This window comes from Pleurodeles waltl, chromosome 10 (genome assembly GCF_031143425.1).
Source record: "Pleurodeles waltl isolate 20211129_DDA chromosome 10, aPleWal1.hap1.20221129, whole genome shotgun sequence".
Classification (NCBI taxonomy): domain Eukaryota; kingdom Metazoa; phylum Chordata; class Amphibia; order Caudata; family Salamandridae; genus Pleurodeles; species Pleurodeles waltl.
In genome coordinates this window covers 416931220-417075398 of record NC_090449.1, presented here as the reverse complement: position 1 = coordinate 417075398, position 144179 = coordinate 416931220, and positions in this window count along the sequence as shown.

The following is a 144179-nucleotide window of genomic DNA, read 5'->3' as shown; positions in this document are numbered from 1 at the left end:
ACAGCACCCAAACACATCCATCAAAGATGCATGATATGGTGTTGGTACTCACCCCCTTGTGGCTGCTGTGCAGCCTTCAAGCGCCCATCAAAGTCTGGATCTGCCACCGCCAGAATGCGGCACATTAGAGGGGTCAGGGCCCGACGGGCACCCTTTCCTCCTTGGGAGGACTTCCCTAGCTAGGCCTCGCAGGTCTTCCTGGCCCAGTGCGGCAGTGGGTGCTCCGGCAGTTGTAGACCCCCAGGGTCCGCACCTCCCTGGCGATGGCCTGCCAGAGTGCCCTCTTCTGATGGGCGCTGACCTGTAGGGGACACACAGAAAAGAAAAACAGAGTTCAGGAAATGGCCACGTGATACCGCTGACTATATGTCCCCTATGGGACGGACACTTCACAACATCATTTCACCACCTCACTCACGGTACTTGCCACACATTCAACGCCTGTGCAGGTACATTACGACCACACATGCATACAGGCATTCACCACCATCACACACATCCATGCACGTCATCCGCCTACTCACCTGCTCCTCTGGCCGCCCATATAACTTGGCATACAGGGGTAGGACCCCGTCCACCGGCTTCTCTAGCTCCTTTGTGGTGAAGGCTGGGGCCCTTTCCCCTGTGACTTGTGCCATTTGAGTAACCAGAGTCAGGACACAGTGGAGTACTTCCATGTACGCGATACAGGAGTCAAGTGAACCTGGGGTGACGACATGGCGTACGCTCCGCGGCAGTTTGCATTGTCACCGCCGGCAGCGATCATGATATGCCCAGATTCCCCATTGACAACCATGTTAACCAATGAATGGGTGCACGGCCGTGAACACCGCCTTACGCCATAACAACAACTGCCAGCGGAATGAGGTCACTTCCACTGCTACATATCTGGATGGCAGGAGGCTGCCATTTTGCTAGCACGACGCAGAAATTTCCTGGTCATGGGCCCTGTGCAGGCCCTATGGACCCCAGCCCTTAGTCGCATGCACACATGCCTCTTTTCTCCCCACAACAGTCCAGACGTATCACTTCATACATGTCCCTACAGTGGTACATCATACATTGCTTGTGTGTAACCTACATATTGTACAGCAGTTATTCATACACAACATGTTGTGCATGTGTATGTGTGTCCCTCACATGTGTTCTCCACTCCCCCTAGGTACAAACCCATGTGGCAAGAGAGGGCCCCATCTGTACACAGACCTCTTGTTGATTTGGAGACCATGGTGGACCGTCACATCCTTATCAGCTACAGACTCAATCGTGCTACAATCCATGAGCTATGTGCATTACTGGATCCAGTACTGAGACCGGCTAATCGGAATCAGCATGCCATCCCTACTGAGGTGCAAGTGCTCTCTGTACTCCATTTCCTGGCCACGGGCTAATTTCAGGTGACTGTGGGTGCAGGGTTTTCACAGCCAATCTTTAGCCTCATCCTGTCCAAATTCCTGGATGCATTTGTGCATTTGCTTTATGTGAAATATTTGGGGTAAGTGATGTGACTTTACTCACAGTTAATATCTTTAACATTATCTGGATTGTAAAAGGTTTCCCCTTCCTGATACATTACCGATATAATTTTTTTTATGTACCTCCAGTAATTGCACCAGTCTTTTGGCAAGTGTATACCTAAGGAGCCAGTTCCATATTTTGTGATGGTAAGCAGTGATACTTTCACTCTACTCACTACCATAGAGCACGTTGCACATGTTTTTGCACTGAGTGCCACACAACACATGTAAAGAATTATACGATTGAATGTTGAATATATACCTTCCTTGCAGGGGCGACCTTTTTCACCTGATATACAGTTAACTTAAGTAAGTGACTGTTTTTTTTTAGTAGACTGACTTTAGAAATAACTGTGGGATGTGAGTCTGTTAAAGGAGAAGCCTTTGATTTGGTCCTGATTAAGTGTCGCTGGATCCATGTGGACGCCGAGACGTGAAACATGTTGACCCATAAATGAAGGGCATGGGAAAATTTCCTTCCCTCTATTTTTGTATTACTATTGAGAGAGTGCTTGAGCATAACTTCTCAAATATCACTCTCAGTTTGTTTTTAACCTTGGCCATGTTTCGATACTGATACGAATAAATATTTGATGATGTTCTAGGTCTTGAGGCAATTTTACCCTTTTCTCTCCTGTTGATTCGGTGGTTGTAATTCGGCAACACCTGCTACACACCTGATCACGGCAGTCACTATTATATGATCTCCGGCAAAGAGCCCCCTTAAGTGGGGAGCCCGTCAGACATTGCAGCGCCAGTCTGATGAGGAGCATCCCCGATGATGAAGCATGACATCCGCCTGGATGTGTGAGGGCTCTTGCTCCTAAAAATTTAGGTTCCCCTGCCGTAGGTAGTTGGAACAATGTGCTCCGTTTTTGATATTGCATTTATACTACACCTGCAGACATATGTGAAGTTTCCCCAAAGAGCTGATCTCCCTGCCATCAAGTCCGAATTTTATCCCTTTGCTAACATTCCACATGTGACAGGTGCGATCAATGGCACCCACATAGCTCTCATCCCCCCAAGAGTAAATGAACAGGTGTAAAGGAACAGGAAGAACTTCTACTCAATGAACATACAATTGGTGTGTACTGCAGACCAGTACATATCACATGTGAATGCCATGTTTCCAGGATCAGTCCATGATTCATTTTTCCTGAGGAACAGCAGTGTACCACACATGATGGATCAACTACAAGGGGACAGAGGAAGGTGAGTGTGTATGACACTGGTTCTGTACATAGCTGACAGCCAGGCTGTCTGCAAGTAATGGCAGTCTGTTACAGTCCTGTTTCAACCACTTTTGCGGGTGATTCTGGCTATCCCAACATGCAATGGCTCCTGACACCTGTGAGAAATCCTAGGACAGATGCAGAGAGGAATTACAATGAGGCCCATGGACGTACTAGGAGGGTGATAGAGCACACTATAGGTCTCCTGAAGGCAAGATTCCTTTGCCTCCATCTCTCTGGGGGTTGCCTGTGCTATGGCCCTGAGAAGGTGTGCAGAATAGTGGTGGCCTGCTGCATGCTGCACAACATGGCTGTGAAGAAAGCTATCCCCCTACTGGAGGAGGAGGGTGCTATATATCCAGACCTGCATCCTCTGAGAGGGGATGAGAGCGATGGTGAGGATGAAGAGGGGGAAGATGTCCACTCCAGGAACCAGCTGATCCAACTATACTTCCAGTGATTATGAGGTACTGTTCACTGATGATGTTGTCTGCAATGCATAATATCTGTCGGATTTATCCACTATGGGGTTGTGAGGTCTGTAATCATTGACAGTGTTACCTGAATATTGAGGTGGCATGTGCCACGGAGACAAACATGGTGTACATTTCTGTTTACTCCACACAATGTTGTGCGTGGGGTGCCATTACTGCAATAAAGGTCTGATTATGGAATTGACTGGCAAATGCATTCAGATTTATGAATGATTCATCAATATGACAGGGGATATGCAATTTGGTGTACATGTGTTTTATTTGGTGTCCTTAATGCATTGGTGTGCTTTACAGAGATAGGGAGTGGGCTAATGGTGGGTTTCCATAGTAGGTACATGGGCTGGACGATAGGTGGAAGTGGGTATAGGTCCATCTGTCCCTTGCAAGTTGTTATGTTGCTATTGGCGGGTGAGGATGGTGGCACAGTGGCAAATCTTGGGAATCAGTCCATGTCAGAGTCACTTCTTGGTGGGGGCCTTGGTCTTGGCAGGTGTTCCTGTGCCACATCTGGGTCTGAGGGACAGTTTGAGGGTCTGGTGCTGTGCTGCACGGGTAGGGGTGCTGGCCTCCTTTGTGTCCTTTGCCAGTGCCACCAGTCCAGTTGCTGCTGCTTGGGTAGATGGCTGGTCTGTGTCCTGGTCAGTGGTAGGGGTTTGTGGAGGTCTCAGACTGGGTTAGGTGGTGGTGCTGCAGTACTCCTGCTATGGTGGCCATGGTAGCATTCAGTTGTTTCCACTGCTCCATGGTCTCTTGATGTTGGGCTATCTGCAACCTTGCAACCTTTGGCTCTGTTCCAGGGTGGCCAGTATCTGGCCCATCCTGTCCTGGGTATGGTGGTATGCTCCCAGGACCTCAGAGATCACCTCCTGGGCTGCAGCATCCATCCTTTGGCCTCCCCTCGGGCCACTTATACCCTCCCACTGGGCCTAGCCCCTGTGCCTGTGTCCCCTGCACAGGTCTGGCAGTACCACTTGTACTGGGGCCATCATCATCCTGCCTGTTAGTAGGTGGAGACTCTGGCCGCTGTACTTGTGTTCCACCAGTCTGTGGCTTGGATACACTGGTGAGGGGTCGTTTGGCCAGAGCTGATGTTGGTTGCTGGGTGGTAGGGGTGTCAGTGGTATCCTGGGTGGGGCTGCTGCAGGGTGACAGTCCAGGACTGTGTGATGGGCCAGGGTATTCCTCACTGTCCACACTTCCCTCTCCAGTGTCCTGAGTGGGGCCTCTGTCTCCATGTGGGGCTCTGGCACTCCTTAGCCTTTCCGTCAGGGTGGCATGGGTAGTGGTGCCTGTGGGGAGGAATGGACTTGATTGTTACATTTACTAAATCGGGTGAGGATGCGCAGCTCTGCCCTATTTTGTGCAGTTTATTCCCCTGTTGGGCCATGCAGGGACCTATTGTGGGGTTGCCATTGCATTTTGCATGGGATGTGGAGGTGTATTGTGGGTGGTGTAGTGTCGTTGTGATTCCTTGCAGGGGTAGGTGGCTGTGCACAGGGGGAGGGATGTGGGCCTGTTGGTGGGGTTGTGGGCATGCAGGGTGACTGGATGTAGTGATTGTGGCCTGGGTGGGGTAGTGGTCCTGGTGGTAGTTGGAGGGGTTGGGTGGTGTATGCATTAAAGGTGTGGTGGATATGGAGTAATTGTAGATGACTTACCGGAGTCCATTCCTCCAGTGAGTCCAGTGAGGCCCTCAGGGTGCAGGATGGCCAGTACCTTTTCCTCCCAGTCGGTGTAGTCGGGTGGTGTAGGTGAGGGTCCTCCCCCAGTCTTCTGGCCCGCAATGTTGTGCCTGGATGCCATCGACCTCACCTTCCCGCGCAGGTCGTTCCATCACTTGCGGATGTCGTCCCTCGTGCATGGATGGTTTCCCACTGAGTTGACCTTGTTCACTATTGTCTGCCATACCTCCATCTTCCTGGCGATGGATGTGTGCTGGACATGTGCCCCGAAGATTTGTGGCTCGACCTTGAAGGTCGTGTGTTGTGTGGATATTGGTGAGGGGTCTGTTGTGTGGTTGGGTGTGTGACTTGTGTGCTGTTGCGTTCAGTGTCTGTGTGTTGTGTTGTCAGTGTCAGTTGTCCTATTGGCGATGCAAAGGATTGTTTGGGTGTGTATGTGAGTGTTTTATAGTGTTGTGGATGTGTGTCAGGTGTGTGGGTTTCACACTTGCCAAGGTGTGCATTTCTTGCTGTTGGGTCCACTTGCTGGCCGTGGCGGTCCGTACTGCCAATGGTCATTCGACATCCACTATCCGGCGCAGTGATTTGTACATCATTACTTGGAGGGTGGGGGATTTGTCTGCTTGGTGGTGGAGGGGTGGAGTGTGTAGCCTTTCCGCCGACAAGGGCCCTGGCGGTGGCTGGTGGTAACAGAATTTTTGTCGGTTTCTGTTTTTGGCATCATTATATGGCGGGTTTCTGTTCACCGCCAATGGCGGTCTTCTGTTCATCATCGCCACGGCAGCTAACAGTGTTTGCCACCATGTTCATAATGAGGACCTATGTCTTAGCTTTATTAATTGTAGGCCTTAACTTAGCAGAGGTCTTGGCCTAGTTGCACGGCCTCATGTCAAGCTGTATTTCTAAACGGATTAATAAAATTTCTGCTCAGAGAATTACAATGTAACTTTCCACTGTGCTGAGTAAATCTGCTCGTAGCTAAAAGTCTTTCTCATGAGAAATGCTTGCTAGAAGACACTGTTCTTGCTAAATGTAACAATATAAGTGTAATGTGTGTAAGACTGACTTTCTCAAGAAGAGAACAATGGAGACACTGACTGCAGTATAAGCTACAACAATATTGTTACCTGACGAGCCGGACGATGAGGACATTACAAGAGAAGCCAATCAGCGACATGTGAACTGTGTACTAGTAGAATTTATATTTTAGTTTTATTGGATGAAGTGTGAACATGCGATTCCTTGACCAATAGGGACTTGGGAAGTAATTTTAGGAAATCTAACTTAGCCGGACTGCACTGATGGAAGACAGCTCATTTGTCCATTTTCTTCTTGCCGAAGGGCCATTACTTTACTGAGCATCTAGAGACATGCTTTACGTTAATGCTTAAAGACTGGGTTTTCTGAACGTTGATGCTGAATCCTGATGCCTTGCTGACCGAACTGATGTCCTGATGACAAAGACTATCTTAGCTTGCCGATACAATTGAGGAGGGATATACTGTTACACATGTGTTTTGTTATCCTATTTGCTTTTTCTTTCTAGGTACCAACCGCATTATTTTTATAGAGCCATAGTTAGATGTTTTCTAAATTTGTGTTGACTAAATTGTTTTGCATGAAGCCCAACATGCTAATGCTAAGCTGGTGTTAAATCAGGATTCGCTGTAGGGAGTAACAATCAATGTCTTTCCTTCGCTGAATAAATGAATGTAATATCGTTTGCGCAATTGTTCTTGTTTTTAATTTGCACCTTAACCTTAGAATGTGTAATTGTTCAAGCTGTGATTAGATTATGTTTCTTTTGCCACTTGGGCAGCCAGTGATGTTTTTGTACGTTTACTATTTGATTTTGAGATTATGTACGTGACATTAGCATTGTTAATATAGGGAAATAAATATTCTAACTTTTACTAAAAGGTGTGGTTTATTCATGACTGAAAGGACATGGTGTGTGATAATTACTGACTCCTATTGATTACTAATGCTATTGATCATCATTGATTATTAATGTTATTGATTGATTACTGATCATTGATCTGCATATAGTGAATCTATGGTGGGAACATCTTAAATGCGAATCAAAAGGTTCATCAGCCTATTTGCGTCCCCTGGTAAGTTTACTTATTAAGGTCCGACGCGCTAACAGATGTGGTAGCAGACTGATGGTTCAGAGCCCATCATAGATGCCCAAGATAGGTTTTGAATTTATTCTTTCAGTGGTACAAATTGGAGAAAATTTTTTCCCTTAAGTCTTGCTATTACTTTCCCAGAATCTTGGAGGCCGCCAATGGTTGTTTGAGGATGTTCTCGGCATTCTAGTGATAGTGTGAATGAAGTAGGTTTGCGCTTGCACAGGTTATGCAAATCACAGATGAATTGTGAGGTTTGTGAGGGTTTAGGGAGTTTGTGTACTCCAAATGAAGTTGTAGTAGGAGTGTGCGTACTCTGCAGTGTGAGAGTAGGTAAATCGTCAAACTTCACATGTGTGTGGCGCTTTGTGCTCACAAACTGTCCACGTAGTTGTTGATATACGGACCCTGGTCTAAGACTCCGGAGTATTTTGAAAAGTGTATGAGACACTTGGGTTTATGTTGTAATTTGTCTGGTTTAATAGGTCGATTGGGCATAGTCGACAAGTCAGAGTGTAAGTCAAAGTGAGTGAAAGAGAATTTCGACTGAGATCTGTCGAGTCCTATGTGCACCAGGACAGACCCACTGATCAGTTGAGAGTAGAATTTGTGGGTCGAATTTTGCTTGCAAATTAGGGAAGCTGAGAAAGGAGGAGTAGCTGTAAGAGCGGGAAGAGCCGTTAGTGAAAAATCCGTAAAGTTTCTGAAGCGATTGTGTTACCTTTCCTGTAGTAAACCAGTAGATTTGTTTTTTTATTTTGGATTAGTGCTTGCAATTTTTGCAATAGTCTTATGTGAATCAAAGTTTGGAAGGACAAGCCGCAAGATTTTGTCAGCCGCAATACGTCTGAGTGACGTCATTGGAGTTGCGCTGGGATAGATTGGTTAGTGAGAAGGGTCACACATGGATTGGCAGCCATCCGTGAGGCGCAATTGGTTGAGAAGGTGGGTGAAGAGAATTCTGGGATTAAAAGTCACTTTCAGATTTGATTTTGAATAACAAAATGGTCAAAACGCTGAAACTTTTCAAAGCTTTAAAGAGTGCTTTAAGGGAAGATATGTACATTACAATGAGTATAGGCGAGACTACACCACAGAAGGTACACCAGCTTACATTGTAATGGAAGAAAAGGGTGTCAAGCCATGTCTTTGGCTAAAGCAATCGTGCAAAGTGACAGAGAAAGATGGAAGCTGAGCATTCCCTACAAGTGGATTGTTCAGTTTGAGGGTTTTACAGCATTTGAGGAGGGTGCTATATGAATCAAAGCCCATTCGGAGACCAGCACAGTTTGAGTCATCAGTGAACTGGGAGCTAGTAGCCAGACAACAACAGCAACTGAAATTCAAGAGGAGAATGACAAAGGCAGAAAAGACTTTAACAGAGGCTAGGTGGGACTGTGCTCAGGGAGTTTGGAGAAACAAGACTTTGCATCGAATTAAGTTGTTTACAGCAATTACACGAGAGACTGAGAAAGAAGGAAGGAAAGCTATTAGAAAGACTAACAGAAGCCCTTCCGAATGTAGGGAGGTTAGAAAATTCTTGACAGCGGAGGAAGAGTCAGACGATGATTAGTTTCGTGCACATTTACTGAGAAATCGTCCACCACCATATGCAGCACATGAGAGTGGTCTGAACACCAGTGCTGATCATTCAGCTCTGACACAGGTTAATGGGACAGTGAGTCCGATACAGGATGATACTAGCCTGACACAGAGTCTGATGCAGAGTAGTCTTAATGCACCTACTACTCCAGTGGTACAAAATCAGGTGCAACCGCCACAGGTCCAGAGAATTTACCCTGATATACCCATTATGGAAACAACTACAAACTTAATTGTGCCTACAGAACAAGTTTTACCGAGACCAGTGTTGGTTCAGATAAAGCCAACTCCACTTTTACTGCCCCAAGTGCAGCCACAAGTCATGCTGAAATTCACTCCAGTAACAGGGACACAGTCAGATATGTCTTCAATTATGAATCAGAATGTGGGAGTTACTCTCCCACAGAACTTAAGTACCAGACCAACCCCAGATGCTATATCTCTAACTATTACTGTTGGTCTAGCCCTATCCTTATTTGCACAAAAGAAACCCAGTGTATGTGAACAGGGTGTCAGGACACAGAATGCAATGGGGGGAGGACATAACGAAAACACTCGAGTAGTTTCTCCTGTGGGACTGACTTTTGGCAGATTGAGATCACTGTTAAACTTAAGTCCATTCGGAGTACCTCCATAAACTATAGTAGGGTCAAACATTAGTCAGACCTTGAAATTACTGACATCGCAGACCCCAAAATGCAGTTGCGCAGCAGGTATCACCTATCCAAGCCAGCAACATCTTGTTGCAAGGTTTGACTGCTCAGCAGTTGACTGAATGGTTAGACAAGCTGAATACCCCACAGAGTTCTCCGAAGGGAGAGGAGTAGTTGAATTACACTAGGCTAAGAATGGATGCGGGTGAGCTCATTGAGGGAACTATGGGTGTGTAAAGGTTAGAATCCTACACAGAAGCAGAGTTGAGGTATCCATGCCCAAAGATTACAAGGGAAGTTAGCAATGTGTATCAGAAGTTAGTAGACCTGGCAGAGAAGTAAGGAATAGAAATAGATAAAACGAAGCATTTGAAAAGGAGTTACAGATTTGGAGACTGATGATTTTGAACACATGAGATCTGCTGGAATGAAGGCACACCTTAGGGAATTACTTCAAAGTGCCCAGACTTGGGGACCATTAGACAAGTGGGAAGGCAGATGGGTAAAGAAAAGAGATAAGAGAAAAAGGGATTCTGTGGAGCTGACTGCAAATGTGCAGCAAGACCAAGATCCAGTGAAAATGTTACCAGTGAGAGAGATTCCAGGGGGGAATTTTGATCATGTCCCTTGAGCAGAAGTGACATTCTATCATTCACAAATGATTATCCAAAATTGAGAGAGAAGCCAGTAGAGTGGTACCAGCAGACAGACAGGTTTGTAAAATTTGCAAAGTGCCTGTGGGAGGATCTGAACACCTTTTTAGAGATAGTGGTCCCAGCTGATCTGTGGATAGAGTGTAAGAGGAGTATAGATTGGCCAACAAGAGAACCAGAGAGAGATAACATTACAGGTGTACCGTCTCCTGAGGTAATGAAATATTACTATAAGGTGAATGAATTTTTGAAAGTGAGAATTTCACCCAAGAACAATTATTGGCAGAGAATTGACAGGACAGCTCAGGAAGCAAAGGAGTAGATGCAGGCGTATTATGAGAGATTGTTACAGGTGTTCAAGCATTACATTGGTACAGAGACAATTGAGGCGAAGGAAATGATTCATTTTGTGTTCAGACTTGTGGAAGGATTGAAACATGAAATTAGTAAAATGATTAAGAATCATTTGATTTGCTGGCAAGCAAAGCCGATTGATGAGGTGTTGCAGTATGCAAAGTACTATAGTGATAAAATTGAGTTGAAGCAGAAAAAGCTGAAAGAGAAGGTGATGCAGATAAAAACTGCTCAGACAGGAATGCAATGGACTTTTCCACAGCAACTACCACAGTAGCTACCACAGAAGCAACAGGGAAACTATTTTTTTCAGCCCCAGATGAGAGGTAGAGGTCGTGGAGGTAATATGAATCACGGACCAAACTTGGGTACTGTAGTAGTTCAGAATGACGCTTGCAGAGCCGTCAGACATTGGAAATGGGAGCATCCGATGTTGGTGCAGGAAGGTGTTGTTCAGCAAACTAATGACATCAATTCATTCCAGAACATTAGAGGACCGAGAATGAGAGGTTCTAATCCAAATTTATAAAAATAATATGAATCAGGTGCAGAATTTTCAACCTATGCAGCAGGTGCAAATGCCACATGTTCAAATGACACAGTTGCAGCCAATGCAGCGGCAGGTTCCCATGGTACCTAGACAGCAAATTCAAATACCTCAAGCCCCAATAGAACAGCAGCAAATGATGCTTTCTCAACAGGTCACAAGTCAGAAGCTTAACCAAAGTAATAATACTAATAACACAGTACACCAATTCCCGTTACACACTGAGAATCGTATAAACAATGATTGGGTGAGCGAAAGTTCAGATGAGGAGTCATGTGTGCTTGCCACCTCCTTGGAAGTAGATCAGAGATATCCCTATGAGAGGTGAAAAGTCATGGGTCACAGAGTTTCATTCTTGAATTAAATATACACGAGGGTACACCACAGTAGTCCAAGTCGTATCATCCAAAGTGGACAAATAAGTTCAAAGTAAAAAATTTGTTCAGTAGTCGATTGAGGTTTATTCCTGCACATTAACCAATTTTTCTCAACGACTATTTATATGATTGGAACTGGATGTGCGAATTGTAAGGCGCTAACCACCTTAGGCTTTTTTTGTATAGAGTTTCAGTCTTGGTTGACACAGGAGATACACACTCTACAGTAAGATCAGTTGAAGTTCTGAATTTGCCCTTTCAGGTAAAACAGTTCAGATTGTAGGGGTAGCGAATCAGTATTTGACCAACCCGATTACAGAACCAGTTCAGGTAAAATTGGCAACTTCCAGGGATTGCACAAATTCGTAGTCAGTGATTCAAGTCCAGTGTCCCTACTGGGAAGAGACTTGCTGTGTAAAACAAGATGCTTGATTACTTGTTCAAATGATGGAATTGAGATTCAAACGAATAGCGATGATGAAGATGACCAAGCCCCAGAGACAGAACATGAGACAATAAATGAGAAATACCCTCCTTTTGATTTTTTTCCAATATTCACAGTCAAGGAGCTTTATCCTGATTTACAGGGAACGGTTAAGGAGAAGGTGTGGGATCTGACAGGAAAAGAGATAGGTCTGATAAAGGGAGTTGAGCCAGTTAAAGTTACTGTAAAGCCATATGTTATTTTTCCTCAAATTCCCCAGTACCACATGCCACAAGATGTTCTTATGAAGGTCACCCCAATAATTGCAGACTTTGTAAAACAGGGGGTTCTGAATTAAGTATTGAGCATGTAATTCACCGATAATAGGTCTGAAAAAGCCTTGTGGGAAAGTTTGAATCGTCCAGGATTTGAGAAAAATAAATTACATTGTGGTCAACTGTTGTCCTGTGGTGCCAAATCCAGCTGTGATAAAGTTTCAGATTCCAAGTGATGCTGAATGGTTCACTGTCATTGACTTGTCGCAAGCCTTCGTTTCAGTGCCTCTTCATGAGGACAGCCAATCTCTCTTTTGTTTCAAATTTTTGGACTGAGTTTACTGTTGGTGTCAAATTCCTCAAGGGTTTTCAGAATCACCTTCCATTTTCAATCAGATCTTGAAAAAGAATCTGGAGTCGTTGGACTTACCTTTCCAATCGACGTTGGTACAGTATATTGATGACTTGCTGATTGCGTCCAAAACCAGGGACGAATGCAAGTATGACACAATTGTCTTATTGAACCATTTATGAAAGAATGGTCATAAAGTGTCCCCATTTAAACTGCAATATTGTCAGAAAGAAGTGAAATACTTTGGGTACCAGATTGAGAAGGGGTCAAGAAAGATATCCAGAGAAAGGGTTACAACCATATTGCAAATGAATCCCCCGACTACACAGAGAGATGTCAGGATGTTTCTCGGGATGGTGGGCTACTGCCACCGATGGATTCCCAATTTTTCAGTCATTTCAAGACCATTGCAGAAGCTGACTCATAAGGAAGTCACCAATCCCATAGTGTTAGACCAGGCTGGAATGAAAGCGTTCACTGAATTAAGAGAGAGTCTGTGCAAAGCTCCAGCTTTGGGTATGCCTGACTACACAAAACCCTTCACATTGTTTTGTCATGAGCGTGATGCATGTTCTTTGCCTGTCTTGACGCAGGTCCATGGAGGCGTAAACCGCCTAGTAGCATATTTTTCAGCTACTTTGGACCCGGTTGCAGCAACCTTACCAGGTTGTTTGCGTGCAGTTGCACCGGCTGGACAGAGCCTTACGCAGTGTGAGGGCATTATGATGGGATATCCCTTGACTATAATGGTCCCTCACTCTATTGAGATCCTACTTACAAAGACGAAAACCCAATATTTGACTAGGGCAAGATTGACCAGATACGAAACAAGTATTCTAGGGTCAACAAATGTGTCATTGAAAAGATGTACAGTGCTGAAACCGGCAACCTTACTTCCAAATGAAAATGTTGAAATTGAAAAATTGGAAGACATTGAGCATGATTGTCTTGAAGTAACTGTCTTGTGCACAAAACCAAGCCCTGACATTAGAGATACTCGATTGGAAGAGAATGGCCAAATTATCTCTGTTGATGGTTCTTGTCTAAGAGACAATACAGGGACACTGAGAGCAGGATATGCTGTGTGTACAATTACTGGTATCCTGGAAGCTTCTTGGCTTCAAGGAGTGTATTCTGCCCAAGTACCGGAACTGGTAGCCCTTACTAGAGCGTGCCATGTCTCTGCTCAGCTGAAATTTACCATCTATACGGATAGCATTTATGGATTTGGAGTAGTCCATGATTTTGGCCAGTTGTGGTCACAGAGACGTTTCATGACCTCTTCTGGTTCACCAGTGAGAAATGGTGACAGAAATGAAGATTTGTTGCATGCTATTCAAATGCCTGAAAAGATTGCCGCGGTGAATGCAGTGCACATCTGAAGTCTCAGGACTTCATGTCAATGGGAAATGGATTTGCGGATAAAGTCACAAGGTTTTGCGCATTGAACTGTATATCGTTCAAAGATAAGTGGGAACTGTTACCTGAAGAAGATTAAGCATGTCTAAGTTTTGCAGTTAAAGTAATTGATACATTGGAAGAATTGAAAATGTTGCAAAATAATGTTGACTGGGAGGAAAACATTCATGGAGCAAAATGAAATGTGTACAACAACAAGATGAATTGTGGATTTCAGAGGAGGGTCAATTAGTTTTGCCTAATAGTCTGTTGTCTCAAATGGCGAGGTATTATCATGGTCAAGCACATGTTGGAAGGGATGCCATGATTCAGTTGTTCAAGCACGATTGGTTCAACCCAAGGTTTAAACAGGTTGCTGAAGCAGTCTGCCTTTGTTACGTCATTTGCCAACAAATGAATGCGGGGAGAGAGGTAGTGGTTAATTTGAGCCACATCGGAAGAGCAGGAGGTCCATTCAGCAGTACGCAGATGGATTTATTGAGATGCCTGTGTGTGGAGGTTTGAGATATGTGTTGGTGATTGTTTGCATCTTTAGTCACTGGATTGAAGCTTGCCCTACACTGGGAAATGATAGTCTCACTGTAGCAAAACTACTGTTTAGGAAACTGATACCACGTTTTGGGTTTCCAATCTCTTTAGAATCAGATAGAGGAAGTCACTTCAACAATGAAGTCATTAAATTTATGTGTGCAGGATTGAACATTGAGCAGAAGTTGCATTGTTTTTACCGCCCTGAAGCATCAGGAATAGTGGAACAGATGAATGGTACCTTGAAGTCAAGAGTTGCAAAGATGTGTGCATCCATGAATCTGAAATGGCCCGACGCACTGCCTTTACTTCTGATGACAATGAGAAACACCCCTAGCAGGAAGACAGGATTGTCGCCGCATGAGATCCTTATGGGCCGAGCCATGAAGTTGCCAGCAGTGCCTGCAAATGCACTTGACAACATTACAGATGATATGGTGTAGGACTATTGCAAAGGTCTGACTGATGTGGTTCGCTCTTTCTCTCAGCAGGTGGAAGCCACCACACTGCCATTGATCCATGACCCATGGCACAATCTGAGGGCCGGTGACTGGGATGTGGTCCTGAAGCACGTGAGGAAAATGTGTTTAGAGCCTCGTCGGAAGGCTCCCTTCCAGGTAGTACTGACAACTATCACAGCTGTGAAGTGCGCTGGAGTTCCAAACTGGATCCATACCAGTCATACGAAGAAAGTGATATGTCCGACTGATGAGTAAGCAGAGTTGTTGAAGGTACCAACAACAGCAAAACAAGTGTCAGGGCCGGAAGGAGAACAAAGGGGAACTGAGACCAGATCTGCGCCCATTGAGGACGGTTTAGTCACCCCTGTGAGAGACGAAGGAGGCGACCTCCAGGAGGGTGTCGGTGAGCCTATCGCAATTGAGGCAGCAGGAGAGCCTAGTCAAAGGAGGGCTTTTCTGGAAGCAGACAATTTTGAGAGACAAACAGAGCAATTGCCAGACCCCGAGGGGGAAGGAGTTGAGGTGGATCAAAGTCACTGTGATCTGACTCCTCCTGAACCAGTTGCAGGTCCGTCAAGAGAAGACACCTTAGAACAAGGAGAAATTTCAAGTTCAACACTGAAAAGAGCATTGACCAAGGGTCCACTGAAAGGAGATAAGTGTCCGGAGTCACAAGCAAAGAGAAAGGAAGTAGGTGTTGAAACAACAACCGAAGAAGAAGTAGATACAACAAGGGGAGAAGATCTAAGTGAAGGAGAATTGAATGTTGATCGAAAGTTGAAAAGAAAGAGAATAGCAAGTCGAAGATATGCAGGTCCTGAATGGATGTATGCAACTACAAGTGAATGGCAGACATTTTTTTGTTTTTTTGTTTTGATAGAGACATTCCAGGTCAATATTTTGGCACTTGAAGGAAACTGATGAACTGAACTTTTGAAACATTCTGAGAACATTTTGATAAAGAGACTGTTGAAAGTAACCAGAAAAGACTTTGATAACCTAATTTGACTTTTTAAAACCTGATTTTGACAATCTGCTTCCCGATTTTGACAAGGAATCCAGGAAGAAAGACTGAGAGCTGTAGACAACTGCTGAAAGAAGATTTTAGTTTTTGATTTTTGCTGCTGTTTTTTCTAAATTTCTCTTCTGCTTTCTGATTCTTTACAGATCATGAGTAACATTAGCCAGCAGGGTAGGAAAAATAGGTGCTGTAAATATATGTGTTTTGGTTTGGCGACTGTATGTGGGATATTGTTTATGGTATTGATTGTGGGAATGGCTGTTCTTAACAAGAGCAAAGACAACCATACTTCTGCTTTTGAAACAACTACTGCACTAACAGCAATAGAGAAGTTTAGGTTAGATGAGAAGTATTTGCACAAGGGTACTAATGCCCAAGGGGAACTTTCTTCTAATGTCTTCTATCGCTTGCTGAGCGAGTATGTTGAGACAATGGATGTGAAAAATTGTTGTATATGTACGCAGATTCCTTCATCAGGCGAAGAAGGAATTACTTATCACAGTTTGCCTCTCACTTATGGGATAAGTTGTAGTCTGTTACTAACAAGATTCTATAACCAAGAGTACATGCAGTACTTTTACTCTAACCACGATGTGGTGTTTTTGTTTGTCCCTATAATTAGGTATTTGAGTACAGTAGCTAATGATAATGACATAGTATTAGTTAGAGGTTTCTTTGAACCTACATTAACATTTGGTACAGCTTACGTTCACAGGAACAATCTAACATGCTTGCTTACACCTTTAGAAAAGAGCTTCTTAGAATACCAGATGACAGGAGAAAGGCATTGAAGGAGAAGTTAGAAAAAGGCTTAGAGAAAAGGACTTACAAGAATGATTATGCTTATAGTGCAATTATAACACAAGGGAAATTAGCTCTAGATGTGCAACACGTAGGGAACATTTGCATATATAAGCATAAATCACACACTGACACTTTATTTGTGGGAACAAGTTAATGTAGACATGTGTTTTTGTATCAGATTAAATGGACATTTATGATGAATGGACAGGATCCAGCGATTCCTGGGATATATTATATCTGTGGGCCTAATGCTTATTACCGTCTTCCAAGAGGATGGTATGGGACATGTTATTTGGGATTAGTTTTCCCAAAGAGTTTTCAAATGGATGACTTAAAGAAGTTTTCGAAAATGACTGAATTATATCATATGAAACAGAGAAGAGTCTCCTTCTGGTATAGTGGGAGATATTTTTGGAGCAATAATTCCTTCAGTGGGAGTTGTTCTGAATTCGATGAAGATTTGAAAGCTGCCTACTATTGTGGATAACATGCTGACAAATTTTTCAGGAGCTATACTCCTCGTAGACATTGAATTAGCTGCTGAAAGAGCTATAGCTCCTCAAAATCACCCTGCTTTAGACATTCTTTTAGCGAAGGATGGTGGAGTTTGTAGAATGCTTAATTCTAGGCACTGTTCGTTCATTCCTGATAATAGTAAAGAAATTAGAAGCTTACTTACTAATCTGACTAATGAAAGTAATGATTTGAAAGAATTGAAAACAACAGGTGTTTGGGAGAAAGTTGGTAAAGGTTTTGCTTCAGTGGGAAGTTGGCTCAGCAACATTGGGAAAGGGATCTTATTGAAAATTATTCAGGGGGTGTTAATTATTATGGTTTGCCTGATTGGAATATGGAGAATATGTAAACTGTGTAAAAGAGTACAATTGAAAAGGTTAAAGAATATTCAGGGGAGGGAAGAAAAGAAAAGGGAAAAACTGTTCATGGAAAATTCAAAAAGGGAACAAAGATTTGAAGGGAGTGAAATGACAGAATTTTAGCTGGTGAAAAAAATTGTTGGTGGTAGTTTGAAGTGATGACACATTTAGTCACCAGAGGAGGGATTGCTAGAGCAGGTGTTTTAATAAAAATATTGATGACTATTCATGCATTCAGAGTAATGGATTTGCGTAGAAAACGTAATAATTTAGAGAAAAATGATGCACACATTTGAAAATGTGTCCACATGAATGGCCGCCAATATATACTTATTAATGGCTTATTAATATGAAATTCTGAGCTTTTGTTTGATTAATGTAGTAGTACATCATATTAAGGGTTATGCATTATTTTGTAGCTTTATTAATTGTAGGCCTTAACTTAGCAGAGGTCTAGGCCTAGCTGCACGGCCTCATGTCAAGCTGTATTTCTAAACCAATTCATAAAATGTTTGCTTAGAGAATTAACATGTAATTTTCCACTGTGCTGACTAAATGTGCTCGTAGCTAAGTCTTTTTCATGCAGAACAGCTTGCAAGAAGATGCTGTTCTTGCTAAATGTAACAATATAAGCGTAATGTGTGTAAGACTGACTTTCTCAGAAGGAAAACAATGGAGACACTGACTGGAGTATAAGCTGCAACAATATTGTTACTTGACGAGCCGGATGATGAGGACATTATAAGAGAAGCCAATCAGCGACATGTGAACTGTGTTCTAGTAGAAATTATAGATTTGATATTTTAGTTTTATTGGACGAAATGTGAACATGCGATTCCTTGACCAATGGGGACTTGGGAAGTAATTTTAGGAAATCTAACTTAGCCGGACTGCTCTGATGGAAGACAGCGCATTTGTCCATTTTCTTCTTGCCGAAAGGCCCTTAATTTACTGAGCGTCTAGAGACGTGCTTTACTCTAATGCTTAAAGACTTTGCGTTTTCTGAACTTTGATGCTGATTCCTGATGCCTTGCTGACCGAACTGATGTCCTGATGACGAAGACTATCTTAGCTTGCCAATTCAATTGAGGAGAGGTATACTGTTACACATGTGTTTTGTTATTCCTATTTGCTTTTTCTTTCTAGGTACCAACTGCACTATTTTGATATAGCCAAAGTTAGATGTTTTCTAAATTTGTGTTGACTAGATTGTTTTGCATGAAGCCGTACATGCTAATGCTAATGTGGTGTTACACAAGGATCCTCGCTAATGAAAATTCGCTATAGGGAGTAACAATTGCTGTCTTTCTTTCGCTGAATAAATGAATGTAATATCATTTGCACAATTGTTCTTGTTATTAATTTGCACCGTGACTGTAATCTTAGAATGTGTAATTGTTCAAGCTTTGATTAGATTACGTTTCTTTCGCCGCTTTGGGCAGCCAGTGATGTTTCTGTATATTCATCATTTGATTCTGAGATTATCTTACGCGACATTAGCATTTTTAATATAGGGAAATAAATATGCTAACTTTTACTGACAGGTGTGGTTATTCATGACTGAAAGGTCATGGTGTGTGATAATTACTGACTCCTGTTGATTACTAATGCTATTGATCATCATTGATTATTAATGTTATTGATTGATTACTGATTATTGATCTGCATACACTGAATCTATGGTGGGAACATCTTAAATGCGAGTCAAAAGGTTCATCAACCTATTTGCATCCCCTTGTAAGTTTACTTATTAAGGTCTGACACTCTAACAGCCTTGAAGCAACCAAACAAGTTAAATGTTTCACCACCATCGTCGGGTGTTACAAGCTCTTCATTTTTGCCCTGAAAGCACTGCGTTGACCTTGCAGATGACTCGGGTACATCAGTCTGTCCCTCGACACAGGTTGTAATGTGTTCCTTGCAGTGGTAGGCTCCTCAGAGACATCAGGGAAATCGGGCAGTGGAAAAACTATTAATGTGCGTCGGGATAGCACAGGTTCACTTGAAGCGGCAGATAAATCAGTGGGTTCCTCCGTGTCCGCGGAACTTTCTTGAATGGACTCTGACTCAGTTTCATACACTACCTGGAACGCTACATGATGTATAGATATATCTTACTCTACTGAATATAAAACCTGTTTTTTACACTTAACAAATGTGTATTACCTTTTTTTATTCATACAATTACTACATCCTCTTTGAAAGAGTTTGTTTTGTCAAATTTAAATATAACCCTGAAATTAGATGGTCTACTACAGTGGAATGTATGGGCTAACCCCCCCCCCCTCCACCCAATGCTTCCAGAAAGTAAAAGAAAGCATTAAAATTTAGTTTGTTTTAGCAATGCCATGCTTTGGAAAATTTTATCCTTTTCTAAGTTCATGATAAAAAAAAAATTGTGATTTAAAAATCTATGTATCTTTAGATGTAGTAAATGGGCTGGACGTATCGAGATCAGTGAACCCAGCAATACTCTCAGGCTGCACAGTTGAGTCTATTTGATCTTCTGAGGGGTTTGTGGTGGCTGTTTTGAGAGTCCTTCACCTATTCCCGTGCCTCTACAAGACGATTGACTACCTTCTCTTTCATCCTGGAATGCACATTGAACCACCTTTTTTCCATTTCCTGATTGATTCACTTCTACTGAATTTATTTTTTCTTGCTTCTCCGTCCAGTTTTTATTATTTTGTGTCTCTGGGACATTAAAAGAGCTTTGCCAAAAAGTCCATCATTGTGAGCCACACATTCCTCGGTCAGCATCTCTAACTTCTGTCCACTAAATTTAAGTTTTCTTGTTTTGAATTTAATACACCTTTATTGATGTTTTGCAACAACAACACAAAAGGATACAAAAGAATAACATAAGTATGTCAAAGATCATGGTAGTCCTGAATTCGTTTAAGAAGTGGGATTTGTAACATTGCCGTCATATATAGTTTTATTTTAACACTCTTTATTAAATTTCACAGGATATAAGGAACATAGACTTTGAATAATAGAGTCACATTTCGTCAGTATACTTTAGTCATCAATGTCAATATTAACAAATACCCAACCCCGTCCCCGTCTGCTTTTTGTACATTAACATTAGAAAATAGTAGTTTTGATGGACCCCAATCAGTGAAAGAAAACAAATTTGATCTGCCCCGGTCTGTCTCAGATCTTAGCAAGTCCCCTTCCATCTTGTGGTTAATGCTGCAGAAGTATACCACTCCCCTGCCCTTCCTTTTCAGCAACTCACACTTTAGTAATTGAGCACAGGTTGAACAAGAGCCCACAGTCCACATGTCGTACTAACGCACCAGTCACATCTTGCATCCTTATCATGGAGCCAGTGTAACTGCCCCAATGCCCCTCCCCGCGGACTGGCTAATAACTATGGTTTCCCGCAGTTCAGCCAGCATGGCCACCCGGATTTCAAATCATTCTCCAGTCGCACATCAAACTGGCCATGTCTCATATTCACCTCCTTAGCTATTGCCCACTCTGACATGTCTCTGAGCCATTCATCTAGTCTTAGGGGTATCGTCTCTAGCCACTTATGGCTATGCAACGTTGTGAGAAAGTAGCCTCTTTCTAGCATGGTAACCCCCACTTTTGGCCTGTTTGTGAGTATTTGTCAGTGTGTTTTGCCTGTCTGACTGGGATCCTCCTAGCCAGGACCCCAGTGCTCATAGTTTGTGCCCTATGTGTGTGTTGTCAGTATGCTTAACTGTGTCACTGAAGTACTGCTAACTAGAACTCCAGTGCGTATGCTCTCTCTACTTACCAAGTTAGTCACTATAGTTTAGTGACTCCATATTCCAATTCCAATTGGCACACTGGATCCCCCTTATAAGTCCCTAGTATATGGTACCTAGGTACCCAGGGCATTGGGGTTCCAGGAGATCCTTATGTTCTGCAGCATTTCTTTTGCCACCCATAAGGAGTTCATACAAACCTTTCATCAGGACTGTCACTGCAGCCTGAGTGAAATAGTGCACACACTATTTCACAGCCATTTTCACTGCACTTATGTATCTTATAAGTCACCTATATGTCTAACCTTCATTTACTGAAGACTAGGTGCAAAGTTACTAAGTGTGAGGGCACCCTTGCACTAGCAAAGGTGCCCCCACGCTGTCCATGGCCAATTCCCCAGGCTTTGTGAGTGTGGGGATACCATTACATGTGTGCACTACATATATGTCAATACATATATGTAGCTTCACAATGGTTACTCCGAATATGTCTGAGATCATGGAATTTCCCCTTCATTCCAAATCTGGTATTCGGGGGCCAATCCCATGCATCCTTGGGGCACCACCATGGACCCCCAGTACTGCCAAACCAGCTATCTGAGCTTTACACTGTAGCCCCAGCTGCTGCCACCTCACAGACTGGTTTCTGCCCTCCTGGGCACTGAGCAGGTCAATCCCAGGAAGGCAGAACAATGCCTTTCCTTTAGGAGGAGGGTGTTACACCCTCTTCCTTTGGACATAGGTGTTACAGGCTTGGGAGGGGTAGCTTCCTAGAGCCTCTGGAATGCTTTGAAAGGCACAGATGGTTCCCTCCTTGCATAAGCCAGTCTACACCGGTTCAGGGACCCCCAGTCCCTGCTCAGGTGCGAAACTGGACAAAGGAAAGGGGAGTGACCACTCCCCTGTCCATCACCACCCCAGGGGTGGTGCCCAGAGCTCCTCCAGTGTGTCGCTGGCGTTAGCCATCTTGGGTTCCAAGGTGTGGGGACACTCTGGAGACTTCTGAGTGGCCAGTGCCAGCATGTGATGTCAGGGAGCCCTCCTGAAAGGTGCATACCTGGCTAGGTAGCCAATCCCCCTCTCAGGGCTATATAGGGTCTCTCCTCTGGGTGTTTCTTCAGATTCAGCTTGCAAGAATCCTCCAGGAACTCTCTGCATCCTCTGCTTCAGCTTCTGACCGTCGGATCAACCACAGACTGCTCCAGGAACCGCTGTAACTGCAACAAAGTACTCAGGACGACTCCTGTGACCTGCAACTTCAGCTCCAGCCAGCATTTGCAACAGTTTCCAAGGTGTGCACACTTTGAGGACTTCCTGTCTTCATCCTGCACCAGAAGAATCAAAGGAATCTCCCGTGGAGTGATGGAGTCACTTCCCTGCTTCTGCAGGCACCCTTCTGCGATGACGACCAGTACTCTTGGACTTCTCTCCTGATGACGAGCTTGCTTCCTGGAACACAGGTGGTGGACTGACGTAACCCAGACTGTCCTATGGTCCAGCTGTCCAAATTTGGTGGCGGGAAGAGCTTGCCTCCCTGTGCAGAGACAGTACCCCTATGCACCGCGTCTTCTCCAGGTCCTTGGGCTTATGTGCACTTCTTCCAAGAATCCTTTGTGCACAGTGTAGCCCAGGTTCCCAGCACTCCATCCTGCGATGCTCAACTCGCTGAGTTGTTCTGCGGTGGCGTGGGACCTTCCTTTGTTGTGCTGCGATGACTGCACTTTGCATCTTCTTTGTCCCCATCTCCTGGGACTCCCGTGGGTGCTGCCTGGTCTTCTGTGGGCTTTCTGAAGTGCTGAGAGCCCCCTCTGTCTCGTCAGTCTGAGTAGAGACCCCCAGGTCCCTCCTGGGTACAGGCAGCTCCTCTTTGATGCAAACCACGTACTTGCATGAACCAAGGCTTGTTGGCACGATCTAGCAATGCAAACACCCAGCATCCAACAACCTGACATGGGACATCTCCTGCACCATGCAGGAACCCGCAGCCATCTTCTGTGGTGCTCTTCTGTACTCTTCTTCTTACCGGAGAATCCACTTTTGCACCATCTTCTAGGTTGGCAGGGGCTCCTGTCCTTCCTGGAATCTTCTGCGACTTCTGGACTTGGTCTCCTCTCTTCACAGGTCTTCAGGTCCAGTAATCCACCGTTTGTTGATTGCAGTCTTGCTTAGTTCTTGCAAAATTTCTTATCACGACTTGTAGTGTGTCCTGAGGAAACTTGTAGTACTTTACTCCTACTTTCCGGGGCTCTGGGGTGGGGTACATTACTCACCTTTGGTGTTTTCTTACACTCCCAGCACCCCTCTACACACTACACTTGCCTAGGGAGGAATTCAACATTCGCATTCCACTTTCCTAGTATATGGTTTGTGTTGCCCCTTGGCCCATTGCGATCCATTGTATTTTCTACTGTTTGCACTATTCTATGACTGTTTACCTACCTGATTTTGGTTACTGGTGTATATATTGTGTATAATACTTACCTCCAGAAAGAGTACTGCCTCTAAGATATTTTTGGCCTTGTGTCACTAAAATAAAGTACCTTTATTTTTGGTGACACTGAGTATTGTCTTTTATTGTGTATAAGTAATGTGTAACTATAATGGTATTGCAGGAGCTTTGCATGTCTCCTAGTTCAGCCTAAGCTACTCTGCTACAGGTACCTCTAGACAGCCTAAGCTGCTAGAACACTGGCTACATTTCACTAATAAGGGATAACTGGACCTGGTATAAGGTGTAAGTACCTTAGGTACCCACTTCAAACCAGGCCAGCCTCCTACAAACGTTTTGCCAACAATAGGCCTAATAGCATAGATCTCCTACCAAGTTTCTTCTTGTCAGTGGCGGGTATCATGCCTGGTAGATTATTACGAATCATGGGTTGTATCTCCCACCCAGTGGCTCTATTAAGGATCTCCAGCACCTCCCGCCAGAAGGGTACCAGGGATCTACAGTGCGATACAACATGAGGGAAATTTGCCGCAGGGCTCCAGCAGCAGGCACAACAGTCTATTGGAGTGGTATGTATAATATGTAGTGTTTTGGGTGATAGATACGTTTGATGTAAATTATTATACTGTATCAGTTTAAATCTTGAGTTGGAGCTAACTGTTTTCACCCCTTCATGTACTCTCTCCCAGTCTCAAGCTACAAGGGTTCCTCTAGAGCATCCTCCCATTTCATGTGTGCCTTAGGCATCAAGCCTGGACGGTCTTCCCGGAACGCTTGTTATATATGTGAGATCAGTCCATGACCTCCAGTCAGCATCAGGAGTGCAATCAGTGTACTGGATTGTGTCGACCACTCTGGAAAGCATGGCCATTATTCCTGCGCCGTTGCAGATATCTTTGTATATTGCAGGTATTGTACTGTACCAAGTGCAAAGGACGTGATGGCTTCTTCCCCTGTAATAAACTGACAGCCATGATATAGGTCACTAAGGCCCTCATTATGTCATTTGCGGTATAAACCGCCTACCGTCTACCACTGCAGCGACGGGTACCAAAAGACCATTGCCGCGGCTTTCAGCCGTCCGCCATATTATGACCACAGCCGGATTTCTGCCAGAGGATGGTGGAAATCTGGCTGTGGCCATGCTGGCAGATGGCGGTAAGGTGGCGCTGCTTCCAGCAGCAGTGACACGCCAGTAGACCGCTGCCAGCCGTATTATGACCCATAATACAGCCTGGCGGTGATCTGCTGGTGGACGCTGCTGCTGGCAGCACCGCCCCGTCCTGTCTCCTGCAGGAGGACCCCCTGAACACAAGTAAGTGGGTGCTCCGACAGGGGAGGTGGGTGAGGGTGTTGTGTGTGTGGGGGGGGGTGTATGTAAATGTTTGTGCTTGCATGTATGCGGGTGTGTGTTCCGTGTCAGATGTGTGTGCATGTATGGATGTGTGAGTGTGTGTATGTTGTGTTCTGTGAATGCATGTCTGCGTGTATGTATGAAAGTGTGTGCGGATCAGTGTGTGAATGGATGTCTGTGAGGTGGCAGCAGCTGGAGCTGCAGTGAAAACCTCAGAGGGTGGGTTTGGCAGTACTGGGGGTCACTGGTGGAGCCCCCAGGGTGCATGGGATTGTTCCTCCAACACCAGATATAGATTGGGGGGATAATTCCATGATCTTAGACACCTCACATGGCCATATCCAGAGTTACCATTGTGAAGCTACCTATATGTATTGACATATATGTAGTGCACGCTTATAATGGTGTCCCAGCACTCACGAAGTCCGGGGAATTGGCGCAGGACAACATGGGGGCACCTTTGCTAGTGCAAGGGTACCCTCACACACAGTAAATTTGCACCTAGCCTTCAGTAAATGAAGGTTAGACATATAAGTGACTTATAAGTTACCTTAGTGCAGTGAAAATGTGTGCACTATTTCACTCAGGCTGCAGTAGCAGTACTGATGGAAGGTTTGTATGAGCTTCTTATGGGTGGCAAAAGAAATGCTGCATCCCATAAGGATCTCCTGGAAGCCCAATGCCCTTGGTACCTAGGTACCATACACTAGGGACTTATACGGGGGTCCAGTGTGCCAATTAGAATTGGAATATGGAGTCACTAAAGTGTAGTGACAAATATGGTAAGTAGAGAGAGCATAAGCACTGGAGTTCTGGTTAGCAGAACTTTAGTGACACAGTTAAGCATACTGACAACACCCATAGGCCACAAACTATGAGCCCTGGGGTCCTGGCTAGCAGGATCCCAGTGAGACAGGCAAAAAACACTGACAAATAGGTTTTAAACTATGAGCACTGGGGTCCTGGCTAGCAGGATCCCAGTGAGACAATAAAAACACACTGACAAACACTCACAAACAGGCCAAAAATGGTAAGCAAGGGTAACCATGCTAGAAAGAGGATACCTTTTCACAATGTCGAGGTTAAATACCAATCGCACATCCAAGATCGTCTCACCCTCTCACTCATGAGCAATACAATGACAATTAACTCACCCACCTCCCTCTTTAGTATCAGTGAGCCATCAGTCCAGGAAATGACCAAACCAGTCCATAGCAGCACCAGGAAATGACAGTAGGTTCATACTCAGGTCTACCTCCCTAAGCAGGTTCGGTACCCACTGCACAGTGAATGTGCTTAATGAAGGCCCAGCTTCAGTACTGTCACTGCCCACGCCACTGTCATTCCATCATCTCTGAAATTAGTCTCTGGGGATTTCTGGTAACAATGTCAGTATCCATGAGTGTGCCATCTCGGCAGACCATAACCCAGTCGGTCGTGCGTGCGTTGTCCTGGCTTTTTTCACGCTTACTCCATTTTCATCCACTTGAGGGGGCAAGCCGCAGGCGACACTCGGTTTTCTGCAGCAGGGAGGAGGAAATTGAGCCAGTGGCTCATCACGTTGCCCCGATGCCATTCCAAGGGCCAAGGAGCTCACAGGGGTACCGCAGCCCCTCGGACGGCCCTCTCCGCTCGATGACGGCCCACCCCAGCCATCGGTTGGGGGCAGGGAGGGAGAGGGGGTGGCCAGACCACGCCACTCCAGATCAAAATCATAATAAAGAATCTCAGGATTGGGACTAGCTAGAAGCATAACCAAAGCACTATTTTCAATGCTCTGACTTTTCCCTGTAAAATGCTGTCATGTTTTAGCTATTTGGGGTAGTTTGTACTTAGGCCTCCATAACTTTATTCCTACACATGGTATTGATGCTAAATTTGCATCATTTTTTCCCAAATTCCAGGGAACTCCAAAGGTACCCAGGGTTTGTGGATTTCCCTTGAGGGGACTGAGAAAAATGGATAAAACAGAGTGTGTGTTTTTTTTCTTAGCATGGCAGCAATGAAAGGTTTGCTGTGGTAACTTTCAGGAACATGCAGAGTTGAATCATAAAGCTTATTTTGTTCCACAGTTTTGTCATTTTTCAAAGTGGTAGCCCATTTTTTTCTAATTTTTGTACATTTGCGATGGAAACCGCTGAAAAGCCCATGGGTGATCCTGAAAAGCTATATGTAGGAAGTTGGCTCTGTATGCACTATTTCAAAGTAAGGAATAGTATGCATAGAGTCCAAGGGTTCACCTTAGAGGTAAGATAGTGGCAAAAAGAGATAATACTAATGCTCTATTTTGTGGTAGTATGATCGAGCAGTAGGCTTATCAAAGGCGTAGTGTTAAGCATTTGTTGTACACACACACAAGCAATAAATGAGGAACACACACTCAGAGACAATTCCAGGCCAATAGGTTTTTGTATAGAAAAATATATTTTCTTAGTTTATTTTAAGAACCACAGGTTCAATTTTTACATGTAATACTTTAAATGAAAGTTATTGCAGGTAGGTACTTTAGGAACTTTGAATTAGCAAAATAGCATATATACTTTTTACATAAATCACATATAGCTATTTTAAAACTAGACAGTGCAATTTTCAACAGTTCCTGGGGGGAGTAAGAGTTAGTTAGTTTTTGCAGGTAAGTAAACCACCTACGGGGTTAAAGTTTGGGTCCAAGGTAGCCCACCGTTGGGGGTTCAGCGCAACCCCAAAGTTACCACACCAGCAGCTCAGGGCCGGTCAGATGCAGAGGTCAAAGTGGTGCCCAAAACGCATAGGCTTCAATGGATAAGGGGGTGCCCCGGTTCCAGTCTGCCAGCAGGTAAGTACTCGCGTCTTCGGAGGGCAGACCAGGGGGGTTCTGTAGGGCACCGGGGGTGACACAAGTCCACACAGAAAGTACACCCTCAGTGGCACAGGGGCGGCCGGGTGTAGTGTGCAAACAAGCGTCGGGTTTGTAATAGGAATCAATGGGAGACCAAGGGGTCTCTTCAGCGATGCAGGCAGGCAAGGGGGGTGGCTCCTCGGGGTAGCCACCACCTGGGCAAGGGAGAGGGCCTCCTGGGGGTCACTCCTGCACTGGAGTTCCGATCCTTCAGGTCCTGGGGGCTGCAGGTGCAGAGTCTTTACCAGGCGTCGGGATCTGAGGAGCAGGCAGTCGCGGTCAGGGGGAGCCTCGGGATTCCCTCTGCAGGCGTCGCTGTGGGGGCTCAGGGGGGGCAACTCTGGCTACTCACAGTCTCGCAGTCGCTGGGGAGTCCTCCCTGAAGTGTTTGTTCTCCACAGGTCGAGCCGGGGGCGTCGGGTGTAGAGTAGCAAGTCTCACGCTTCCGGCGGGAAACGCAGGTTGTTTTAAAGTTGCTCCTTTGTTACAAAGTTGCAGTCTTGGGTGAACAGAGCCGCTGTCCTCGGGAGTTCTTGGTCCTTCTAGAGCAGGGCAGTCCTCTGAGGATTCAGAGGTTGCTGGTCCCTGGGGAGAGCGTCGCTGGAGCAGTGTCTTTAGAAGGGGGGAGACAGGCCGGTAGAGCTGGGGCCAAAGCAGTTGGTGTCTCCGTCTTCTCTGCAGGGTTTTTCAGCTTAGCAGTCCTCTTCTTCTTAGGTTGCAGGAATCTATCTTGCTGTGTTCTGGGAGCCCCTAAATACTCGATTTAGGGGTGTGTTTAGGTCTGGGGGGTTAGTAGCCAATGGCTACTAGCCTTGAGGGTGGCTACACCCTCTTTGTGCCTCCTCCCTGAGGGGAGGGGGGCACATCCCTAATCCTATTGGGGGAATCCTCCATCTGCAAGATGGAGGATTTCTAAAAGTCAGAGGCGGTCATCCTAACCGCGGCGGGCGGCTGTAGCCGCCCGCCATGCGGTCACCGCCATTTGGCCGCTCCGCAGTCAAAAGACCGCGGAGGCCATTCTGGCTTTCCCGCTGGGCCGGCGGACGCCCGCCAATGGAGCGCCCGCTGGCCCAGCTGGAAAGGCCCTGCAACACAGAGGCCGGCTCCGAATGGAGCCGGCGGTGTTGCAGAGGTGCGACGGGTGCAGTTGCACCCGTCGCGATTTTCACTGTCTGCTATGCAGACAGTGAAAATCATGCTGGGGCCCTGTTAGGGGGTCCCTGCACTGCCCATGCCAGTGACATGGGCAGTGCAGGGGCACCCAGGGGCCCCACGACACCCGTTCCCGCCATCCTGTTCCTGGCAGTCAAAACTGCCAGAAACAGGCTGGCGGGAAGGGGGTCGGAATCCCCATGGCGGCACTGCTTGCAGCGCCGCCATGGAGGTTCAGCCCTGCCAGGGGTATTCCGGCGGGAAACCGCCGGATCCCCTTTTCTGACCGCGGCTTTACCGCCGCGGTCAGAATGGGCAATGAAGCACCGCCAGCCTGTTGGCGGTGCTTCCATTGCCCGCGGCCCTGGCGGTTTAGGACAGGCCAGGGTCAGAATGAGGGCCAGAGTCACCTCAGCTCAGGACACCTTAGGGGCTGTCCTGACTGGCCAGTGACTCCTCCTTGTTTTTCTCATTATCTCTCCTGGCCTTGCCGCCAAAAGTGGGGGCTGTGTCCAGGGGGCGGGCATCTCCAAAAGCTGGAGTGCCCCGGGGCATTGTAACACGAAGCCTGAGCCTTTGAGGCTCACTGCTAGGTGTTACAGTTCCTGCAGGGGGAGGTGTTAAGCACCTCCACCCAGAGCAGGCTTTTGTTTCTGTCCTCAGAGAGCACAAAGGCCCTCACCACATGGGGTCAGAAACTCGTCTCTCAGCAGCAGGCTGGCACAGACCAGTCAGTCCTGCACTGAACAATTGGGTAAAATACAGGGGGCATCTCTAAGATGCCTTCTGTGTGCATTTTTTAATAAATCCAACACTGGCATCAGTGTGGGTTTATTATTCTGAGAAGTTTGGTACCAAACTTCCCAGTATTCAGTGTAGCCATTATGGAGCTGTGGAGTTCGTTTTTGACAGACTCCCAGACCATATTCTCTTATGGCTACCCTGCACTTACAATGTCTAAAGTTTTGCTTAGACACTGTAGGGGCATAGTGCTCATGCACCTATGCCCTCACCTGTGGTATAGTGCACCCTGCCTTAGGGCTGTAAGGCCTGCTAGAGGGGTGACTTACCTATGCCACATGCAGTGTGAGGTTGGCATGGCACCCTGAGGGGAGTGCCATGTCGACTTAGTCATTTTCTTCCCACCAGCACACACAAGCTGGCAAGCGGTGTGTCTGTGCTGAGTGAGGGGTCCCTAGGGTGGCATAAGACATGCTGCAGCCCTTAGGGACCTTCCCTGGCATCAGAGCCCTTGGTACCAGGGGTACCAGTTACAAGGGACTTACCTGGGTGCCAGGGTTGTGCCAATTGTGGAGACAACGGTACATTTTAGGTGAAAGAACACTGGTGCTGGCGCCTGGTTAGCAGGGTCCCAGCACACTTCTCAGTCAAGTCAGCATCAGTATCAGGCAAAAAGTGGGGGGTAACTGCAACAGGGAGCCATTTCTTTACACTATAGATTTCTGAAAAGTAGACAAAACTTCTCATTACTAATTTGGCATTTAGTGGACTGCCGATGTGGAGTTGGCGGTCGCACCGTCGGGGCCAGGCGGTGAAGACTGCCATATCACAAGTACTGGGAAGGGACCTGCCAAACACATCTAAGTTACCGTTCGAACCACCACTGCGGAGGGGCCGGCGCCACTGCCGGCAGCCATCTCCAGGCCGGCGGTCAGGCAGTATCCCGTGAGCACTTTACGAGGTTGCACACTGCCAGGATTTCCAGGGCGGATCCACCGCCACCAAAAGCCTGGCGGAAACAAACAATATAAAAGGGAACACCCACCTTCAGGAACACAGGCACATCCATAGACGCCATGGCACGCAAATTGCAACTCCTCCCTATGCTCTACCTGGCCATGCAACTGCCGGACCCGTGACGGCGACCAAGATACCAACCGTAAGTACAATCGCCTAGCACACACTGGAAGGAATGATGTTAGTACACACACACAACACACACACAACATGGGAAACCACGCACACAACACGTAAAAACCCACCCGTACCAACACACACACACACACACATACACACACGCATACACGCTAATACTCACAACCACCACATATACATGTGGAAGGAAAGCCAGGACAAGGTGGGTACCATCAACACCAATGGTGTTGTGGCGCAGATATATGTATTAAAATTGTAAAATCAGGAATAAAACTATGTACACACAGGCCCAAGAGCCAGTCCATAAGTCCCACAGTGCCCAAGCACAATGGGCACAAGGTGATGTCCTAACTTGACCCCTGACTGCAAAGTGCAGGCCTCCACAGGGCAGGGGCATCAATGGGGTATGCAGGCACCCCAGGGGTGAGGGGGTGGGGGGCTTTGGGCTTGGAGGGGTGGTCATTTGGTCAGGGTTTGGAGCGGGGGTCCTTGGGGGTGGATTTGGAGGGGGGTCCTTGGACTTGCCGTTGGAGGGGGGGTTTAGCCGGGGGGTGTTGGGCTTGGCCTTGGAAGTGGATGGAGTGGGCATGGGTTTGGGTTTGGCAGGAGGAGCAGTGGATGTGGCAGGGGAGGAAGTGGCAGGTGGTAGAGGGGCATGGTGAGGGGCAGTGGTGGACTGGGAGGTGGAAAGCTGGGGCCTTGGAAGGGTAGCAGGGCATTTGGGGGTAACAAGGAATGGGGCAGTGGTGAGGAACAGGGAAAACTCTTCGGGAAATGTTTTTTGGGGACCCCATAGAGGTCAAGGTAAGGGCGTTTGGGAGTGGAGGGAGTGGGTATGGTTGTGAGGTGTGTTCGTAGAGGTGCCTTGGGTGCAGGTGCATGGGTGGATGAAATGTGTGTGCTGGGGGACTGTTGGGTGGGTGAGTGCGGGCGTTTAGATGTACTGGGAGCAGGTGGGAAGAAGATGCAGGGAGATGGCAGGGGTGACTTGTGAGTGTATGTTGGGGTGGTGTCTGCAGGTGGGGTGGATGTGCTGCATGTGGGTGTTGGCAGTCGTGGTGTCTACGCCAGTGGTGCATGGGGTGCATGAATGGGGGTCAGATAATGTGGTGACGGTGGCAGTGAGGGCACATGTGTCAGGATCAGTGACTAATGTGGTGTGAGTGGTGTATTGTGAGGGGAGCTTGTGGGGGAGTCGTTGCAGGGTGTGGATGTTGTCATGTCTGCATGTGTCTGTTGTCTGTGTACATGGCGGTGGTGGCTTTTGTGGTGCTTATGTCTGTCCTTGCGTACCGTGTGTGTTGATGTGGGTCAGTAGGTGTGCCTTAGATGGGTGAGGGGAGAGGGATGTGGGTATGGGAACAGGTAGCTGGAGAGGGGATGGAAGAAGAAGGGACACTGGCTGCCGTCAAGGAGGCGGTCAGAGCCTGAAATGATCTCTGTAGGCCAGACAAAGCACCGTGAACGCTTTCCAGGAACGCATTGGTCTGTTGCATCTGGGATGCCAGTCCCTGGATGCCATTCACCATAGTTGTCTGCCCCACAAAAATGGACCTCAGGAGGTCAATAGCCTCCTCAGTGAGGGCAGCAGGGCTGACTGGGGCAGGGTCATAGGTGCCTGCGGTGAAGTAGATGCCCACCCTCTTAGGTGAGCGGGCAGGGGCAACTGGTTGGGGAGCTACAAGGAGGACGGTGCTGGTAAGGGGGGGTGGAGAACGAGGATGGTGCTGGGATGGTCCCAGGTGGGTCTGCCACCATGAGGACGCCGCCATCAGAGGAAGAATCAGAAGATTGAGTGGTCGATCCGGTCTCCCCTGTGGCATTTCCCTCACCTTCCGTCCCACTGGTCCCCTTGGCTCCGCTGGTGTCAGCCTCCTGGGTCCCATGGGCTGCAGCTTCCCCACTCGCCGGTGCCCCTTCTCCTTCGCCAAATGATGCTGATGAACACAAAGACTGAGGTGGACAGGAAAGGAGAGAGAGAGAGAGACAGGGTGCAATCGGTCAATGCCAGCACGACAGTAACACAGGGTAGAACATTAGCATTTGATGACAAGTCATGATACGCTATGCCCACCACTGCACATCCTACAACTAGGGAACACCATGGGGCAAACCACAACAATGCACAATAATGCACATGTCAACCGCTGATTGTCTGACTGATGCAAACATGTACATAAGGAGTGCCATACCCACCACACCTGTCCAGTACCTGCCCACTACCCATGCCCATTGACACAGGCATGTAATGGACTGCACACCCAACAGAATCCTGCATGGCTAGTTGGCATGCCTACTTGGCTATTGTCAATTAGCACTGTGATCACTTGGTGCACCCTACCCAACTACACATGCAGTGCCTGCCAGCTGATTGAGGTCCCGTGATCCATCCCTGGCACAGTGGTTGGCAAGGATTAATCACAATGGCATGACACCCCAGATCCAAACATCCTGTTGCCATGAGCTGGCAAGCACATCTAGCTAGTAGGTGGCCACACAGTTACAACACTGGAGGAAGCTGCCCCGCTACCACTGACTGCATTTCATTACCCACACCTGTGATGCCAATCCAGCCCAGATGGACACTAACCATAGTGGACATCATTTGTCCAAGCACCCATGCCACAGTTACCTAATGGTGCTCACCCAGAGCTACTATGGCAACACATGTAGCATGTGAGAGTGAGTACTTACCCCATGTGGCTACTGTGCTGCCCTCAAGCGCCCATCCATGTCAGGGTAGGCCGCCGCCAATATACAGGCCATTAGAGGGGTCAGGGTCCGACGGGCACCCCAGCCTCGTTGGGAAGATGTCCGCAGCTGGGCCTCCGCGGTCTTCCGGGCCCAGCGTCTCAGGTCCTCCCACCGCTTTCTGCGGTGGGCGCTCCGCCAGGCATGGACCCCCAGGGTCTGCATTTGCTTGGCAATGGCACGCCAAATCCGCTTCTTCTGAGGGGTGCTGACCTGCATGGGTGACACAGACAGAAGGACACAGTCATGTAGAGTGGCAACCCTGGGACAGCAGTGGACAGCACACTTCCACACCCACACGTCATCACCCAACGTAGTCTTAAGCCCCTCTCTCATGTCCATGCTCCAGGCACACTGCCACCAACCAAGGCCCCCATCCCCATGTGCACCACTCACATACAGGACAATGACATTGGGCTCACCTGTTGCTCTGGTGCCCCATACAACTGTCCATACAGGGACAGGACCCTCCAACGCTTCCTGGGTGAAGGCTGGGGCCCTATCTCCTGCAGGATGTGGCTTCTTTGCTACCAGAGTCAGAACACAGCAGCACACGCAGTGGAGGTCTTCAGTGCACAAGGTTCAGAAGCCAAGTTGAGCAAGAGCACATGAAATGGCATTCATGGCCGCTGCAGACATCACTGTCACCGTCGGCGGAGATCACCATTGGCTCCTGCCTCCCATAGGCAACAGTGTTAACCAATAGTGAGTTGCACGGCGGTCGTCACCGCCTACCGCCATGACGTGTTACGCCGGCGGAATGACCTCACTCACACCTGTCCCATGCATGCCGGGAAGGTGGCTGCCATTTTACATGTCCAATGTGTATTGTGGGTAAAATGTTCGTGGGTGACATTTGGTGACCTATGGCCACATCAACACCGTGGACACAGTCTAAGGTGCACAACATAATACCAACACTCTCCTCTTCCCAGGTACGATGTAAGGTTGAGGATGAGGAATGCCCCGGTGTACAGGGCCCCTAGTCGACCTTGCCACCCTGGAGGAGCATCACGTCATGGGGACCCATTGCCTGAACCGTGAGACCATCATGGAATTGGTGGCCCAGTTGGAGCCGGATCTTTTGCCTGCCGTTCGCCATCCCAATTCCATCCCTCCCACAGTGCAGGTGTTGTCAGTCCTCCACTACCTTTCCTCAGGCTCCTTCCAGATCACAGTGGGCCTAGCAGCAGAGTTCCCCCAACGTGCAGAATTGCCCACTGTCAAGGCTGCGTCCTACGGAGTAGCACACATCCCTCATATCATTGGGTCCATTGATAGCACCCACATTGCCCTGATGCCACCCAGAAGGAGTGAACAAGTCTATAGGAGCCGCAAAAACTTTAATTCAGTTAATGTGCAGGTGGTGTGTCTCGCGGACCAATACATCTCCCAGGTGACGGCCTGGTACCCAGGCTCTGTGCATGGTTCCTTCATCCTGCGGAACAGCAGCGTCCCACACATGATGGCACCACTTGCAAGGGACCGGGCCTGGCTCATCGGTATGTACCCTGCATATGTGTGCCCCTCAGCTCTCTGCACTCTTGTGTCCCTGCCCTATCGCCCTCCCGATCTTGACATGCCTCTTACCTCGGTGCACACAGGTCACTCTGGCTATCCCAACCTGTCCTGGCTCCTGACACCTGTGAGGCATCCAACTTCAAATGCATAGGATCGTTACAATGAGGCCCACGGTCATGCCAGATGGGTCACTGAGAGGTGTTTCGACCTGCTGAAGGTCAGATTCCGGTGTCTCTATATCCCCGGGGTGCCCTGCTCTACAGCCCACTGAAGGTGTGCCAGATCACTGTGACCTGCTGCATGCTGCACAATCTGTCCCTGAGGTGTCACATCCCATTACTGGATGCAGAGGAGGGAGTAGCTATACCAGTGGCTGATGAAGGGGACATGGGGAGTGATGAAGAGGAGGATGATGAGGATGCAGCTGACTCAAAGGCAGAGCTGATTCGACAGTACTTCAACTGAGACGCAGGTATGGGTCAACTGTCTGGTATATGAACTCTACAACTATCTGCCTTGTCGCTGCTACCACCTGTTGTCTGTGACCACTGACGGTATTGGTTGCAGCTCTGACTCTGGGTGGATTGGGGAGTGTGAAATGTGCCCATGACTTAGATAGTCACAGTGTACAAGTCAAGCCTATAGTTAGGCAGCTGTTGTGCTGGTACACTAGTGCCATCAACTTGTATGTGCAATGTTCTCTGAGCAGCCAGTTCAAGTGCTATGTCTGTGCCACACAGGGTTGTTGCGTCTGTGCAGCATCTATCCTGGGAGTCGACATTGGATGGCAGTGCTACATTGTTGTTAGTGGCAGTGGGTATGGGGTCAGCTCTGGTGCTGGGTGCTATGAGGGTGGGACCATTGGGTTGGTATGTGTTGTTTTTGTGTGTTGGTACTGGCCAGGGAATTCCTAGTCTTCAGGGGTAGAGGTGATGGTGCCCTGTGGGTCCTGTGGCAGGGCCTCCATACCACTGGCTGCCGCTGACATGGAGGGCTCTGATGGGATGTGGCCAGTGGAAGAGGCCTGCTGGCTGCTGGTGGGTGGTGGACTCACACAGGATGGTGGTCAGTCTTTGAGCACCTCTGCTATGGACGCCATGGTGTCACTGTGTGCCTGCCACTGTTTCATGGCCTCCTGATGGTATTCCCCCTGCAGCCTCTGGGTCTCCTGCACGGTAGTGAGGATCTTGCCCAATGTGTCCCGGGTCTGCTGGTATACACCCAGGAATTGGTTGAGGGCCTCCTGGGCAGTCGTTTGGCTGCCCAAGCCTTGGACCACGGTTCCTCTCCCACTACCCCTGGACCCCTGTGCCTGTGCCCCTGTCACAGTGTGCCCACTCCCAGTAGCAGCAGGGCCTTCATTGTCTGGGTGTGTGCCCTTGACTCTGCCCCCTGTGCTATGGGGCACACCTCGGATTGTGAGGTCCCTTGGGCACAGGTTTGGGGTTCAGGGGCTGGCTGTGCTGTTGTTGATGCACAGGTGGTGGCATCTGGTGTGTCCAGGGTGGGTCTGCTGTTGGTGGACTGTCCAGTGGCCCCAGATTGCCCAGGCAAGTCGTCCCCATCCATACATCCAGTGGGGCCTTCATTCTGGGGAGGGCTGTACGAGCCGGGCATTCTCTGCAGGGTGGCAGTGGCAGGGGTACCTGTGGATGGAAACTGTAGATATTAGTTGTGTAACTGTAGTTGTTATGTCCCTGTTGTGATGCATGCAGTGGCTCGACTTGCTTCCCAGTGATGGCAATGACAGCTGCTGCACTGCAGACATTGATTTGGTGTAGGGGTTTGTGGCATAGTTTCTATGTGGCATGGGGGGTTGTGGATGGTAATTGGAATTGCTGTCAGTGCCATGTGTTGGGACGAAGTCGTAACAGCCAGTAGGTGTGGGCTGTGGTATGGTTGTCATGCCGATGTTTCACTGTGCAGTAGGTCTGTGGTGTGTTGCTATGTGTATATTGTGCTGGATTGTGGGAGCTGTGGTTCTTCACAATGTGGTTGTCATCCGTGCATTAGGAGTGAGTGAGTAGGGATAATGGGAATGGGTTGGTATGGCATGCAGAGGATGGACGTGGGGAGTTAGGGACGGGTGCAGTGGGGTGGGTTGTAGTAGGTTGGAGAGTGGTGGGTGGTGGGAGGCATGCTAGGCAGGGGTGGTTGGTGCTTGGGGGGTATTGTTGACTTTCCAGAGTCGAGCCCTCCACTGATGCCAGTCAGACCTTCGGGTTGCATAATGTCCAGGATCTTCTCCTCCTGGGATGTCAACTGAAGGGGAGGAGGTGGGGGCCCACCACCAGTCTTGTTGATGGCTATCTGCTGCTTGGACGCCATGGAACGGACCTTCCCCCTGAGGTCATTCCACCTTTTCCTAATGTACTCCCTTGTGCATGGGTAGGTGCTGACTGTGTTGACCCTGTCGACGATCCTCTGCAATAACTCAGTTTTCCTGCATATCGATGTTTGCTGTACCTGGACTAACATGAGCTGTGGCTCTACTCTGATGATCTTGTCCACCATGACCCGCAACTCATTGTCGGTGAACCGTGGGTATTTCTGGCGTGAGATGTTATGGGGTGGGTATATGGTGTGCTTGTCAGGTGCAGTGTGGGTGTGTGGTGATGTGGGGGGTGTTTGGTTGTGGGTGATGGTGGGCTGTGGTGGTAATTTGAACCATGTGTGCTGTGTGATTGTTTTTGTTGTGTTTGTGGTGTGCATCATGTCAAGTGTATCTGTGGCTGCTCGTAGTTGTCGCTAGGGATGGTGTGTGTGGGGGTGTTATAGGGTGGCGTGTGCAGGTGTGCATGGTGTGTGTATGAGTTTCAGGTGTGGGATATTCAAACTGGCCAATGTAGTGGCTACTTTTGGCGATGCCTTTTTGTACTGCGCGGTGTGAACTGCCAACGGTTTGCCGCCGTGCATGTACTGCTGTGCTAGAAGTTGCCTCTAAATATGACAGTTGAAATGGTGTCCGCGTGGCGGGGCTGGCGTATGAACAGTCACTCTTTCACCATGGGTTGGCCTGGCGGTGTTGGTTTTGTGTCTGTTTTTGGGCGGTTTGTGTTTTGTGACTCGTAATCCAGCGGTCTTGCCCGAAGACCGCTAAATTCGTAATGAGGGACAAAGTTTTGAATTTAGCAAGGGATCGTTTGTGTAGCTCCATCAAGGTTTTTCCAAAGAAACTATCCGTTGAAACAAACAAATATTGAAAATGAGTAGAAAAAAAAGTCCACTTATGACAACGTTTTCATTTGTAACTTCTTGTCATGATGGCCAGTTTAGAAAAGTAATAAACCATTAAGGCCCGAAATTAAGAAGGACCTAGCGCCAACTAGCACCACACTAGCATAATTTTTTAAATGCTAATGTGGCAGTCGATTGGCAAAAACCCTGCGCCATAATGACAAGGTGGCGCAGTGCATGCATTGCACCACTTTGTAAACCCTTGCGCCACATCATGCCTGTGCCAGGTATAATGTATGCAAGGGGGTTGTTCCCCCGTTAGGAGGGCCAGAAAAATGGTGCAGTGAAATCTATGAGATTCCACTGCGCCATTTTTAGCGTCATGTTTAACGCCTGCTCAGAGCAGGCGTTAACATGAGGCACACCATTATTTATAATGGGTCTCTATGTACTTTTCTGGATTAGCGCCTACATTTTAGGCGCTAACTCTGCAAAGTACCACAATAGCATCAGAAGTTATGATGCTATTGCTATTGTTCCTAACGTGCGCCATGGTCTGCCGTATGTTAAATACGGTGCACATATGGTGGCGTTAGTAGGGCGCAATGAGGGGTAAGAAAAATGGCGCTTTATTACATGAAGAGCCACTTTTCTTAGATCTAGGCCTAAGTCTGTTAGGACCTTCTGGATGTGGGGATATATAGGGTTAGGAAGTTTTCCAAGAATTTGAAGAACCCAGAGCTAGACTGAGCTGCAGGTTACAATGATTTTTCATTTTGTACAGAGCAGAGAGCAATTCGTACAGTACTTTTGGAAGGGACAAATGAAGAGAAGTACAATTGGTAATAACAAATGTTCTACTATTCTCTGTTCCCCCAAGTCTCCTGATAAAAATGGTACCTCACGTATGTGGGTAGGCCCAGTGCCCACGTCAAGAAAGGGCCCAAAATGCAACACTTTTTATTTTTCCACTAAAAAATGACTCCCTTTTGCACAATGCTGTGGATTTTGAGCCCTAGCCCAACCGGCACCAAGTGAAACCCAGAAAACCTGCACATTTTTGGAAGTTAGACATCTGGGGGAATCTAAGGTGGAGTGAATTGTGTGGCTCACCCCAGGTGTTGGTGTGGGAGAGTGCTCACCCAAGCATCACTCTTTGCTCTTATCCCAGAACAGATGCATCAGTCATTCTACCCGCTTGGAGTGGATGGAGAGTGTTTACCCAAAATCTGTCACCGGGGGACAGAAAGGCCATTAAACACCCTGGGAAAAATATTACCAAAAAAGATTAAAAAAAAGAGTTGGGGGCAATTCACTCAGACACTGCCATTTTCCCTCTCCAGGACAGGTGCATCAGAATTTTCCTGCCCTGTGGGGGTAGATTGAGTGTGTTAACCTAAAATCTGGCCCCATGGACAGAGATGCAGCAGTGAATAAATAGGCTGAAAAAAAACAAAAGTGTGTGGGGCAGCTCCTTGCCCGCTAGTTCAGGAAGGGCACACTGGTTTTTCTGACCCTGTGGTGCAGACTGTGGGTAAACACCCTTCAATCTCTTTTTTATATTGCACAGAAAAACCTCCTTGGTATCTAGTGGGATTTTTCCCTCCAGGGGCCGATTGGAGGTAAAGATTTCATATCTGCCCTTGGTGGGTGGGAGAAAGATGGTCATGAATATTTTATGGGTGGGGCTCGACTAGATCACTGGACAGCCACCCCCACCACTGACAACAATAAAATAAAAATATGCTTGGTGTAAAGTGTCCTTTTTGCTCCCCCTCTTGGGGGCAGATTGGAGTTAAAGACCTCCTATCTGCCTCAAGGAGTGCAGAAAGACTGTTGGTATCATTTTGGATTGGGGACTTGTCCCGATATCAGCTCAAGCCACCCCTGCTCCCAATAACAACATAAAAAAAGATCATCCTGGTGTCCAGTGGCTTTCTGCCCACCAATGGGACAGTTTAGAGATAAATACCTTCTATCTTCCCTTGGAAGGGTAAAAATACTTTTTGTTAATTGTGGGAGTGGGGGCTGAGCCCCATGTCTGGGCAGGCTGCCCCCACTCCTGACAGCAATAAAATAAATATTTTCCCTGGTGTCTAGTGGCCTTTCTGTCTCCTGAGGGAAAGATTAGAGGTAAAAACTTCTTACCTGCCTCCAGGTGGGGCAGAAAGTCTTTTGTTGCTGGGAAAAGGAAGGTTGCACTAGTCCATTGACAGGACCTGGCTGCTCCCCTCCTCAACACTACTCCCTTGGGTCTAGTGGGCTTTCTGCCACCTTGGCTGTGGACAGTGTGAAGGAAAACACCTTCCATCTGCCCCTGAGGAGGGCTGACAGACTGTTGCAGTTGATTTGTAGGGGTGCAGACTAGGCCAATAGCCTGGAATGGCCAGTAACATCCATTTATATGCAAAACAATCCCTGATGTTTAGTGGACTTTCTGCCCCCACAGGCAGATTTGAGGTAATTGCCTCAAATCTGCCCTTGGGGGCAGAAAGATTTTTGGGGCTGAGGGAGGGGGCAGAATTTGCCCATTGCCAGAGGGCCTTCGCCCTCCAGGAACAGTCCCTAGGGGTCTCGTGTTGTTTCTGCCTCCAACAGGGGCAGACTGGAGGAAAAAACCTCCTATCTGCCCATGGTGGGGGGCATAAAAACTGTTGGTGTGAATGGGGGGGCTAGGGCCGATGCCTGGGTGGGCCACCCTAAATCAATAATTAAAATGCACTCTGTTGTCTAGTGAGCTGTTTGCCCACGCGGGTATATTGGAGGTAATTGCCTCTAATTTTCTACCAGGGAGGCAGAAAGTCTGTGGGTTGGGGTGGAGGTGAGCATTAGCCCATTACCAGGGTGGGCTATTCCCCCATCCAAACACATACCCTAGGGGTCTGGTGGGCTTTTTGCCCCCTGGGGGGAAATTGGAGGAAAACACATGCTATCTGCCCCCAGTGCGGGGGGAAACTGCTGGCAGTGATGTGGCTAGGTGGGGATAGGCCCTATACATGGGTGGGCCACCCCCACCCCCACCCATTTTTCACAAAATAAACATACCCTGGTGTCTAGCTGGGGGGGGGGCAGAACGGAGGTAATAGAATTAAATCTGGTCCCGGGGTAGACAGAAAGAACTTTAGGGCTGAGTGGAGAAGGGAGCATTAGCCCATTGCCAGGGGGGATATCTCCTGGTATCTAGTGGGTGGATCCCTGCATGGGGAGGAAAAGGTGCCATTGGCAAGAGGAGACTTTCCCCTTTCCAAAGATACCTTCCCTGCCCAAATCGATACTTGGGGACTGAGATATGCCCCGAGTCGTGATGCAAGTGAAAGTAAATGAGCCGATCAGCTCATTTTACTTTCACTTTCTCCGCAATAATATTAGTGCACCAAGCACACCAATCGTCATTGTAAAGAAAAAAAGAAAACAGCACAGCAGTTGAGGCTAAAAATCTAAAAAGGAAATTCCTCCGGTGCTTGATATCCTGGTTCTGGTGATAGGATGTGCTGGAGCCATTCTCAGCTCCTGAGCACTGGGACTGAGGGCGGCTCTAGCAAGTCTTTAGCACCAAACATGTTAATAATTAAACATCCAATTCAATGGAGAAGTCAGATTTTTAACAAATATTAAGGAAAAGTAACTTTTTGAAAGTTACATTTTCCCTGCCAGACGTCATTTGCTCTCCCACTTCTGCCAGTATGTAATTAGGATTTAAAGGGGTGCAAACAATAAACTGACCTGAATGGACAATAATGACTTCTCTGATACAAACAAAATATGTGGTGGAGCTGTGAGCATCCTTTTTCACATTACAGTGTCAACTTCTACTTGAATGTCCAATTCTGCTTGACAGGTCTGCTGGGCTTACATATAATACTCTAGAGTACACTTAAGTGGAAGGGAAACTGGATGCCAAAACAATTCTTGTGTATTCAATGTCTTGTTGCTGGTAAACCTTACTTTATTGTACCAGACTTCTGTCTATGGGTTTACTGGGGTGTACTGTGGTTGCTCCTGAATTTTAGTGTTAAATGCATGAGGAGACTGAGATTACCATAGTACATGCCACTCACACTCTCAAGTCCTCAGAGACCAAGTTTAAAGTATCCAAAGACTTTCGCCACCTTCAAAATGCCCAAAGTGGTAAAGGTTGGCCCAAGGAACTTTTATATCATTGGTTAGAGCGTGCCCTGGAGTCATTCCCATGCACTAGCTTGTGACATGCATAAATGTTTCACCTCCAGGCTCCCGGTTCAAAACACTCCTAGATCTGGGAAAGATCAGAAGAAGATTGAACCTACTGTAAGAGTCCTGAAAGGACGCTGAAAAACTAGACCTACCCTCTTGTGTCCCCAGGACAAATAAGCAGACTACAAGGGTCATAAGGTTCACCTATGTCAACCTACAGGGCCACAACAAGCCACAAGAGGTCTTTTCCTGCAACTGCCCAGTGGCAACTGGACTTGGACTGAACCTTGCTGTTTGGCCTCCGCCTGACTCTTTGGGTCTCCAAGTTCCAACCCATGAGGTCCTGGGGAATTTAGAAGTATACTCCTGTGATGGATTGGGTCTTAAAGAACTAAAGAAACAAAGTAAAATCTTTGATCTGGACGAATGTTGGTGTATTTGATCTGTGATCCTTTGTGGTCAACGTCAAATTGTACCAAAATTCCGGTCTCCCACAACCATGGGCTATAATTGGTATTTAGGCTTTTTGGCGCAATACCCACTTAAAACTTTAAAATTCATATCTCTAGTTCCCTTTGTAGGATTTTTTAATATTGTGGTGTAATTTTGTTTAGGAAATGTTACTCTACTTTCAAACATTAGTTTGGGATTTTTACTCTTTTGCATTTTGTCTGTATTACTGCTTTCATGCTGCAAACACACTTTACACATTGCTATAGGTTAAGGTAAGTCTGTCTACCCTATGCCATAGCTATCGCTAGGTTGAGCTCAGGTTAATTTAGTGACTTTGAGGGTTCACTCTGACAAGAGATGCGGTCAGTCACCCCCCAAATAATATTCTAATTTCATACAGCTCTCATCTCCTTGAGCCTTTGTTCCCACAACCAACTCTCTAGTGCTTCACCCTCCTCTCTCTCATCCCTTACCCATTTTGCATGTTGGTCTGCTCTCCATTCCACTGAGAACCCTGATGCTGTCTCTCTTCCAGCTTTTGCTGCAATGTTTTCACTAATGCCCTCTCAAACAAGTCTTTGCATTGCTTCACTCTCATCCATATTGCTCCCTGTTAGACCTGACAGCTTTAGGGTGGTCACCCTCAACGTTTTGCCTGCCTCCCTCCACTTTTTTTTTTTACACTGTTTTTGCTGGTTTTAGGACTCTACACACTTTACCACTGCTAACCAGCGCTAAAGTGCATATGCTCTCTCTCTATCTTAAAACATGGCAACATTGGTTCATACCCAATTGGCATATTTAATTTACTTATAAGTCCCTAGTAAAGTGCACTACATGTGCCCAGGGCCTGTAGATTAAATGCTACTAGCGGGCCTGCAGCACTGATTGTGCCACTCACATAAGTAGCCACTTAACCATGTCTCAGACTTGCCATTGCAAGGCCTGTGTGGACAGTTTCACTGCCAATTCGACTTGGCTTTTAAAGGTACTAGCCAAGCCTTAGACTCCCCTTTTTCTACATATAAGTCACCTCTAAGGTAGGACCTAGATAACCCATAGGGCAGGGTGCTATGTAGATAAAAGGCAGGACATATACCTGTCTAGTTTATATGCCCTGGTAGTATACAACTCCTAAATTCGTTTTTCACTGCTGTGAGGCCTGTTCCTTTCATAGGCTAACATTAGGGCTACCCTCATATGCTGTTTGAGTGGTAGATTCTGATCTGAAATGAGTAACTAGGTCATATTTAGTATGGCCAGAATGGTAATAGAAAATCCTGCTTAATGGTGAAGTTGGATTTAATATTACTATTCTAGAAATGCCACTTATATAAAGAGACAATTTCTCTACACTTAAATCCTTCTGTGCCTTACAATCCATGTCTGGCTAGGTTAGTTGACTGCTCCCTTATGCATTTCACTCGGACGACCCCAAACACAGGATGTTCAGTCACACCTGCACACATCTGCATACTGAATGAGACTTCCTGGGCTGGGAGGGTGGAGGGCCTGACACTTAATTTGAAAGGACAGTGGCCTGCCCCCACACAATGGACTGCCAAACCCCCTACTGGGAGCCTGGCAGACAGGATGGAACTGAAAGATGACCTTGTGCACTTGTAAGCCACTCTTTGAAGTCTCCCCACTTCAAAGGCACCTTTGGGTATTTCAACCAGGTCTCTGACACTTCTTGACAAGATACCTAATGGGAAAGGAACTCAGAACAAGAACATGCCAATAAAAGCTGCCTGGCTGCCCAAAGGACTCACCTGACTGCTTTGCTGAAAAGGACTGCTGCCTTGCTGTTGCCCTGCTGCCTTGCTGCCCTCTGGCTCTGCTGAGAAGTGCTCTCCAAGGGCTTGGATTGAGCTTGCCTCCTGTTTCCTGAAGTCTCAGGGCCAAAAAGACTTCATCTCTGCAAAGAACTCCTTGCGCGGCAAAAAAACGACGCACAGCCTGCCCTGCGGTGAGAAAATCACTGCAAGCCGAACCGGAATGATGCAGCCCGTCTCCCTGAGTGGAGGTCGACGCAGCACCAGCATTGCGACTGGAACATCAACGCACGCCCCACTGGATCGATGCATCGCTGACCCGGAATGACGCAGCCCGACTTCCTGTGAGAAGAATCGACGCAGCACCTGCCGTGCGACATAAATTTCCCAGCATCACCCACCGGATCGACGCAGCTCTTGTGGCTTCGTCCTGCACGCCCAGGATTTCTCTGCATCGTCCCCAGGGTGTCCAAATATCCCGAAACCCAAAGAGGATCCAAGACTGCGCACCAGAAATCGACGCAAAGTCCTTGCTGCATGGAGAAACATAGACTCATTATCTGTGTGCGCCCAGAGAAACCGTCGCAGACCTCCCTGTTTTCCACGCATCTCCTCCTCTGCAGTCCTGTGCGCACAATTTAGACGCAAACCAGGTACTTTGTGCTTGCAAGAGACACTTATTGCTTTTTAAGAACTAAAGACTCTATTTATCATTACAAAAGTGATATTTCAACTTGTGTTTATACAACCTTGATCGTTTTGACCTTGAGCTACTCAGATAGATATTCTATATTTTTCTAAATGTCTGTGGTGGATTTTTGTGGTGTTTATGCTGTTTTATTGTATGATTTATTGCACAAATAATTTACACAGTGCCTTCTAACTTAAGCCTGACTACTCAGTGCCAAGCGACCAGAGGGTGGGCACAGGATAATTTGGATTGAGTGTGACTTACCCTGACTAGAGTGAGGGTCCTTGCTTGGACAGGGGGTAACCTGACTGCCAACCAAAAACCCCATTTCTAACACTCCCTCAGTCCCTTTCCATCCACTGTTTGCCAAAGATAACTCTCTAGTCCATCTTGCATCCCAGTGTTCTTAGTTATCCCTTTTGAGTATTAATTACCTTTTAACATGTCATTTTATTCTGGGGCTGGAAATTGTGCTTTTTAAATTGGAAGTATAAAATCAAAAACCCTAGCTGTGAAGTGCAGTTCTGTAAAAAGCCAGGATTAGCTGAAGCTATCATAGGACACAATGGTACACCTGGAAGCTATGCATTTATTGTGTGGAAAGACTTGTGTCAGGCTTTCGCCACTATCCCACGTGCGTGGTGACAGCACTCTTTTCACAGATGCCTGTCACTACAGCTTCCATTGAATGTTTAAAGCTGGGGGTGCTTGGAAGTTGTCCTGCAATCAACAGGATGACTTGTTACAAAAGGTGTGTAGGAGGCTGGCCGGGCTTGTTGTGGGTACCAAGGGGTACTTACACTCTGTACCAGGTCGAGCTATCCCTTATTAGTGTAGAAGAGGTGTTTCTAGCAGCTTAGGCTGATAGAAGGTAGCTATAGCAGAGCAGCTTAGGCTGAACTAGGAGACATGCAAAGCTCCTACTATACCACTGGTGTCATATGCACAATATCATAAGAAAACACAATACACAGTTATACTAAAAATAAAGGTACTTTATTTTTATGACAATATGCCAAAAGTATCTCAGTGAGTACCCTCAGTATGAGGATAGCAAATATACACAAGATATATGTACACAATACCAAAAATATGCAGTATTAGCAAAAGGAAGTAATGCAAGCAGTGTAAAGTTACAATAGATTGCAATAGGAGCACATAGGTACAGGGGCAACACAAACCATATACTCCAAAAGTGGAATGTGAATAACGTATGGACCCCAAACCTATGTGAACTTGTAGAGGGTAGCTGGGACTGTAAGAAAACAGTGAGGGTTAGAAAAATAGCACACCCCAAGACCCTGAAAAGTAGGTGTAAAGTGCACCTATATTCCCCAGAGAGCACAGAAGTCGTGATAGGGGAATTCTGCAAGAAAGGACAACACCAGCAATACAACCAAAGTGGATTTCCGGACGAGAGAACCTGTGGAACAAGAGGACCAAGTCCAAGAGTCGCGACAAAGTCGAGATTGGGCAAATGCCCAGGAAATGCCAGCTGAGGGTGCAAAGAAGCTGCCACCAGATGGTAGAAGCTGTGGATTCTGCAAGAATGAAGAGGACTAGGAACTTCCCCTTTGGAGGATGGATGTCCCACGTCATGAAGAAGCTTGCAGAGGTGTTCCCACGCAGAAAGACCGCAAACAAGCCTTGCTAGCTGCAAGTGTCGCGGTTAGGGTTTTTGGATGCTGCTGTGGGCCAGGAGGGACCAGGATGTCGCCAATTGCGTGAGGGGACAGAGGGGGCGCCTAGCAAGATAGGGAGCCCTCACAGAAGCAGGCAGCACCCGCAGAAGTGCCGGAACAGGCAGTATGAAGAGGAGTGAACCGGAGCTCACCTGAAGTCACAAAAGAAGATCCCACAATGCCGGAGGACAACTCAGGAGGTTGTGCACTGCAGGTTAGAGTGTCGGGGACCCAGACTTGGCTGTGCACAACGGAAATCCTGGAAGAGTGCACAGGAGCCGGAGCAGCTGCAAATCACGCGGTACCCAGCAATGCAGTCTAGCGTGGGGAGGCAAGGGCTTACCTCCACCAAACTTGGACTGAAGAGTCACTGGACTGTGGGAGTCACTTGGACAGAGTTGCTGAGTTCCAGGGACCACGCTCGTCATGCTGAGAGGGGACCCAGAGGACCAGTGATGCAATCTTTTGTTGCCTGCGGTTGCAGGGGGAAGATTCCGTCGACCCACGGGACATTTCTTCGGAGCTTCTAGTGCAGAGAGGAGGCAGACTACCCCCACAGCATGCACCACCAGGAAAACAGTCGAGAAGGCGGCAGGATCAGTGATACAAGGTTGCAGTAGTCGTCTTTGCTACTTTGTTGCGGTTTTGCAGGAGTCCTGAGCAGTCAGCGGTCGATTCCGTGGCAGAAGGTGAAGAGAGAGATGCAGAGGAACTCTGATGAGCTCTTGCATTCGTTATCTAAAGAATTCCCCAAAGCAGAGACCCTAAATAGCCAGAAAAGGAGGTTTGGCTACCTAGGAAGGAGGATAGGCTAGCAACCCAGGTAAGAGCCTATCAGAAGGAGTCTCTGATGTCACCTGCTGGCCACTCAGAGCAGTCCAGTGTGCTAGCAGCACCTCTGTTTCCAAGATGGCAGAGGTCTGGAGCACACTGGAGGAGCTCTGGGTGCCTCCCCTGGGAGGTGCAGGTCAGGGGAGTGGTCACTCCCCTTTCCTTTGACCAGTTTCGCGCCAGAGCAGGGCTGGGGGATCCCTGAACCGGTGTAGACTGGCTTATGCAGAGATGGGCACCATCTGTGCCCATCAAAGCATTTCCAGAGGCTGGGGGAGGCTACTCCTCCCCAGCCCTGACACCTTTTTCCTAAGGGAGAGGGTGTAACACCCTCTCTCTGAGGAAGTCCTTTGTTCTCCCTTCCTGGGCCAAGCCTGGCTGGACCCCAGGAGGGCAGAAACTTGTCTGAGGGGTTGGCAGCAGCAGCAGCTGCAGTGAAACCCCAGGAAAGGTAGTTTGGCAGTTCCTGGGTCTGTGCTAGAGACTCAGGGGATCATGGAATTGTCTCCCCAGTGCCAGAATGGCATTGGGGTGACAATTCCATGATCTTAGACATGTTACATGGCCATGTTTGGAGTTACTATTGTGACGCTATACATAGGTAGTGACCTATGTATAGTGCACGCGTGTAATGGTGTCCCCACACTCACAAAGTCCGGGGAATTTGCCCTGAACGATGTGGGGGCACCTTGGCTAGTGCCAGGGTGCCCACACACTAAGTAATTTAGCACCCAACCTTCACCAGGTGAAGGTTAGACATAGAGGTGACTTATAAGTTACTTAAGTGCAGTGGTAAATGGCTGTGAAATAACGTGGACGTTATTTCACTCAGGCTGCACTGGCAGGCCTGTGTAAGAATTGTCAGATCTCCCTATGGGTGGCTAAAGAAATGCTGCAGCCCTTAGGGATCTCCTGGAACCCCAATACCCTGGGTACCTCAGTACCATATACTAGGGAATTATAAGGGTGTTCCTGTATGCCAATGTGAATTGGTGAAATTGGTCACTAGCCTGTTAGTGACAATTTGGAAAGCAGAGAGAGCTTAACCACTGAGGTTCTAGTTAGCAGAGCCTCAGTGAGACAGTTAGGCATCACACAGGGAACACATACATATAGGTCACAAACTTATGAGCACTGGGGTCCTGGCTAGCAGGGTCCCAGTGACACATAACAAACATACTGAAAACATAGGGTTTTCACTATGAGCACTGGGCCCTGGCTAGCAGGATCCCAGTGAGACAGTGAAAACACCCTGACATATACTCACAAACAGGCCAAAAGTGGGGGTAACAATGCTAGAAAGAGGCTACTTTCTCACAAGGTGGCTCACATGTCACATGTCCATTCTCTGTGGATAAATGTGATAGTACATATTGGTCAAAATTCTTATGAGCCAGCCATTTCGCCAATCAGAGAAAGAATTAAACACTGCCCAGAGATCAAATATGAGTTTAGTGTTCCCAAACTCTCTACAGTAGATAAAATAAATATATCATACCTAAAACATGCTTCTAAACCATATCACCTTCAATCCAAGCACACAAAACTGAAAGAAACAAAAGGAAGCGGAGACAATAGTTTAGTGTCATCCCTAAAGAACAAAACTCAAGCAAAATAATCTGATAACCATCTTTCTCGCTGCTACCTTGTATACCAAAGTTACACTGAGTTGGCCTCTTCAGCTAAGAAATAACATTGATTGATTTTGCTTTCTTTGATTTGCATTTTACTTTGTAATTGCCAGGTGTTTATCAGTGTTTATGTTTACACTTGAGAACTTTTTCCATTTTGGTGGTGTTTTATCAATTATTATAGGTTTATACCCATACTTAAAACAAGATAACCTATCTATCAAGTAATTTAGTTTGTCTCTCACCTTCCTTTGAACTTGTATTGTGCTTTGATATCTTTACTAATCCGTCATTTGTTTTATTTCATTTTCTTATCTATCGTGTGCCCTTGTTTCCTGTCTCATTTTTGTGCCTTGTTTGATTTTTTCACTCACCTTGAACTTTAGTATCCTCATTCAGCCATCTCTCACTACTTATTCCTCTGCCATTTAATTCAAGTAGCTCTTCCTCCATCATCCAACATATGCCTGGATCCTCACACTCACCTTGTGCCTTGGTAATTTCCCTTGCCAGCGTGTACACTGCTACCCTCTCTCACCTGCCTTGTGACTTTGTCCTCTCACTCATTCACCTTGCTTATTATTTGACTCTCTCATCAAGTTTGTGGCTCTCATCCACCTTGTGCTAGCTCTCTTCTCTGACCCTCTGAGTAGTGTTTTACTTTCTCTGGTCCGGAATGCATCTTGTTCTTTCTCATGAAACCTTTCTTTAGATACACTTTTTTACTTGTCTTTTGTGTTCCTTTCTTCTTCCATATGGTTTCAGTCTAACTCTTTTCTCTTCTAGGAAGTACCTAACTCAGCTTTCTCAGTGATAACTCACTCACATTCTTCGCTATTAGATCTTATGCTTTGGTCTAGTGCCTCATTTTTCATATGCTTTGTATCCCTTCTAGTCCCTCTTGTGCCTTGCTTCCATTGAGCATCTTGTGCCACCTCCATTCTCCTTTTAGTCACTTTTTGCCTTGTTTACATTCCCTTACTTCTATTTATTAGCTTCCTAACACCACACATAACTAGACTGGAATGCACATAACACATGCTTCTTATGCTTTGTCCACCACTATCCTGTTGTTAATTTTGCTGGTGTATTGCTCGACATCAAAAGTGAACTTAACAATAAAATGCTGTAGTCAGGGTCACAGAAGGATGAGTGTAACTTGTGCCAATCTCTTGTCATTTTCACTACAGCTTTTGGGAGGGAGATAGAAGGGAGACTGGAAGGATTGCCCTACTAGCTTTCCTTCTACCCAGAATCTGACCCTATCCGTGAAGCTGAAAGAGAAGTGGACATGAAGTTGAGTAGCTGGAGTACTCACAGCTTTTTCCCTTCCCAACCCCAAAACAGAACTCATTCTTTGCGGGGTGTACAGGGAAGATACACGGACTATGGGAGGCATCCAAGATGTTGAAAAAAGTGGTTTCTAGTCAAATTTCACATTATCTTGAATAGCACAATCTCCTCCATACATCTCAAGCAGGGTTTCGAACCCAAACATATCACTCTAACAGCCTTCCTAGATTATCAGAAATCATTAAAATTAATTTAGAGCAAGGTAGTTCAGCTGCCCTTGCATTAATTGACTTATCAGTGGAGTTTGACACAGTGTCACAACTAATCTTTTAAAACGACTTGCCGACCTGGGCTTCTGTCGCCTTGCTTTAAGATGACTCCAACCATTTCTTTCAAATAGATGTCAGACTGTTTCCCTCCAGCATTTTTCCTCTTTTCTTTTTCTACCAAAACAGTCTAATGTATAGTACCTCAGTGCCCATCTCCCCTAGCCCTCCACTCATTATTGTCTATACGCCTCCTCTCGCTTCACAGATTTTGTCTTCAGTGTTGTGACCTATGCTGATGACACACAGCTTATGTTCTCTATTGAATATATTACTAATATGGCACAAAAGTATCTTGAAGCGTGCCTCACAGAGGTGGCAACCTGGATGAAAAGTAGTTGCCTCAGCTAATCACTGATAAAACAAAGATCTTGATTTTCGGCAACACTCAAACAATCTGGTAGGAATCTAATTTGACTCTGTCTTCTCCTTCTGGCCCCAGATCCTATTAGTAGCTACGACCTTTTTTTTTCTCTATTCTGCTCCTTGAAAAAGATCCTTGAAATTCTCCCTGCAGACATTCGTACAACTATGGAATATGCACCTATCATAGCCAGACTGGTCCATGCTAATTCTCTTTATCTTGGTCTGTCTTTAGGTGGTCCAAAGTGCAGCAGCAGGATCATTCTCAAGATGCCTCAAAATCAAGCAATAACACATCTATAAATGCCACATAGGCTTCTGATGCACAAAAGAATTAACTTCAAAACCGTGTTCATGACTCACAGAGCTTTTTATAAAAGAGATGCTGAATACCTCACAGAGGAGCTTGATTCATAAAGGTAACTTAACACTTTAAAGTAAGTTTACACTTTTGAGTAAGCTTACTACTTTTCTGAATGTAAAAACTGCTCTTTTTAGTAACTTACACTGTTGTAGTAATTTACACTTTTGTAATAATTTCAGCACTATACGTGGTCTACCACCTACATAAAATAACGCAAATAGAGACTTAAAACAACAGTGTAAACTACTATAAGAAATGTAAGTTACTACAAAAGTGCAGTTTTTGAAAACCAAAAAGTAGTAAACTTACTCAGAAGTATATGTTACTGCAAAAGTGCAGATTGTGAATCAGGTACAGAGAGATTTATCCATTACTGCAATAGCAAACATCTTACGTCATCCAGAGCGCTCCTCCTGAAGATCTCCAAGTTCCGCCTTGCCAGGAAAGGGTGTCGCCCCTTCACCTTTTTGGCAGCTAAACTGTGGAACAGCCTCCCTCCTACTTTTCTCCGCACTTCTGAAGCTTGCTTTAGTAAACTTAAAACTTGGCTATTCAAAGGGGTGCATTTTCCTGCAGGTCAGTCCTTCTGTTCATTTAGTGCCAGGAGGCCATCCCTAGGAAGCTCTTACACGCTATAAAATTATTTATTCATTCATTCGTCCTGTTTCCCCATACAAAATTACAAAGAAAGGGAGCACACTGCCTACACTCCAGCAACAAAGTCCAATCCCTATGCATCTTGGTAAATGCAGTCGAATTCGTAGTCCATTCCGAAAGTAATAAAGTCTTTCACCTCTGTAGGCGCAGCAAGTGCTGTTTATCCCTGTACACGTGTTTCTGGGTTTAGCCCATCATCAGCAGGGAGCAGCATGGTATAGGGGCTTGCTTGAAATGCCGCCAAATGTTTTCTGAGGTTTATGTACCTCTCATGACGCACAGGTGCCTCCCAAGGCTCGTCAGCCGTGGCTCAAGGGAGCCGTCCAAAGACAAAATTACAAAGAAAGGGAGCACACTGCCTACACTCCAGCAACAAAGTCCAACCCCAATGCATCATGGTAAATGCAGTCGAATTCGTAGTCCATTCCGAAAGTAATAAAGTCTTTCACCTCTGTAGGCGCAGCAAGTGCTGTTTATCCCTGTACAGGTGTTTCTGGGTTTAGCCCATCATCAGCAGGGAGCAGCATGGTATAGGGGCTTGCTTGAAATGCCGCCAAATGTTTTCTCAGGTTTATGTACCTCTCATGACGCACAGGTGCCTCCCAAGGCTCGTCAGCCGTGGCTCAAGGGAGCCGTCCAAAGACAAAATTACAAAGAAAGGGAGCACACTGCCTACACTCCAGCAACAAAGTCAAACCCCAATGCATCATGGTAAATGCAGTCGAATTCGTAGTCCATTCCGAAAGTAATAAAGTCTTTCACCTCTGTAGGCGCAGCAAGTGCTGTTTATCCCTGTACACGTGTTTCTGGGTTTAGCCCATCATCAGCAGGGAGCAGCATGGTATAGGGGCTTGCTTGAAATGCCGCCAAATGTTTTCTCAGGTTTATGTACCTCTCATGACGCACAGGTGCCTCCCAAGGCTCGTCAGCCGTGGCTCAAGGGAGCCGTCCAAAGACAAAATTACAAAGAAAGGGAGCACACTGCCTACACTCCAGCAACAAAGTCCAACCCCAATGCATCATGGTAAATGCAGTCGAATTCGTAGTCCATTCCGAAAGTAATAAAGTCTTTCACCTCTGTAGGCGCAGCAAGTGCTGTTTATCCCTGTACCCGTGTTTCTGGGTTTAGCCCATCATCAGCAGGGAGCAGCATGGTATAGGGGCTTGCTTGAAATGCCGCCAAATGTTTTCTCAGGTTTATGTACCTCTCATGACGCACAGGTGCCTCCCAAGGCTCGTCAGCCATGGCTCAAGGGAGCAGTCCAAAGACAAAGCTGACGAGCTCGGGTGAAGCACCTGTGCGCCTTCTTGAGTGGTACTTAAACCTGTGAATACTTTCAAGGCGGCATTTCAAGCAACCCCGCCAGCTACACGTTGCTCTACGCTGATGACGGCCAAATAGCCAGAAACACGTGTCCGAAGATACGGCACTCGGCTCACCAACTTATGGTGAAAAACTTTCAAAACTCTGTTCAAATTTGTGCTAATGACTGCATTTACCATGATGCCTTGGGGTCACAAATGCTGGAATGGAAGACAGGGTGCTCCCCATTTTGACTGTTGTAATTAAGGCTCCCGTGAGCCTCTGAGCTGACGAGCTCGGGTGAAGCACCTGTGCGCTTTCTTGAGTGGTACTTAAACCTGTGAATACTTTCAAGGCGGCATTTCAAGCAACCCCGCCAGATACACGTTGCTCTTCGCTGATGACGGCCAAATAGCCAGAAACACGTGTCCGAAGATACGGCACTCGGCTCACCAACTTATGGTGAAAAACTTTCAAAACTCTGTTCAAATTTGTGCTAATGACTGCATTTACCATGATGCCTTGGGGTCACAAATGCTGGAATGGAAGACAGGGTGCCCCCCATTTTGACTGTTGTAATTAAGGCTCCCGTGAGCCTCTGAGCTGACGAGCTCGAGTGAAGCACCTGTGCGCCTTCTTGAGTGGTACTTAAACCTGTGAATACTTTCAAGGCGGCATTTCAAGCAACCCCGCCAGCTACACGTTGCTCTTCGCTGATGACGGCCAAATAGCCACAAACACGTGTCCGAAGATACAGCACTCGGCTCACCAACTTATGGTGAAAAACTTTCAAAACTCTGTTCAAATTTGTGCTAATGACTGCATTTACCATGATGCCTTGGGGTCACAAATGCTGGAATGGAAGACAGGGTGCTCCCCATTTTGACTGTTGTAATTAAGGCTCCCGTGAGCCTCTGAGCTGACGAGCTCGGGTGAAGCACCTGTGCGCCTTCTTGAGTGGTACTTAAACCTGTGAATACTTTCAAGGCGGCATTTCAAGCAACCCCGCCAGCTACACGTTGCTCTTCGCTGATGACGGCCAAATAGCCAGAAACACGTGTCCGAAGATACGGCACTCGGCTCACCAACTTATGGTGAAAAACTTTCAAAACTCTGTTCAAATTTGTGCTAATGACTGCATTTACCATGATGCCTTGGGGTCACAAATGCTGGAATGGAAGACAGGGTGCTCCCCATTTTGACTGTTGTAATTAAGGCTCCCGTGAGCCTCTGAGCTGACGAGCTCGGGTGAAGCACCTGTGCGCCTTCTTGAGTGGTACTTAAACCTGTGAATACTTTCAAGGCGGCATTTCAAGCAACCCCGCCAGCTACACGTTGCTCTTCGCTGATGACGGCCAAATAGCCAGAAACACGTGTCCGAAGATACGGTACTCAGCTCACCAACTTATGGTGAAAAACTTTCAAAACTATGTTCAAATTTGTGCTAATGACTGCATTTACCATGATGCCTTGGGGTCACAAATGCTGGAATGGAAGACAGGGTGCTCCCCATTTTGACTGTTGTAATTAAGGCTCCCGTGAGCCTCTGAGCTGACGAGCTCGGGTGAAGCACCTGTGCGCCTTCTTGAGTGGTACTTAAACCTGTGAATACTTTCAAGGAGGCATTTCAAGCAACCCCGCCAGCTACACGTTGCTCTTCGCTGATGACGGCCAAATAGCCAGAAACACGTGTCCGAAGATACAGCACTCGGCTCACCAACTTATGGTGAAAAACTTTCAAAACTCTGTTCATATTTGTGCTAATGACTGCATTTACCATGATGCCTTGGGGCCACAAATGCTGGAATGGAAGACAGGGTGCTCCCCATTTTGACTGTTGTAATTAAGGCTCCCGTGAGCCTCTGAGCTGACGAGCTCGGGTGAAGCACCTGTGCGCCTTCTTGAGTGGTACTTAAACCTGTGAATACTTTCAAGGCGGCATTTCAAGCAACCCCGCCAGCTACACGTTGCTCTTCGCTGATGACGGCCAAATAGCCAGAAACACGTGTCCGAAGATACGGCACTCGGCTCACCAACTTATGGTGAAAAACTTTCAAAACTCTGTTCAAATTTGTGCTAATGACTGCATTTACCATGATGCCTTGGGGTCACAAATGCTGGAATGGAAGACAGGGTGCTCCCCATTTTGACTGTTGTAATTAAGGCTCCCGTGAGCCTCTGAGCTGACGAGCTCGGGTGAAGCACCTGTGCGCCTTCTTGAGTGGTACTTAAACCTGTGAATACTTTCAAGGCGGCATTTCAAGCAACCCCGCCAGCTACACGTTGCTCTTCGCTGATGACGGCCAAATAGCCAGAAACACGTGTCCGAAGATACGGCACTCGGCTCACCAACTTATGGTGAAAAACTTTCAAAACTCTGTTCAAATTTGTGCTAATGACTGCATTTACCATGATGCCTTGGGGTCACAAATGCTGGAATGGAAGACAGGGTGCTCCCCATTTTGACTGTTGTAATTAAGGCTCCCGTGAGCCTCTGAGCTGACGAGCTCGGGTGAAGCACCTGTGTGCCTTCTTGAGTGGTACTTAAACCTGTGTATACTTTCAAGGCGGCATTTCAAGCAACCCCGCCAGCTACACGTTGCTCTTCGCTGATGACGGCCAAATAGCCAGAAACACGTGTCCGAAGATACGGCACTCGGCTCACCAACTTATGGTGAAAAACTTTCAAAACTCTGTTCAAATTTGTGCTAATGACTGCATTTACCATGATGCCTCGGGGTCACAAATGTTGGAATGGAAGACAGGGTGCTCCCCATTTTGACTGTTGTAATTAAGGCTCCCGTGAGCCTCTGAGCTGACGAGCTCGGGTGAAGCACCTGTGTGCCTTCTTGAGTGGTACTTAAACCTGTGAATACTTTCAAGGCGGCATTTCAAGCAACCCCGCCAGCTACACGTTGCTCTTCGCTGATGACGGCCAAATAGCCAGAAACACGTGTCCGAAGATACGGCACTCGGCTCACCAACTTATGGTGAAAAACTTTCAAAACTCTGTTCAAATTTGTGCTAATGACTGCATTTACCATGATGCCTTGGGGTCACAAATGCTGGAATGGTAGACAGGGTGCTCCCCATTTTGACTGTTGTAATTAAGGCTCCCGTGAGCCTCTGAGCTGACGAGCTCGGGTGAAGCACCTGTGCGCCTTCTTGAGTGGTACTTAAACCTGTGTATACTTTCAAGGCGGCATTTCAAGCAACCCCGCCAGCTACACGTTGCTCTTCGCTGATGACGGCCAAATAGCCAGAAACACGTGTCCGAAGATACGGCACTCGGCTCACCAACTTATGGTGAAAAACTTTCAAAACTCTGTTCAAATTTGTGCTAATGACTGCATTTACCATGATGCCTCGGGGTCACAAATGTTGGAATGGAAGACAGGGTGCTCCCCATTTTGACTGTTGTAATTAAGGCTCCCGTGAGCCTCTGAGCTGACGAGCTCGGGTGAAGCACCTGTGCGCCTTCTTGAGTGGTACTTAAACCTGTGAATACTTTCAAGGCGGCATTTCAAGCAACCCCGCCAGCTACACGTTGCTCTTCGCTGATGACGGCCAAATAGCCAGAAACACGTGTCCGAAGATACGGCACTCGGCTCACCAACTTATGGTGAAAAACTTTCAAAACTCTGTTCAAATTTGTGCTAATGACTGCATTTACCATGATGCCTTGGGGTCACAAATGCTGGAATGGAAGACAGGGTGCTCCCCATTTTGACTGTTGTAATTAAGGCACCCGTGAGCCTCTGAGCTGACGAGCTCGGGTGAAGCACCTGTGCGCCTTCTTGAGTGGTACTTAAATCTGTGAATACTTTCAAGGCGGCATTTCAAGCAACCCCGCCAGCTACACGTTGCTCTTCGCTGATGACAGCCAAATAGCCAGAAACACGTGTCCGAAGATACGGCACTCGGCTCACCAACTTATGGTGAAAAACTTTCAAAACTCTGTTCAAATTTGTGCTAATGACTGCATTTACCATGATGCCTTGGGGTCACAAATGCTGGAATGGAAGACAGGGTGCTCCCCATTTTGACTGTTGTAATTAAGGCTCCCGTGAGCCTCTGAGCTGACGAGCTCGGGTGAAGCACCTGTGCGCCTTCTTGAGTGGTACTTAAACCTGTGAATACTTTCAAGGCGGCATTTCAAGCAACCCCGCCAGCTACACGTTGCTCTTCGCTGATGACGGCCAAATAGCCAGAAACACGTGTCTGAAGATACGGCACTCGGCTCACCAACTTATGGTGAAAAACTTTCAAAACTCTGTTCAAATTTGTGCTAATGACTGCATTTACCATGATGCCTTGGGGTCACAAATACTGGAATGGAAGACAGGGTGCTCCCCATTTTGACTGTTGTAATTAAGGCTCCCGTGAGCCTCTGAGCTGACGAGCTCGGGTGAAGCACCTGTGCGCCTTCTTGAGTGGTACTTAAACCTGTGAATACTTTCAAGTCGTCATTTCAAGCAACCCCGCCAGCTACACGTTGCTCTTCGCTGATGACGGCCAAATAGCCAGAAACACGTGTCCGAAGATACGGCACTCGGCTCACCAACTTATGGTGAAAAACTTTCAAAACTCTGTTCAAATTTGTGCTAATGACTGCATTTACCATGATGCCTTGGGGTCACAAATGCTGGAATGGAAGACAGGGTGCTCCCCATTTTGACTGTTGTAATTAAGGCTCCGTGAGCCTCTGAGCTGACAAGCTCGGGTGAAGCACCTGTGCGCCTTCTTGAGTGGTACTTAAACCTGTGAATACTTTCAAGGCGGCATTTCAAGCAACCCCGCCAGCTACACGTTGCTCTTCGCTGATGACGGCCAAATAGCCAGAAACACGTGTCCGAAGATACGGCACTCGGCTCACCAACTTATGGTGAAAAACTTTCAAAACTCTGTTCAAATTTGTGCTAATGACTGCATTTACCATGATGCCTTGGGGTCACAAATGCTGGAATGGAAGACAGGGTGCTCCCCATTTTGACTGTTGTAATTAAGGCTCCCGTGAGCCTCTGAGCTGACGAGCTCGGTGAAGCACCTGTGCGCCTTCTTGAGTGGTACTTAAACCTGTGAATACTTTCAAGGCGGCATTTCAAGCAACCCCGCCAGCTACACGTTGCTCTTCGCTGATGACTGCCAAATAGCCAGAAACACGTGTCCGAAGATACGGCACTCGGCTCACCAACTTATGGTGAAAAACTTTCAAAACTCTGTTCAAATTTGTGCTAATGACTGCATTTACCATGATGCCTTGGGGTCACAAATGCTGGAATGGAAGACAGGGTGCTCCCCATTATGACTGTTGTAATTAAGGCTCCCGTGAGCCTCTGAGCTGACGAGCTCGGGTGAGGCACCTGTGCGCCTTCTTGAGTGGTACTTAAATCTGTGAATACTTTCAAGGCGGCATTTCAAGCAACCCCGCCAGCTACACGTTGCTCTTCGCTGATGACGGCCAAATAGCCAGAAACACGTGTCCGAAGATACGGCACTCGGCTCACCAACTTATGGTGAAAAACTTTCAAAACTCTGTTCAAATTTGTGCTAATGACTGCATTTACCATGATGCCTTGGGGTCACAAATGCTGGAATGGAAGACAGGGTGCTCCCCATTTTGACTGTTGTAATTAAGGCTCCCGTGAGCCTCTGAGCTGATGAGCTCGGGTGAAGCACCTGTGCGCCTTCTTGAGTGGTACTTAAACCTGTGAATACTTTCAAGGCGGCATTTCAAGCAACCCCGCCAGCTACACGTTGCTCTTCGCTGATGACGGCCAAATAGCCAGAAACACGTGTCCGAAGATACGGTACTCAGCTCACCAACTTATGGTGAAAAACTTTCAAAACTATGTTCAAATTTGTGCTAATGACTGCATTTACCATGATGCCTTGGGGTCACAAATGCTGGAATGGAAGACAGGGTGCTCCCCATTTTGACTGTTGTAATTAAGGCTCCCGTGAGCCTCTGAGCTGACGAGCTCGGGTGAAGCACCTGTGCGCCTTCTTGAGTGGTACTTAAATCTGTGAATACTTTCAAGGCGGCATTTCAAGCAACCCCGCCAGCTACACGTTGCTCTTCGCTGATGACGGCCAAATAGCCAGAAACACGTGTCCGAAGATACGGCACTCGGCTCACCAACTTATGGTGAAAAACTTTCAAAACTCTGTTCAAATTTGTGCTAATGACTGCATTTACCATGATGCCTTGGGGTCACAAATGCTGGAATGGAAGACAGGGTGCTCCCCATTTTGACTGTTGTAATTAAGGCTCCCGTGAGCCTCTGAGCTGACGAGCTCGGGTGAAGCACCTGTGCGCCTTCTTGAGTGGTACTTAAACCTGTGAATACCTTCAAGGCGGCATTTCAAGCAACCCCGCCAGCTACACGTTGCTCTTCGCTGATGACGGCCAAATAGCCAGAAACACGTGTCCGAAGATACGGCACTCGGCTCACCAACTTATGGTGAAAAACTTTAAAAACTCTGTTCAAATTTGTGCTAATGACTGCATTTACCATGATGCCTTGGGGTCACAAATGCTGGAATGGAAGACAGGGTGCTCCCCATTTTGACTGTTGTAATTAAGGCTCCCGTGAGCCTCTGAGCTGACGAGCTCGGGTGAAGCACCTGTGCACCTTCTTGAGTGGTACTTAAACCTGTGAATACTTTCAAGGCGGCATTTCAAGCAACCCCGCCAGCTACACGTTGCTCTTCGCTGATGACGGCCAAATAGCCAGAAACACGTGTCCGAAGATACGGCACTCGGCTCACCAACTTATGGTGAAAAACTTTCAAAACTCTGTTCAAATTTGTGCTAATGACTGCATTTACCATGATGCCTTGGGGTCACAAATGCTGGAATGGAAGACAGGGTGCTCCCCATTTTGACTGTTGTAATTAAGGCTCCCGTGAGCATCTGAGCTGACGAGCTCAGGTGAAGCACCTGTGCGCCTTCTTGAGTGGTACTTAAACCTGTGAATACTTTCAAGGCGGCATTTCAAGCAACCCCGCCAGCTACACGTTGCTCTTCGCTGATGACGGCCAAATAGCCAGAAACACGTGTCCGAAGATACGGCACTCGGCTCACCAACTTATGGTGAAAAACTTTCAAAACTCTGTTCAAATTTGTGCTAATGACTGCATTTACCATGATGCCTTGGGGTCACAAATGCTGGAATGGAAGACAGGGTGCTCCCCATTTTGACTGTTTCCCCATACATCTCAGCAAATGTATTCCATTCCAGACCCAAAGTCTGATCCTCCTAGCAAGGAAAGATGACTAATGTCTCCTCAACAGACTATGGGGAGATTACCTGTTGACTGCTGATTGACAGGTAGGGGTGCCAACCTTTATGCATATAGCCTTAGTAGAAGTGTCTACTGACTGTCATTAAATATGTCTTTCCCCCATAACTGACACCCTGGCTAGACCATGAAATTTCCTTGTGTGACTGTTGCATGTGAAAGTGCATGGAGTCTCTGTGCGGTCTGAATGAAGTTCTCTGCCACAACCACTCCAATCACTCAGAGTCCCAGTAACGGTTTCAGCCACACCTGATGTCTTGATGCCAACTAAACCAAGCCCCTGTGATCAAATACAGCATCTTCGTTTGTTCCGCTCCTAGAGCTGTACGGGGAAGGAGAGAACTTCTTGTAACCAGGGCTTGTTTCTTATGTAATATACACCCCTTCTGTCATTCATTGTCTGCCCTTTCCTACCCCCTGTGGAAATACCTGCTAATTGGCCAAACTTATGAGTTTTGAAAATGCCAAACTTTATTATTGGCTTTGGCCTCCCACAAGTGCCCCCTTGAATTGGACAAGTACTGGCATTCCAGAGTTGGTTCACTGAATTTGCTTTAGCTCACAATCAGCTCTTCAGACAGGTCAGAGAAGGTGTCTGGTAGGACACACTGGGGAAGATTTGCAAACATTTTGCGCTGGGTTAGCATCACAAAAGTGTTGCTAACTAGCGCAGAATGTCTTTTTCCTCATTTACATTCCAGTGCAAAACTTATTTTGCGCTGAAAGTACCCTAAAAGTAATGCAAAGCAGCAAGAAGCATTGCTTTGCATTACTTAGCGCCGAGGAGGCATTACATGGGTGGTACATGTATGTTCCCATGCGACCACCCATGCCTTTTGAAGCAAAACTGTATCCATAAGCAATAGTAGACAGGGTTTGCACAAAAAAGTTATGCTTTTTGAAAGCAGGCGTTAAAAGGAAAAATGCTTTCATTTCTCCTTTATCTTTCGACTTTGAATCTGTGCTGCACTGTGCAGCATGCATACAAAGTAGCAAATGTTTTAAAGTGTGTCTAAGCATAGTATTTTGTACTGGAAGGCTACCCTTCCAGTACAAAACCTATGTTAGACCAACGCACACACTCTGGCACTATGGTGCTAAGGCAGCTGAAATCAGCGCCGGTGCTAGGGAGAGGGGAAGACAGTGCTGTATCTTTGTAGATATGGCACTCTCCTGCTCCCTCCCTGTCACGCGAAGCAGCACAGCCGTTTTGCCTGCTGCGCTGCGTTCCGCGCATTGCTGGAAAATATGGGCCACTGTGTTTCTGCTTCGCAAAAGGCTAGATCTATGCCTAGGACAGTGGATTCCCACTAGTATCGCTCCCTGCCCTGGAAGAAAAGCCTCACAAAGAGGACAAAGAGCATAGGCTCATTAACTCAAGACACGCATGGACACGACCTCTGGAAAGCAAGTAAAATAGGAACCCTTGGGCTTTAGTAGTAGGAAGGGATACCTTTAATCCCCATATTAAAAGTGACAGTTATCCCGCCCCCCCCGGAAGTGACGTAGTTTCCGGTGGCTGGGACTTCCGGTGTCCCTGAAAGCCCTCCCCGGAAGTGGCATGGGTGCATGGGGGTGTCACGTGGTTTGTGACCTCATGGCATCACATGTTAGCCCTGTGTCTGGGTCCTAGCCCCTGGGTATTGGCCTATGAGCTGTGTAAAAAGTATGACTTAGTGATGTGCAAGTGGTTTCAGAGCTTGAGAGGGACAGGTCTGGACATGTCAGACATTCAGGACCAAGTGGCTGTTAGGGGGCCTCTGCATAGGGGGACAAAGTGAGCGGTCTGGCCAAACCTCCACACTGCAGGCTAATCCTAAAAAAGTGGGAATGGTCAAATGTTGCTTTTGTTAGAGCCAGCCTATCAATTTAGAGAGGTAGTTCTAAAACAGCTGTGAGCCTATAGGCTCGCCCTGGGACACAGTGGAGGCTAAATTAGAAAACTGACCAGTCATTAAAAGTTTGAAACACACCAGAGGCTGATGTGGCATGGCTAATCTAAAACAGAGGTGGGCCTATATTCTTTCCAGGGGTCACAGAGGGGTTTAAATTAGAAAAATGACCAGGCATTAAAAGTTTGAAACACATCAGAGGCTGATGTGGCATGGCTAATCTAAAACAGAGGTGGGCCTTTATTCTTTCCAGGGGTCACAGAGGGGTTTAAATTAGAAAAATGACCAGTCATTAAAAGTTTGAAACACATCAGAGGCTGATGTGGCATGGCTAATCTAAAACAGAGGTGGGCATATATTCTTTCCAGGGGTCACAGAGGGGTTTAAATTAGAAAAATGACCAGTCATAAAAGTTTGAAACACAACAGAAGCTGATGTGGCATGGCTAATCTAAAACAGAGGTGTGCCTACATTCTTTCCAGGGGCCACAGCGGGGTTTAAATTAGAAAAATGAACCAGTCATTAAAAGTTGAAACACAACAAAGGCCAAGTATTGCTAACCTATAACAGATGTCTATTTCCAGGTCCCACCAATCATAGAGCCATGGTATAATTACCACTGTGAGCCTAGTATAAGAACCCCCCACCTTCATAGACCTCTTTTTTTTCTGAACTACATACTGACATTTGTGGCAAGCACGGCTGCATCACGACATCATGGCTGGAAACATGAAGGGCAGAGCTCAGACTGGTGTTGCTAAACAGCTTGTACTTAAGGTCTGTAACAGTGTGGTGTGTGTATGTGTTTTACTATAGTTTAACAATGACATTAGCCCCAACCTGTTTAACTATACATAGATATGTAAAATGCCTGCTTTTAAAAAATAAATAAAAAAAATAAAAATTTTAAAGCTATTAGTGTATTTTTGAGATACTGTAATTACTTTGTGGGGTGATTTTGTTTAATTGGTATCTGTGGAGTATTGTGCTATGTATATGTCGGTATCTATGCAGCTCTGTAATTATTTAATGGGCCGTATTAGTAATGCTTAACTTATACTGGATGGTTCAGGGCCTATGTATGGGGCCTGTATTTTTGAAGGTCTGCACTTATTTTGTGGGTTGGTATTGTTTAATTGGTACTAGTGGAGTCATGTGGTCTGTATTTGTCTGTATTTTAGCGTGAGCGTTCAGACTATGGGGGTGTATTGGTACTGCTTAATTTGTACATGGTTGTTCTGGGGCTGTGTATCTCTCGGTATTTTTTAAAGTCTGCACTTGTTTTGTGGGGCGGGGTTGTTTAATTGGTACTTGGGGGGTAATGTGCTATGTATAGGCATGTATTTCAGCGCGAGCGCACTTACGCTGTGGGGTGTATTGGGACTTCTTAATTTGTACATGGCTGTTCTGGGACTATGTAGGGACAAGTATTTTTTAAAGTCTGCACTTATTTTGTGTGATGGTCTTGTTTAAGTGGTTACTTGTGGAGTCTTGTGCTATGTATAGGCCTGTATTTTTGCAAGGTTGCAATTAATTTGTTGGCGGTATGGGGGGGCTTAATCTGTACAGCATGGTTCAGGGGCTGTGTATCTGACTGTATTTGTGGTGGAGCAAGGGTTTAATTTTTACAGGGTTGTTGTGGGGATCTGTATGTTTTTTTTTTTATTTATTTTTATGGGTATTTATTGTAGGGCCACAGAATTCTGGGCTCTCACATGTAATGGCCGCAGTAGGGTGTTTAGACGGAGAGCTTTGGGGGTGCAAGGTTATTCATTTTAGAACTCTGCTATCCGCGTTGCTGGATGCAGAGCTCTAAAATGAATAACCTTGCACCCCCAAAGCTCTCCAGAGCTGTCCTGTACTCTGGGGAGGCCCATTATTAACATTTTCCAAGCTGCTCTCAGAGCCCCCGACTCAGAGAGCAGCTCGGGAAACGTTAATAATGGGGTCCTCCCAGAGCAGTCCTGCACTCTGGGGATGCCCGCTGTTAACTTTTACCGAGTTGTTCTCAGAACCCCTAGGGGTTCTGAGAACAACTCGGTAAAAGTTAACAACGGGCCTCCCCAGAACCGCCCTGCACTCAGGGAAGGCCCGTTATTAAGGTTTTCCGCCTGCTCTCAGACCCACGGGGGTCTGAGAGCAGCGTTGAAACCTTAATAACGCTCCTCCCTAGAGTGTCGGACGGCTTTGGGGAGGCGCGTTATTAAGGTTTTCAATGCTGCTCTCAGACCCTCGAGAGTTTGAGAGTAAGGCTGAAAACGTTAATAACGCGTCTCCCCAGAGCCGTCCGACACTCTAGGGAGGAGCGTTATTAACTTTTGCAGCCTTACACGCAGACCCCCGAGGGTCTGAGAGCCGTTTTAGCCTTAGCTATAACGCGGGGCTCCGAGGCCGTAGAAGCCCGGAGACCCTCATTATCAAGATAACGGATCTCTCTGCCTCTGAGCAGAGAGATCCGCTATCATGATAACGCGGGTCTCCGGGCTTGTGCGGCCACGGAGGCCCGCGCCTCAGGGTTTCAACAAGGCGGCTCTCAGAAGCCGCTGGGGAATCCCCCAGCGGCTTCTGAGAGCCGCCCGTGAGGTTTAATTACAGAGAATGCCGCGTGTGTTTCAGCGGCATTCTCTGTAATTAAACCTTCTTCCGACCGGCTCACCGAGGCCTCGGGGAGTCCCCGAGGCCTCGGTGAGTCGGTGCTAGCCGCCATAGTGCGGCGTTTGTTTTTTTAAAAATAAATAAAAATAAAAGGGAGTAATGGCACGTGGCCAGCGCCTGTGGGGCCCTGACCACGCGCGCTTGGGCCCTACGGCCCATACAAATATAAATATATATATATTTTTTTTTTTAAAAGCTGCAATACACGGAGCCTCGAGGGGGGGCCTTGGGATTGGGGCCCCCAAGGCCCCATAGGGCTGCATTTAAAAAAAAAAAAAAAAAATACAAATAAGGCCTGTTTGGTCATAAAGGCCCTGAGCACGAGGCTCAGAGACCCCCAGGACTCCATAGGCATGCCTTTAAAATATATATATATATGGCAAGTGTGACCATGGGGTTTAGGAGACCCTGAAGTCTAGAACGACGTTTTAAAAATAGAAAATCACATAAATTAAAAAAATAAAATAAAAGCTGTTGAAATAAATAAAAAATAATAATGATTTAAAAAAAACTAGCCCTGGTAAGGAGCCTCAGACCCCTCAAGTACCCCACACCACTCACCGTAGTTCAGGATGGCATTGGATCCGATGGTGTTGCCCTGAAAAACCCAGGACCTCACACATGTTGCATCCACATCCGGCCATTTTCTTTTTTTTTTTTTTAAAACAAAGACTGTGTGGTGTTGGAACTGGCTCAGCTGGAGTTTAGACAGAGCTCCGCCCCCACACTTGGTTCACAGCCTTGTTCAGCTAAGGTGAAAACCAGGCCTGGCTCCTAGGATCCAGTTTCCAGGCTATGTCATATAGAGACAATCTTAGAGCGCGTATTATGCAAGAGCGCCACCATGTGGAATTTGTTCATTAAACCATGTATAGTTTTTGAGAAAAGTTTTACAGTTGTCAATATGTATTTATACTTACAAAACAGCGGGCTTCAACAATTTGAATCTTGATATATATTTTAATTTTTAATTATTATTATTTTTTTTTTTTTTCTCAAATTAAAAAAATAAAAAAACGTTTAAAAAAAATAAAAAAATGTTCAACACTAGGTGTGCTTTTATGAAGGGTTCTGACCTAGAAGATGAATTGTGGGGTGCTTAAAGGCAAATCTGTCTCTCTTGTACACAGGACTATCAAGAGTCTGGGGAATCCCATGTGGAAATGGAGACCGTGCAGCATGGTGAGTTACAGGCCAGAGGTCATTCTAAACGACGTTGTCAGGAATGTTATTTTTTATTTTACTGCTAATGGTAACACATGTGTTTGCATAGGTTATGATGCCGAACTCAGGTGTGCGATTGCCTCTCTCCAACAAATCCTTCATATTCAAGATGGGTCAAGCACCTTGTCACAGGATAACGTTTCTGCAGGTATATATTAGGGTTCTTTTTGTAACCCCTCTGAAAACCTAACATGCCGTACAATCAGACCTATATTTGGTCATCTTAGTGAGTTTGTATAGTCTATGTATTATATTGTATGTGTAACATTATTTTTTATGTTTTTTATCCCGAGGGGTCCCTATGGATGAAGCGATCCGGAATTTGGATGCAAAGCTTAAAAACAAGCCCCGCAAAAGGAAGGCCCCTGCGTCTAAGGACGGCCCGCCTATTAAGAAGGGACCCTCAGGCCGAAAAACCCAAGGTGAGTTTTAGAAAATGTAGAGTCAGGTGTATACAGTCCCTAGTGTGTCTAAACGTCTTTCACACCCATAGGTATAGCCGCTATAACTAGCCCTAATATGTATTCTGCTATCTTTACATCCTAGAATCATCACAACAGAGCTCCGGAGACGCCGACCCTCAGCCTAAGCAGCGGCTGTCATCTTTAAAGGTCTGCACTGGGACTGTTCAAAACCCCACAGCGTCATCGGTACTCGTGAACCACCCCGAACAACAAGACCCACCCTGCAACCTCTCTACATCCACCGATCATGGTCCAGGTACAACTCTTAACAACACCATACCAACTATCATAAAGGGAATACATAGTACAACGAACACTTCTGCAACAACTGTCCAGGGGATGGGGCATGGCCAAACGGACATTATAGTTCTTACAGCGCCAAACGCCCAACTGTTTGTACCGTGTGAGGCCTCTGGAGGGTCCCCAAAACAGTGCAGCCGTCCTAAAATAAATCGGTTGTCCTTAAAGAGTCGTAGGAAGAAGTTCCAGACTCCTGAGCTACAATCTGGGCCTTTAGACCTGTCTTTTAAAAATTCTGTTAAGGTACAGACGGTTCCACCGAGGTTCCAGAGTTCTAATACCGGGGTGTCTGGCCTCGCCCTAGCCCCGCCAGATTGTACAACTAACCCAACCCTGTTACATGACTCATCATTGGAAAATGATCATCCTGTAGAGGATCCTTATTCCCACTGTATAGGACTTCTTAAGGCTCTAGCTGGTACTACCCAGAGTTCTGAAGCCCCGGCAGCCACTTGTGATACTTCTAAGATGATCCCCTCAGGGTTACATTCAGTAGGGTCTCAATCAGCAGCACCCAGCCACGGCCCTGCCTCTACATCAGCGGCCATCCATTATTACGATAAACATTTAACATCCCCATGTCTGATGTCCGCCGATACACCCCCGGGGGCATACGACCCCACCAGTCCTACGCCAAGTGCCTGTGCGCAGTGGTCTTCACCATCCTCATCAATATACCCCGCCAGCAGTATAGGGTGTAGCGGAACGCAAAATCAGAGTTTTGGAACACCCTCGAGCGATGATCAGGGGTCTCAAACTCCTGGATGTTCACACTGGAACCCTGTTTTTACGTCCCGCTCTGATCCATCAACAGTGAGTGGGGGTGATAACGCCCGCCACAGTCCTATAACTGGGGCGGCTCAGGGAGTTGGCAATCATACCTCTAATGTCACAACTACGGGCCTTGAAACCAACCTTTCAAACCGTACTAGAGTTCTAGACCGCTACATTAAAGAAATCCATCAGTCGTTCAGACAATTAAAATGCCACTCCGTCTAAAAACTTTAAAATTGTGAAAGAACGACTGTAATACAGGGGCATCCAGAGTTAGCATAAAGGCTTTAAAACAGCTGATGGCAGAGTGTAGAAACACAATGGCCCAAACTTGCGCTTCAACAGTTGTAGCCATGGGCAACATACCATCATGACTAGGAGAGCGTCCATACACGGGGAATGTTAGAGCTACATTTACCAGTACAAGGTGCCGTGGGTCTAAATATGAAAAGAAGCCACAACACCTGCTTAGTAGAGCTCTAAGAGTTTTACGAGCGCTCAAAAGGCAGCGAGCATGTCAACCCCCAAAACCATCGTCCATAAGACCTCAAAATATAGAGTTAGGAGGTTCTGAGGGTCTTTACAGACCCTCTGGGGGTGATGGGCTGAGCAGTCTCAGCCTTAAACTGTCTGAAGGAGCCCCATCCGAAGTAGGTGTAGTGTCAGTGTCACCATTTGTAAACAACCCAAATATTGTTCAGATCGGTGGTGGCCAGTTACCAAAAACCAGATGGGCCCATAAGAAGTCAAAGTGGCTTGGTAGCTCTAGAAACCGCAAGGTTGTAATAAAAAAGTTAAAGAAAGCCAGACTCTGCGTTACCCGAAGGTCTAAAAACACATATACATCTAACCATACCCCTGTGAGCTCTCCAACAACCAGTAATTCTCAAACGGAGGCTTCAGAACCAGTATTTATGGAAAGTGTGAGACGGTGTAGTTGAGTTGTCGAACGGTTTAACGCTACAGAACACTATGAGGAGTTTAGGTTCGTTAACCTAGATCGCCTACACTCCTCAGATCATGGCATTATAGCTATACATCAGGCTGTGCAAACGCTAATCGAACGATTGTTACACAATGTGGGTCCTAATGATTTCTTTCAGATGCGTTTTCAGGGACAGGGTCTCAATAGTCCCCTGTTCACCAGACGGTCATCTCGGGATGTGTTTGACGCTGTAACGTTTTTAGAAAACCTGTCTAATCTTTTACAGAGCAAGGCTGAATTATTGGCGTACGGGTCCTTTAGAATCATCGCCCTCGTTGTTAGGGGTCGCGAGGGTGGTGCTTCCAGAGCCTTAAAGAGCGTTATGTACAGTAAAATCATTGGTAAGAAATCTCGGTGGCTGCTCGATTTTAATACCGGAGCTACCAACATGTGTCTGGCCGCAAGCATTGCAGGCTTATTGATGGACCGCTCTACCCCAGACGCCATCATTATGTCGATGGCTGTAGCAGCACATGAGACGCTTCAGATACCGGCTGACAAAATGGTAGGTTTTGGGGACCTGGGACTTTTTGAGAATCACTTTGCCGTGACGGTTAAAGGTCTATACCATGCCGGTTCTTGGAAGTACTTCACTACCAATGAAGGTGTGAAAAACAAGACTGTGTATGTGCTGCATCATGAAAACCACTTTTACGGTGTCTTGAACCTGAAGGGTTTTCTAGGTGCCAAGTATGTGTGCGAGCATTGCGATCACATATACAACAATCGGACCAAACACCAGTGTGAATTACACTGTAAAATGTGTCAGAGGGACGGTTGTGTCAATGACAATGCTCAGAAAGTGAACTGCACAAAGTGCAAGCTGTTTTGTCGGTCGCAAGACTGCTTAAACACGCACATCGGCTTAGCCCAATGTGTTCTTAAAGCCGACTGTGGGACATGCGGTCGCTATAAACCTGTCGACCACAAATGTAAAGGCATGCAATGCCCTAGGTGTACCGCAGCTTTTATAGCCGGAACAACACATGAGTGTTACATGGTCAGAAGTCACCACCAGAAAAAAACAGAAGACTATATCGTATTTGATATAGAGTGTATGCAAGAGACGGGTGTGCACCAGCCAAACTATATTTACGCCCACCATCTAACAGGTGATGAGAGCTGGGAGTTTGAAGGACGGGCCTGCGTGAATGATTTCCTCAACACGTTCATGCAACCTCGATACCAGGATTATACATTTCTGGCTCACAACTCCAAAGCATATGACTCATTCTTCATTATCCGTGACCTGATACACGAAAAGCTGCCCATTAGTCTCATAACCCAAGGTTCCAAACTAATGCTGCTTAAGGTTGTGCCTTTTGACATTAGGTTCATAGACACCTTGAATTTTCTGCCCATGAAGTTGAGCAAACTGCCAAAAGCCTTTGGGTTTGAAGGCTGTAAAGGTTATTTCCCTCACTTTTTTAACACCTGGGCTAATCAGAATTACAGCGGCCCTATGCCTCCGCCCGACAGTTATGGTTGTGAGTACATGATGCCCTCTGAAAAAGAGAGTTTTCTACAGTGGTACGATGAAAACCGTGAAAAATGGTTTCATTTTCAAACTGAATTGAAAGCATACTGTCAGGCGGATGTTATGATATTGCGAAAAGCATGCAACCTTTTCAGAGATGTTGTGGTGGCGATGACGAAGCGGGTCCGGTTTATTAAAACCAAATCCTGCAAGAGTAAAAAAAAAATAACAGTATACCTGGACCCATTTCAAAACATTACTCTGGCTTCAATGTGCATGTCTATTTATAAACACATGTTTCTATTGTATGGAACTATCGCCTTAGTACCACCTGACCTCTATAACGGCAAGCAGAAACGTTACTCCACCCCATCTATTCAGTGGCTCATGTACGTCTCTGCGAATGAGAGCATCTTCATTCAGCACGCTTTGCAGGGCGGCGAATACCGTCTGGGTCGCTACTATCTAGACGGGTATGCATTAATTAACGGTGTACCAACGGCCTTTGAGTTTAACGGGTGTTTTTACCATGGATGCCCTCAGTGTTACAAGCCCCACGAGTTTAATAGACTGCAGGGAACCACGTTTGAACATCTGCACCGCCGGACTCTGGCTAAGGCTCAGTATATTGAGAATTGTGGGTTTGTTCTGAGAACTCTCTGGGAACATGATTGGGTAACTGAGCTATCGAAAGATGGTGAACTGAGCACTTTTATTAAGAGCCAGCAGCTACCTTCACCGCTGGAACCCCGTGACGCCTTATTCGGTGGTCGTACAAACGCCATTCAATTGTACCATGTAGCTGGCCCTGGTGAGAAAATACATTACTACGACTTCACAAGTCTGTATCCGTTTGTGAACAAGGTGAAGTTGTACCCTATGGGCCATCCTACAATCATATACCGGAACTTTAAACCTCTCAAAGAGTACTTTGGAATCATTAAGTGTCAGATTCACCCACCGCGGAAACTATACTTTCCGGTGCTCACTTATAGAGTCGATGGTAAGCTAATGTTCCCCCTATGCCGTACCTGCGCTGAAAGTAAACAGCTTAGCGAATGCCTGCATAGTGATGAGCAGAGGCTGCTGGAAGGGACATGGAGTACCATCGAGGTGCAGACTGCCCTCGAGAAAGGGTATCGCCTAGGTAAAATCCTGGAAGTCTGGCACTTTCCAAACACAACAACCCAGCTCTTTTCTGAGTACATCAACTTGTTTCTCAGAGACAAGCAGGAGGCCTCGGGGTATCCTGAATGGTGTGTCGATGAGCCCTCAAAGAAAAAGTATATCGCTGATTACAAAGCTCGCGAGGGTATTAAACTGAGACCTGCGTTCATTAAGGTTAACCCCGCCCGCCGTCAGCTAGCTAAGCTCTGTCTCAATTCCTTGTGGGGAAAGTTCGCACAACGTACCAATTTGTCAAGCACATCCATCGTCACAGATCCAGATGAGCTTTTAAAGTATATATTCACACCGGTTTATGACATATCCAGTTGTGAATTTATTGACGACGAGACGGCCGTTCTATGCTGGAAATACGCCAAGGAGTACCCCACAACGTGTAACAATATAAACATTTTTATAGCCTGCTTCACAACCGCTCACGCGAGGCTAGAGCGTTACAGGTTGCTGGACAAGCTTCAGGAACGGTGTTTGTACCATGACATGGACTCGGTTATCTTTGTGAGTAAAGAGGGTGATGAAGATCCTCCGCTGGGTGATTATCTAGGGGATTTGACCAGCGAGCTCGAAAAGGGGGAGTATATACAGGAATTTACCTCATCAGGCCCTAAGACATACAGTTATAAGACCTCAAACAACAAGGTTTGCATGAAAGTCAAAGGTATCACTTTAAACGTCAACAATACGATTAAAATAAACTTTGACAGTCTGAAGGGTCTGGTGCACGAATACTCCGCCACGAGCGATCACAAAAATAGCAAAGCCATTGTTGTAAACCACCCTAGCATAGTCAGGTCCAAGAAAAAATGGGAAATTACAACCCAGCCCATGTATAAAACCTTAAGAGTAGTGTTTGACAAACGGGTCCTCACATCGGACTACAAAACATTGCCTTACGGTTACTAAAAGACATTAGAGGCTCGAACTCCACCCAGATATGGACACCAGACTACAACACCCATTCTCCTGCGTTTTAGCAGGTCCCTCCAATAGCGGTAAAAGTTTTTTTATAAAGAAACTGCTAGAAAACGCTCCCGGTGTTTTATCTCAGACCCCTAACAACATTGTGTGGCTTTATTCATGCTGGCAGGATCTTTACACGGAGCTTGCCCTAAAGTTCCCCCACATTCGGTTTATAGAGGGTATCCCCGATAATCTCAACGACGATGACTTGCTACCAAAACAACTTGTAAACATGGTCGTGGTGGATGACCTCATGCGTGAAGGCGGGGACCACCCCGAGATTGAACGGGCTTTTATGCAATATTCACACCACCGTAATCTGAGCATATGCTATATAGTGCAGAACCTGTTTTACAAGGGCAAGAGCAGCCGGTCCATAACTCTCAAAGCCTCATACCTGGTCTTATTTAAAAACCCCAGAGACAAACTTCAGATCTCAATTATAGCTAAACAAATGTACCCCGGAAACACCCCGTTTTTCATGGAGGCCTTTAACGATGCTACAGCAAAACCCCATGGCTACTTACTGGTGGATTTGAAACCCAACACTCTTGAAGACTACAGACTACGAGCCGGCATACTACCACCTGACTTCCCTGTCGCCTACACGCCTAAAACAATGCCCAAAACCTATAAAAAGAACAAGTAAAAAGATGTTTATAACATTTACACTCTAAACCTTGTAATATAAGGACCCCGCAATGTCTGCGAGGTTGCGGCATAATTTAGGCCTTCTAAAAATGTTGATCACAGCCAGCCCCTCTAAAAGAAAAGCCATCCTTTGCGCTGCCTCGGACGACTTAGTGGCCGCCATTTCAGAAATAGCCCTAAACACCCTAAAAGGTAATGTCCCGATATCAACGAGCCAGTTCCGTGTTCTGAAGAAGAAGCGCCACATTATTAAGAAGCTCAGCAATAAGAGGGCATCGCTCCTTTCCAAAAGAAAACTGTTCAAACAGTCAGGAGGCTTTATAGGGTCGCTGTTAGGTATAGCTATACTCCTAATCACAGGGTTACTGTCGGGGTCCTGATGGAGCACGCCCACAAAATGTACCTCGTAGCACGGCAACAGTTGGAACATCTGGGCCCTTCTAACACGGATGTCTGGGACATACGCAAAAACGAAACGCAGCGTCTCGATGCTGAGATCAAAGCCATTTTGAACCGAACTGATTTAAAACCCCACGACAAAGCAGGGCTTTACTCAGGAGCCCTTCAAAACTTTCTACAATACTACAAGCAACTAACCTCTGAAAAAAACAAACTGACGCTGTATACCCCAGATTCTGAACAGCAGCCAGGACCCTCTACGGCGTCTCAAGACATAGGCCCCACACCCACAACTGATGCCTTTGTCTTAGACCTTTTAAAAAATATCAGTCAAAAATATAGAGGGGCTGCTCAAATGTTGCTCAGTAAAATGACTACTACTAAAGATTTGACCACTTGGAACGACCGGGGTGAATTCGTTTACAAAGGGCAGCCGGTTGCTGGTTCCCATATGTATGATCTGGTCCGGGGTCTCACATACGGTAAAACCCTATCGACACAAGACGCTCCTAGAGGCTGGGAACAGTTCCTAAGTGCAGCTGCGGAACTCAACATTCCCTCCACGATTATCAGAAATGCAGAGAATCGCCGTAAGCTTGAAAGTTTAAAAGATCCATCCCCCACTGTTTTTACAAGGAGCCCCGCTATATCGACATCGCCTTTCTTTCCACAACTAACACCCGTTCGGAACAGTGCTGCTCTTCCTATGGAGCCTAAAAAGAGACTCTTCAAAATGAACACCTGGCTACCGCTTTAATTTTGCACACCTGTACAGTTTTTGTTAAAAGATTTTACGGTTCGAAAATTTGTGTTTCATTTTATACATTTAACCTTGTAAATCTTAGTGTTGAAACATGCTTGTAATAAACACTTTAAAATTTTCATCAGTAGTCTGCCATCTTTTTGTTTATAAATGGTTTGAAAATGTGGGCAGTGTGAATTAAAAAAAAAAAATGCCTAGGATGAAAGCCTGTTTAAGATGTTTTTTATTTTAGGCACACATAAGTACAAATAACAGCTTTACAGTACCTTACACTTTTGACAAAGACCATATTCTTCTTTAACAACGTGCAATATTGTCCTGGAGTTTTCATTCACATATTTCATAACAACACCGTCGTTGTTTACTAGATCATCTGAGTACAGATTAAAAAAATTTCTAAACGTTATACCTTCAGACATTTTACTAATAAAGTATATACAATGTTCCCCACATGTGATAGCCAAAGGATCCTGTACCCGAAGTTTATTATACACAACCGTGGGTGAGGCTTTTTTTACATATTTGAATATCGGCTTTGTATAAATACTATGCTCAGGGAATTCGGCTAAACTATCAAACACTATAACCTTGTCCACATCCAGAAACAGAGCCGCCCAATGTGCACCACCCTTGTAATGGGGATCGGTGTTAAAGACGAGGGTGCGGGGCCTTTCTGGACCTATCTTTTCAGGTAGTCCATCGCTAGGGTATACCCCTAGAAAGTATTTCTTAGCATATTTATGTCTACTTAAGAAGTCCTGTATCTCCGTAGTGTCCATTTTATATATTTTTTAAAAAATTTCAATTTTTATTTTTTTATTTTACACTCTTTCAGTGGTAGTCAAACATAAGCTGCCGGGCGTGGTTGACCTGTATAACGCTGTCGAATACCGAGAACACAACCATGTTCACATTGGCCGCCAGCGCCTGTGTAAAACGTATTTCCGCTTTTAGATTTCCGTTTTTGATCAGGTTGTAATGGTCGCCGTCTTCCATGTCAGGCGTCAGGTCGAAGGCAAACAGAGTGTAGCCGGCAGCATACCCTTCTCTTGAAACAACTACTCCAGAGTCCCGCAGCTGTTTCCCCGTTATCGAGACCAGTCCTAGATATTCCCGGACAAAATTTGATGTTCCAAAATTCGGCGTGAAAAGTTTTGCGGGGATCACGGCGCCCTCGTGAACCAGAGCTGCATAGTTGATATCATAGTGTTTGAAGTTGAAAGGGTTTGAGTTGTAGAGGCCACTAAAAGCGGTATTGTCCACAAACCCTATGATGATGAGTTTCGGTAATTGCCCCAGAAATAGATTCTGCTGCTGCGTTAATCGGGTTCCGGCGGGGATACTGAATATCTTCAGAGCAACTCTTTCAATGGCATACTTGGCATTCGATAATTGTAAAGCTTCAGCATGGGCCAGTCTGACACTTGGGGATACTTTCACTCTCTTTACAAACAGGCTAGCTGACAATATAACCAGTTTATACTGCTCTGCATCACCGCTGATGAGACAAAAAGCGTCCTTGTTACGATTGAGTTTGATCTTAAGATCGATACCGTTGACTAACAGTTTGTCTTGGAAGAAAAGGTCTGAATGTACGCGCCCCAGGAGGTCAAACTGCCTACTCTATAATAGTCCCTGTACATAGAGGGATCCCCGTAGGTTTTCATGATGACCATTGCAGCTGTCTAATAGTCACCTTCGCGCCGTGACCTTAAATGAAGCTTGACAATAACTTTCCCGTATTTAAAGGCAACCGGCTCCGACTGATCGTTGTACACCATGATGGTTATAGTGTCAAAATGTTTTTTAGAAATTGCAACATAGTCGAGTTTGTGATGTTGTATATTAACCATCGTGTTATTTTCGCCCTGCACAGGGACCCACCTCAACAAAGGTGAATAACTTTCCCTGACCCTCTGCGGCTCTACAATATCGCTATAAACGTAGAGTGTATAAAAACCGCCGTTAATATCGGGACATGTAGGGTCAGGATCCACCTGCCTTTGCAGATGTTGTACGGTCCCTAAAACCCGTTGTAATTTACCACTACATTTAAACACTGTACTGAGCTCTGGGGCTTTAACAAACACTTTTCTTCTAACGTAATCCAATTCCAGATATATATTCGCATACATCTCGATGCTACCTATAGATTTGTTGATGGCCTCGATCACCGACGCTACGGTAGGGTAATAGCCGTGCGGGAAAGACAGGTGATAGGTCAGGCCATCCTGAAGACTCTTTATGTGAAATTTAACATCGGCCTTTGTAAAGGTATTCCAAGTTCTAGGGTACTGTATCTCCGTTAGTGCCACCTCCCACGGGCCTTTCAAATCCACTGGCTTTGCAAGTTTCACCGTATAACTCGAAATCTGATTGTCTGGGAACATGTCCTTCGAAGCATTGGAGGGCAGCGTGATATAAAAAGGGGAGTTCTCCATCATGGCATTTACAGCTTGACCTCACACACCGTGCAACGAGCTGGCTAGAACCCAACTGTTAAATTTCTCGGGCCACCCGCGCCATTTGACCAATGCCTGTCTCCGGGCACCGCTCCCTTTCCTTTTCAGAACCTTTTCAACCCTGTACACCCTGTTCGGATCGTAGGGCACCTTTTGCAACTCTTCGGTGTAAAAGACACCCGATACCTCTTCCCCAGCGTAGTCTTTTAACCTGTAAATATATATCCCTTCTTTAAGCTGCACACTTTCCACTATGAATATCTCATCGCTGAATGTTTGCTGGTAGCCTTTGGTGAAGACCCCCTTCAACTTTGAAACCCTGACATGATCCCCTACTTTTAAATCCGGTTTCTTGACCTTCGGCGTGAGACGCCCACCGTACACCGTTCTCCACACCGTTAACGAATTATCCCTTGTTACCTTAACAGGGGCCATTTTGATTGTCCTGTGGTAGGTGGCGTTATAAACATCTATAAAAGCCTTTAGAACATCCACGTATCTCTAGGTGTTGTTGGCGGTGAAATATCGCCACATCTTCGACTTTAAAGTACGGTTAAAATGCTCTACAACAGCAGCCTTTACCTCTGTGTGCGTTACAAAATGTTGAACAGCGTGCTGGTCTAATAATTTTTGGAAATGTTTGTTTAAAAATTCCTTTCCGGCGTCTGTTTGTAGTTTCTGGGGCACACGCCCGCTAGCGAAGATGTCTTTAAAAGCAGATGTAACGCTGGTACCACTTTTATCGTTTAATGACTATGCACAGGCGTACTTGGACAAGACATCTATGACTGTTAATATATACATGGCGCCATCGTTATGTTTTGCTAGATCTTGAAGACTGATTATGTCGGCCTGCCTCTGATAATCGAGCTGTGCGTTAACAACGGTGGCCCTCCTCTTAAAGCGTCTCCTGGCAGGTTTGTGCAGCGAATAAGCCTCTTCCCCAGCTAACCAAGTCTTCACACTGGCACATTTTACAGATTCATTTTCAGCTCGAGCCCTTCTAAATAGAGCTTCGGAGCCTCCGAAACTTCCAACCCCATGTTTATCGTAATAAAGCTTCCTTAAATCCGCAGCCGTCATGCTGTCTCCCACCAACACCACGAAATGAAAGACGCCTGTTTTGTGTAAGGTCATTTTATTAAACGTGAAAAAACATAAAAGTGCGGCTGGGCTACACAACCAGCGTGTGTTTGACATTTTGTGCTACATAGCTTATAGATGTCATAACGCTGGACCGCTGTGGTCTTTTTACAATCGTATACATAGTACAACACCCACTACACATGTTACTCAGAGCATGTCCTTTTACAAACCCTAAGCGCCACAAACTTTGATATTTTTATAGCTATACTCTCAATAGCTCTAGACATGACTTCCCGCTCCCCACGCCTATAACTCTGAACGCTCAGGATACTGACAGAATTCAACAGTTCATACAGTTCTAGCCAGGACCATGCAGAACCTTTATTTGTGAGATAATCTTCAGTCATGTTCTCCAAAGCCACATGTATCCCCGTCTCAGGTGAAAGTCTTAACTCGCGATTGTGATCTTTGTCCGAGGTCCGGCATTTAACAGAGGCGTTTAGCCGTCCATTGATACACCACTTGGCGATACACACATGACTGCTACATTGCAACAAGGCCGAAGGTTCCGAAATGTTCAGATACCGCAGAGTCACAGGATGTATTTCAGCTATTCTTTCTTTAACCAGCACAAAAATCAATCTCCTGATACAGATGTAGCCCGGGTGTAACTCATAGACATCTTGCATCTCGATACCCGGATACCCCGCCTAAAAGTGAGTAAGTATGGAGCGTTAAGTAAAACATTTATGGTCTACTTTTTTTTTTTTTTTTTTTTTACATTTTTTTTTTTTTTTAAAACAGCTTTCGTGGGGCTAGAGACATCATTCTTCTGTTTTTATAATAAATGTCACACATTCGTCTTTCTATAACCCTTTCTAACATACTTATGTCAAAGTGGGGACACATCCCGTGCATACGGTCGAGTTTTGAGCAGGGATCAGCAGCGTATCGGATCTCATTGACAGCCGCAGCCAAGACCTTAATCATATCACAGTGGACACCTTTCTTCACAGCTGACAGCCCATACACAACCCTTAACAACTTATATACCCTGTAAGGGTCTATCCGGCTACAAATGTGGCAAATTGTTCTTGCAGTGTATGCATCGTATAAACATTCATGAGCCTCCTGTTGCGGTTCATTAATTTTATGCCCGTAACAAAGATCATAATAATCCCGTTTAACACAAGCGTTCACAACGGCCGCTGCAAAACCTTTAACTGGCCATATGGCGTCACAGGGTACGCCCGGAGCTTCCTTTTCAAAATCGTGGCTAGTGTAGGTGCAAACACATTTCTTACGAGTCTCTTTGTTCTGGCTTGTAATACTTTCAGACTGTCTGGAACAGCATAAGCACTAAAAATTTACGGTGTTAACCTTTGGAGTTGACCCTTCTAGAGTCTCTCTTTCTTCAGCGACATTCTAGGGTTCAAACAGAAAGCACAAGACACATTATTAGTTAAAAGTATGACATTCGAGTATACAGGCATAAAAAAAAGAAAATGTCATTACCAACCTCAACATTCGCGTCACACTCAGAGGCTCCTCTGAAATCTTGGGAGTCGCAGAGGTCCATTGGGGTAGAAACATCGATGGAGCTTACAACTGATGGCTGTACAATAACGGTCTCTGACTCGGGGTCCTCCTCGAAGCCCATGTCTTCATAGATGGGCGAATTCGGTGGTGCTACACATTCTTCAACATCTTCAATGTCTATGAAGTTAGATGCAACACTTAATTCATCTTTCGAGGCATCGCTAGGGCTAGGGTCTGGTAATATTTACCAATAGTGTTCACGGCCCCTGAGGAGGCGGCTTTTCTGGCGATCGGATTGTATCTCTTCATGACGCCTTGCCAAACTGTTTCAGCCCTGGTTCACGGTTTGACAGCCGGTTCTAACCTGCTCCTTATATGCAACATTTAAAAAAAAAAAAAAAAAGGGGGCTCTACTAGGCAACGCCATGAGGTCACAAACCACGTGACACCGCCATGCCCCCCAGCCACTTCCGGGGAGGGCTTTCAGGGACACCGGAAGTCCCAGCCACCGGAAACTACGTCACTTCCGGGGGGGGCGGGATAACTGTCACTTTTAATATGGGGATTAAAGGTATCCCTTCCTACTACTGGCTTTACATCCCAAACTAAAGGAGGTCTGAAAATGCACATGTGAGGACCTGTGACAGGCATTAGAGGAAGGAGCTATTGGGAAGTCTGCATCACAGTTTACACTATCCTTGAAGTCTTAAGTTTGCATTACAGCTTACACTATCCATGAGTCCTTCCCAGTTTTGGAACCTTTTCTGTGTAACATCCAGTTTCATAGGTAATGCTTTTCAAATGGATGATTGTGCCATGATTCACCATAACTGATGCTGACAGGGGTCTTCAAGGGGCACGCAGATTTCCCACGCCCCTAACCCTGTCTATACTCCTTGCTTGTCAGATTTCAACCTGTATAGCAAGGACTCCAAGCCAAAAAACTGTATTGAAGTGGCTGTCCCACTACAGCACCTGGTCTCACCATTGATTCCTGCTAGGGATGTGGTCATAGGTTTTTAAATCTGCTTACACTCTCTTCTTTCTTCTATGCCTCCCTGCTAGACATCCATTTGTCAGTTGCTACTGCTAATAGCTTCAGTTCAGCAACAATAAAAATTCTACTGCAGGTAATGAAAAAAGAGTCAACGTTAAGGAGCAAAAAGACACCAAAAAGACAAAAATCGGTTCTGGGAAAGAGGGTATGATTTTTCAGAGTTTTAGATGTTTCTCGCACCAAAAAGTGCAAAGTGCCAACAGTAGGTATCTGGAAGTGCTACATTAAGGCATAGTCTAATGTTAAGGCCGACTACGATGGGGTGGGGTCAGACACAAGCAACTGATTCAGTCCGGTGGACAATTTTACCGTCTGATTTAGGGGCTCATTTAAGAGCCCCTACCATCTCCTTGCGCCACATTAGCATAATTATTTTTATGCTAATGTGGCCCAACAAGGCCCAAATCACCGCACCAAATATACAAAGTGGAGCAATGCATGTATTGCGCCACTTTGTAACTCTTTGCAGTACATTATGACTGCTCCAGACATAATGTATGCAAAGAGGGTGTTTACAGGGGCCGAAAAAATGGGGCAAAGAAATCTAAAAGATTTCATGTGTCAGTTATTTCAGAACTTTTAATACATGCTCAGAACAGGCGTTAAAAGGAGGAATGCCATTGTTTTCAATGGGCCTCAATGGGCTTTGCTGAATTAGCGTCAACATTTTTAACGCTAATTCTGCAAAGCTCTGAACTTGCGTCAAAAAATTTGACGCTAGTTCCCCTGACTACCACCATGGTGCGTCGTATCTTAGATGGCATTAGGGGAGCGCTAAGGGGCACAAGAAAAGTATCTCTGCACTGGGTGCAATGTCACTTTTCTTAACTTTAGGGCCTTAGTCCCTGGAATGAAAGTCCAAAACCCTCAGCGGGGTAAGGCAGCAGGCTGTGGCAATAAGGGATTCCACAAGACTGAATAGCCATTGACTGAAGTCCTAACAAAGCTGTTGACTTTTGGTGGAAAAGCTCCATGGGGGGAAATTCAAAATTTGCACCCAAGGAAGGTCCCTTGCCATTCAAATACTTTCGGCTCTTCCACACAGTGAAGATTTCTACCTTCAGACTTAGAAGGCTTTTTGGCAGTAATTACTCTTTTTATGAGGCCAACATGCCACGCTGTACTAAGAGTGTCAAATAAATGCAGAAAGTGATTATTCAAGCTGCAAACAACTACTTACAAAATGAAAGCACTTGCACCAAGTAAATACAGTGCAAAAATATATGGGCAAAAAAATAAAGTGTTCAGCCTGCAGAAAAACGAGAACATCGTTTTACAACGTATGCAATGCCTGTGCCCCTGACCCCAACGACAGTGCTATGAACAGAACTGGGTAGGGTTAAAATAGAGGAACATATAGCCCTTTGTCCTGTTTGATACTGAGTCCAAGATTCGAACAATCCTACCCTTGCAGCATTCCAGATTGCTCTACAGGATCTTTGCAGGAGCCACAAATATAAAACTCTACTTTGGTTTAGGCATGAAGAAATATACATGCAGTAAGGTGTGAGGACTTATGGATCAATCTCAAGCAGATGAGCAAGTCTGTACTACAAATGATTACAAAAACCATTTGGACGCATATGAGGATGAAGCCAGAAATGGGATCCTTTTTCTAAATCATGTGAAATAAAAACAACATTGATTTCAACCATGCCTGGGCTTTATATTTCTAGATGAGAACGGAGCCCTCTGTCTCAGGTTTAGAAAAGAAACCTTACAGGTCTTGTCCTTAATTAAAACATGAACTAAGATAACCGATAGTATATCAGACTTTTTAAGTGGCTCTGAGACAATCACCCATTTTATGTTGTCATGTGAAAGTAAATTGAGAGCTCAAAGATCCTTCCTTCGTCACGTTTTTATAATATAACAACCAAACCTGCAGAGAAATGCTTACGTTTTTCAACAGAACAGACTTGAAGGCAATAGACCTGGCTGTAGCATCGCACATCTACTCAATGTATCATCGCACATCCACTCAGCTAGGAAAATAACCAGAATTGCTAAAAGATTGCCATAAAAGGCTCAGATTCAGCTTTACAAGGGATTCTATGATTACAGTTGTACAAACTTTTGCACTATATTTTGTTGATATTTTTTAAAACCCAATTGCTCAATTAATCATGGGGCCTTAACCTTCAATAATGTGGCCTTAACTAAGGACAGCCTGCCAAGGCCCATGTTTGACTAGCTTTGTTCTTCTGGTTGCTCCTAATATATTAGCACTTGCACTATCATTAAGTAATATTGTACTCTTTCTTCTTTCTCGAATTATCTAAGCTACCTGTCGGGTTATTGTAGAAACATACTGGCACTTTGATAAGTACTAAACAGAAGGAGTAGCTGTTTATAATTTCCAGGCTGAAGCAGGGGCGGGTGGGCACAGAGGGATGCCTGTAATGGCATACAGCCCAGTGGTATCCTAATATTGGCACTCTTAACATGCCCCAGTGCATCTGCTGATACCTCAGTTAAACCATCTATTCCAACCTTACTTGGACACGTATTCTGAAAAAGCACTTGCACCTCCACTCTGATCTTTCTAAAGACTTTCATTACCAGTGCTTTATGTATTCCCCAACATGGTTCATTGGCCACTCAGATAATTTGAAAAAGAAACAGATTAAAGATCCATTGGGTGTTAATTTGTTCAATCCTAGTGAGATTAGACATCCGCGTAGTTGAGAATGGTGGCCAATGAACCATGTTGCGGAATACATAAAGTACTGGATCAGAAAGCCTTTAGAAAGATCAGAGCGGAATTTGATGAGGGCAGAGTGCTCACGGCCTGTAATTGAAAAAAAGAGACAATGACTCCAAATTTAGACCCAGATTTAATAACCCACTTGTTTAAGTTAGGTTGTGACCCAAGAAAAGGGCTGGAACGGTCTCTGAAACAATGTGAGGATAAAGTTCTATATATTTTGGGACCAGTTGCTAGAACGTTTGATATGGTTGAGGAGTCATATCCAAAAAGAACAGATTTAGATATTAATTTATTAAGAGGTTGGAGCCAGAGAGCGATTTGTTTTTTGGGAAATGCAAATGCCAGCTTGATACCAGAGAGACGTAGAGTGATATTGCTAAAAATAAGTCCAAAACTAGGAGATTTTTCAAAAAAAGAAAACAATGAAGAATGAAAAGGACTTTTGTTTGTAGAGGGACTAGTTAAAGCACTTGGGAAACGTGCATACCTTTACAGCTTTAAATAAAACACATTTTTCAATGCAAAAGTTTTTGGTGAAGGTAATTTTTTATGGCAAGACTGGAAAAAGGGGCCAATCTTTTGGCCTTGCATATTACAGAGGCCCATTGGGACAAGGCACTGGCTATGGACAAGGTAGAGGATACAGAGGAAACAATTACTCGAGTTCCTTCTATCAACAAAGAGGGAGTGGTGTTAGGAACCGAGCAAATCGAAGTAGACTCCAAGGATATCATGTTGGAGCGCATACAGGACAAGGTGAGTATGAGGAACAATACTGGTTTTATCCTTAAAAATACAGGAGGGAGATTTACATTTTATTTAAAGGAATGTGAAACAATAACACAATATACATGGGTTTTAAAAACAATAGGAGGTTATACAATAGAATTCGAACAGAATCCAATACAAAAGAAGGAACCAAGAGAAATTGTGTTTCAGGAAAAGATAAGGAAAATTGTGATAGAAGAAATTTGTGATATGTTGGAGAAGGGTGTAATAAGAAGAATCAGAAAAGGGATTTGTGAGTACTCTCTTTGTAGTGGAGAAAAAGGACAAAGGTTGGAGACCTGTGATAAACTTAAGGGAACTTGGTGGTTTTGTTGTTTACGGGCATTTCAAAATGGAGCCAATACTTCTCCTGAGAGATATTTTAACAGACAAGGATTGGATGGCAAAAATAGACTTGAAATATGCGTATTTTTCAATCCCTATAGCAAGGGCAAGTCAGCGCTATTTACAATTCAGGTGGAATGGGCTTCTATTCCAATTCAAGTGTCTACCATTTGGTCTTTCTTCGGCATCTTGGGGTTTTTACAAATGTTTTGCGAACAGTAGCAGGTTATTTGAGAGAGAGAGGAGTGAGAATGATAATATATTTAGATGATATTCTTTTGATGAACCAAGATATCCAAGTTCTGAGAGATCATGGTATTATGACCCAAGAGCTATTGGAGAGACTGGGGTTTATAATAAACAGAGAGAAGTCAATCTTTGTACCTTCTCGAGGATAGAGTTTTTGGGATTTGTTGTGGATACAATAAAAGATTCAGTTGGAGTTACCAGAGAGAAAGATAGTTTTAATAAAAAGAGAAGTGAAAGGTTTATTGAAAAAGGAAGAAATATCTTTGAGAAACTTGGCACGAGTAATTGGATTACTTTCTTCATCAATGTAATCAATTTTTCCAGGTCCTTTAAATTACAGGGCTTTACAATGCTTAAAGAGGTCAGGTCTGAACAGAGGCTTATGGTATGGAGACAAAGTGAAAATTACAGAGGAAGCTTGGGAAAAGCTTCAGTGGTGGTTGAAAAACTTGCAGGCATGGAGCGGACAAGCAATATTTGGTATGACACAAGATTTCATTTTGGAGACAGATGCCAGAAATCTAGGCTGGGGAGCGAAAATGAATACACAAGTTACAGAGGGGAGATGGAATTAAAGAAAAGAACATATAAATTGTGTGGAATTGAAGGCGGGAGAGTTAGCAATTCGCAGTTTCAAAAAACAGGTTCAAGGTCATTCAGTTTTACTCAAGATGGACAATATGTCGACTGTCACTTACATAAACAAACTAGGGAGCAGCAGATCAAAGAAACTAGCGGAACTAGCAAAGGAATTTTGGGGGTTTTGTCTAGAACACAAAATAGAGTTGAGAGCACAATATCTACCAGGAAAGAAGAATCTAGTGGCGCACTGGAATTCACAACACATGGTAGACTACAGCAATTGGAGGTTGATGGAGGAAGAGTTTCAACAAATACAGAGTGTTTGGGGTCCTTTGGAAGTGGATCTGTTTGCCTCAAGATTGATGAACCAGTTAATGAAGTTGTAAGTTGGAGACCAGATCCAGGGGCAATAGCGATAGATGCATTCAGTCTGAATTGGAGGGAGATGAAAGGATATGTGTTTCCCCCTTTCTCTATGATACAGGGGTTTTGACTCACGTGAGGAGACAAGAGTGCCAGTCAATATTAATAACCCCTTTTTGGGTGAGTCAGGTGTGGTTCCCAACAGTCATGGAGTTAGTCATGGACGATCCTTTAATGATTCAGTCTTGCAGAGGTCTTTTGAGGGATGTCGATGGAAGAGAGCATCCATTAGTAGAATCAGCAATCTGATAGTTTGGAGGATTTCAGGAGAGCAGAAGGAATCTCAGACTTATCGGAAGAAGCTACAGAATTATTACATGAATCATGGGCACGAGGCACACAAAAAAGATGTAAGAGTGCATGGAAGATCTGGGTTTGTTGATGCATGGAACTGGATTTGGATCCTGTGGAAGCGGGTGTGGTTATGATTGCAAATTTGTTAGCGGATTTATATAGAAAGGGTATGAGTTCTAGAACAATAAATTGCCATAGATCAGCATTAGCTGGAGGACATTCTTTTGTGAATGGTGTTTCAGTAGGAAGGAATTTGTTAATTTGTAGGGTAATTAAGGGTATACGGATTAAAACACATCCAAACTCAAGGTATTATACTCTTTGGGATGTTGGAATAGTTTTCTGATTATTTGAGAATTTGCCCAACAATAAATATTTGAGTAAAACACAATTATCATGGAAACTAGCTACGTTATTGTGTATGATTTCTTTTAAAAGAGTGTCAGATGTTAAAGCATTAGAAGTGTCATGTAGGTTTTACCAACCACAAGGTGTGCTTTTTTAAATTAGGAAAAGAACTAAGATAATGACTGAGACTGATTTTTATGCAAAATTTGATGAACACCTGAAACTGTGTGTAATGCAATGTATGAAGGAGTATGAAATGAGAATGTGTGAACAGAAAAGCGCAGGAGTGGATCGATTCCTGATTCCGTATGTGAGACCATATGGTCTGATTGCTACAGCTTCTATGGCTAGGTGGGTGAAGAGTGTAATGAAAGAAGCGGGAGCAGATCTAAATTTGTTTAATGTACATTCAATAGGAGGAGCAAAGGTATCAAGGGCTGATTTTGCAGAAGGAAGGTTAAAGGAAATAATGAAGGTGACATATTGGTCAAATGATGAGGTGTCCAGGAAATTTTATTTGAAACCAATAGAGCATGTTGCAAGGTAAGCAGTAAAGATCTTTAAACATGCATAATGCTAGCCTCCTGTCTTGCCATAAAATGACGATTCTCAGAGGTTTACTGTATAGAGAATCGAGATTTTATTAAAGACAAGGAGGCTAGCATTATCCATACTGCCCACCCTTTTTGTAAGGGTTGAGAGGAGGAAATAATTTAAGAAATTACAATTGAGTATTCATCAAAATGTTGACATTTATTATGTAATTTAATAATTGGCTTATTTTGAATTAATTTCAGAGTCGCAGTGATTTAGTGGAGAGGACAAAATACAAGGACTTTATATCAAGAGGTGTTGGCAGTATTTGAAGATGAAGAGGCAACAAAAGAGGAAGAGGAGACAGTGCATGGGCCTTTTATATGCTACTGATATTCTCTTTCTTTATGACTTCATTGTTGGTTCTATTTGAAGCTTTTAAGTAGTGCTGCTCAGAAGGAGTAAATAAAAGGTTATGCATAATGCTAGCCTCCTAGTCTTTAATAAAATCTTGATTCTCTATACAGTGAACCTCTGAGAATCGTCATTTTCAATGGGAAAGCTAAGTGAGGGGAAAATCAGGTATCACGCCCAAGGAAGGTCCCTCGCTGACCCAAAACATACTTTTGGCGCCTTTGTCTGGTGAAGATTACTACCTTTGGAACTAGAAACTTCTTTTGGCAGTTAGGATCCTTTTTGTGGGGCAATCCAGCAAGTTCAGTCTAACCAGCAGTGCGACTTTGGCAGCTGCAATGACTGCGGCAGTCCAGTGGTAGCCCCTAGTTCTTTTGACAAAAATCATGGTAAAAGTTTCTATCTCCCAGCTTTTAAGGTTAGTTAGGAGGAATACACTCTGACACTAAATGCAAGAGCACCAGTACCATAGGGGCATGACTTGGGGGTCAGCAGTCACTCCAGGGGAAGCCACCAACAGGGTCCAGGGCAAGTCCATTTGGAACTGGTCAGCTGGAATCTTCAGGTGGTCTTCTTGAAGCTTTTGTGTCCCTGTAGCTGCTTCACCTGGAGTCTAGCCAGCTATCCGTTGGAGCCCACTCTTCTGTCCTGTGTTCAAGTGTGAGAATGTCCATCGCTTGGGATTTCTATCCACAGGTTAGAGTAGGTGCAGTCCTCTTTCAGAAGCCCAACAGATGGAGTACTTCTTCTGTCTTCCTTGGGTCCAGTAACGTGTGAAGAAGGTATTCAGGGGTGCCAGTTTTATGTCTGACTCCAGCTTATGGGTGGGAATGACACTCTGACTAATAGAGAAAAGTTCCTAGGGGCTACCCTACCTGCTTTGAGGTCACTTTCCAAAGTCACTTTCTGAGGGTTTGGCCCTAAACAATTCCATACTGTACTGTTCTGCCAAAATCCAGTAAAGCAGAATGTTTCTTCCCCTGGGCAGAGCTGTGGACATACCATGAGGTCTGTCTAGGGAAATTAGAAACTCCCCCCTGCACATAGATTGATGCCTCTCCATTTACTTGAACAATGGTAGGGGCAGGGGTAGGCTTAGGTTTTAGTTAAATCTGCTTGTGACATTTGGTGGGCACATCCTCTAGGCCATCCTGTCAGAAGGAGGTCACATCTCCTTTCTGACAAGGCCCTTTTTTTCCTTTCCTGGGAGCCAGTCACATCTCCCAACAGGGTGCCAGGTGACAGTTGTGGATTCTAAAAAGGCTACTAGAGACTTTTAGGCAGGAAAATGCCAACTTTCTAAAAGTGGCATTTTTGAAACAGTAATTTACAATATAATCTTACCATTATAATTGCATTTAAATTACTATTAATTTGAGCTCCTGTTGGAAATGGCCCTTTCTGCAGGGTCAAACACAGACTTTTTTGTCTTCCTCCTCCTCTTTTTCTGATCTTTTATTTTGTTGGATTTAGAACTCAGGGCACATTACCATTGCTATCGAGTGCAAAAGTCTGTGACTAAAACATGGTAACACTGGCTTCTCCATGATTGACATATTTGACTTACTGGTAAGTCCCTAATAAAGCGCACTACATGTGCCCAGGGCCTGTAAGCCAAATGCTACTTGCGGGCCTATAGCACTGGTTGTGCCACCCACTACAGTAGCCTTTCAAACATGCCGCAGGCCTGCCATTGCAGATCCTGTGCGTGCAGTTTATACTGCAATGTCGACCTGGCGAGTGTACCCACATTTCTTTTCAAGACACCCCTAAGGTGGGCCCTGGTTAGCTCGAAAGGTAGTGTGCAGTGTATTTAACAAGTTGAATATGTAATATTTAGTTTAACCTGTCCATATAGTGAAAAACCCCAAAATGTGTTTTTCACTATTGCAAGGACTATCTCTCACATAGGCTAGTATAGGGATGCTTTAAAACATCTTTTTAGTATAATTTCCAATTCAAAAAGATAGAAAAATGGAGTTTGGTGTATCTGGACTCACAATTTAAAAATACATCTTGTGGTAAAGGTGGTTTTTAAATTGCGGGTCTTACTTAAACAATCCTGTGCCTTAACCTGCCTAAAAACCATGTCTGATCTGTGTAAGGTTAGGTGGCAGCTACCTTTGTGCATTCCATCTAGACAGTGATAACTAAAGGAAATTCAACTGCCCCTGCGTTCCATCCGCATAGTGATGGGTCTTCCTGGGCAGCAAGGGTGGAGGGGCTCTAACTTGCTCTTCAAATGGGAGTGGCTTGACCCCACACAAGGGACTTATAGACCTCCTGGCAGACACAACTGGGCTGAAAGGGAACTTGGGCCCTTCAAAACTACTTTTTGAAGTTTCTCCCACTTTAAAGGCACATTTGGGTATGAGTACTGGGCCTCTTACACCTTATGCTCAAAGCACTTCTGAACTGAGGTCATTCTACTAGGTAGAAGGACCGCAGCTGTCTGGAGAGACTGCACGTTGCTGTATCCTCTGCTGTGTTGGCTTACTGCCTGCTAGTTGGGAGTGGGAGGGCTGGATCTAACTCTCTACATCCTGCAATCTAAGGTTTCTCCAAAGGCCTGACTGAGCTTGTCTCCTGTTTCTGAAGTCTCACGGATATCAAAGACTGCACCTGCATCTTGCTACCAGCACCTGGGCTCTTCGGCTCTCAGTCCTGCTCTGCCAAGGGGTACCAAATCTAGTCCTTGGCGCTTGGAGGTGAGTGCAGTGCTGCAACACAAGAAATGATGCAGTGACACTGCCACGTCATCTTGGAACCAATGCATCCTACTGCAGAAACGTCGCTTTTGCCGCTGCCTGCATCGAAGCCATGGACACCGCTTTTCAACTGTGCGAAGCAATGACCTGACTTATAAAGCAGCCCCGGCTTGGCCGATGCGGCACCGACGCATCAGAACCCATACTAATCGCATCTGGACCTCGACGCAACACCAACGTTGCTTGATCAGAAAATGTCAAATCACCTGCAAGCACGGCGCATCCCCTTCTTCAATCAATGCATCATCATCGAGTCTCGACGAAACAATGGTACTGTCAGCGAGTCTGCGTGACTCATGTACCTAGCGGGCACTCCATCGTGGTTGGACTGAACTTTTAGATTTGCCCCAGTCCGGCGTGACCAAATAGCCCCGGGTGGGAGCTGCACTGTATTTTAATTTAATCCTTCAAAATTCATAACTTGGCTTTTGTATGTTGGATGATTTTTTGTCATTTTGGTCTAGTTTGACTCAGATTATATTGGCTATTCAACTAAACTTGTGTGGAGTCCTTTTTTGGTGTTTTCACTGGGTTCCTGTGTGTGTTCACAAATACTTTACATTTTGTCTCTTTAGTTTAGCCTGACTGCTCTGTGCCAAGCTACCAAAGGGTGAGCACAGGTGTCACATAGGCTCTCATTATTCTAATGAGACTACTGGATTTTGAGCGGCAGAATCGCCTGCGGTGTAGGAGACTGAGCATTACCCACTACAGGTGACACCTGTCGCCCCAATCCTGGTTTTGCTTCGGCTAACTAGCAGTGCCTCATCTCTACCAAAAGGCAGGGATGACTGGGCAGCCGAGCGCATGACAAAATTGATTTGTCAGGGAAACCATGGTCACTCAGGTATCATCCTGTTTCTCTCAATTACATTAGTCTCACATACACAATGACAAACAGAGGCAGTATATGTTCCAATAATGTTTTAATTATGGCATCTTAGATAGCAAAGCATGTGCTGCAATAACCAGGACGATACATCACAACAAGATTAAAATTGTGACAAGGAGAGTGAAGCATGGAAATAACGCTACCATATTGTCACTAGATTCAATAGACTAATTCCTACCTAGGCTATAATAGAGCACAGCATGTTAAGCTCAAATTTTGCCCTTCAGGTTCCCCTGAGAAGACATCATCCCCCATACCTGAGCAAAGGCCTGAAGTCTGCATAAGCAGCCTTAGCGAACCGTTCAGCAATCAGCATACAGCTGTGGTTCTCTGGCTGGAATCTCCCTCTAACGTGTAAGGGACAGAGAAGTGTTTTTACAATAAAACAGCTAATGTTCTGAGAAAATGTCCCTACGTAAGGATTTGTGTTTTCAGAGCAAAACTTTTACCACGTTCACCGGCAACCTATCTTACTACAGCCTTGAACAAAGCACAGAGTGAGCAAGGATGTCTTGTTTGAGAACATATTGCTGGCCTAGGCAAAAACAGCTCGATAGAGAGAAATGAAACAAGACCGCAAAAGTGGCTATTGTAAAAATAATAAACAAAGCTGAATAAAATATATCTAGGTTAAAGTGCACAGCAGCAGGCTTAGTGTGCTAAAATAACGTGCATGGAGCTATGACTAAAATGGCTACACAACACAGGTAAACACTTAGGGGCTTATTTAAGAGCCCCTAGCACCTCCCTGAGCCACATTACCATCATTTTTTATGCTAATGTGGCCCAACAAGGCCAAAATCGCTGCTCCAAATTTACAAAGTGGCACAATGCCACTTTGTAACCCCTTGTGCCGCATTATGCCTGCACCAGGCATAACGTATGCAAGGGGGACGTTTCCCCATTAAGGGGGGCAAAATAATGGCGCAAAGAAATCGAAAAGATTTTTTTGCATACTTTTTTGGGCATTTTTTAAAGTCTGCTCAGAGCAGGTGTTAATACGGGGCATGCCATTGTTTTCAATGGGCCCCTATGTACCTTTCAGGGTTAGCTCCAACATTTTTGCCCTAACCCTGAACAGTACATCAATAATGTCAGAAATGTTGACGCTCTTGCCCCCTACCCTGCACCATAGTGCGCCGTATTTTAAATACGGTGCACACATGGTGGCGGTAGGCAGTCGTATAGGGCCACAAGAAAAGTGCCGCTACATGCAATGTAGCATCACTTTTCATAAATCTGGTCCTTAGTGTGTATCTTACTTGCCCTGACTAGGATTGTGGTCCCTACTTGGACAGAGTGCAAACCTCTGCCAACTAGAGACCCAATTTCTAACAGTCCTTGAGCCACAGTTCTAGCTATTCCTAAACTGAAGTTATGCATGATAAAAATGGTACCTCACGTATGTGGGTAGGCCCAGTGTCCACATCAAGAAAGAACTCAAAATCTCAACTTACACACTTAAAATTCTTCCACTGAAAACTGACTCCTTTTTGCAAAGTGGGTACCTGTAGATTTTGGGCCCTAGCTCAACCGCCACCAAGTGAAACCCAGCAAACCTGCATATTTTTGGAAGTTAGACATCCGGGGGAATCTATGGTGGAGTGAATCGTGTGGCTCACCCCAGGTTTTGGTGTGTGAGCATGCTCACCCAAGCATCACACTGTGCTCTTATCCAAGAACAGGTGCATCAGTCATTCTGCCAGCTTGGAGTAGATGGAGAGTGTTTACCCAAAATCTGTCCCCGGGTGACAGAAGGCTCATTAAACACCCTGGGAAAAATATTCCCAAAAAGAAAAAAAAGAGTTGGGGGCTATTCACTCAGACATTGTGCCATTCTCCCACTCCAGGACAGGTGCATCAATTTTTTCCTGCCCTGTGGGTGTAGATTGAGAGTGTTAACCTAAATTCTGGCCCCATGCAAAGAGAGGCACCAGTGAATAAACAGGCTAAAAAAAAACAAAAGTGTGTTGGGCAGCTCCTTGCCCTCTAGTCCAGGGAGGGTTTTCCTGACCCCAAGGGGCATATTGTGGGTAAACACCCTTCCACCTCTTTTATGGCACAGAAAAGCCTCCTTGGTGTCTAGTGGGATTTTTTGCTCTTCCAGGGGCTGATTGGAGGTAAAGATTTAATATCTGCACTTGGTGGGGGGAGAAAGATGGTCATAGTTATTTTATGGGTGGAGCTCGACTAAATGTCTGGACACCCACCCCCACCACTAACAATAATAAAATAAACATCTGCTTGGTGGCAAGTGGCCTTTCTGCTCCCCCCTCTTTGGGGCAGATTGGAGATAAAGAGCCATTATCTGCCTCAGAGGTGCAGAAAGACTGTTGCTGTCATTTTGGATTGGGGACTTGGCCCAATATCAAGTCAGATCACCCCTAATCCCAACAATAATATAAAAAAAAAGATCTTCCTGGTGTCCAGGGGGCTTTCTGGCCACCATGGGGCAGTTTAGAGATAAATACCTCCTATCTGCCCTTGGAAAGGTAAAAAGACTGTTAGTTAATTGTGGGAGTAGGGGTTGAGCCCCGTGTCGGGGCAGGCTGCCCCCACTCCTGACAGCAATAACATAAATATTTTCCCTGGTGTCTAGTGGCCTTTCTGTCCCCTGAGGGAAAGATTAGAGGCAAAGTCTTCCTACCTACCTCCAGGAGGGGCGGAAATTCTTTTGTGGCTGGGGAAAGGGAGGTGGCAAAAGTCCATTGCCAGGAGCTAGCGGCTCCCCTACTCAACACTACTTCCTTGGGTCTAGTGAGATTTCAGCCACCTCAGCTGTGGACAGTTTGGAGAAAAACTCCTCCCATCTGCCCCTGAGGAGGGCTGAAAGAGCGTTGCAGGTGATTTGGAGGGGTGCGGGCTAGGCCCATAGTTTGGAATGGCCAGTACCACCTATTTATATACAAAACAATCCCTGATTTCTAGCTGGCTTTCTGCCCTCCACCCCCGGGAGGCAGATTTGAGGTAATTGCCTCAAATCAGCCCTTGGGTGCAGAATGAATTTTGGGGCTGAGGGAGAGGCGAGAGTTTTCCCATTGCCAGGGGGGGGTCTCTGCCCTCCAAGAACAGTCGCTAGAGGTCTGGTAGAGTTTCTGCCTCCAGCTGGGTCAGATTTGAGGAAAACACCTCCTATCTGCCCCTTGTGGAGGGGCAGAAAGACTGTTGGTGTGATTGGGGGGATAGGCCCGATTCCTGGGTGGGCCACCCTAAATCAATAAATAAAACACACTCTGTTGTCTAGTGAGCTTTTTGCCCACAGGGGCATATTGGCAGTAATTGCCTCAAATTTTCTACCAGGGAGGCAGAAAGACTTTGGGTTGGGGAGGAGGTGAGTAGTAGCCCCATCCAAATACATACCCTAGGGGTCTAGTGGACTTTTTGCCCCCCAAGGGAAATTGGATGAAAACACCTGCTATCTGCCCCCAATGGGGTGGGGGGGGGGGGGCAGAAAAACTGCTGGGAGTGATGTGGCTAGTTGGGGTTAGGACCTATACCTGGGTGGGCCACCCCCACCCATTTTTCACAAAATAAACAGACAATGGTGTCTAGTGGACTTTCGCCCCCCCCCCCGGGGGGGGGACAGAACAGAGGTAATAGCATTAAATCTGTCCCCAGGGGTAGACAGAAATAACTTTGGGGCTGAGTGGAGGAGCGAGCATTAGCCCATTGCCAGGGGGGATATCTCCGGGTATCTTGTGGGTGGGTCCCTGCATGGGGAGGAGAAGGTGCCATTGGCAAGATGAGATTTCCCCCTTTCCAAAGATACCTTCCCTGCCCAAATCGATGCTTGGGGACTGAGATATGCCCCGAGTCCTGATGCAAGTGAAAGTAAATGAGCCGATCGTCTCATTTTACTTTCACATTCTCTGCAATAATATCAGCGCACCAAGCACACCAATTGTCCTTACAAAGAAAGGGAAAAAAACGGCACAGCAGCTGAGGTTAAAAATCTAAAAAGGAAATTCCTCTGGTGCTTGCACCATTGGGATTTCCTGATTCTGGTGATAGGATGTGCTGGAGCCATCCTCAGCTCCTGAACACTGGGACTAAGGGTGGCTCTAGCAAGTCTTTAGCACCAAACATGTTATTAATTGAACATCCAATTCAATGGAAAAGTCAGATGTTTAATAAATATGAAGGAAAAGTAACTTTTGGAAAGTTACATTTTCCCTGCCAGAGGTTCCTGTAAGCTAAATTTGCATTTGCTCTCCCATTTCTGACAGTCTGTAATTAGGATTTGAAAGGTGAGCAAACAATAAACTGACCTGAATGGACAGAAATTACTTCTCTAAACCGAACAAAATATGCAGTGGAGCTGCCAGCATCCTTTTTCACATTACAGTGTCAAATTCTTCTTGAATGCCCAATTCTTCTTGACAGGTCTGCTGGACTTACATATAACACGCTATAGCACACTTAAGTGGAAGGGAAACTGGATGCCAAAACAAATCTTGTGTATTCACTGTCCTGTTGCGGGTAACCCCTACTTTGCTGTACCAGACTTCTATCGCTGGGTTAATTGGTTTGTACTGTGGCTGCTCCAATCTGAATTTTAGTGTTAAATGCATGAGGAGACTGAGATTACCATAGTACATGCCCCTCACACTCTCAAGTCCTCAGAGCCCAAGTTTAATGTGTCCAAAGACTTTCACCACCTTAAAAATGTCCAAAGTGGTAAAGGTTGGCCCAAGGAACCTTTATACCATTGGTTAGAATGTGCCCTAGAGTCATTCCCATGCACTAGCTTGTGACATGCATAAATGTTTCACCTCCAGGCTCCCGGCTCAGAACACTCCTAGACTTTAGAAGCATCAGAAGAAGATTGAACCTACTGTATGAGTCCTGAAAGGAGCCTGAAAAACTAGATCTGCCCTCTTGTGTACCCAGGACAAATAAGCAGACTACAAGGGTCATAAGGTTCACCAATGTCAACCTACATGGACATAACAAGCCACAAGAGGCCTTTTCCTGAAACTGCCCAGTGGAAACTGGACTTGGACTGAACCTTGCTGTTTGACGTCTGCCTGACTCTGTGGGTCTCTAAGATCCATCCCATGAGGTCCTGGGGGTTTTAGAAGTATACTCCTGTGATGGATTGGGTCTCAAAGAACTAAAGGCAGAAAGTGAAATCTTTGATCTGGACGAATGTTGATGTATCTGATCTGTGATCCTTTGTGGTCAGCGTCAAATTGTACCAAAATTCTGGTCTGCCACAACCATGGGCTATAATTGGTATTAATGCTTTTTGGCACTATACCCACTTAAATTTATTTTAAAAAATCATATCTCCATTTCCTCTTGTAGGATGTCTATCAGTTTGGTGTAATTTTGTTTAGTAAATATTACTCTACTTTTAAACATTAGGTTGGGATTTTTATTGTTTAGCATGTTGACTGTATTACTGCTTTCGTGCTGCAAACACACTTTACACATTGCTATAAGTTAACGTAAATTCGTATACCCTACACCATAAGCTACCACTGGGTTGAGCTCTGGTTAATTTAGTGACTTTGAGGGTTCACTCTGACAAGAGATGTGATTATTCCCTTAGGTGCTTAGTCAACCCCCCCCAAATAATATTTTAATTTAATACAGCTTTCATCTTCTTGACCCTTGGTTCCCACAACCAACTCTCTAGTGCTTCACCCTCCTCTCTCCTCCCTTACCCTTTTTGCATGTTGGTCTGCTCTCCATTCTACTGAAAACCCTGATCCAGTCTCTCTTCCAGCTTTTACTGCAATGTTTTCACTAATGCCCTCTCAAACAAGTCTTTACATTGCTTCACTCTCATCCATATTGCTCCCCTAGCCCCTTTCCATCCACTGTTTGCCAAAGATAACTCTCTCATCCATCTTGCATCCCCATTTTCTCAGTTATCCTTTTTGTGTATTCATGACCTTTTAACATACCATTTTATTCTAGAGCTGGAAATTGTGCTTTTAAAATTTGAAGTATGAGATTAAAAACCCTAGCTGTGAAGTGCAGTTCTGTAAAAAGCCAGGATTAGCTGAAGGTATCATAGGACACAATGGTACACCTTGCAGCTATGGATTTTCTTTGTGTGGAAAGACCTGTGTCAGGCTTTCACCTCTATCCCATGTACATGGTGACAACACTCTTCTCACAGATGCCTGTCACTACACCTTGCATTGAATGTTGAAAGCTTGGGTGCTTGGAAGTTGACCTGCAATCAACACTGACTTGTTACAAAAGGTGGCTCACATGTCACAGGGTTTTACCCATTCTCTGTGGATAAATGTGATAGTACATATTGGTCAAAATTCCAATGAGCCAGCATTTTCTCCAATCAGAGTAAGAATTAAACACGTCCAGAAGATCAAATATGAGTTTAATATTCCCAAATTCTCTACAGTAGATAAAATAAATATACCACACCTAAAACATGCTTCTAAACCATACACCTTTAATCCAACCACAAACAAATCAAAAGAAACAAAAAGAAGAGGAAACAATAGTTTAGTGTCATCCCTAAAGAACAAAACTCAAGCAGAATAATCTTATAACCATCTTTCTTGCTGCTTCCTTGTATACCAAACGTACACTGAGTTGGCCTCTTCAGCTAAGAAATAAAATTAATTCATTTTGCTTTCTTTGATTTGCATTTTACTTTGTGATTGCCAGGTGTTTACCAGTCTTTATGTTTACATTTGAGAACTTTTTTCCATTTTGGTGGTGTTTTATCAATTATTAAAGGTTTATATCTAAAACAAGATAACCTATCTATCTGGTAATTTATTTTGCCTCTCACCTTCTTTTGAACTTGTATTGTGCTTTGATATCTGTACTAATCCCTCATTTGTTCTGTTTCATTTTCTTATCTACCTTGTGCCCTGGTTTCCCCGACTCATTTTGTGCTTTTCATGATTTTTTTCACCCACCTTGTGCTTTAATCTCCTCTTTCAGCCATCTGTCACTACTTATCCCTCTGTCATTTAATGTATATATCTCTTCCTGCATCATCCAACATATGCCTGGATCCTCTCCCTCACTTTGTGCCTTGGTCATTTCTCTTGCAAGTGTGTACACTGCTCCCCTCTCTCACCTGCCTTGTGACTTTGTCCTCTCACTCATTCACCTTGTTTATTATTTGACTCTCTCATCAAGTTTGTGGCTCTCATCCACCTTGTGCTAGCTCTCTTCTCTGACCCTCTGAGTAGTGCTTTACTTTCTCTGGTCCACACTGCATCTCGTTCTTTCTCATGAAACTTGTCTTTAGATACACTTTTTTACTTGTCTTTTGTGTTCCTTTCTTTTTCCATATGGTTTCAGTCTGACTCTTTTCTCTTCTAGAAAGTACCTCACTCAGCTTTCTCAGTGATAACTTGCTCACATCCTTCTCTATTTGATCTTATGCTTTGGTCTAATGCCTCATTTTTAATATGCTTTGTAGCTCTTCTAGTCCCTTTTGTGCCTTGCTTCCACTGAGCATATTTTGCCACCTCCATTCCCTTTTTTGCCTTGTTTACATTCCTTTGCTTTTATTTATTAGCTTCCTAACACCACACAGAACTAGACTGGAATGCACATAACACAAGCTTCTTGTGCTTTATCCGCCACTATCCCGTTGTTAATTTTGCTGCTGTATTGCTCGACCTCAAAAGTGAACTTAACAATAGAATGCTGTAGTCAGAGCCACAGAAGGATGAGTGTAAACTGTGCCATTCTGTGTCATTTTCGCTACTGCCTTTGGGAGGGAGATAGAAGGGAGACTGGGAAGATTGACCTCCTAGCTTTTCTTCTACCCAGAATCTGACACTATCCGAGGAGCTGACAGGGAAGTGGACATGAAGTTGAGTGGTTGGAGTACTCATAGCTTTTTCCCTTCTCAACCCCAACACAGAACTCATTCTTTGCTGGATGTACAGGGAAGATAGAAAGAAAATGGGAGGCATCTAAGATGTTGGAAAAAGTGGTTTCTAGTAAAATTTCACATTATCTTGAATAGCACAACCTCCTCCATACAACTCAAACAGGGTTTCGAACCCAAAGATAGCACTCTATCAGCCCTTGTAGATTATCACAATTCATTAAAATTAATTTAAAGCAAGCCCGTTCAGATGCCCTTGCATTAATTGACTTATCAGTGGCGTTTGACACAGTGTCACAAGTAATCTTTTAAAACGACTTGCAGACCTGGGAGTCCGGCCCTGCTTTAAGATGGCTCCAACCATTTCTTTCAAATTGATGTCAGACTGTTTCCCTCCAGCCTCTTTCCTCTTTTCTTTTTCTACCAAAACAGTCTAATGTATAGTACCTCAGTGCCCATCTGCCCTAGCCCTCTACTCATTAATGTGTATACACCTCGTCTCGCTTCACTCATTTTGTCTTCAGTGTTGTGACCTATGCTGATGACACACAGCTTATGTTCTCTATTGAAAATATTACTAATATGGCACAAAAGTGTCTTGAAGCGTGCCTCACAGAGGTGGCAACCTGGATGAAAAGTAGTTGCCTCAAGCTGAAGACTGATAAAACAAAGATCTTGATTTTCAGCACCACTCAAACAATCTGGTGGGAATCTAATTTGATTCTGTCTTTGCCTTCTGGCCCCAGATCCTATTAGTAGCTACAACCATTTTTTCTCTATTCTGCTTTTGGAAAAAGATCCTTGAAATTCTCCCTGCAGACATTCGTACAACTATGGAACATGCACCTATCATAGCCAGACTGGTCCAGGCTAATTCTCTTTATCTTGGTCTGTCATATTCTTACCTATTGTCTTCAGGTGGTCCAAAGTGCAGCAGCAGGATCACTCACAAGATGCCTCGAAATCAAGCAATAACACACCTATAAATGCCACGTTCGCTTCTGATGCACAAAATAATTAATTTCAAAACTGTGCCATGACACACAGAGCTTTTTTTTTAATAAAAGAGTTGCTGAATACCTCACAGAGGAGCTTGATTGATAAAGGTAACTTACACTTTTGAGTAACTTTGCACTTTTGAGTAAGTTTACTACTTTTCTGTATTTGAAACTGCTCTTTTTTAGTAACTTACACTGTTGTAGTAATTTACACTTTTGTAATAATTCCAGAACTATACGTGGTCTACCACTGGCACTGCAACACCATCCCACAGAAAATACCGCAAGTAGAAACTTAATACAACAGTGTAAACTACTATAAGAAATGTAAGTTACTACAAAAGTGCAGTTTTTGAAAAACAAAAAGTAGTAAACTTGTTCAGAAGTATAAGTTACTACAAAAGTGCAAATTTTGAATCAGGTACAGAGAGATTTATCCATTACTGCAATAGCAAACATCTTAGGTCATCCAGAGCGCTCGTCCTGAAGATCTCCAAGTTCCACCTTGCCAGGAAAGGGTGTCGCCCCTTCACCTTTTTGGCAGCTAAACTGTGGAACAGCCTCCCTCCTACTCTTCTCAGCACTTCTGAAGCTTGCTTTAGTAAACTGAAAACTTGGCTATTCAAAGGGGTGCATTTTCCTGCAGGTTAGTCCTTCTCTTCATTTGCTGCCAGGAGGCCCTCCCTAGGGAAGCTCTTACACGCTATAAAAATATTTATTCATTCATTTGTCCTCTTTCCCCATACATCTCAGTAAATGTATTCCATTCCAGACCCAAAGTCTGATCCTCCTAGCAAGGAAAGATGACTAATGTCTCCTCAAAAGACTATGGGGAGATTACCTGTTGACTGCTGATTGACAGGTAGGGGTGCCAACCTTTATGCATATAGCCTTAGTAGAAGTGTCTGCTGACTGTCATTAAATATGTTTTCCCCCATAAGAGACACCCTTGCTAGACCATGAAAGTTTCTTGTGTGACTGTTTCTACACATGAAAGTGCATGGAGTCTCTGTGCGGTCTGAATGAAGTTCTCTGCCACAACCTCTCCAATCACTCAGAGTCCCAGTAACGGTTTCAGCCACACCTGATTTCTTGATGCCAACTAAACCAAGTCCCTGTGATTAAATACAGCATCTTCGTTTGTTCCGCTCCTAGAGCTGTACGGGGAAGGAGAGAACTTCTTGTAACCAGGGCTTGTTTCTTATGTAATATACACCCCTTCTGTCATTCATTGTCTGCCCTTTCCTAACCCCTGTGGAAATACCTGCTAATTGGCGAAACATATGAGTTTTGAAAATGTCAAACCTTGTCATTGGCTTTGGCTTCCCACAAGTGCCCCCTTGAATTGGACAAGTACTGGCATTCCAGAGTTGGTTCACTGAATTTGCTTTAGCTCACAATCAGCTCTTCAGACAGGTCAGAGAAGGTGTGTGGCTAGGACACACTGGGGGAGATTTAAAAACATTTTGCCCTGGGTTAGCATCACAAAAGTGTTGCTAAGTAGCACAAAATGTTTTTTTTCCTCACTTACTTTCCAGTGCAAAGCTTATTTTGCACTGAAAGTACCATAAAAGTAATGCAAAGCAGCGAGAAACATTTCCCATGCAACCACTCATGCCTTCTGACGCAAAACTGTATCCATAAGCAATAGTAGACAGGGTTTTGCAACAAAAGTTAATGCTATTTGAAAGCAGGAGTTAAAAGGGGAAATGCTTTCATTTCTCCTTTATCTTTCGACTTTGAATCTGTGCTGCACTGTGCAGCATACATACAAAGTAGCAAATGTATTACAGTGTGTCTAAGCATAGTATTTTGTACTGGAAGGCTACCCTTCCAGTTCAAAACCTATGTTAGATCAACGCACACACTCTAGCATTATGGTGCTAAGGTGTGTGCGTGGCGCATGGCAGCCTAAATCAGCGCCGGTGCTAGGGAGAGGGGAAGAGAGTGCTATATCTTTGTAGATATGGCACTCTCCTGCTCCCTCCCTGTCACACAAGGCAGCACAGCATTTTTGCCTGCTGTGCTGCGTTCCGCGCAATATAAGGCTAAAACTATGCCTAGGACAGTGGATTCACACTAGTTTTCCCCCCTGTCCTGGAAGAAAAGCTGCTGGATTGCCTCACGAAGAGGACAAAGAGCATTGGCTCATAAACTCAAGACATGCATGGAGACGGCCTCTAGTAAGCAAATCGAATAGGAATCCTTGGGCTTTGCATCCCAAACTAAAGGATGTCTGAAAATGCGCATTTGAGGACATGTGACAGGCATTTGAGGAATGAGCTATTTAGATATCTGCATTACAGCTTACACTATATTTGAGTCCTCCCCAGTTCTGGGACCTTCTCTGTGTAACATCCAGTTTCATAGATAATGCCTTTCAAATTTATAATTGTGCCATGATTCACCATAACTGATGCTCATAGGGGTCTCCAAGGGGGCACGCAGATTTCCCACGCCCCTAACCCTGACTATACTTCTTGCTTGTCAGATTTCAACCTATATAGCAAGGACTCCAAGCCAAGAAACTGTAATGAAGTCGCTGTCCCACTACAGCACCTCGTCTCACCATTGATTCCTGCTAGGGATGTGTTCATAGGTTTTTAAATCTGCTTACACTGTCATGTTTCTTCTAGGCCTTCCTGCTAGCCATCCATTTGTCAGTTGCTACTGCTAATAGCTCCAGTTCAGCAACAATAACATTTTTACTCCAGCTAATGAAAACAGAGTCAAATTTAAGGAGCAAAAAGACACCAAAAAGGCAAAAATTGGATCAGGGAAAAGGGGGTATGATTTTTCAGAGTTTTAGATGTTTCTTGCACCAAAAGGTGCAAAGTGCCAACAGCAGTTATCCCGAAGTGCTAGATCAAGGCATGGTCTAATATTAAGGCCAACCACGATGGGCTGGGGTCAGACACAAGCAACAGATTCAGTCCAGTGGAAAATTTTACAGTCTGATTTAGGGGCTGATTTCAGAGCCCTTAAAGCCTCCTTGCGCCATATTAGCATTATTTTGTGACACTAATGTTGCCCAACAATGCCAAAATTGCCACACCAAATTTACAAAGTGGAGCCTTGCATGCATTGTGCCATTTTGTAACTATTTGCGCTACATTATGCCTGCGCCAGGCATAATGTATGCAAAGGGGGCATTCCCCCATTAGGGCGGCTGAAAAACATGGTGCAAAGAAATCTAAAAGATTTCTTACCATCATTTATTTCGCCACTTAATGCCTGCTCAGAGCAGGCGTTAAAAGGAGGCATGCCATTGTTTTCAATGTGCCTCAATGACCTTTGCAGGATTAGCGTCAAAATTGTTTACACTAATCCTGCAAAGCTCCGAATTAGCATAAAACATTTCTACACTAGTTCCCCTTACTACCACCCTGGTGCGCCGTAGCTTACATACGGTGCACACATGGTGGCATTAGGGTGGCACTAAGGGGCACAAGAAAGATGGCTCTGCACAGGGTGCATCACCACTTTTTTTTAAACAGGGTGTTAGTCTCTGGAATGAAAGTCCAAAACCCTCAGCGGGGCAATGCAGCAGGCTGTGGCTGAGAAGGGTACCACAAGACTAAATAACCATTGACTGAAGTCCCAGTGAAGCTGTTGACTTTTGGTGGGAAAGCTCTATGGGGAAGAAATTCAAGATTTGCGCCCAAGGAAGGTCCCTTGCACACAGTGAAGATTTCTACCTTCAGACTTAGAAGGCCTTTTGGCAGTAATAACTCTTTTTATGAGGCCAAAACGCAATACTAAGAGTGACAAATAAATGCAGCAATTGATTATTTAAGCTGCCAACAATTTTTTACAAAATGAAAGCCCTTGCAGCAAGTAGATACTTTGCAGAAATATGGGGCAAAAAAAGTGTTGGAACATCTTTTTACAATGTATGCAATGTCTGGGCCCCTGATCCCAACTATACTGCAATGAACAGAACTGGGTACGGTTAAAATAGAGGAACATATAGCCCTTTGTCCTGTTTGCTACGGAGTCCAAGATTGGAGCAACCCTACCCTTGCAGCATTCCAGAATGGCCCACAGGATCTTTGCAGGAGCCAAAAATATAAAACTCTACTTTGGTTGAGGCATGAAAGAAATATACATGCAGTAAGGTGTGGGGTCTTATGGATCAATCTCAAGCAGATGAGCAAGTTGCACTATAAATGATTATAAAAAGCATTTAGACGCATATGAGGATGAAGGTAGAAGCCAGAAATGGCATCCTTTTTTCTAAATCATTTGAATTAAAAGCAGAACCTTGATTACAACCATGCCTGGGCTTTATATTTCTAGATGTGAAAGGAGCCCTTTATCTCAATTTCAGAAAAGGAACCTTACAGGTCTTGTCCTTAATTAAAACAGGAACCCAGGCCACCCATAGCATGTCCGACTCTTTAGGTGGCTCTGAAACAATCACCCATTTTATGTTGTCATGTGAAAGTAATTTGAGAGCTCAATGATCCTTACTTCATCCGGCTTTTATAATATAACAGCCAAACCTGCAGAGAACTGCTTACGTTTTTCAATAGAACAGACCTGAAGGCAATAGACCTGGGTGTAGCATTGCACATCTGTTCAGCTAGGAAAATAACCAGAATTGCTAAAAGACTACCATGGAAGGCTCAGATTTAGCTTTATACGGTATTTGTTAATCACAGTTGTACAAACCTTTGCACTGTATGTTGTTAATATTTTTAAAAACCCAATTGCTCATTTAATCATGGGGCCTGAACCTTCAATAATGTGGCCTTAACTATAGACAGCCTGCCAAGGCCCATGTTTGACTAGCTTTGTTCTTCTGGTTCCTCCTAATATAATAGCACCTTTCTCGAATTGTCTACCCTATCTGTCCCGTTACTGTAGAAAAATGCTGGCACTTTGATGAGTAGTAAACAGAAAGAGTACCTGTTTATAACTTCCAAGCCGAAACAGGGCAGGTGGGCACAGAGGGATGCCTGTTATGGCATATAGCCTTGTGGTATCTGTAGCAGGCTGACCTGGTGTGTGGTGGGTACCACACACCATGTAAGGCTTATCTAGGAGACATGCAAAGCTCATGCAATACCAATGTAGTCACACTTCGTACTTACACACATGAAAGAAAACACTCAGTGTTACAAAAATAAAGGTACTTTATTTTGGTTACACAAATACCAAAAATACAATAGAGACTATTCTCCTTTAGGAGGTAATACACAAATTATATACACTAGTATGCAGAAATAGGCATAAAACAGTTAGAAAACAGGGCAATTAGTGAAAATCGCAATAGTTAGAAATAGGCTTGGGGTAACACAAACCATATACTAAGAAAGTGGAATGCGAAAGTCGGTCCCCCACAAGTGTAGTGTGTAGAGGGGAGCTGAGAGAACTAGGAAAGGCCAAAGGTAAGTACCACAACCCACCCCAGCGACCAGGAAAACAGGAGTAAATCACAATAAGTTTCCCGGAACACACACAGAGAAGTAAAGAAGAATATTGTAAAACCCAGAAGAGACTGCAAGACACCAACAATGGATTCCAAGTCCAAAAAGCTCAGAAGAGTCCAGGAAGGGCAGGTTTCCCTACTCGCCAGGATGAAGGTGCAAAAGGTGAACCGCTGGTGAAGAAGAAGAGTCTGCACTGAACCCATGAAGACAAAGTCAAGTTCCTGGAGGCTGCACGTGATGTCCCACACCAGATGGAGGGTTGCAGTTGGGTTTGTGTCATCAGAGTCCGCCAACAAGCCTTGGCATGCGCAAAGCTTGCAGATTAGCGGAAAATGGCGCTGCCGGAGACCAGGAAGGACCAGGTGGACTCTACCCAGGGGGGGAATCAGAGGAGGCCCTCAGCAGTACAGAGAGCCCACAGAAGACCAGGCAGCGCTCACAGGAGTCCCACAGGACAGGGGCACGAAAATTGCAGAAGAGGACCATGCAGCACTATGAGAAAGGCACACACGCCACCTGAGAACCACTCAGGGAGCCGCGCGTCACAGGATAGAGTGCTGGGGGCTGGAGCTTCAAGATGCATGAAGATCTTGGAGGAAGGAGGCCAACAAGCCTTGGCAGCTGCAAAGGATGCGGTGCACAGGGTACTGTCTTGCGTGGGGAGGCAAGGTCTTACCTCCACCAAAGTTGGACAGTTGGAAGAGAGGACGGTCGGGACCACTTCAGCCCACCACCTGTGATGCAGGATCCACACAGCTCAGCAGGAGAGGGAATCCACGCAGCAGGACGCAGTTGGTGCCTGCAGAAGCAGGGGAGTGGCTCCTTCACTCCAAGGGAGAATCCTGATGCAGGCTGAAGACGAGCTGTCCTCAGAGGATGCAGGACTGGGGAAATGTTGCAGTTGCTGGAAGGAGCAGGGTATACAACGTTGCAGAAGGCATCTTGCTTCTTTATTGCAGCTTGTAGGGTCCTGAAGAGTCCTGATGCAGTTTCTTTGGTCAGAAGTCTAAGTGGAGGGTGCAGAGGATTCCTGATGGAGTCTTGCAATCCGAATGTGAGGAACCACCCAAAGTAGAGACAGTAAAAAGCCCTGAAAGGGGGATTGGTCACCTAGCGGAGTGACAACCTATCAGGAGGGGGCTCTGATGTCACCTGCTGGCACTGGCCACTCAGATTCTCCCAGAGTTCCCTGCCAACCTTGAATCCAAGATGGCAAAACCCAGGGACTCTCTGGAGGAGCTCTGAGCACCACCCCTGGGGTGGTGATGGACAGGGGAGTGGTCATTCCCCTTTCCTTTGTCCAGTTTCACGCCAGAGCAGGGACTAGGGGTTCCTGAACAGGTGTAGAGTGGTTTATGCAAGAAGGGCACCATATGTGCCCTTCAAAGCATTTCCAGTGGCATGGGGGGGCTACCCATCCCAAGCCTGTGACACTTATTTCCAAAGGGAGAGGGTGTAACACCCAAAAGGTAATCCTTTGTTCTACCTTCCTGGGCTCGAGCTTTTCAAGCAACAGGAGGGCAGAAACCTGTCTGGAAGGTGGCAGCAGCTCGGGCTGCCTGGAAACCCTCAGAAGACTGAAATGGCAATACTGGGGTCCTCTAAGGAGCCCCCAGAGTGCATGGAATCATACAACCAATGCTTGCAAAAGACATGTTTGATACCAAATATGCCTATATCCGTGGTTACCATTATGTAGCTGGACATTGGTAGTGACCTATGTCCAGTACACGTGTAAAATGGTGTCCCCGCACTCACAAAGTATAGGAAAATGGGCCTGGAGTTCATGGGGGCACCTCTGGTAGTTCAGGGGTGCCCTCACACACAGGTACTTGGACCCTGCCCTCTGGGATGGAAGGCCTGCCAAAGGGGTGACTTATAAGTGACCTGGTGTTTTTAGTAAAAAGTGGCAGTGAAAGGGTGCTTGCCACGCAGGCTGCAATGGCAGTCCTGCAGAACCCTTTGCTTGGGCTCCCTATGGGTGGCAAAAATATATGCTGCAGCCCATAGAGATTCCCTGGAACCCAAATGCCTTGGGTACCTAGGTACCAAATACTAGGGACTTATAATAGGGCACCAGTGTGCCAATTGTGGGTGAAATACAGAGTTAACAGTTACCAACAACTAAATTTAGGGGACAGAGTATAACTACTGGGTTCCTGGTTAGCAGGATTCCAGTAGACACAGTCAAACACACTGATAAACAGGCCTAAAGTGGGGGTAACCAAGCTAGAAAGAGGCTACTTTCCTACAGTTTCCTAGAATTGGTACTCTTAACATGCCCCAGTGCATCTACTGATACCTCAGTTACACCATCTACTCCAACCTTACTTGGACACATATTCTGCAAAAGCACTTGCACCTCGTTCAACATTCAATAGTGGAATGAACTGATAAATTATTGCCAGATCTGAAAGCAAAATGGGGTGGGGAATGGTATGCTCCAACATCATAACTGTTTGCCCCTCTCATGTATGATTTACATTTTGCATTAATGTTCTGTAGAATTTTAGTGTGTCTCTCCACAACCTTTGTCAAACTCCTGTCATCCATTTTAAGAGTCATATGAGCTTCTTATTGAAAAAGCACTTTTGTTTCATAGATCACCATTCCCGATACACAGTCATGACTAAGAGGGTGATTACGAGTTCAGTGATCTGACCGCCCAAACTCCAATATGGCGGTGGTGAGGCAGCCGTCAAGCCGGTGGCCTCACCGCCATCTTATTATGATGTTTTCCTCTGGCTGACCACTAGAAACATCATATTACGATGGCTGGATAGCCATCAGCTGAATTCCCAGCGAAACTGTTGATTTTCAGTAGGAAAGCTAAGTGAGGGGAAAATCAAGAATCACACCCAAGGAAGGTCCCTCGGTGACCCAAAACATACTTTTGGCACCTTCGTCTGGTGAAGATTACTACCTTTGAGACTATAAACTTCTTTTGGCAGTTAGGATCCTTTTCGTGGGGCAATCCAGAAAGTTCAGTCTAACCGGCAGTGCGACTTCTGCAGCTGCAGTGGCTGCGGCAGTCCAGTGGTAGCCCCTGGTTCTTTTGACAAAAATCATTGAAAAAGTTTTTATCTCTCAGGTCTTAAGATTAGATAGGAGGAATACACTCTGACACTAAATGCAAGGGCACCAGTACCATAGCGGCACAACTTAGGTGTCAGCGATCACTCCAGGGGAAGCCACCAGCTGGGTCCAGGGCAAGTCCATTTGGAACTGGTCTGGTGGGCTCTTCAGGTGGGCTTCTTGAAGCTTTTGTGTTGCTGCAGATTCACCTGAAGTCTAGCCACCAATCCATTGGTGTCCAATCTTCTGTTCTGGGTACAAGAGTGAGAAGGTCCATTGCTTGGGGTTTCTATCCTCAGGTTACAGTAGGTGCAGTTCTCTTTCAGAAGTTCAACAGATGCAGTCCTTCTTCTGTCTTCCCTGGGTCCAGTAATGTCAGAAGAAGGTATTCAGGGGTGCCACTTTTATGCCTGGCTCTAGCTTACGAGTGGGAATGACTCCCTGATCTATAGAGTAAAGTTCCCAGTGGCTACCCTACCTGCTTTGACGTCACTTTCTGAGGGTTTGGCCCTAAATAATTCCATACTGTACTGTTCGGCCAAAATCCAATATGGCAGAATGTTTCTTCCCCTGGGCAGAGCTATGGACATACCCTGAGGTCTGTCAAGGGAAATGAGAAACTCCCCCCTACACTTAGATTGATGCCTCTCCATTTACTTGAACAATGGTAGGGGTAGGCCTACGTTTCAGTTAAATCTGCCTGTGACATTTGCTGGACACGTCCTCTAGGTGATCCTGTCAGAAGGAGATCATATCTCCTTTCTGACAAGGCCCTTTTTTTTCCTTTCCTGGGAGCCAGTCATACCTCCCAAAAGGGTGCCAGGTGACGGTTGTGGATTCTAAAAAGGCTTCTAGAGACTTTAGGCAGGAAAATGCCAACTTTCTAAAAGTGACATTTTTGAAATAGTAATTTACAATCTAATCTTACCATTAGAATTGCATTTAAATTACTATTAATTTGAGTTCTTGTTGGAAATGGCCCTTTCTGCAGGCTCATCCACAGACTTTTTTGCCTTCCTCCTCCTCTTTTTCTGATCCTGTTTTTGTTGCATTTAGAACTCAGGGCACTTTACCACTGCTATCCAGTTCTAAAGTGCATGTGGTCTGTGTCTAAAACATGGTAACACTGGCTTCTCCATGATTGGCATATTTGACTTACTTGTAAGTCCCTAGTAAAGTGCACTATTTGTGTCCAGGGCCTGTAAGTCAAATGCTACTTGTGGGCCTAAAGCACTGGTTGTGCCACCCAGTATGGTAGCCTTTCAAAAGTGCCACAGGTCTGCCATTGCGGAGCCTGTGCATGCAGTTTATACTGCCATGTCGACCTGGCGACTGTACTCACTTGCTAGGCCCAAACCTTTCTTTTTATTACATGTAAGACTCCCCTAAGGTAGGCCCTGGTTAGCCAGAAAGGCTGGGTGCAGTGTATTTAAAAAGTTGAATTTGTAACATGTCCAGATAGTGAAAACCCCCTAAATTTGTTTTTTACTATTGCAAGGACTATCTCTCACATAGGCTAGTATGGGGATTGCCTTAAAACATCTTTTTAGTGTAATTTCCAATTCGGAAGATACAAACAATTGAGTTTGGTGTCTCTGGACTCATAATTTAAAAACACATCTTGTGGTAAAGGTGTTTTTTAAATTGCAGGTCATACTTTAACAATCCTGTGCCTTAGCCTTCCGAAAATCCATGTCTGGTCTGTGTAAGGTTAGATGGCAGCTACCTTTGTGCATTCAGTCAGTCACAAAACTTTATTCGCCAAATGCCATAAAAGTACAGACAAAAACACAAATACCACACAATAATTACGTTACAGTAAATAGATAGAAGAATAAAATAGTACCATATCTAAAACATTACGTAAACATCCGGTCTAAAATCTCATAAAATAAACAAATAAAACTCATAACATAAGAAAAATCACAATAACAGAATACAAAGATTAACTTACAATATTAAACTATACATACATATACATTTAAAATAAAATGAGCCTTTTCCTAATACTTAAAGAAGTTGTAACAAAATCTAATACAAAATGACAAATTTGTCTATCTGGCAATCTCTGAAAATATATTAAAGCTTCCTTGTAATGGATGGGTCTAACAGAACGTAAAGTGGGTAAAATGCAAACCCCTCTAGGAGCAGCATAAAAAGGGCAAAAGAGAAAAAAGTGCAAAGTACTCTGGGTTGATCTAGAATCACAGGGACAAAGAGGTAAATCCCTTTTCCAAAAACATGGTTCAGGAAACGCTACTTTAAAATGAATTAAATTAAGTCTAAAAAGTGTTAAAAAAGAAAGTATCTTAAAACTGGAAAACCAGGTCAGATAAGGTTCAAGGCATGGGGCTGTCACAACCTGAGAATAGGAATCAAAGGATTTTAATTTCAGAGAACTGTAAAATCTCAGGTCTGATATGTACTCGGAGTAAGTAGCCTTCAGAACGGACCTAGAATTTATAGTTAAAAGGTGAGGTTCATCAAACATATATCTAAGACCTAAATTCTCAAAAGAGTTTCGTAGAAACATAAGCCAGGGGATCCTATTTGAATTTTCCAATTGTAAGCATTCGGAAATACAATCTTGGACCAATTTTGCCATTGGGTTTAACCAACATCTAATCCAAAGCAATAATGGCGCCAAAAAAACCCTATCCTCCAAAAAACACTGACCAAGTTCTTCGTGGCAGATGATATTTGCAGTACATTTTGGAACCAACAGTAATCTTCGCAAAAATTTATTTTCGACCCTCTGGAGAGATGGTACCTTTACACAGCCCCAGACGCCTGCTCCGTAGAGCACAGCTGCGGTACACTTAGAATTATACAGAGTTTTCATCTGTGCAGGGGGTCTATGGCCTAATTTATTAGAGAAGCGAAAGATCGCTTCGGTGTTCCTTATCAGCTGTTGGAGCTTAAAATTAATATGAGTCTTCCAGGACAGAGAGGAACTCAAATACATGCCTAGGTAACAAAAATCTTTGACCTTAATAAGAGAATGCCCTCCCATAGTAAATTGTTTGGATTTTGTGTTACGTGGGCCACAGGTCATGACAAAAGTCTTGGGGTAATTGACCTTCAAATCGAGGCTCGACATAAACTCATAAAATATGTCCAATAAGCCCTGTAAGCCATTTGCAGTACGAGCAATTAAAACTGCATCATCCGCATATAATAAAACTGGAAGTAATCTTTTGCCCATCTTCGGTACATCCTTTGCTTGTTTAACCAAAAAATCATAGAGCCCATTTATATAAATCAAGAAAAGAAAAGGGGCTAAAATACATCCTTGCCTTACGCCCCTGGTTGACGGAATAGGAGGGGTTCTCTGCCCAAATGAGCCGACCTGAACAGAAACCGTTAGGTCTGTATGTAGACGTTTAATAAGCTCCAATAGAGCCGGGTCACACCCTAGAACTTCTAGGATTTGCCATAACTTTGATCTGTTAACCAAATCAAAGGCACTGGTTAGATCGATAAAAGCCATATGGATGGACTCTTTCTTAACAGACACATATTTATTAAGTATCAATTGTAAGTTTAAAACTTGCTCAACTGTGCCCACACCGGGTCTAAAACCAAATTGGATGGGAGATAAAATCTGGGCATCTGTTACCCAATCTTCTAAACGGGACAAGATCACACTACCTAAAATCTTTGCCGTTGAATCAATAAGGGAGATTGGTCTGTAACAAGAGGGGTCTTGTCTATTACCTTTTTTAAAGATGGGAACAATAATAGCCGATTTCCATGAAGAGGGCACATTACTAGTTACCACGTTGTTCAACACATTTGTAACCAAAGGGCCCCAGAGCTCAATTTCTGATTTAAAAAGGTCGACAGGGACCCCATCGGGTCCAGGGGCCTTTCCCTGCCTTGATCTATCAATGGCACCTTTGACCTCATGGAGATCAAAAATAATATTTAGGGCCTTAAAGTTAAAATCTGGAGTAAAATGTGTAGCAGGAGTAACTGCCACATGCGAATTCTCATAAGTTTCAGAGCAGAAAACTTTCCTAAAATGATTTATCCAGACATCCTCAGTAATAAAACATTCATTGGCCAAAGAGTTCTTATCAGAAAAGTAAGGGTGATTTATCACTTTCCAGAATTTGGAAGTGTCCTTAAATTCAGATGCGGCCAAAAGATCGCTCCAAGCCCTGGACCTAATTTCGGATTTCCGTTTATCAAGGGCAACCTTATAGTCAGTCCTCGCTGATTTTACTAATTGACGTGCGGGAGGAACTGCTTTAAGAGCTTCTTTAAGTTTTTTATGGGCTAAAGAACACGCAGAATCAAACCATCTATGGACCACCGGCCCCTTCCCGGGCCTGTCCATCACCAGGGCGCGTGAAATATCACTACTTAAGGATTCGAATTCTCGCACAATACAGTCAGAGTCTAATTGCTGAGACAAACACGTATAAATCGTATCAGACCTACTTCTTACAATTTCTTGGTTAAACTTTTTAGGGTCAATTTTATCCCATTTTAAACGAATGCCACTATTTAAATTATAAACTGTAGCAGCACACAAATTTTTGTTCAAGGGTGCCTGATTTACTTTTAGGTCCAGTGTAATACTAAGAGGGTTGTGATCACTTGCACAATGAGGCGTAATCTTAAAATTTCTAATTAGATAAAAATCAGAAGAGCTGATAAGTATAAAATCAATGGTACTCCCCTTCAAATTCCCGGTGTAAGTGGGCGTATTACGGGCATCAGGGGCCAATTTCTCTGTAACGTGAACCAGATCAAATTTACAAATAAAAGAATTTAAGGCATCTCCTTCAGAGGTATGATTAAAATGAATTGGTGACTCTCTACCCTCAACAGGGAAGGCACACAAGTCCGTGTGTTCTTTACAGCATAAGGGAATATTAAAATCACCCACCCAGAAAATAGTTAAATCACTAAACTGTAAAGCATGTGAGGAATCTATAAAATCCATTACCTCTTCCAGATGGGTCATAAGGAAGCCCCGAGGGATATTATTATAAAAGTTTAAAATTAGAATATCCTTTTGCCCGCTTATAGAGACGAGAACAACCATAAAATAAGGGGAAGACCAAATTAGGGACACATTTAAAAGCGGAAGATTTACAGAAACAAGTACTAAAAGGCCACCACTAGCTCTCCCCATGTGAGAACTCCGTGCCGGCTGGCAAAAAGAAGTAAAGCCATTCAAGAAAAACATATCTTTAGACCAAGTTTCCTGTAGACAAATTATATCATAAGAAGAAATGAAACTCTTCCAGTCCGAATTGTTAGTTTTAGATCGCAACCCTGCTACGTTCCAACTGAGCAGGGTTAGTGGTCTAAATGCAGAACATAATGATGAGACTTTGGTATTTAGATGAGTTTGTAAATCTGTAGTACACATTCCTGTGCCCCTGATACGCTTGGTTTGGACGGTCCCAATCATCCGTCTCTCTAAATTAGAAGAACAGTGATGGGTCACCGATAGTCAATCATTCTCATCAAAGTGACTAAGGGTCGAGAATCTATTGCTAGTTGGAACGTTGACCTGTAAGAGAGACCTATCTGGCTCTTGGCTGTGCATGCTTAAATTAGTAATAGGACGATTTGGTAAAAGCACAGGGTCATAAAAATGGTGCAGGGAATGGATTTGAATCTTGTTATTTAACATATTACAATAGGCCGATTTAGTCAAAAAATAATCTACTGACTGAGGATTGGCAAAGTTTAAAACAACATAATCGCCCTCCTTCAATTCCTTTGAGAAGCCAACCCTCTTCACCCTTCGGGCCATAAGAATCTTATCATTACGGAAGCCTGAAGAATTTGGTTTAAATTTAGAATTCAACCAATGGCCGGCTTTCCTAATTAAAGAGTGGGTGTCTTCTAGTTTGCGGCACTCCAAAGGAGGAACGTTAGAAAGAACCAAAACGTACGGATTACAGTCCGGAGGTAAATGTAAAAAGTCTGCATGATTAGTGAATAAGTTGGAGCCATTGTCTTGCAACCTAGAGGAGTGAGCCTTCGTTGCTGGACATAATACAGGGTTATCCACAAGGGTTCCTTGGCCAGGGACAACTTGTAGATCAGACAAATAGTTACCGGCTCCTTGGGGTGCCAATGTAGGGGGAGGAGTAGGTAAATAAACTGATTCGGGGCCAGGGAGAATTCCCGAGCTAAGTGGGCCAGGTTTAGAGAAACTAGATAAAAGCCTAGTTACATCATTAAAAAAACAATCAAGCTTCTCGGTAATCAAAGTTGTAATTTTAGCCTCTAAAGTTGCACAAAATAATTTAAGTGTCGAGTCAAATCTATTAGAGCCATCTTCAGAAATGACCGTACTTGGAAGACATTCAGAGGTAAAAACCAAGGGGGCTGAAGGTTTGTTACTTTGGGTCAAATGGGTAGGTAAGTTCTTTTTAAAACCTGTGACCTTTTTTACATTTTTTGGCTTTTTCCCGGCTCGCCTCTTCTTCGTAGGTGGAGAAACAGTCTGAGAACCCTCAGAAGGAGGAGTAACTAAAAGGGGAGAAGAAGTAGTACGATCAAAAGTAGGAATTTTGTCTTCTTTCAACTGGCTGGAGTTTGTTGTTAAGGACAGTGGTGAAAGACCAGTACTTAAGGGGGTAGGAGCGTGGCTGATAAGTTCCAGAGAAGGTTCCAGCGGAGGATATTGGACAGTACTTTGGACAGCCCCAATCCTTTCTTCTACATGTTCTAGTTCAGACTCAATGGCCCCCATTACAGAGGATAAATAGCTGGTAATGGAGGACTGGAGGGAGCTGGACCCACCTATCCCCTTTTGAACATTAATTTTCCTTTTCCCCATATTTAATAAGAGATCGCACTGTACCTGGCGCAGCACACAAGTATAAATGACACTGTAGAGAGGAGAAGGCGTTAGAGGGGGGGCCCAGCCCGGCCTCTTCCGGTCGATGACGGGCGAAGGACGGGCCCGCCCTTTGCCCGGGCTTCGCCCGGGCGCCGCCCGCGCGCGTCCCGCGGTTGCGGGCGCGCTGTGAATTAAAGAAGGGCTTCCCGCCCTATCAGCAGCTGAGGCTGCCTCCGGCAAAGTTTAAAGGGCTCCCGCCTAGGAAAGAAGTTGTGCGCGTCCCGCGGTTGCGGGCGCGCTGTGAATTAAAGAAGGGCTTCCCGCCCTATCAGCAGCTGAGGCTGCCTCCGGCAAAGTTTAAAGGGCTCCCGCCCAGGAAAGAAGTTGTGCGCGTCCCGCGGTTGCGGGCGCGCTGTGAATTAAAGAAGGGCTTCCCGCCCTATCAGCAGCTGAGGCTGCCTCCGGCAAAGTTTAAAGGGCTCCCGCCCAGGAAAGAAGTTGTGCGCGTCCCGCGGTTGCGGGCGCGCTGTGAATTAAAGAAGGGCTTCCCGCCCTATCAGCAGCTGAGGCTGCCTCCGGCAAAGTTTAAAGGGCTCCCGCCCAGGAAAGAAGTTGTGCGCGTCCCGCGGTTGCGGGCGCGCTGTGAATTAAAGAAGGGCTTCCCGCCCTATCAGCAGCTGAGGCTGCCTCCGGCAAAGTTTAAAGGGCTCCCGCCCAGGAAAGAAGTTGTGCGCGTCCCGCGGTTGCGGGCGCGCTGTGAATTAAAGAAGGGCTTCCCGCCCTATCAGCAGCTGAGGCTGCCTCCGGCAAAGTTTAAAGGGCTCCCGCCCAGGAAAGAAGTTGTGCGCGTCCCGCGGTTGCGGGCGCGCTGTGAATTAAAGAAGGGCTTCCCGCCCTATCAGCAGCTGAGGCTGCCTCCGGCAAAGTTTAAAGGGCTCCCGCCCAGGAAAGAAGTTGTGCGCGTCCCGCGGTTGCGGGCGCGCTGTGAATTAAAGAAGGGCTTCCCGCCCTATCAGCAGCTGAGGCTGCCTCCGGCAAAGTTTAAAGGGCTCCCGCCCAGGAAAGAAGTTGTGCGCGTCCTTTGTGCATTCTATCTAGACAGCGATAAATACAGGACACTCATCTGCCCCTGCATTCCATCAGCATACTGATGGGTCTTCCTGGGCAGCAAGGATGGAGGGGCTCTCACTTGCTCTTCAAAGGGGAGTGGCCTGACCCCACACAAGGAACTGATAGACCTCCTGGCAGGCACAACTGGGCTGAAAGGGAACTGGGGCACTTCAAAACTACTCTTTGAAGTCTCTCCCACTTTAAAGGCACATTTGGGTATGAGTACTGGGCCTCTGACACCTTATGCCCAAAACACTTCTGGACTGAGGTCATTCTACCAGGAAGAAGGACCGCGGCTGTCAGGAGAGACTGCACCTTGCTGTTTCCTCTGCTGTGTTGGCCTACTGCCTGCTAGTTGGGAGTGAGAGGGCTGGATCTAACTCTCTACATCCACAATCTAAAGTTTCACCAATGGCCTGGCTGAGCTTGCCTCCTGTTTCTGAAGTCTCAGGGATATCAAAGACTTCACCTGACTCTTGCTACCAGCACCTGGGCTCCTCTGCTTTCAGTCCTGCTCTGCCAAGTGGTACCAAATCCAGTCTTTGGCGTTTGGAGGTGAGTGTGGTGCTGCAACACAAGAACTGATGCAGTGAGACTGAGGCATCACTTGGAACCGATGCGTCCCACTTCAGAAACGCCGCTTTTGCAGCTGTCTGCACCAAAGCCACGGACACTGCTCACTGACGGCACGATGCACCGACAGGACTTATAATGCAGCCCCAGCTTGGTCAACACAACACCGAAGCATTGGAACCAGTACTCATCACTTCTGGACCTCAACATATCACCAAAGTTGCCTGATTAGGAAACGTCAAATCACCTGTAAGCGTGGCACATCCCCTTCTTGGATCAATGCATCATCACTGAGCCTCGACTCAACAAGGGTACGATCAGCGCATCTGCGTGACTCATGTACGTAGCCTGCATTCCATTGCGGTTGGACTGATCTTTTGGATTTGCCCCAGTCCAACGTGACCAAAAAGCCACAGTGGGAGCTATTGTCGGTCTCAGTTTTAAAACTGCATACTCAGGCTGCAGGAGCAGGTCCGAAGTCATGGTTTGTGCTGTCACTTTACTAGGGGTACAATAGGTGCTGCATTTCCTAGTGACATTTTACTTACAGGCCCTGGGTACCCTGGGTACTATATACTAGAGTCTTATAGTAAAGTTAAATGTGCCAATCAGGCATGAACCAATTCCATATGTTTTCACGGGTCAGAACTTGCACGCTGCAGTCCAGTGCCCCAGTTTTCAGTTTCAATACACCACCAAAAAGATCCAACACAAAATGAGGGATAACCATGCAAAAAGGACATTTCCTTACTTTTCCTGTATGGTGAACATGCATGCAGCACTGCCTTGAGTTCTCAACTGCATGTGTGAAGATGCCTGGGCCTGACGCTGATAATATAATGTACAAAACCTGATCCGCAACATTAGAGGGCACACCAAGGCCCAGAGTCTGAAAGCTGTCACCCAATGCAGTGCAGCAGCCAACAATGCTTCCCTGTGTTGCGTGACAGGGAGAGACCAGGAGAGTGCCATATTCACAGAGATATGGCACTCTCCTTCTCTCTCTCTAGCGTCAGTACTGATTTCAGCTGCTGTGCACCACACACACCGTAGCGGCATTGTGCTAGGTTACGAGCTTGAGTCTAGCATAGGTTTTGTGCAGTAAAGGTATCCTTCATGTACAAAATACTATGCCTAGACAAGTGGAAATGCTTCTCCCACTTAGTATGTGTGCTGTGCAGTGCAGCACACATGCGAAGCCAGAAAAGCACTGAGAAATAAAAATATTTCTCCATTTAACACCTGCTTTTCAGCAGCGTTACTTTATGACACTAAAACCTTTCTACTGATGTTTCAAAATAGGGTTTAGCACCATAAAGCATGAGTAGTAGCACAGGTATGTCCATCTACCACCCATGTAAAGCCCCCGTGATGCAAAATAATGCAAAGCAGTGTTTCGTGTTGCTTTGCGTTACTTTGCCACTCTAAACAACGCAAATACCAATTTGCGTTGGTTTGTGAATCCCAAAAAATGTTTAGTGTCCATTTAGCATTACAAAAGTAACGCTAACTTGATGCTAAACCTTTGAGAATCTGGTCCCAAGTGTGATTGCAAAGTGAGCATTGGGCTAATATCCAAGACCTGGCGGAAGCACATAAAGGTATAGGGCATTCCATGTTCACTGAAATTATAGTGTGGCTAGACATTTTTCCTTAAGGTAAGGGCTGGCATATCTTGTGTAAAGTTTCACTGTTATGTGAAATTCATAACTAGTCACTGACATCCTGTGTACATGTCCAGTGTCTTTTGTACAGTGAATGTGTAGCATATGTATGGTAGTAGGACTCTCTGTGTATGATTCTGGGTACTTGGCCAAAGTAGTCCAATTAAGATGCACCTGCTTTGAGCACGGCACAAAATGCAGGATGAGTACAGACTTCCCCAGACATTGATGGTTTATTGCCTTAATTTCTGGAACTGCAGGGTGGAGACCCAGAAAGTGACATGAAGGAGGATGAAGACAGGGCTACCTTTAAAAATTCAATGAGACCCTTGTTAGCAAATAGCAGCTAAGTAGTTCTCACTAAGCTCTGCAATGTGGTACATTAGGGGTGAGACTGCAGTTTGCTTCAATAAGGGTGATGGCAGCCAGGTGCAGATACCTTACATATCATTGAGCCTTGTTTTGGTTACTCCTATTTGTAGCCAGCCTGTTGCTACCTACTGTGATTGCCAGCAGTTTGCACAAAAGCTGCGTCTGGAGAGTAACTTGAAGAGCGGTTATGCAGCCAGGACTTGTGTCTAATTAACAACCAATCTCCCCAAGCTTTAGGGACATCACTGAAGGTCTGCACTTTCTGCTGGAGAAAATGAGGGTCTGTTTGAAGTGTCCAAGAGCCTGCCTGCTGAGAGAAAGAAGGAGCCTGCATGGCATTGGGGAAAGAAAGACAGAACAGGAGGAGAAGCCAAGCATGTTCCCGACTTGAGCACCATCAAGGAAGCAGACGTGCCAATAAAGCAGTTTTACCAATGACCCATGTCATCTGCATAAGACTGTATAAAAAAAGGGCCCTATGTCACCCAACTGTTTGCCGGGGCCTTAAGAGACTAGTGCTGCCACTACTGACACTGAAAGCTGTATGTCCATCTTAAGCAGGAAGCATCAATCGATCAAGAGGCCCCAATTGCCAGGATGACACCAGAGCAAAGGCATTTGTCACAGAGGCAATAACTACCATAACAGAGCACCTGTTTGCAGCTAGTCTAGAAGGCCACCACTGCCAAAGATGAGGGTTGTTGTGCAGATCTACTTCACACATCGCCCCTGTGAACTTTGTCCACTGCAATGCTGCTGGTGAAACCCCTGGCGAAAGGAACCACAGTAGTAATGCTAGGAGCCCAAACCTTATGCCCAGACAGCTTAGCCTGCACTGGAGTCAAAAGACCACGCAAGCAGAGATGAGTCTGCTGTACATGCTAAGAATTTTTAGCTGAAGCAGTGACAAGATATTGAACTCAGTTGCATGTTTGACCTGCAAGAATATCTGAGCTATGTGCTTAATCCTGCCTAAACCCGCAGGGGGCTATACAAAAAATGCATTTAATAGTATGTTTAGTAGTATTACAATGGTATTGCTAAAGTGCTAAAACTGCTATTGACAAACCTACGAGTGTAAATCTTCCTCACCATCTCCCCTTTCTTATCTATGAGAAAAGCCTTGCGTATGTAAATTTCCTACTCAGTAATACATTTGTGAGGCACTTTGGGAGTGGTTAAAAAACAAGCATATTTACTACAACATAGGTGGGGTTTAGGGGAGATTAGGAAGGATTAAATGAGGATTAGGAAGGGGTTAGGGAGGGATGTGCACCTACCCACAAGTAGGTAAGCCAATTCCTTTTCACAAACTGCACTTCTAAAGTTACTATGGCCAAAATGATCCAAAACAAAAGTAAATACTGGAGTAAGTCCAATACCACACATTGCCACCACTGGTACTACAACACCCTCCCAATGAAAATAATAGAAGCAGTGACTTAAAGTAAAACCTCATACCTAATGAGTTATAGAGAAACATTTTTAAACAAGTTTTTTAAACTTGTAGAAATATTAAAAACATTTTTGTTAAATATTAATGTAAGTTGATGTATATATGTTTATTTTGAACGTAGAACAAAATAATAAAAATGCTATAGCACTATTAACTTACATTGTAATTAAATATTTAATTCAAATATATTAAATTAAATTAACATTATTTTTGAAGATTAACATTCTCACTTAAATAAAAAATATATATTTTTATTATGTATTAATTATTATTAAAAGTGAAAAATAAAAATGAATTGAAAGTAATATCATTATATTTAAGAAACATAGGCCCTCATTACAACATTGGCGGTAAAAGGCGCTTACCGCCGTGCAGAAGACTGCCAAAACACCACTGCGCCGCGGAATTCAGCCACAGCTATTATGACCCACAGGTCGGAATCCGCCAAAATTCAGACACCCACACAAGACCGCCACACCAAAGGTCAGTGATAAACTGGCGAAAACAAAGCCTCCACCGTCACGTAAACAGAAACACGCCCATGCTATCACGACACACGAATCCACGAGGTGGTCTTTGAACCGCGGTATTCCATTGGCGGTACACACCGCCGCGCTCAAAATACACACACATCTCCAAAACACTGCCACATTGGACAATTCCAAATACACACACCTGATACACATACACACACCACTCCCACACACCCAACACAATATAAAACACCCACCCACATCACCCACAAACCCCTACGACCAAAAATTAGAGACGAAGGCGAAAGAGAGAGCACAGCAATAGACAACCCCACCACACAGAGGCACACCACACCATCACCCACACAACATTACACGCACAATACACCACACACCACCACACATCACCACACTCATCAACACATACACCAGCCCACACATCACCTACACCACCTCATGTCACGCCAAAGACACCCCAGGTTTTCGGAGGAGGAGCTCAGGGTCATGGTGGAGGAAATCCTACGGGTAGAGCCACAGCTATTTGGCTCATAGGTGCAGCACACAGCCATAGCCAGGAAGAAGGAGCTATGGCAAAGAATCGTGGACAGGGTCAACGCAGTGGGACAGCATCCAAGAAATCGGGAGGACATCAGGAAGAGGTGGAACGACCTACGGGGGAAGGTGCGTTCAGTGGTATCCAGGCACAACATCGCGGTAAAGCGGACTGGCGGCAGACCCCCACCTCCTCCCCCACAACTAACAACATGGGAGGAGCAAGTCTTGACCATCATGCATCCAGAGGGCCTCGGAGGAGTCGGTGGAGGAATGGACACTGGTAAGTTAAATCTCAACTATTATATCCCCCACCCTACCTGCATGCCATCACACACCCCCACCCTCACTCCCTCCCCTATCACTCCAACTCCTCACTAAAGTACTCATAACACAAACCACACATCCCAACACCAAGCCCGCATGGAAAAACAAAGCATGGTCAGCCCTCACCAAAGCATGCTCACTGCACATACCCATAACAACCCCCTAACCATCATCACACAAACCCACACACAGGAATGCTTGCACTGGGGTACACAAACACCCACCCATTGCACACCATTACTCACACACATGCACTAATCATGCTCTTATATCCCTGCAGGACCACTTCGGAACGTCACCACACCGGAGGGTCCAGACAACTCCACTCCACCCACAGAAGAGGCCCACAGTGACGACAGCAGCTCTGCCCTACTGGATCCTGATGACCAGCCCAGACCATCGGGGGCCTCGGGACAGTTGGTTCCCCTTGCACAGGTACAGCCCAACACTGACCTTCCACCCTCTGGGAACACCAGCACAGCACCCACCCAGCGGGCCCATACCTCCGTACCCAGGACACGTCAATCAGCGGTGTGTCCACCACTACAGGGAACCCAGGATAACCCACCACCCCAACAACAACAGGGACCTGGGGGCAGTGGTAGTGGGCACACGGTCCAGGGGACGGAGGCACAGGAACACAGGGGAACTGGGAGGGCTGCTGTGCGACAGGGGGCGGAAAGGCCAAGGGAACCCACCCTCCACGAGGCCCTCTCCTCTATCATGGGAGCATACCACCACTCCCAGGAGACGATGGCGACGGTACTGGACAAGTTTCGGGAGACCCAGCGCCTGCAGGACGAACTGTATTTGGGGTTCAGGGAGGAGCTCAGAACCATCAGCTCTGCCCTGGGCACCATCGTAGGGGTGCTGAAGGACATACAAAAGACCATGAGGGACACGGTGGCACTCCAAGGGGCCCCTGACACTAGCATGGACGATGAACTGCCCACCACCTCCGCCGGCGCTAGTGAACAGGACGCCCCGCCACAGGATCACCACACCAGCACCCCACCCCCTGCAGACGGACAACCACCTCGCAAGCGGTCCCTGAGAACCAGGAACAGGACAGAGCAAGATGGCAAGACCCCCGCCAGGAAATGAGACCACCCTGATTGTCCTCCCACTGTCTCACTTTGTTACCCTGTCCCGATTGGAACTGCCCCATCTCCACTTCCTATGCCCATATGGTCAGTGCACCTGTGTGACTAATGGACTGGACTCTGCCATGGACATTCCTCCACCGTCCCCCATCACCATATCACTACCCCCCTCCATTTTTGAGCACTGAAATAAACACCCTTGAACCACAAAACAATCTGGAGTCAGTCTGTGATTTGGTAAATATGTATAATCAATGACAGTGTCAACATTCTTTCCATTTTTATAGCCAACAAACCTATGTCACACATCACAAGTCCTTGAAGGATGCAAGCAGATGACACACGTTGCTAACCACACCTGTGAAACTGTAATGGAAAGGTACAACTCAGTGACCAAACACTGCTATGAAATGACAGACAGGTTAGAGGTAGAAGTGTGAAAGTGAATGTAATGGTAAAAAGAAAACTGTTCTCACCTGTGTGTCACTGGAAATATTGCCGTATGACTGACTCCCTGTTGTCTATGTCTTCTTCCTCAGCGTCCTCCTCATCACTGTCCACAGGCTCCCCAACTGCCACAACACCGTCATCTGGACCATCCTCCTGCAGAAAAGGCACCTGGCGTCGCAAAGCAAGATTGTGAAGCATCGAGCAGGCGATGATGATCTGGCACACCTTCCTTGGTGAGTAGAATAGGGAACCACCTGTCATATGCAGGCACCTGAACCTGGCCTTCAGGAGGCCGAAGGTGCGTTCGATCACCCTCTTAGTCCGCCCATGGGCCTCAGTGTAGCGTTCCTCTGCCCTGGTCCTGGGATTCCTCACTGGGGTCAATAGCCAGGACAGGTTGGGGTAACCAGAGTCCCCCAATAGCCACACCCGGTGCCTCTGGAGTTGACCCATCATATAAGGGATGCTGCTATTGCGCCGGATGTAGGCGTCATGCACTGATCCAGGGAACATAGCATTTACCTGCGAGATGTACTGGTCTGCCAAACAAACCATCTGTACATTCATGGAATGATAACTCTTCCGGTTCCTGTACCCCTGTTCACTCCTGTGGGGGGGGACCAGAGCTACATGGGTCCCATCAATAGCACCTATGATGTTGGGGATATGTCCAAGGGCATAGAAGTCACCCTTCACTGTTGGCTAATCCTCCACCGGAGGGAAATTTTTTTAGCTCCTTACGTGTTTCAGCAGGACAACACTCTGGACAACAGGTTGGAAAACATAGGCTGGGAAATCCCTGATGCCATGGCCACTGTTGTCTGAAATGATCCACTTGCAAGGAAATGGAGCACTGACAGCACCTGCACTTGAGGGGGGATTCCTGTGGGATGGCGGATTGGTGACATCAGGTCTGGCTCCAACTGGGTACACAGTTCCAGGATTGTGGCACGGTCAAACCTGTAGGTGATGAGTAAATGTCGCTCCTCCATTGTCAACAGGTCCACCAGTGGTCGGTACACCAGAGGATTCCGCCATCTTCTCAAATGTCCAAGCTGACGGTGCCTAGGAAGGACAACAGCGACCACAGAGTCACCACAATCCCAGGTATGTACCCACAGATACACAGAACACGACACCAAAGACTAAAATCTTCCTGTATGTGTGTCGAGTGTAGGCCCAGGTATGTGTGACGCAGTTGCAAATTAAGCAATGTGGGCCCCTGAAATGGCAGCTGCCTGACCTCTAAACTGGGACAGTGGGATGTGAGGTAACTGCTCTGGCGTTGTACACCGTCGCGGTAGGCGGTCAAAGACCGCGGCGCAAAGCTGCATTGGTTAACATTGGACCCTATGGGTCCCAGGAGCCAATGATGAAATGCGCCGGCGGTGATGAGACGCACCGCCGCGGACGTCACCGCCGCGGACGTGACTGCCATTTTCTAGGTGTTCAATCACTTGATACCTGATCTTCGACAGGAGAGGACCTACACTGCAAGTGCTACTGTGACCTCGGTCTGGAAGAGACAATGGCTGCTGTGTCTGGGGAAAGGGTCCCTGCCTTCACTGCTCAGGAGTTGGAGAAGCTCGTGGGCGGGGTGCTCCCCCAGTACACGCTACTCTACGGTCCTCCAGACCAACAGGTAAGTACACAGGGAGCACGTTGTATGGGCTATGCCTGGGTGGAGAGGGCTGGATGTAAGTAGGAAGGGGGCACAGTTATGTGAGCATGAAGGACTGTGAATGCATGTGTCACATGGCAAGGGTAGGGATGTGGGCCACTCACTTTGATGGTGCAGTTGGTAATGACTTCTCTTCTTCCCCTGTGCATGTCATGTAGGTCAGCGCCCACCAGAAGAAGGACATTTGGCGTGCCATCGCCAAGGACATCCGGACCCTGGGGGTCCACCAGAGACGGGGCACCCACTGCAGTAAAAGATGGGAGGACATTCGCCGCTGGAGCAAGAAGACGGCGGAGGCTCAGCTGGGGATGGCCTCCCAACGTGGGAGGGGTGCCCGTCGCCCCATGACCCCCCTGATGTTCCGGATCCTGACAGTGGCCTACCCTGAGTTGGATGGGCGCTTGAGGGCATCACAGCAGACACAAGGGGGTGAGTACACAATCATTCTGGTGACTTTGCGCGCAGTTGAGGGGTCTAGGTGTGGGAGGAGGGCTGTGGGTTTCCCTAGGCCAGGGCGACTTCCATAGGCTAGGCCCCTCCGTAATGCAGGCCATGTGGCACTCCACCCCACCGCAGTAGAGTGCCAAGTACAGGTATACATGCCCCTGTGGCATCCATGTGTGCAGATGTCCACCATAGCGATGTAGGCCATATCCCAGGAATTGCATCTGTAGAGGCCAGGAGCACGGTGTAGTGCAGGGGGCTGCTGTGTCTGTAATGTCCGCCAACGGTAGCGGTATGCCATGCACTCAACCTGTCTTTCTTCTGTCCCCCCCCTTTTTCTGCTCTCCATGTTCTTTTGTGCATCAGCATCATCAGGCGGAGGTACAGTGGCACCGGAGCACGAGGGAGCTGCATCCCACATGGCCATGGAGGGCCACACCACGGACTCAGAATGCACCAGTGGGACGGAGGGCGAGGGGAGCTTCACGTCGGGCACCGGATCACCAACCAGAGACATGGACTCATCCGCCGATGGGAGCTCCCTTGTGGTTGCGGCACCATCTGTGCCCCACACTTCTACAGGTACAGCCGCCACCTCCCCTACCAGCACCGCCCTCCCAGCAGCCCCTCAGCGTTCGCCCCGTGCCCGCTCACCCAGGAGGGTGGGCATCACCTTTGCCCCAGGCACCTCAGCCCCTGCCCCTGTCACCCCTGCTGCCCTCAGTGAGGAGGCCATTGACCTCCTCAGGTCACTCACTGTTGGGCAGTCTACCATTGTGAATGCCATCCAGGGTGTAGAAAGGGAGTTGCAACACTGTAATGCATTCCTGGAGGGCATTCATTCTGGTCAGGCTGCCCTTCATCGAACCCTGCAATCCTTGGCCTCAGCACTGATGGCAGCCATTGTCCCTGTGTCTAGCCTCCCCCCTCCAACTTCCTCCACCCAGACCCAATCCCCTGTAACCCAGCCTATCCCAAGCACACTAACAGACAAGCATGCACACACCTCAACACACAAAAGTAGCTCAGGCAAACATAAGCACCACACATCCCACAGGCACTCACACAAGCATCAGACACATACAGACACAGCAACATCCACTGCCTCCACTGTGTCCCCCTCCTCATCGTCTCCCTCCTCCCTCCCAGTGTCGTCTACACTCTCACCTGCATGCTCTACATCTACAGGCACTAGGACTCGCACCAGAACACCCAGCACCACACCCCGCTCACCTGCACTCACTCCCATTTACATGTCCCCTGTGTCCTCTCCCAGTGTATCTGTGACGCCCCCTCCCAAAGTACACAAACGCGGGCACCCACACACCCAACATCCATCCACCTCACAACAGCCTCCAGTACCTGCACCTGCACCCAAAACACCTAAAGTGACACCTCCTACAACCACCTCCTCTTCCTCCACTCCCAGACCCCCTCCAGCTACCCATCCCAGTGTTAGTCATAAACTCTCCCTCAGCAACGTTGACCTCTTTGCCCCCATCCCCACCCCTCCAATTCATAAGTCCCATAGTAGCACCTCAGCCAGAAAGACTCCAGTACCAGTGGTGCGTGTTACAGGTGTGTGGAGTGCAACGGCCACCAGGGCAGGCAGTGTGACACGGAGCCAAAGCACTGCCAGTCCACCCCCTGTAAAGCATCTCAAGTTGGAAAGTGGCCGACGGGACAGGGTGAAGACTCCGGGCGGCAAAACTGCTCACAAGGGTCCCAGGGGGATTGCAGAGTCAGCTGTGACTCCTCCAAAGGTGGTGAAGGGCCAGAGGAAGTCTGCACAGTCTGGTGAGAGCAGCACGGCGGAGAAGGGCACCATCCTCCCTGGCGGCCGGGACGCCACCGCCAGCACCTTCGTCACTGGTCAGGAGACCACTGCCAGAGTCATTGCCCAGGAGGGCACGAGTATCGTCACTGGTCAGGACACCACCGCCGGAGTCAGTGCCCAGGAGGGCCCCGGCTGCCACAGCCCCGCTGGAAAATGAGGGACCGTCATGCCACACACCAATGCACAGGTCAGAGACCGCCATGGCAAAGCACCACTGAACAAGGGAATCAACGCCATGGTGAAGACCGCTGAACAGGGCACAGCACCGCTGAACAGGGCAGAGAACCGCTGAACAGATCAGAGACCGCCATGGCAAAGCACCGCTGAACAAGGAAACACCGCCACATCAAGCATCGTTATCCCATGTACAGCTGGGACTGTGACAGTACAGGAACCGTCACAGGGAGCTAAATGCAGTGTGGGCACCATTCCCCCTCCAGAACCGTTGGAGTCAGTTATAAACTTGAGAGACTGTGGCTTTGCACTCCCCAGGATTGTTCAGTGGGCAACCCACCCACTGCAGAGACTTGAGAGACTGTGGCTTTGCACTCCCCAGGATTGTTCAGTGGGCAAACCAACCACTGTAGAGACTTGAGAGACTGTGGCTTTGCACTCCCCAGGATTGTTCAGTGGGCAAACCAACCACTGTAGAGACTTGAGAGACTGTGGCTTTGCACTCCCCAGGATTGTTCAGTGGGCAAACCAACCACTGTATAGACTTGAGAGACTGTGGCTTTGCATTCCCCAGGATACATCAATGGGCATGGAGCCCCGTCGTGGATCTGGCGTGGTGCTGTAATCCGGCTGAGGTGCCCTCCCCTTCCCTTCCCCCTGAGGTGCCTGTTGTATTTCTATCTGATGCCCCAGCAGTGTTCTCTCCGTTTGTGGACAGTTATCTATTGTGGGCCTCGCCCATGCATTTTTGGACCAGTGGTGCACGGACATTGATATGTGCATACCTGCACTGCTTCTCGTAATGTATATACTTTTGAAGGTGTATATATATATCTGTATATATTTGGTAACTGTATTTTGATACATTACAATTTTTCGACTGATTTCCTTTGGTATTTGCATTCTTCCGGGGGGGTTGTGGGTTGTTACTGTGATGTTTTGACATGCATAGCTGTGTGTGTTATAATGTGCGAGGGTGGGGTGGGGGTTTTGCGTGTGTGTGTCCCTGACTTTTGCCTCCCCCCTCCCCTATGTCGTAGGTGCAGTACTCACCGTTGTCTTCGCCGTTGCTAGTGTTCATAATGGAGCAGGAAGACAAGGGCAGGTAGGATTTGTAATTCCGGCTCCATGGTGTCCTCCTTCCTCGTGGAGTGTGTTAAGGTGAGCGTTTTCCCATTGCAAAAGCTGTTTCCGCAGTGTTTTTATCCACGGTGAATCCGCCCCGGAAAAGGTGGCGGATTGGCGGGTTGTGATACTGTGGGCGGTACATTGTCTTCCGCCTGTTTGTTGGCGGTGACCGCCGGGCTGCTTGTCTGTACCGCTGTGGCGGTCGGAGTGTTAAAGTTGCTGTCTATGTTGGCGGTTTCCGACACGGTCATGATTCCCTTTTTTTGTATGCCGGCGTGTTTGCGGTATTACCGCACCTTTAACACCGTCCGCCAGGGTTGTAATGACCCCCATAATGTTACATTATTTTTTAAATAAAAAAGTTTGTTAAAGTATGCTAAAATGAAATAAAAATATGTTTTACTTTTAGGCAATTTTTATAATAATGCATTTAATTTATTGTTATTTTATTTCCTACAGAGTTTTATTTAAGGTTACTACCTACATTATTGTCTATCAGAGGGTGTTACAGAATCACTGGTTGGTTATGTGTGATGCTGGATTTACTCCTGCTCCTTCTTCGCAGCGGTAACTTTAGACTTGTTAATGTGGCTACACCACTTGTTTCAGGGGTTTGACGCATGTAAGTCTACACGTTTGATTAAATTTACACTCATAAACAGAGACTAGCTGAAAGTAGTAAAGTTAGTCAAACATGTAAGAGTAACTGACACTATTAGTTTATCTTTGTGAATAAGCAGTGTAGTGTGTTGAAGAAAGTAGACATGAGATCTCAACCATAATGGGAAGAAGGGTGATACCAGGAGGAACCTGGGAGGAAGGGGGTATAGCGCCTCACTGTTTAAAAAAAATAATAATTAGGGCCACATTTACGAGAATTTGGCCAAGTCATCTTGCTGTGCTGCCCTGCGCCAAAAGGAGAGGGCAGGAATATGCTGTATAGATACAATACAGTGCATTCCTGTCCCTACCAACTGCATTGGCACCATTCTGGCTGCCTAGCAGCAACGTAAGCACCCTTGCACCATGTTGACAGCGTATCTGCATTTTTGGTAGGATTGTTTTTGTGCAGAAAGGGGCACCTTCCTGCACCAAAAGAATTCCGGAAGGCTTTTTCCTCTTTCTATGTGTGCTTCAGAATGCAGCACATAGCAAGAGGACCAAATGAGGATAAATAAAGATGTTTCTCATCATTGCACTTCCCCTTAGAAGGCATAATGTTTTGGCGCATCCCCAGGTTCACAGGCTCACGTAAATCTGGAGATGTAACAAAATCCATGGGTTGTGCATAGGAAAACCCAACACAACAATCATGTAAATCCTCCCTGGTTCAGAGTAAGGCAACTCAACAATTTGCACTGTCTTGCCTTACTCCATATCTATGAGGACATTCAAAGCCAAGCAAAGTGGCTTTGCATGGCCTCATCAATATATAGTTGAGAGGTTTGCACCACTGCTGCATCAATACAAGTGGTGCAACGGCGGTGAGAGGCCTCTCATAAATATAGGCCTCAGTCTGCTGCCCTGGATGTCACTTCCATTGAAATGTGACTTTTTATTTCTGCTGTGTGATTAAAGTGTTCTTTTTTGCATAAAAAGTGAGCACTGACGTAGACATTACATTATTGTGTCTGTTCGTTGACTGTAGAGTTCTGAGTTCTTTCCCACTGAGGCGCCCATGCCTGCTTGCCGTTGCTACCAATAGAATCATGTAAAGAAAGGGTTGTACTTGGCTGAGTTTGCAGAGCCATAGTTGGACAGACCCCAGGACACCAGTGGCAAACAACCTCAACCACCAAGGTTGAACCCCAAAAACAAAGATAGGCTAATCCTTGTAGGTTTTTCAAAAGTCTCATTAGAGAAACTAATGGGTAGGGAAGAAACTGTGATGGACTTTGGGGGAGGTGTCGTGTTAGAGACCCAGGGCGGGAATGCTGAGTCTCTTAGCCCCATTGCACTGGTCTTCTCGAGACAGATCCAAGTTTTACCAGACACTTGCTTTCTATGGTTTTCCCAAGACGTTCTCCACTCCCCCACCCTCCAAACCCTGATTACAGATGTCCCATTGCCACCGACTGCAGGAGTTTGTCAGGATATAGGGAGTTAGGCTAACCATGAAGGCAATCGAGTGCTTGGTATGGAAATCCTCTGTAGTCTACATTGGGCATACGATCCAGTTTGTCTCAGAGAGAAAGCTTCCCACTACCCAAACTCAAGTGAGAGCCCTTTTAGGACTTACTGGCACTACAGGAACTTTGTGGCCAACTATGGGACACTAGCTGTGCCCTTTACAGCTCTGGCATTCAAGAAGTAGACTAAGATAGTGATTTAGACTGCAGACTGTCAGAAGGCCTTCGAGGACCCAATCCCAGAAATAGGTAATGCACCTATTGTGAAGGCATATGTCAAGGGTCAGCCCTTAATTGTACAGACAGCTTTGAGGAGGTTCTGGCATTATTTGTTTGGCATCTGGTTTGTAGTCCGAATAGATCACAGGCCATTTGAGTGGGTGATGGAAGTGGTGAAAGGTGGGAATTCTAACTTGCTGAGATGGTCCTTCTCATAACAAAGCCCAGATTATACATTGTAGCACACACCCAGAATAAGACATGGGAATGCAGATGGACTTTACCATCAGTTTTGCCAGTCCGATTACTTTATTTCTATGGTGGAGTTAGATTCTGAGCAGTCTGATCTGAGATGGGATTGTGCTATTCAGGGTGAATAGAGTGCCCACTTGCATGTGAAACTGGTGTCTTGACTTTTATTTTGACCCTGGCAACATGTATGTGAGCAGAGGTCTGCTGCTAATAATGCAAACTGTTGGACTGAGTGGTACATCAAGCATGCCCTGTAGGTGAGCATGCCCTGAGTGCAACACATAAAACAGTATTGAAAGCGTACCATGTTCTTTGAATCCATAGTGCGATCAGATTTATTTTTCCTGTGTTGAAGAGAGGCAAGCCTATGGGCCTCTCAGTAAAGTTCTGCTGCTCTATGAAACCCAGAAGCTTGAGCTGATAGCCTATGTGCATATTGGGTGCATATATGTTCAGTAAAGTCTGTCGTAAATGTATGGTAGTAAGATTCTGTCTGTGGTTCGGGTTTCAGTACTGGATCCTGTGGGCTCCATTCTGGAAGGATTTCCAATGTCACAAGATTGAGGATTAGGACAGTTTACCACAGACAGTAAAATGCATTTTCTGCATTTCTCTAGCTCGAAGGCTGAGACACAGAAATTGAAGAGAGGGAAGATAGAGGCAAGACTATCTTTAAAAATACAATGAGGTGTTCGAAAGAGCTGCTGATTAGTTCTTCCTAAACATTACCCTTTGGCAGATGGTGGAGGTAAGGGGTGGGACCCCAGTTTCTGTTGTTTTGTTTAAAGTGAAGATGTTTCTAATGAGGATCTGCTCATTTTTCTGCCTCTGGTTAGTGTTTTAGGAAAGCTTATAACAACAAGGTGCAGAGACCTAACACTTCATTGTGCCTCTGTTTTTAATACTTTTGCTTGGCGGTAGCAGCACTACTATGTGCTTTGAGAGCCATCACTTCACAAAGGTGTGTCTGTAGATCAGCCCGAGAATGACATTTGAAAGCATGCCACAGACTTAAGAGGCTGGTGCTGCTGCTATCAAGCTGTGACTAAAGGATGTGTTTGCACCAAAGCTGGAAGCTCTGATCGACCCTGAGGCACAACTGCCAGAAAGACACCACCACAAGGAATTCGGACTGTAGACCACAACTGATACACGACAGCACCTGTCTGCATGGCTGTTGCCACTGACTGCTGCGCCGATCTGCCTCGCTAAATGTCTCCACAAACTTTGTCCTGAGCGAGGGTGCTGCTGAAGCCCTGACAGGAGTGGAACAACTGACATGCTCTGACAGCAGTGGCCACAAAGCTTCAGTAACCAATAGATAAAACACAGGGCTTAGCCTGCACTGTGGCAAGAGGCTAAACTGTGCAGACATGTCTGCTGTGCATACTAAGGCTTTTTTGGCTGAAGGGGTACAGGATTACACAAGGATATTAGGCCTGGGTAGAATGCAGAGAGCTTATCTCCAGGTAATTCCACGAAGTTACAAAAAACTGTGCGAGGTTCCGTGGAATTCCATAAACAGGTAGAAAAGGGCACTTGGCGCTGCTCATGCTGTGATTTAGAACCATGCTGAAAAAACAGCGTGAATGACTCCAAACAGGGCACCAGAAAGTGCAGCTTCTCGAGTTGATTTTGCCGCTGCTCAAGTAGATATTCTACTTGAGTGGTAGCTAACTGAATGTAAATGTTGCGACCACATGCATTGGAGAAACCTCGCCGGGTGCCTTTCTAGCAACAAAAAATCAAGTCAGGTGACGACATATTTAAATTGTTTGCCAACTTACGGTTGGCAAGCTGCACATGAGAAAAACACTCCACTATGCCTTGGTTTATGTAATTTGGCTGAGCTCCGCATTACAAGCATAACGCTGCGTGGCCAAAACTCTGCCAACTCCGATGCCAGAGCAGAATATATCACTCACCCCTAAAGGATACCAGAAAGAAGAAGGTGTAGCACCTCACTATTTAACACAACTTAGGCCCTGATTTATACTTTTTGGTGCAAAATCGCACTAACGCAGTTTTGCACTAAAAAGTTTAGCACCGGCTTTCACCATTTCTGTGCACCAGCAGGGCACTATATTTATGGAAAGGTGCAAGCCGGTGCAAAGGGTAGGCTAGCTTAAAAAAATAAATGACGTTAGTCGGGTGGGGCTGGCGGTATGGAAGAAGGGAGTTTTGCACCAAAAAATGACATTAGGCAGGCTAGAGTCATTTTCTGACGCAAAACCATCCTGTCTTAGAAAAGGCAGGAGTCATGCCCACCACCCTAATGGCCAGCACAGGGGACTAGGGTCCCCAGGGCATGGCAATTGCACCCAGTGTCATGTAGGGGGGCCCATTTCAGGGCCCCCAATGGCACTTAAAAAAAAAATACTTACTTGTACTTACCTATACTTATCTGAGATGGGGTCCCCCATCCTCCACTGTCCCTTTGGTGTGGGTGGGGGTGTCCCTGTGGTCTAGGTAGGGCACCTGTGGGCTTATTCCATGGTGTTCCACCGTGGAAATAGGCCCACAGGTTCCCTAACGCCTGCCCTGACCCAGGCGTTAAAAAATGGTACAAAGCAAGCTTTGCACCATTTTCTGACCCCTCCTCTCTCCCGCGCATGATTTTAGCACGGCGGATGAATATGGCAGTAAGGCCATAGAGTCATTTTTTGCATGGGAACTCCTACTTTGCATCTCATTGACGCAAAGTAGGTTTCCACGTCCAAAAAATGACTTTAACTCCATAAATTTGGCGCTAGACGGGTCTAGCGCCAAATTTTAAATATTGAGTTAGTTTTGCACAGAATTTGCGTAAAGAAAATCACGCAATTTCGGCACAAAACAAGTATAAATATGCCCCTAAGTTTTGGAACCCTGTACAATTTGTTTCCATTGAATTGAACAGTATTTGGTTCTTGAGTGTGACTATAGTACTTTGGCCCTGATTTATAGTTTTTGGTGCAAAACTGCACTAACACAGTTTGGCACCAAAAAGTTTAGCACCGGCTTGCACCATTTCTGAGCACCAGCTGGGCCCCATATTTATGGAATGGTGCAAGCCGGTGCAAAGGGTAGGCTAGTGTAAAAAAAAAATGACGTTAGCCGCATGGGGCTGGCGGTATGGAAGAAGGGAGTTTTGCACCAAAAAATGACATTAGGCAGGTTAGAGTAAAAAATAACTGACTCTAACCAGCCTAGCGTCATTTTCTTATGAAAAACCATCCACACCATATGACTCCTGTCTTTAAGAAAGACAGGAGTCATGCCCACCACCCCAATGCCCAGCACAGGGGACCAGGGTCCCCTGGGCATGGCCATTGCACCCAGTGCCATGTAGGGGACCCATTTCAGGGCCCCCAATGGCACTTTTTAATAAAAAATACTTACTTATACTTACCCACACTTACCTGGGATGGGGTCCCCTACCTCTGCTGTCCCTCTGGTGTGGGTTGGGGTGTCCCTGGGGGCGGGCACCTGTGGGCTTTTTTCATGGTGTTCCACCATGGAAATAGTCCCACAGGTCCCCTAAAGCCTGCCCTGACTCAGGCATTAAATAATGGTGCAAAGCAATCTTTGCACCATTATTTGACCCCTCCTCCCCGTGAATGATTGTAGCACGGGGAATAAATATGGCGCTAAGGCCATAGAGACATTTTTTGCACAGGAATGCCTACTTTGCATCTCATTGACGCAAAGTAGGTTTCCACGTCCAAAAAATGACTTTAACTCCATAAATTTGGTGCTAGACAGGTCTAGCGCCAGACGTATAAATATGGAGTTAGTTTTGCACCGAATTTGTGTAAAAAAAATGACTAAAATTTGGCGCAAAACAAGTATAAATATGCCCCTTTGTTTTTATATAAAAAATAAGCACTGGGCTGGACATTAAAACATTCTGGGGGTGATTCCGAGACCGGCGGGCGGCGGAGGCCGCCCGCCAGTCTACCCCCGACAAAATACAGCTCCGCGGTCGCAAGACCGCAGAGGGTATTTGGAGATTTGCCCTGGGCTGGCGGGCGGCCGCCAAAAGGCCGCCCGCCAGCCCAGGGCAAATCTACCTTCCCACGAGGACGCCGGCTCCGAATGGAGCCGGCGTAGTGGGAAGGTGCGACGGGTGCTGTTGCACCCGTCGCGTATTTCAGTGTCTGCTTTGCAGACACTGAAATACTTTGTGGGGCCCTCTTACGGGGGCCCCTGCAGTGCCCATGCCATTGGCATGGGCACTGCAGGGGCCCCCAGGGGCCCCGCTGCACCCCCTACCGCCATCCTGTTCCTGGCGGGAGACCCGCCAGGAACAGGATGGCGGTAGGGGGTGTCAGAATCCCCATGGCTGCGGAGCGCGCTCCGCAGCCATGGAGGATTCACCCGAGAAGCTGAAAGTCCGCGGGAGACCGCCGACTTTCCGTTTCTGACCGCGGCTGAACCGCCGCGGTCAGAATGCTCGAGGGAGCACAGCCAGCCTGTTGGCGGTGCTCCCGTGGTCGGTGACCCTGGCGGTCACCGGCCGCCAGGGTCAGAATGACCCCCTCTGTCTGTTGGTAGACTCGTGAGATATGAGCTCCACACACTACTTCTCTGAGAAACCTGTGACTGCTCACCCTTGTTATCGTGAGAAAAAGTTCACAATGGGTTTTACTTGGCTCAGTTTTCAGAGACTTAGGGCTTAATTAATAGTTTAGTTTGGGATTACTATGTCAGGAACGTGACGGATATCCTGTTCACTGTATTAGGATTCCATTTTATCTGATGGAAATCGTAATATGGTGGACAGGATATCTGTCACATTTGTGACGGAGTAACCCATCCTCCAACTTCTCTAAATCAGACTCTTTGTAAGCAATACTCAAGGTCAGCGGTGATAAATGACCTAAAGCACCACAGTTGGGAGCCACAAGCCTCTGTCTCGGTGTTGCCCCCTTAACAGATTCTGATATTGTAAATATGTCAGAGTTATCACACTCTGATTTCTGTAAACTGCTTTCGAGTGAACTGCAACATATAATATTATTCTTTGTCCAAATAATATTTGAGATGCTCTGTTGCTCATTGATGCTAGACTTGCTCCTTATCAACTACTTAAAAAAACAAATTACTTTGTTTTGAATCTTTCAGACAAAATATTAAAATCTCATTATGATGGACTGTTGGGACAAATGATATTCCTGATGTCAACGTGCCTTAGAGATGATGATGAAATGTATTTAGAGGTACTGGTGTTATCTTGTTTTAATGTCACATTTACAGCTGTTTATAGTGTATGTGTTGTGGGTGCTGTTTCTAGACAGAACCAGGAGAGAAAGATGGAAATTTCTTTGCTTCCAGGTCAGTGCCAAAGACAGAGAAGAGGTACTCGGTTTCGAACTGAGAAGGAAAGTTATGCTATTCGCTGTCTATTTACTTTTTGACCCTGATGAAATACATGTTCAGAAAATATTACAGAAATGGCAAGATGCAGTGATCATATCATTGGCGGAGATTATCATCACATTCTTTGGAACACGTCTAAAGATTTTGGGAACTACCTAGCCAAAACATTGTTCCCGCTAATAATTACTGTAGATTTTCCTGTAGTAAGATGCAGCTACACACATTTCCAACTAAGTAATAGCAGATCTGGGTACTACTAGTACACTTTTGATCTTACTACTGCAGCTCCTCAAAATTTAGGGAATGTTTGTAACATTCTGAATTGGAAAAAATGTCCACTAATGCACTTACCAGTTTTTTCCTTTGTAAAGCCCTTAATCAAGGTGTAAAAGTTCTCTTAGGTTGTATTTCTGATGACTTCAGCAAAAGATATAGAGCAGAGAACAGTCATAAACTGTTAAATCATACATTTACCACTTTAGGGTGTTGTCAACCAACAACGCACCTCAAAGTTGTTTGGCAGTTATGCAGGACTTTAATTTAGAGATGGAATACCTTGGTGCATGTTCGGCTGCTCCGTAGAGTAGTTTTTTTTAAAATTGTTTATTTATGCATAGAAAAAAACACATATAACTATGCACTACATTATAGCAGATTCCATTTGAGGAAAAGTACAGTCAGTCGACCAACCAATGGCAGTACCAAGTGGAAACCCCCACCAAGTTCACACATTGTGCTCTGACCTAGTAGGCATAGAGAAATAAAACATTTATAGAACTAGACTAGGTCGAACCAACCACCACAAACGCATTAGGTACATTGATTAGTGGCGCCAACCACTACATATTCAGTGCAGTGCATTTCAATACATTAACTATCAAACAAACAGAACACTGTAATTATAGTGAGCACTGACAGAACAGAAGATAACACAACAATGCCCATACGACATCGAAGGTATCACGCATACGTGACCAAAAAGGGGGGTGGGACGCCCGGGGGGTGCACCTGGACAATAGTCCATATACAAATCAGGGACAAGGATGAGGAGGAGGTCCACCCATGACGACCCCCACATCAAAAGCCAACCCTGGAGACACATCCACCATGAAACCTCAAAACTCACAGCCACACCTCTATAACCTCCAACCTCATTCCTTGAGTGGACTAACTATGTCCAAAGTTCAGCAGGTGGGAGCGTCTGTTAAGGGGCCCTCCCCTCACTCTCTCACACACCAGATAACTCATTAATCATATCAAGCCAGAGCTCCAAGTCACAGTCAGCATGTTCATCCACTCAATCCCTTCGCAGGCGACACTTCTCTGTGGTGGCCCATTCAGCCAAGTCATTCAACCAATCAGCATGCAGCGGGGGTGCGGGCTAGCCCTTCAGATTGAAATACGCCTCTTCGTCAAGATAAGCCCCAGCTTTGCAAATCTATACGCCATCTTACGACCCTTCTTAGGGACGGGGGCAGGCCCAGCAAACAGTGTTTCATTGCTACCTGCACTCGCACAGCCGTGACCTTCCTGAGTGCCTCCACTACCTGACGCCAAAAGGGTCGGACAGAGCTACAGACCCATGCCATATGATCAAATGAAGCCGACGGCACCCCCACAACGGCCACAGCTGTCAGGTCTTGAGGGGGATATTCTATGCAGGCGTTGAGGTGTCAGGTATGCTCTATGCAAGTAATAGAAGTGTGTCAACTTAAATCGAGCATTGCTAGTCGCATCTTGCACCAGTGAAGAGGCTCTATTCCATTCCCCATCTGTGAGTGCTATACCCAGGTCAGCTTCCCAGCAGCCCCTGCTTCTCTGCGTCCCAGTTAGCCTATCACCCTTGAGAGCTTTATAAGTTCGGGACAGGAGACCGCAGTCACCTCCAAGGTCAAGTAGAGTCACCAGGAGGTGGGATTCAGCTGGCTCCTCCGGAAATGTCGCCCAAATCTCTCTGGCCATCCACGAAATGTTTGCATACTGTAGGAGCGGCCCCCGGCCCACTCCAAAAAGGGACTCCGCTTCTTTCCTTGTAAAACGTGCCATTGTAGTATAAGTCACCTGCTTTATTACAACCCACTGCGTGACACTTCGCAAAATCCATCACCCAAGCAGCCATGACAAAGGGCCGGATCCACCATAGCGATAGCAGGCGCGCATACGGGGCACTGCGTAGAACCCGCACAACCACACTCTCCCAAGCTCTCGACACCTGTTCTACCAAATATGGGGCACCCTGTGGATCCCTAGAGCCCCCCATTAGGATATGCGGGAGACGCTCCACATAGACAGAGCCAGTTAACAAATCCTTTTCTCAATTCGGAGTGTCCTCACACCACCGGACTGCGTACTGTAGTAACCCCGCTAGGTAATATAGATAGAGGTCTGGCAGTCCCAGACCCCCACTAGCCAGGTCCAATTTCAGGAGTTCCATGCGGACTCTGCATCTTTTGCCCGCCCAGACTAGATATAATAGTAATCTATCCAGCTGCCGGAATAATGAGAGAGGATGCTCACAGAGTGAATTCTGCATGACATACAGGCACCGAGGGAGAACAATCATTTTACTAAGTGCAATTCTACCCATAACCGATAATGGGGGAGAGGCCCAGAATTGAACAGAGGCGCGGAGGCCCTCCAGTACTCTTCCCATGATTAGAGTAAACTGCAGCTGCGAGGAGTGCGTCACTCGAACTCCTAAATATAAAAAAGACTCAGGGGGTCATTACAACCCTGGCTGACGGTGTTAAAGTGGCGGTAAGACCGCCAACAGGCCGGCGGTAAAAAAATTGGAATTATGACTGTGGCGGAAACCGCCAACAAAGACAGCCACTTTAACACTCCGACTGCCACGGCGGTAAAAATAAACAGCGCAGTGGTCACCACCAACAGACAGGCGGAACACAATGTACCGCCCACAGTATCACAACCTAACAATCCGCCACCTTTTCCGGGGCGGATTCACCGCAGATAAAAACACGGCGGAAACAGCCATTTCAAAGGGAAAATGCTCACCTCTACACACTCCATGAGGAACGACAACACCATGGAGCCTGAACTCAATATGCTTCCTGCACTAGTCTTCCTGCTCCTGTACGACGATCATCAACGCCGGCGGCGAAGACAACGGTGAGTACTGCACCTACGACATAGGGGAGGGGGAGGCAAAAGACAGGGACACACACACGCAACACCCCCACCTCCACCCCGACCCTCACCCACTACAACACACACACCAATGCATATCCAAACATTACAGTAACAACCCCCAACCCCCCTGGAAGAATGCAAAGACAAAAGGAAATGAGTGGAACCATTGTAATATATCAAAATACAGTAACCAAATATATACATATATATATATATATATATATATATATATACACATTAAACAAAATATACACCACGATTAGTAGTGCAGGTAATGCACAAGTCATTGTCCGTGGACCACTGGGCCCAAAATGCATGGGTGAGGCCCACACAAGATACCTGATCAAAACGGAGAGAACATTGCTGGGGCATCAGATACAAATACAACAGGCACCTCAGGGGGAAGGGAAGGGGGGGCACCTCAGCCGGATGAGTGCACCACGCCAGATCCATGAGGGGGCTCCATGCCCATTGATGTATCCTGGGGAGTGCAAAGCCACAGTCTCTCATGTCTCTACAGTGGGTGGGTTGCCCACCGTTCAATCCTGGGGAGTGCAAAGCCACAGTCTCTCAAGTCTCTACAGTGGGTGGGTTGCCCACTGTTCAATCCTGGGGAGTGCAAAGCCACAGTCTCTCAAGTCTCTACAGTGGGTGGTTTGCCCACTGTTCAATCCTGGGGAGTGCAAAGCCACAGTCTCTCAAGTCTATACAGTGGGTGGCTTGCCCACTGTTCAATCCTGGGGAGTGCAAAGCCACAGTCTCTCAAGTCTCTACAGTGGGTGGTTTGCCCACTGTTCAATCCTGGTGAGTGCAAAGCCACAGTCTCTCAAGTCTATACAGTGGGTGGGTTGCCCACTGTTCAATCCTGGGGAGTGCAAAGCCACAGTCTCTCAAGTCTATACAGTGGGTGGGTTGCCCACTGTTCAATCCTGGGGAGTGCAAAGCCACAGTCTCTCAAGTGGATGCCTTTCTCCACTGGTTCTGGAGGGGGACTGGTGCCTGTCCAGAGTGCTTCATCCTGCCAAGGACAGAGGTAGTGGATGCCTTCCTCCACTGGTTCTGGAGGGGGACTGGAGCCCAGAGTGCTTCATCCTGCCAAGGACAGACTGAGTGGATGCATGTCTCCACTGGCTCTGGAGGAGGACTGGTGCCCAGAGTGCTTCATCCTGCCAAGGACAGAGGTAGTGGATGCCTTTCTCCACTGGTTCTGGAGGGGGACTGGTGCCCAGAGTGCTTCATCCTGCCAAGGACAGACTGAGTGGATGCATGTCTCCACTGGTTCTGGAGGGGGACTGGTGCCCAGAGTGCTTCATCCTGCCAAGGACAGAGGTAGTGGATGCATATCTCCACTGGTTCTGGAGGGGGACTGGTGCCCAGAGTGCTTCATCCTGCCAAGGTCAGAGGTAGTGAATGCCTTTCTCCACTGGTTCTGGAGGGGGACTGGTGCCCAGAGTGCATCACTCTCCCCGTGACGGTCCCAGTTGCGTCCCTGCCCCTGCCGCTCATGGGCTAGCGGTGCTTGAGTTGGCGGTCCTTGCCCTGTTCAGCAGTGCTTGCCCTGTTCAGCGGTGCTTGCCATGGCGGTCTTTGCCCTGTTCAGCGGTGCTTGCCATGGCGGTCTTTGCCCTGTTCAGCGTTGCTTGCCCTGTTCAGCGGTGCTTGCCATGGCGATCTTTGCCCTGTTCAGCAGTCCTTGCCCTGTTCAGCGGTCCTTGCCCTGTTCAGCGGTGCTTGCCATGGCGGTCTTTGCCCTGTTCAGCGATGCTTGCCCTGTTCAGCGGTGCTTGCCATGGCGGTCTTTGCCCTGTTCAGCGGTCCTTGCCCTGTTCAGCGGTCCTTGCCCTGTTCAGCGGTGCTTGCCATGGCGGTCTTTGCCCTGTTCAGCGGTCCTTGCCCTGTTCAGCAGTGCTTGCCCTGTTCAGCGGTGCTTGCCATGGCGGTCCTTCATTGCCCAGCTGAGCAGCTGTGCTGTGGCTGCCGGGGCCCTCCTGGGCAGCTGGGCTGTGGCTGGCGGTGGCCTCCTGGCCAGTGACGATTGGGCTGCCCTCCTGGCACTGACTCTGGCGGTGGCCTCCTGGCCACTGACGATCGGGCTGCCCTCCTGGGCACTGACTCTGGCGGTGGCCTCCTGGCCAGTGACGATCGGGCTGCCCTCCTAGGCACTGACTCTGGCGGTGGCCTCCTGGCCAGTGACGATGGGGTTGCCCTCCTGGGCACTGACTCTGGCGGTGACCTCCTGGCCAGTGACGATTGGGCTGGCGGTGGCCTCCTGGGCAGCGGGGATGATGGCGGTCTTCTCCGCCGTGCTGCTCCTCCCAGACTTTGGCGATTTCTTCTGCTCCTTCCCCACCTTGGGAGGAGTCACAGCTGAGTGGACACTCCCCCCGGGACCCTTGTGAGCGGCTTTGCTGGCTGGAGTCTTCCCCCACTTCCGCCGGGCACTGTCCAACTTCTGGTGCTTCACAGGGGGGGACTGGCTGTGCTGTGGCTCCGTGTCACACTGGCTGCCCTGCTGCCCGGTGCACTCCACATACCTCTAACAACAGGCACCACTGGTCCCGGAGATTTTTTGGCTGAGGTGCTAGTACGGGACCTATGAATTGGAGGGGGGGTGGGAAAGAGGTCAAGCTTGGTCAGGAAAAGTTTCTTAGGGACACTGGGATGGGTAGCTGGAGGGGGTCTGGGAGTGGAGGAAGAGGAGGTGGTTGTAGGAGGTGTAACTTTTGTGGCTTTGGGTGCAGGTGCATGCACTGGAGGCTGTCGTGAGGTGGATGTATGTTGGGTGGGTGGGTGCCTGCGTTTGGGTACTTTGGGAGGGGGCGTCACAGACACACTGGGAGAGGGCACAGGGGACGTGTAAATGGTAGTGGGGGTGGTGAGTGTACGTGAGCGGGGTGTGCTGGTGGGTGTGCTGGTGCGGGACCTAGTGGCTGTAGTGGTAGTGCATGCAGGTGAGAGTGTAGACAAGACTGGGTGGGAGGAGGGAGACGACGACGAGGGGGACACAGTGGAGGCAGTGGATGTTGGTGTGTCTGTATGTGTGTGATGCTTGCGTGAGTGCCTGTGGGATGTGTGGTGCTTATGTTTGCCTGATCTTCCCTTGTGTGGTGAGGTGTGTGCATGCTGGTCTGATGGTGTGCTTGGGATAGGCTGGGGTACAGGGGATTGGGTCTGGGTGGAGGAAGTTGGAGGGGGGAGGCTAGAGACAGGGACAATGGCTGCCATCAGTGCTGAGGCCAGAGTTTGCAGGGTTCGATGAAGGGCAGCCTGACCAGAATGAATGCCCTCCAGGAATGCATTTGTGTGTTGCAATTCCCTTTCTACACCCTGGATGGCATTCAAAATGGTAGACTGCCCAACAGTGAGTGACCTGAGGAGGTCAATGGCCTCCTCACTGAGGGCAGCAGAGGTGACAGGGGCAGGGGCTGAGGTGCCTGGGGCGAAGGTGATGCCCACCCTCCTGGGTGAGAGGGCACGGGGCGAGGGCTGAGGGGCTGCTGGGAGGGCGGTGCTGGTAGGGGGGGTGGCGGCTGTACCTGTAGAAGTGGGGGGCACAGATTTTGCCGCCACCACAAGGGAGCTCCCATCGGAGGACGAGTCTGTGTCGCTGGTTGCAGATCCTCTGACCGCCGTGAAGCTCCCCTCGCCCTCCGTACCACTGTTGTATTCTGAGTCCGTGGTGTGGCCCTCCATGGCCATGTGGGATGCAGCTCCCTTGTGCTCCGGTGCCACTGTACCTCCGCCTGATGATGCTGATGCACACAAGAACACGGAGACCACATAAAGGGGGGGGTGACAGAAGAAAGACAGGTTGAGTGCATGGCTTACCGCTACCGTTGGCGGACAATACAGACACAGCAGCCCCCTGCACTACGCCGCGCTGTTGGGCTCTACAGATGCAGTTCCTAGGATATGGCCTACATGGCTATGGTCGACATCTGCAAACATAGATGACACAGGGGCATGTATACCTGTACTTGGCACTCTACAGAGGTTGGGTGGAGTGTCACATGGCCTGCATTACGGAGGGGCCTAGCCTACGGAACTCGCCATGGCCTAGGGTAACCCACAGCCCTCCTCCCCCACCCAGACACCTTCGCTGCGCGCAAAGTCCGCAGACTGATGTTGTACTCACCCCCTCGTGTCTGCTGTGATGCCCTCAAGCGCCCATCCAACTCAGGGTAAGCCACCGCCAGGATCC